This window comes from Pseudophryne corroboree, chromosome 8 (genome assembly GCF_028390025.1).
Source record: "Pseudophryne corroboree isolate aPseCor3 chromosome 8, aPseCor3.hap2, whole genome shotgun sequence".
NCBI lineage: Eukaryota > Metazoa > Chordata > Amphibia > Anura > Myobatrachidae > Pseudophryne > Pseudophryne corroboree.
The window spans coordinates 434,745,625-434,889,803 of NC_086451.1; the positions used below are offsets into that span (position 1 = coordinate 434,745,625).

General features: G+C 48.1%; 1 protein-coding gene across 1 annotated transcript; it reads left to right on the plus strand.

Moving 5' to 3' along the window:
* Positions 1-8,182: 8,182 nt before the first annotated feature.
* Positions 8,183-99,414, plus strand: LOC134947925 (flotillin-1-like). Its single transcript, XM_063935738.1, has 9 exons — positions 8,183-8,356; positions 15,318-15,495; positions 21,320-21,365; positions 51,586-51,661; positions 51,742-51,832; positions 55,211-55,354; positions 98,134-98,253; positions 98,356-98,451; positions 98,600-99,414. The coding sequence occupies exons 3-9, from the start codon at positions 21,320-21,322 to the stop codon at positions 98,720-98,722; spliced, it is 696 nt and encodes a 231-aa protein (XP_063791808.1). The 5' UTR covers positions 8,183-8,356; positions 15,318-15,495; the 3' UTR covers positions 98,723-99,414.
* The last annotated feature ends 44,765 nt before the right edge of the window (positions 99,415-144,179 follow it).

The following is a 144,179-nucleotide window of genomic DNA, read 5'->3' on the forward strand; positions in this document are numbered from 1 at the left end:
GAGCTAGCAAACTCATATCTCTCAGAATCTGTGCGACTGCTGGACCCGGACTAGGGTTGGTTTCAGGGATTATACTCTGGAGGCGTGGAACGAATTGAAGTTTTTTAATATACAGTAGTTTCTCTGCATACAGGATTATGTCAGTAATATGGTTAAGGAAGTATTAAAGAAACAGTAATAATCAAGTTCTTATCAATAGCAAGGAAGTCATTTGGATGCTTGTCCACCGGTGAAGCTGAGTGGTGGATGTCCAGTGATAGATGGTGAGATCTTCTTGCTGTTGGGGTTTAAGATGGTATTCTGAGGAGAAGATGAGCAACTGTAGGACCTGTGACGTCAAAGCTGTTATCCAGCAACCTTGGATGACTGTGAATGTAGGAAAGCTGAGATGCAGCCAGCAATGGAGCACAGATGAGTTAGCATTCTCGAAGAACTAATTGGAGAAGAAGAATAGCTGGGACTTGGCTAATCCTGGAGCTCTGGGATGCTGAAGACTTGAAGAGCTTGCAAAAACTGTAGAGACGGGGCACAGCTTATCCTGAGGCACTGGTGTGCTGAAGACTTGAAGGGTTTGCAGAAATTGTAAAGCCGGGGCACGGCTTATCCTGAAGCACTGGCGTGCAGAAGACTTGAAGAAGCTTGCAGAAACTGGGAAGCTGGGACACGTCTTATCCTGAAGCACTGGTGTGCGGAGGACTTGAAGAGCTTGCAGAAACTGTGAGGGCGGGACACAGCTATCCGGAAGCAAATTTGATCTCTAATAGGCAAAACCATGTGCACTGCACGGGGGGCAGATATAACATGTACAGAGAGAGTTAGATTTGGGTGGGGTGTGTTCAAACTGAAATCTAAATTGCAGTGTAAAAATAAAGCAGCCAGTATTTACCCTGCACAGAAACCATATAACCCACCCAAACCTAACTATCTCTGCACGTTATATCTGCCCCCCACTGCAATGCACATGGTTTTGCCCATTAGAGAACAAATTTTCTGCTGCAATCAGGTCTGAATTAGGCCCAATATCTATGGACAACACGACAATAGACCCTACTCCTCAAGCTGGCTACCTAGATGTCATCCTAAACTGTTCCCCACATCCAATGTATTTCCAATTTGTGTTACATGTTTCTTACATGCACATCTCTCACAAGATACAGTCACAACTCTATGCCCACCATCAAGCTCCTTGAATTGATGACAGTGTTAGTGAACTCAAGAAAAGGGGTCATAGGTGTGATAAAGTGGAGAGAGATAAAGTACCAGCCAATCAGGTCCTAACTGCCATGTCACAGGCTCTGTTTGAAAAAATGACATGAGCTGGTTGGCTGGTAGTTTATCACTCCATAGGCAAACTCAGGGGGGTTTCCAGTAACCTGGAAACCCCCCTCCTTTTTGGCAAGTGGCTCAATAGCAATGGTATATAATACGATTACTAGAGTTGCCGCCACATCATGCAGTTTAAAGGACAGAGTAGACCTGCTGCACATGCTCTTAGCAGCTTCTATCAAGTTTGCTGTGTGTGTGGTTCTGAGGGGGTCATTCCGAGTTGATCGTAGCTGTGCTAAATTTAGCACAGCTACGATCATCTTCCTTGACATGTGGGGGTACGCCCAGCACAGGGCTAGTCCGCCCCCGCATGTCAGGCCGCCCCCTCCCCGCACAAGTACAAAAGCATCGCACAGCAGTGATGCTTTTGTACTTTTAGAGTAACTCCCGGCCAGCGCAGCTCCTGCGACTGGCTGGAAGTTACTTGTCGCTGCCAGGGTCGCAGCGGATGCGTGTGATGTCACGCAGCCGCTGCGGCCCGACCGGCCCCGCACCATCTGGCCACGCCTGCGTTGGCCAGACCGTGGCCCTAAAACGGCGGCCAAACGCCGCCGTGCCGCCCCCTCCCACCTCTGCCTGTCAATCAGGCAGAGGCAATCGCTAGGCAACGACAGTCTTCGGCCGTCTGGCATACGCTGGCGCACTGCGGCGCCGGCGCATGCGCACTTCTGACCTGATCGCACCGCTGCAAACAACTGCAGCGTGAGATCGGGTCGGAATGACCCCCTGAGTCTTCAATCAGTGCACTGGACCAGAGAGTAGCTACCAGGAAGAAGAGACAGGAGCTTTACCATGAAGTGGGAGAATGTGTACTTAGAAAATGCAGTACTAGTTCTATTATGTTTGAGTATTTATTTATTATAATATAGAATCAGAATCAGCTTTATTGGCCAGGTATACTTGCGTATACTAGGAATTTGTCTTCGGTTTGCCATACAACAGCCAAGTAGGTAACAGGTAAGCAGATGTGTGTGTGTGTGTGTGTGTGTGTGTGGGGGTGGGGGGGAAGTAAAGTTACACAGATAGGTATACCGTAGGGACACAAGTTAGTTACATGTACGTCTAGTCAGTCAATGTTCAGGAGTTCAGCAGGCGGACCGCTTGGGGAAAGAAACTTTTGAGACTTCTGTTGGATCTGGCGGGGACAGCCCTGTAACGCCTGCCTGAAGGAAGCAAGTTAAACATGCTGTGGCCGGGGTGTAGCTGGTCTTTTACTATCTTCATTGCCCGCTTTTTAGCTCTGGACAAGTACAGGTCCTGGACTGAGGGAAGGTCGGCCCCGATGATCTTCTCTGCGGTTCTGACCACCTTTTGGAGCCTGCATCTGTCCCTCGCGCTGGCGGAGCTGTACCATACGAGTATCGAGGAGCATAGTACCGACTCCACAATCGCGGAGTAGAAGAGGAGCAGAAGCTTCTGTGGGATGTTGAGCTTCCTTAGTTGCCTGAGGAAGAACAACCTCTGCTGCGCTTTCCCAACAGTGGCGTCAGCGTTGGACCCCCATTTAAGGTCCCTGGAGATTGTGGTCCCTAGAAACTTGAAGGAGTCCACTAGCGATACCACACTGTCAGCAATCGTTAGCGGAGGTGCACTAGATGACTTCTTCCTGAAGTCCACTATCATCTCGACAGTTTTGAGGGGGTTGAGCTCAAGGTTGTTGTGGATGCACCACTGGGCCAGCCGGTCTACTTCCCGTCTATAGGCCGATTCGTCCCCATCCTTGATGAGGCCGATGACGGTGGTGTCATCGGCGAATTTGATGATCCTTACTGATTGCGCCTCTGAGGTACAGTCATTTGTGTACAGGGAGAAGAGCAGGGGTGAGAGGACACAGCCCTGAGGGGCCCCTGTACTAATGGACCGCGCTTGAGAGGTGAATTCCCCTGCTTTCACCACCTGTGTCCTATCTGTCAGGAAGTCTATTATCCAGTAACAGGTAGGTTCTGGGACCCCTAGGCGAAGTAATTTGGGGTGGAGGATGCTGGGGACGATTGTATTGAAGGCCGAGCTGAAATCGACAAACAGGACCCTCGCGTAGGTACCGGGAATGTCTAGGTGCTGTAGAATGTAGTGCAGGCCCAGGTTGACTGCATCCTCGACACACCGATTCGAGCGATAGGCGAACTGCAGGGGGTCCAGTTGGGGGCCAGTCACAGTTTTCAGGTGATTCAAAACCAGACGCTCGAACGTTTTCATGACCACAGACGTCAGTGCTATCGGCCTGTAGTCGTTCAGGTTCGTGATAGTGGGTTTCTTGGGGACCGGGACTATAGTAGACCTTTTGAGGCAGGAAGGGACTTTCTGTAGCTCCAGCGATTTATTGAAGTTCTTGGTGAATATGGGGGCGAGCTGACCCGCACATGCTCTTAGGGCAGATGGTGACACTCCGTCAGGACCCGGAGCTTTCCTGGTTTTGGCCATTTTGAACAATGCCTCCACCTCTTCTTGGGTGACATGCAGTGCCTGGGGTTGGCCGTCGGTGTTCGGGACATCGTAGAGGTGATTGTTTGGGTTGCAGGGGACTTCTTTTGCGAACCTGCAATAAAAGTGGTTCAGTTCATCTGCAAGGTCTTGGTGCATGGCGGTGGACTTTGATGTTTTCCTATAGTTGGTTATGGATTGCATTCCTTTCCATACAGATACGGGGTCATTGGTGGAGAGATCGTTTGTCAGCTTGTCCGAGAACCGTTTTTTTGCTAGCCTGATTCCTTTAGTCAGAGAGTTCCTAGTACGGTTGTATAGTGCTCTGTCACCGCTGCTATAGGCCTCCTCTTTGGCTCGACGAAGTTGCCTGAGCTGGGCATTGAACCATGGCTTGTTGTTGTTGTAAATGCGGTAAGTCTTGGTAGGTACACACATGTCCTCACAGTAGCTGATGTAGGATGTGACAGTGTCTGTCAAGTCATTCAGGTCGGTTGCCGAGGCTTCAAAGACCCCCCATTCCGTGCAGTCAAAGCAGGCCTGGAGCTTCATCTTGGCCTCATTGGTCCATTTCTTAACAGTCTTAACGACAGGCTTAACTGCTCTCAGTTTCTGTGTATAGGTAGGGAGTAGGTGGACGAGGCAGTGGTCAGATAGGCCGAGTGCAGCACGCGGGATAGACCGGAAGGCAGACTTGAGGGTAGTGTAGCAGTGATCAAGGGTGCGCCCTTCTCTGGTGGGACACGTGACATGTTGTTTGTACTTAGGTAGCTCCTTGCTCAGGTTAGTTCTGTTGAAGTCACCCAGTACTATAAGCAGAGAGTCTGGGTGTTTTTGTTCTATGTCGGATATACATATGGCCAGGTGGTGCAGGGCTACGTTTGCGCAGTCGAGGGGGGGGATGTACACTCCCACAAGGACAATTGAGGCAAATTCCCGGGGGGAATAGAAGGGGTTGCAGTTTAACCTTTTCCTGACCACTTATTTTATTTATATGATTTCAATGTTTGATACAGTCTATACTATAGATCATCTATAGTGTTAAATATTAATACTGTATTCCATGTTCCACAGTGTGGGAGATTGTGTATTGCATTTGGAAACCCCCCTCTAGAAATCCTGCGTTTTCCACTGCACTCTCCACTTCATCACTTTTCAAGGCTTAGTACATGGCCCCGAGTGCCTTAAAAACTTCTGTGGATTGGATAACGCAGTCCTTAGCTGCTTCAAATCATTTCTCACCGGCAGGTCACAGAGAGTATCTTCTGGAGTACACTCATCTTCACCAGTGCCACTGCCATGTAGTGTTCCACAGGGTTCTATACTATCCCCCATGCTTTTTGCAGTATACATGCTACCACTGGGCAGGGCAGTAGAGAGCCTGGCTGGGCCTAGGTACTTTTCGGGGGGTGTGACCTAACCACTGGAGGCGTGGCCATGCACCCTTAGAACAAAAATACAGAAAAAAATTGTATTTTCAGTGCTTCCCGAGCCACACTGCAGCCCAGCACATGGCAGCGTGCTGGGCTATGGGAAAAAGCTGCAGCTGCTGCTTCCAAGAAAGGAGGGGGGGGGGGGACCTTGTCCCCCAATCAGACCTTGGCTCTAGGGTCTGGGACTGAGGGTCGACAGCACAAAGGTCGACACACCTTCGGTCGACGCCAATTGGTCGACACACCTTAGGTCGACATGGACAAAAGGTCGACATGGACAAAAGGTCGACAGGAACATGGTCGACATGGAAAAAGGTCGACATGAGTTTTTTATTTTTTTTTGGTGTCGTTTTCTTCGTAGAGTGACCGGGAACCCCAATTAGTGCACCGCGTCTCCTCGCATGGCTCGCTTCGCTCGTCATGCTTCGGGCATGGTGCCTTCGCTCCGCTACCGCTTCGCTCGGCACACTTTACCGTTCCAATTGTAGTCCACGTGGATCGTTAAGTATGAAAAGGTTCAAAAAAATAAAAAAATCGTGAAAAACTAATGTCGACCTTTTTCCATGTCGACCTTGTTCCTGTCGACCTTTTGTCCATGTCGACCTAAGGTGTGTCGACCAATTGGCGTCGACTTAAGGTGTGTCGACCTTTGTGCTGTCGACCTGGAGTCCGGATACCGGGCTCTAGTAGTCTAGTGAAATAATCAGACTTCATGTCCTGGACTACCTCTGCTAGGCAAATAATATACAACTGTGCCAGTTCTATTCTCTGGGTACTGAAAACCCAATAACAACCCTAAATGGCCATGTAGCTGAGCTCCAAGAGTGCCAGTTGGCAGTGACTGAACACTGATAAAACAGAGATACAGTAAGACACAGGTGAAGACTGCAGCATAGCCAACCGCACTGATCATGTGCAGCCAGTGTGTTCGAATCCCAGGTATGTCAGCATCTTGAAATATAATAAAGGACAGTGCGACTGAATAATAAAGAACTATCAAGTTAAGTTCATGAATGTTGTATAGGTATTAGCGACTGGAGGGGTGGAGGGAGGAGACAAGGGCCGTCAGGAAATGTTGGGCTTCAAAAGGGGGGAAGCTACAAGTGAAAGTAATTAAAACAGATGTGCGTTGGCACTCTCAGCACATACCTAGTTACGGACCTGTATTTGTACCTCTGGCATTGCATGGTTTGTCCAAGTGCTAAGTTACTTGCTTTTTTGCTTTGCTCAGAATCAGATCTAATTTGTGCAAATGTTAATATTAGTAAATTGTCTTCTAAATGCAGCAGAGGTGTCTTTCACTGCCCAAGTCATTGATAATGTATAAATGCCCACATGATCAGCTTCCTCGAAGTTCCCCTCCGCCAGCAATCTTGTGATGTCAGTGACTATCAGACCTTAACTTTATATAGGGGGGAAAGCCCGACCCGTACAAGCTGTGATGCCAGGCTTCTGGGACGGCATTGCTTATCTATCGACTGTAGACCTCCAAGTTCCCCAATGAAGTTGTCAGCCTGCCCGAACCAAGCGACACAATCTCATCTGATTTGGCCACAAGTTTATATCCAAGTGTAACAATAATCTTGGTGATGGACCGCACCACGTGTGTCTAGCTTTGGGCAGTTGGGACATTGGGCTTAATTCAGGCCTGATTACTCCTTTGCGTATTTGCAGAGGTCTGCGATCGGATAGTCGCCGCCCAGACAGATTGAAAATCCACCCCGTGCAAGTGTGCGTATGCCGTGAGAAAACCTATGCAAACGCTGGTCAGTTGCAAATTCGTTCGTAACTCACTCAACATCGAATGTTTTTTCCAGTCTGTGCGTAGCCCAGGATTTACTCCTACAGTGCGATAGAATCAGGCTGATTGGGGTCGGAGCTGACATCACACACCCTCCCTGAAAACGCTTGGGAACGCCTGCGTTTTTCCTGACACTCCCAGAAAACGACCAGTTACCACCCCCAAACATCCTCTTCCTGTCAACTTGCGTACACCTAGCGATCGAAAAAATTGCTGGATACTTTCGCAGTTTGGCCTCGTGCGTGCGCACTACAATCCGTACACATGCGCAGTCGATCGATAATCCGCTGCCTTGCGCATTCGCACAGCAGCGATCAGGTCTGAATTACCGCAGTTGTTGTTAGCCTGTATAGACAGGAGCTAACTATGCACAACGCACTTCTCCTAAAGAGTGTGCATCCTTGGGTTCTCCTGGTTGGCTTCTAACTCCAATCTAATAGCCCTTTTCCACTAGCTCAGATAACACGGGTAAATGCACGGGGGGCGCGCATTTACCCGTGTTTTTTGCTAGTGGAAAAGGGTCCCCCCGCAAAAACCCGAATCAAATGACCCGTGAATCCTACCCGGGTAACTACCTGGGTAGGACACGGGAATGATCCGGGTAGGGTTGTAGTGTAAACGGGAGCAGTGTCGATGCGACACGGCTCCCGTTTACACTGTATGGAAGGGCGGCGCTGGGAGATCATGTGATCTCTCAGTGCCACCCCTGCCGCGTCACTAGCAGCGTCACCAACCCGGCAATATGCCGGGTTGGTGAGCACAGTGGGAAAGGGGGCTGAGCGCGGGCCGCAGCCGGGTAGCACCCGTGTCAGGCTCCCGGCTGCAACCCGTGCTTAGTAGGTGGAAAAGGGGTATAACTCTGTTCCTGTCTGTGTGCTAGACGCTGTTACAGCTACAGGGAACCGTAGGTGAGATCACCCTTTCAATGTGGAACCTGAACATCTTTGATGTAGTCATTGTAAGATTGTATAGATTGTAAGCTCCACTGGGGCAGGGACTGATGTGAATGACCGAATATTCTCTGTAAAGCGCTGCGGAATTTGTGTGCGCTATATAAATAACTGGTAATAAATAATAGTCATTGCTGTTTATGTGCTACTCGGTGAGTGTGAATAGTTTTAGATATCTGTGACTCTTGAGTGACTTTAGGATATTTGTCTAATTACCTTGTTGTTTCGGTTTTATCTCTCTCTGCAGGATTTAACAACTAATGACGTGATGAAGAATTGTTCCTTGCGGAGGTGAATGTCATACAATAAGATCTACTCGGAGTAAATGACATATGGATACATAACAATCAAGAAGGTTTTATTAAGCAGGAACCCGGAATACTGTGACTCCGCCACTTCACTCGGCTTCCTCTACCTAAACAACGGTTAGTACAGCATACCTTATATGAACAAGTTATAAAACATCATATTTAACTGAGACAGTACATCAATGCAATTGCAACATTACTTTAGGATTTCACCTCCCCCTTACTGCAGTTCAAATTCCCTAAAAATACCCTCAGTTCAGCTGATTATTCATACGTTGGTGCACATGTAGATGGTGAGTATATGTCCCCTAGTGAGATGCCAACTTCCCTGCCGTAAACCTCCACTGATCCTCTGTGCAGCAATATTCTAGTCTGTAAAACTCCTGTATACAGCGATATGTTTACTGGAATTATCTATTGATAACGGTGTAGTTCAACTCTGTCTAGGGTTTTTTCGCTATAGAAACTACACTTGGATTTTACTGGCAAATCAATCCTTGAACAGGATAGTTCTCAATTTTCTATCCTGCATGAACATCTGACACCAGGAGGAATAGATGAAGACTTATGGACAATTGATAACTTGCGGAATGATTATCCCTCCTTCCAGCTATCCGACTAAGCCTTCAGGGATATCTGATTCTCTGCTTCAATGATGTCCTGCGTCTTGCTTAGTGTCTCTTACTAATTCTCTCCTTAACTGTGTATTACGGAATGAAAAGAGTCAATAGCGCACTTTACGGAACTATGGTATTCCCTCGACAACTGTGTGGTACTGAATGGGAAATGTAAATATGTCACTTTCTTGCCCTATGGTTGCTCCTTGTCTCCAGAGATGGAATACAAGCAAGGGTTGCTGGCTAGGGTCTATGCATTAGATTTCCCTTAGTGACAAGCTGTCCGGTATTGACACAGAGTCCGACCGGTCTAGAGAGCAATCCTCTAAATTATCTACCTTTGCTGGCTTATTATCAGGGTCCTACTATTCAGAGAGGTGTCGCTCAATCTCTCGTCTGCCCTGCTGCCATTAGACTATTCACGTTCTTATATTGCTGTCCCCGTACCTCACCGGGAAGCCGCCTTCTCTCTATCCCTGAGGGAGGGATGATGACACTCCGTCCTTTTTTGCCCGCCCTGCTGTGGTCGGACTGGTCGGATCCCGCTGCAGCCGCCCAGTACCTTGCAGGGACGCCGCCTCCTCTCAGTCTCTCCGTGAGGGGGAATGTCCTTCAGTCCGCCCTGCTGCCGCTCAGCACCTTGCAGGGACGCCGCCTCTTCTCAGTCTCTCCGTGAGGGGGAATGTCCTTCAGTCCGCCCTGCTGCCGCTCCTGGCTGTCCGCTGCTCCACACTCTGCGCCGGAGCTCAGATCTCCTCAGTCGCGGTAAGTCTCCGACCTTTCTCTCCGTTCAGGGATGCTTTCTCCTCCTGCGTCACACCAACCGCTGGCTCAAGAGAGTCTCTCCTTTTTAACCCCTCTCCTCTTATCCCCGGATGTGTCCCGCCAGTGGCGCGGGGACCTATCGCCCGACTCAATTCTTTCTTTCTCCAGGGTCCCTATGACCTCGGTTATTTCTATATTTACCGTCTGCCATTCTAATCAATGAGACCCATTTATTAATAAAGTCTGGGGTCTAGGGTCCGACATCCTGGGTATCACATACCTCCCCGGTAATTTGATGCATATACTTATGCATCTTGGCATCAAATATAACCTCTCGACCATACTTTAGACCATCAGCATACAAACATTTAATTGTACTCTAACTCTGACATAACATAACATTCTATTTTTTTTTTCATTACATCTACAAATTCACTTTATTGAACCACATTAATCAATTTAACTTTAGCAAGACTACTTTTATGATTTATATCGAAGAGGTAATTTCCCTTTTGTGCTCCTTTCGGAACGTCTTAATAAAGGAACCTCGGGGTCAACAGGATCTGGGACATTTTCAGTTAGCGGTGCACTAACCCCGGATGTGCTAGTTTCTCCGAATGTGCCAAAGATTGGCCACCATAAACTCATCATCATATCCGGGTATGAATTTAGGTCTGACGTTGTCTCTAGCGGTGGGACATCTCGGCTCTCTGGCTCTGGCCAGACAGGACATAGTTTCAATTGATTTCTGTGTACGAGACTTGATCGACTTCCATCCTCCAACTCGATACGGTATACAGCAATATCCGGATTTGGTATGTCTATTACCCTATATGGACGAGGCTCCCATCGGTAATCTAATTTGCTTTGCCTTCGATTGTTCTTTCTGAGTACTCTACATCCTATGGGCAATGGTTCAGCCTGGGCCTTTACATTGTAGTTATGCTCTTGCCGTTTTTGCACCATTCCTCTATGTTGCTGGACCATGTCTTGAGCCACCTTTAGTCGACGTTGGTGTTCGGCTACCCAATTGGTTTCTGTAAATAATTCCGAAGTAACCTCCATATTTACATCTATGGGTAGTCTTCCTGATCTACCGAATAAGAGGTAATATGGAGTGTATCCAGTTGAACTATGAACTGTATTATTATAGATGAACATGAGCTCTGTCAACATCAATGGCCAGTTGTGTCGTTGCTGTTCGGGAAGACTCCTTACCATTTGTAGAAGTGTCTGGTTCGTCCGTTCACACAGGCCATTTCCTTGGGGATGATATGGAGTGGTTTTAATCTTCTTACATCCATAGAGGAGGCATAGCTCTTGGAAAAGTTTGGAGGTGAACGCTGGCCCTTGATCGGTCAGAATCTTATCTGGGAATCCATAAGTTCTCACGAAAGCCCTCCAAAAAATCTCCGCTGTGGTTTTTGCTGTCATATTTTTCACGGGTAGGGCCACTGCGAATTTCGTGTAATGGTCAACTATCATGATGGCATATTCATATCCCAGTCCGCTCTTCTCCAGCTTTACATGGTCAATGGTGACCAATTCCAAGGGTTGATGGCTAACTATTGGATGGAGTGGAGCTCTCTCATTGGCCATTGGTGTCCTTCGGAGATTACAGTCATGACAGTGTTGACACCATTCTTCAACGCTTTGACGCAATCCAACCCAATAAACCCTTTGTCTAAGATTCATTTCCGTCTTTTGACTCCCAAAATGTCCAGACCGATTGTGATAGGCATTTAACAGAATTGGTGCTTTTGTCATAGGAATGAGCACTTGGGTCCTGGTTAGGTGAGTTTTGGGATTCGTACTTTTCCGAATTATTACATTCCTATGAATCTCTAGGCGGTCCCTTTGTCTCCATAATTTCACCAATTCTGGGGCTGCAGCTTGCCGTTCAACTTTAGATAGGCCTTTCTTATGCAAAAGCAACTTTTTCAATTGCTGGAAAGTAGGATACTCCTCTTGCCACCCTTGCCACTCACTCTGATCCTCTTCCTCGATAGGCCGTGCATATTCGCTTCTCTGAATCAGAGGTTTATGATTGTGTTTAATCACCAGTTGTCGGGTCATTTGAAAAGGTGGCATTTCCACCATTTCTAACTTATCCTCTACGTCCGACTCCTCCCGGTCGGCAAGGCGAGATAACGCGTCCGCGTTACTATTATTTTGTCCGGGCCGATATTGAATAGTAAATTTATAGTTGGACAGTCGGGCATACCAGCGCTGCTCTAATGCTCCCATCTTGGCCGTAGCTAAATGTGCCAGAGGATTGCAGTCAGTATACGCTACAAACGGAGTAACAGCCAGATAGTCTCTAAATTTCTCAGTGATGGCCCACACTAAGGCTAGAAATTCCAATTTAAAAGCGCTATAATTAGCATCATTACGTTCCGTTTTCCGCAGGCCTCGGCTGGCATATGCTATGACTTTTTCTTTACCATCTTGTAATTGGGCAAGTATGGCACCGAGCCCTTGTTGACTAGCATCAGTTTGCAGGATAAACGGTTTACTGTAATCTGGATATGCTAGGAGTGGTGATTGGGTCAACAATTCCTTTAGATGTTCAAAAGCAGTTTGTTGTCTTGAAGTCCAGGCAACTGGTAGACGTTTGCTCTGGCTGACTTGCGGTACGTCCCGAAGTAACTCATGTAATGGAGCAGCAATTTTAGCAAAATTTTTCACAAAACGTCTATAATAACCCACGAATCCCAGGAATCTTCTTACATCTTTGACCGTCTGGGGTATGGGCCATTCTTGGACGACTTTAATCTTGTCGGGATCTGGAGCTACTCCCTCGGAACTCACTAAATGTCCCAAGTAATGAACCTGTGGTTTTAATAAGTGACACTTGACTGGATTTACTTTCAGTCCGTACTGGGCTAGTTGTTGCAGAACTTCTTGGAGATGTTGCAAATGCTCTGAATACGACTTAGAAAAGATAATGATATCGTCTAAATATAATAAGATCATTTCAAAGTTCTTATGGCCCAAACAATGTTCCATCATCCTTTGGAAAGTTGCGGGGGCATTACATAATCCAAAGGGCATTCGTTTAAATTCATAAAGTCCCATGGGTGTGGTAAAAGCCGTTTTCTCTTGGTCTTCGGGCGCCACCATAATCTGCCAGTATCCACTTGTTAGATCTAATGTGGAGAAGTATTTGGCTGATTTCAAGGCCGCTAACGACTCTTCTATCCTGGGAAGTGGATAAGCGTCCCGGTGAGTGATCTGATTTAGCTTCCTGTAATCAACGCAAAATCTTAACTGACCATTTTTCTTTTTTACTAGTACCATTGGGGCAGCCCAGGGGCTATGACTTTCCTGGATGACCCCAGTGATCTTCATATCCTCTAACATTTGTCGAACTGGCTGATATAAAGCCGGGGCTACCGGCCGATGTTTTTCTCGTATAGGCATAGCATTTCCTGTTATGATATGATGTTTTACGGTCGTAACTGTACCGAAATCCAATGGACTTTGACTAAAAGTCTGTGGATTCCCCTTTACCACTTTTAACACTCCCTCTTTTTGTTCTAAAGGGGTGTCCTCACTTCCAATTTGAATACCCTTCCACCATTCATTCTTTACCTCTTCTTCCGTGCTAGTAATATCATCACTTTGTCGATGAACCCGTGTCGGAGCATGCAGCACGTCCTGAAAGGTGACCCAGGTGAGTTTGGCAATCGGTCTTTGACGATACAACTTAATCCGGTAGTTATGCGGGTTCATGATCCGAATTGGCACTCTTCCATTCTTACTATGCACTAAACAATGGGCCACCACAATTCCATCTTCTTCATTCCCTTCACAAGGTTCAACCAGGGCCTCATAACTTTTTCCCCTCGGCCCACAGCGAGCCTTGCCCCAAACTACTATTTCGGAATTGGGAGGCAATTTAATAGGTTTACCATCAGTAATTCTGACTTTACCCAGGGACCCTCCACACTGTATAAATGCCCGTTGACTTTGTAGAGTCTTGATGGTCTTTTGGATAATCTTCCGCTCAGGAGATAACTGATCAGCTAGGGACTGCTTAAGGATCGCAATAAGCTCGTCCGGGCAACTTTGCAGAATATTCATCCCTAAGATTATTGGGATCGCATTAGGGTCATTTGCATGGGTAATCAGACATCCTTGACGAGGTAATTCCGTGTCTCCGATTTTTACATTAGCTTCCCAATAGCCCACACACGAGATGCTTGAGCCGTTACTGGCTATTAACTGTAACCAGGATGGTGGAGGGGACACCATTTGTTGTTCTCCCCAATATTGAATAAAGGTGGAATGTTGAATGGTGGTTATTTGTGATCCAGTATCCACCATAGCTGTAATCTCTATTCCATTAATAGCAATCTGTATATGTGGACATTGTCCCACGTACTGGGCCCACCATTCTTCAGACTTTGGACCTATTGGGGTGTCTCCCCCCGAGGCTCGGTCCCCAACCTCGGGACATTGGAGTTTAAAGCCTCCGTCGGTTCACAGTTTCGTTCGATATGTCCTGGTTTTTGACATCGCCGACAAATCGGACGTCCTTGAGGATCAAACTGATCGGTACTTCTTCTGCCGCTTGTTGTCGGCGGGGTCCACCAATCGTTCCTGGTTCTCCGGCGTTCCCTGGACCACCGATTTTCATTGGGGACAGAGGCCTGTTTCCTAGTGAAATTCTGAATTTCCTTACTCATCTCAGTCATGCCCATTACGAGCTCCTTAATCTGGCTCTGTAAAGTTCGGATTGGGTCCATCGTAGGTGTCTGAAAATTCTGAAGGCCAATGTCAGTTGTTCTCCTGTTCCGTACGGACTGAAGAGAGCCGTCTTCATTGGGCATCTGACCTTCCAGATAACCTGGCATCTCCGGGAAACTGACCTCTTGGGTTACCTCGGTCCCAACTACTTTAATCGCGTCCTCCTTGAAATCTAAGAATGACTGATCAGGTTTCTGCATTCTAAGTAGTCTGAGTTGAGCTCTTACGCCTTCTCTATTTGCCCCTTCAATTAATTGGGACACTAGAGTCTCATCACTATTTTCCATTTCACTCTCATCCACTGTACGAATTGCTTTTAAAGCTTCCTGCAGGCTTAACGCAAAATCTCGAAGTGTTTCACCCAGGCGTTGTTTCCTAGCATAAAATCTCATCTTTAGTTCTGAAATGGTATGCAACTCGAATGTGGTAGCTAATCGCTGTAGTATCTGTTCAATGGTCTTCCTCTCTCCAGCGGGCCATGAAATAACCTCACGCTGTGCTGATCCTTTCAATTGTCCAATGAGAATCTCAACCTTTTGTTGTTCGTTTAAGGGATATAGGCGAAACATTGACTTCATCTTATTCTTAAAATCAGTCAATGTATTCCCTTCCGAATTAAGTCTATCTCCGTAGTAGGTGGGAAGCCACGGAGCCCCGAAATAGTAGGGTAGCGTTATTGGATTTATTTGAGCCATACTAGGGATTCCTGAGGTGGACTGGCTGGGTTCTCCGCTAGCAGAGGGGGTGGGCTGTTCCTGTTCCTTGGACATCTTCTTAGCGTATACTCTTCCTCGCGTTGGGTAAGGTATCCTGTTCGTGACGCCACTTAATTTTACGATGTGCTACTCGGTGAGTGTGAATAGTTTTAGATATCTGTGACTCTTGAGTGACTTTAGGATATTTGTCTAATTACCTTGTTGTTTCGGTTTTATCTCTCTCTGCAGGATTTAACAACTAATGACGTGATGAAGAATTGTTCCTTGCGGAGGTGAATGTCATACAATAAGATCTACTCGGAGTAAATGACATATGGATACATAACAATCAAGAAGGTTTTATTAAGCAGGAACCCGGAATACTGTGACTCCGCCACTTCACTCGGCTTCCTCTACCTAAACAACGGTTAGTACAGCATACCTTATATGAACAAGTTATAAAACATCATATTTAACTGAGACAGTACATCAATGCAATTGCAACATTACTTTAGGATTTCACCTCCCCCTTACTGCAGTTCAAATTCCCTAAAAATACCCTCAGTTCAGCTGATTATTCATACGTTGGTGCACATGTAGATGGTGAGTATATGTCCCCTAGTGAGATGCCAACTTCCCTGCCGTAAACCTCCACTGATCCTCTGTGCAGCAATATTCTAGTCTGTAAAACTCCTGTATACAGCGATATGTTTACTGGAATTATCTATTGATAACGGTGTAGTTCAACTCTGTCTAGGGTTTTTTCGCTATAGAAACTACACTTGGATTTTACTGGCAAATCAATCCTTGAACAGGATAGTTCTCAATTTTCTATCTTGCATGAACATCTGACACCAGGAGGAATAGATGAAGACTTATGGACAATTGATAACTTGCGGAATGATTATCCCTCCTTCCAGCTATCCGACTAAGCCTTCAGGGATATCTGATTCTCTGCTTCAATGATGTCCTGCGTCTTGCTTAGTGTCTCTTACTAATTCTCTCCTTAACTGTGTATTACGGAATGAAAAGAGTCAATAGCGCACTTTACGGAACTATGGTATTCCCTCGACAACTGTGTGGTACTGAATGGGAAATGTAAATATGTCACTTTCTTGCCCTATGGTTGCTCCTTGTCTCCAGAGATGGAATACAAGCAAGGGTTGCTGGCTAGGGTCTATGCATTAGATTTCCCTTAGTGACAAGCTGTCCGGTATTGACACAGAGTCCGACCGGTCTAGAGAGCAATCCTCTAAATTATCTACCTTTGCTGGCTTATTATCAGGGTCCTGCTATTCAGAGAGGTGTCGCTCAATCTCTCGTCTGCCCTGCTGCCATTAGACTATTCACGTTCTTATATTGCTGTCCCCGTACCTCACCGGGAAGCCGCCTTCTCTCTATCCCTGAGGGAGGGATGATGACACTCCGTCCTTTTTTGCCCGCCCTGCTGTGGTCGGACTGGTCGGATCCCGCTGCAGCCGCCCAGTACCTTGCAGGGACGCCGCCTCCTCTCAGTCTCTCCGTGAGGGGGAATGTCCTTCAGTCCGCCCTGCTGCCGCTCAGCACCTTGCAGGGACGCCGCCTCTTCTCAGTCTCTCCGTGAGGGGGAATGTCCTTCAGTCCGCCCTGCTGCCGCTCCTGGCTGTCCGCTGCTCCACACTCTGCGCCGGAGCTCAGATCTCCTCAGTCGCGGTAAGTCTCCGACCTTTCTCTCCGTTCAGGGATGCTTTCTCCTCCTGCGTCACACCAACCGCTGGCTCGAGAGAGTCTCTCCTTTTTAACCCCTCTCCTCTTATCCCCGGATGTGTCCCGCCAGTGGCGCGGGGACCTATCACCCGACTCAATTCTTTCTTTCTCCAGGGTCCCTATGACCTCCGTTATTTCTATATTTACCGTCTGCCATTCTAATCAATGAGACTCATTTATTAATAAAGTCTGGGGTCTAGGGTCCGACATCCTGGGTATCACATTTACAGTATGCAGGATAATGTCACTATGGTGATATAATAATGCTCAGTTTGACAGTTACTCTCGGTTTCTTATTACTAATGGGCCAAGGTGTAAGGAAGCAGGAATTGTGCAAGACAGTCATACAAAGGGGGGGGATTCAGACCTGATCGCTGAGCTGCAAACTTTGCTGTCCTGCGTTCAGATAGTCACCATCTCCAGGAGGAGTGTAAATGCGCCGTGCAAGTGTGCGATCCCATGTGTACGCCGAGCTGCAAAAATCCAGTGTGTGCAGTGTGTGCGCAGCCCAGGATTTTCTCCTACAGTGCGATGAGAACAGGCTGATGGGGACCGGAGCTGACGTCAGACACCCTCCCTGAAAACGATTGGGCATGCCTGCGTTTTTCCGGACAGTCCCAATAAACGCTCAGTTACCACCCACAAACGGCCTCTTCCTGTCAATCACCTTGCGAACGCCCGTGTGATCAGATTTTTCACACAATACCGTCGCTGACCGGCGATGCCCGTTGTTTATTGTCTGACACGCGTGTGCATTGCGGTGCATACGCATGTGCAGTTACTACCTGATCGCCTGCTGTGCGGAAATGCTCAGCCGCGATCGGGTCTGAATCACCCCCAAAGTACACAAGGTCCTGTGCTGGGAATTACAGGGAAGTGTAACCTTGTGGACACTGGACAGTGAAATGGAAAGGTCGGCTGAAATTAGCAGTACCTGCAGCGTACACATGGAGGAGACAGCGGCACTTTGTAGGCTGCACCAATACTAAGAATATGCACAGAATATTCAGGAGTCCCCTTTTCATCTGCATGTCTAATGAATTGATCATATATTTTTTTTCTGCCCGCAGGATGGCCACCTCTCCTGTGTTCAGGTGTGGGCCTATAATGTTAGGATATGGTGCGCTCTGTACCTGTCTCCTTCTGTGTCCCAGTCTATGGGGAGCATCCCCTAGTATTAGACCTCTAGTGCCAGGAGTCACTCGGAGGCGGAGTTATATGATGTAAGTTCCTGTTCCTCCATCTCAGAGAGAGAGTGAGGAGAGTGTGACAAACAGAGACTGTGAGACAGAGGGGGTAATTCAGACCTGATCATAGCAGCAAATTTGTTAGCAGTTGGGCAAAACCATGTGCACTGCAGGGGGGGCAGATATAACATGTGCAGAGAGAGTTAGATTTGGCTGGGTTATTTTGTTTCTGTGCAGGGTAAATACTGGCTGCTTTAGATTTCAGTTTGAACACACCCCAACCAAATCTAACTCTCTCTGCACATGTCCCCCCTGCAGTGCACATGGTTTTGCCCAACTGCTAACAAATTTGCTGCTACGATCAGGTCTGAATTACCCCCAGAGTCCTGGTGTACAAGTGTGCAGAGCTGAGACTGGGAGCAGATCTCAGCTACAGAGACTCACAGTGTTCCAGTACATGCATCATCTTCTCTACAGTGGGAGTCAGACTGTACGGCTGTGCAGTCCTCCATGCTTCACCACCACAGACATCTCCTGATAAGTACCACTACCTAATGCTGTTACCTTGTGTGATATATGGGCTCCTGATTACTGATATCAGTGTTAACAGCTGAGTCATCTGTCTTCACTATATAAACCTGTATTACTGTTTAAGTCACAAAGTTATTATTGTCTATAATTTATAAACAATTTAGAGAGCGCATAGATGGTAAAAAAAGATATATATGCAATTTATTATTATATAAATAAACAATTAAAATACAGTGTTAATACATAATAAATGAAGAAACCGCACTGATGGAAAACCACAGAAAACCACTGAATAAAAGCACTTAAAATCCCATAATGATGTAAGAATTCAATTGTTCTCAAAAAGAGGGCGAGCAGAGATAATGTTCAATGGGGCAGATGTATTAACCTGGAGATGGCATAAGGAAGTGATAAACCAGTGATAAATGCAAGGTGATACATGCACCAGCCAATCAGCTCCTAACTGTTAATTTACATATTGGAGCTGATTGGCTGGTGCATATATCCAGTGGTGGGATTCAAATAAATTAACAACCGGTTCTATGTCCTAATGACCATTTTAAGTATACCGAAAGGTAGTTTAATAAGTCATGCATTTAATACTCAAATAACACCCATTATGCGTTATGCCACACACTGTAACGCCAATTACATATTATGATACACACAGTGATGGCCCTGACACCATTTTATGCCCACACACAATAATGCCACTTACATTGCTAGAGGTCTCCTGTGCGTTGCCAGGGGTTTCATACGTGTTGCTAGGGGGTCTCCTGTGCGTTGCCAGGGCTTTCCTGTGTATTACCAGGTATCTCCTGGCCGCTGCATCAGTAAAGTAGGGAGGGTGGGTGCGGGCATCAGTGGTTACTGCTAGCCCCCGCAGTAGATTGAGACATGCTGGGGGCTGTGGAAGCGCTTCTGTACCATAGTAGTGTAAAAAAACCACCCTCTTAAAATGCCCGCCGCCGAGGAGACAGGCGCTAGAGGTCAAATGTGACCTCTAGCGTCTGTCTCCTCCTTGGCGGCGGCCATTTTTTGTTGTTTTTTTTCCATTGCTATGGTACAGAAGCACTTCTGCAGCCCCCAGCGCATCTCAATCTACTGCGGGGACAGCGGCGGCAAGCTCTACTGGGGTAACGGAATCGGCGCCTATGCTGGCGGCGCTCATTAGCAAACGGTTCTCAGAACCATACCTAACATTAGGTATCGGTTCTGAAGAACCGGTGCGAACCGGCTGAATCCCACCACTGCATATATCACCTTGCATTTATCACTGGTTTATCACTTCCTTGTGCCTTATCCAGGTTAATACATCTGCCCCAATGTCCCACCTGAATGGTGATATTAATTTGCTTATGTAGAACAATAGAACCGTAGCAGGTCCACTTACTCCTCTTATTAATGTAGAACTTTGGGGCAGATGTATTAACCTGGAGAAGGCATAAGGAAGTGATAAACCAATGATAAGTGTAAGGTGATAAAGGAACCAGACAATCAGATCCTAACTGTTAATTTACATGTACAACGTACAACGGCTGTAGGTGGATGAATGGCGTGCAGAAAATAGCACTGCGGCTGTAACCTATGGCAATCAGGGCTCCCAATAGTGCGGTTGCTATCCCTCAACCTTAACGCGTTTCTCCGACGTAGGGAATGTCGGTTTCATCAGAAGGTAATTTCCAAGCTTAGGTGTTGCGATATTTAAGGTGAGTAGTAGCCAATCAGCATTTACCTCACCTTAATCACAATTAATCCAACAAGTGTATACGTAGTGTGGTTTCCAACATGCGGTTTTAAAAAACACAAAGAAACACTTTGATTCATTATAAAAATCTCATTAAACTGATTATATAACAAATGATATATGTATAAACAAAACTATATATTCAAAGTATCATGGAGCATCACGGAGAGATCAAAAAGTTATATTATATCAGCAAAGCATATGTGGACATTAAGCATAACATCCAACATACAAGCTGTAACTATAGTCTGTGTGGCTTACCACACTAACGACAGAGGTAACAACAGACGGAGACCTGGGTTTGAGTCCCGCTTAGATATACTCTGTAGAAAATACCACACAGTTTAGTACAGTATAAGGTAACATATGTATAATGCATAATTCAAGTGCACAGTCTGGAACCTGATCCCTAGATAAGGAGGAGGGCCCGCAGGCAGTGGGGCCCACTGGGGGTTTTCCCTGTGTACACCGGTGGGCCAGTCTAACACTGGTTGGTTGTATAGGCAAGGTGAGTTGTTGTTTTTTTATGTGAGCTCTCATTCATCCATTCTGTATGGGTAAGAAATGATTTCATTTCTTTCTAAAACTATTTTTCTCTTTAAATAAGAAACAGATTAAAGCGTATGTGTTCCTGGTTTTCATATAGTTACTGTCTATATATAACACATGAAATATACTGCATTATGGGGGTAATTCAGAGCTGATCGCAGCAACAATTTTGTTAGCAGTTGGACAAAACCATGTGCACTGCAGGTGGGACAGATATAACATGTGCAGAGAGAGTTAGATTTGGCTGGGTTTTTTTTATTTCTGTGCAGGGTAAATACTGGCTCCTTTATTTTTACACTGCAATTTAGATTTCAGTTTGAACACCGCCCACCCAAATCTAACTCTCTCTGCACATGTTACATCTGCCCCCCCCCCCTTCCCCTGCAGTGCACATGGTTTTGCCCAACTGCTAACATATTTGCTGCTGCGATCAACTCCGAATTACCTCCCATGTACAGGACACTAACGTACTTCCACTGTTTGCTATTTAGATGGCGTTTCATATCTGTGGACCGGATGAAGTCATGGTTGTATCAGGTACAGTGGCTTATAAGTTTTGTCTGTCTTGCACAATCCTCTGAAAAAAAAATATCCTTGTGGAAGGCTATAAGAAGAAGCTTGGTAATTAGTTTTCCTTGACTTCTGTTCAGGCTGCTACTAATGATTTAGACATACTTGCCTACTCTCCCGGAAAAGCCGCGAGGCTCCCGAAAATCGTGTGGCACTCCCGGCCCCCCCGCGGAAGTAGGCAAGTCTCCCGCATGACACTCAATCCCCACTGCTGCCTGCCACTCACCACCGCTTACCACATCCCACCAGCTCGGTAATGCGGGCATTGTAAAGCGGGGGGGGGGGCTATGATGACGTGATCACGTCACCATGCCCCGTACCGCCCCCTCCACGCCCCCGTACCCCGCCCCCATACCACCTCCTCCACACTCCTCGTATGTGACCAGGCTGCTCCCTCACGGAGGGAGCAGCCTGAATGTAGGCAAGTATGGATTTAGAATTCTGCACAGTGTCATGTAACAAGCAAGGCAATCACAGTTACACAGAGCCAGGGGGTATCCGGACTCTGGGTCAACACCACTTAGGTCGACACACCTTAGGTCGACACCAGAAATAGATTGACATGACCAATATGTCGACATGAACAAGGTCGACATGGAAAAGGGTCGACGTGAGTTTTTCCAAATTTTTTCCTTTTTTTTACTTTTTCATACTTTACGTTCCACGTGGACTACGTGGGAACGGTAACCTGTCCAAAGCATGGCGAGCAAAGCGAGCCATGCGAGGGGATACGGTGCACTAATTGGGGTTCCCCGTCACTTGAAAATGACACCAAAAAATCATAAAAAACTCATGTCAACCTTGTTCAGGTCGACCCATTGGCCGCGTCGACCTAAGGTGTGTTGACCAATGGGTGTTGACCTAAGGTGTGTCGACCTAGACACTGTCACCCTTGAGTCCCAGACTGGAGCCAGGGACGGACTGGGGCCGAAAATCATCCCTAGCATGTGTGTAAATGCGTGCGCGCACATGAAAGAAAGGGGGCTCGCAAACACTACCCACAGGGGCGTGCTGCAAGTCAGGGGGGCGTGGACTCATGGCACCACCCCGTTTCCATGGACATGGGCGGGTGAGCGGTGGAGCGGCCAGACCAGAGTGCCGGAGGCTGTGCTGTGCTGCGCGGCCTTTCCCATCTCTCTGTGTGACAGGACCGGCCCACCAGTCCTTCAGGCATTTGCCAGGAGTGCCAGATGGACAGTCCGACCCTGTATAACAGAGCAATGTGGGGCAACGAAGGTGTGTGTGACCTATATAGGGGCGTGTCCACATCATCTAGGAAAAAAATAAATATAAAAAAAAAAATCTAATTACACAGTGGAGCACCTTTCAGATCGGGAAGTGGGGTGGGAGGGGGCGGGTTAAGAAAAACCGCCTACATTGCTTGATATGGGAAGCAGGTCCCTCCTTCTTGCCAGTGCAATCTTTCCAGTGATATTCAGAACGGTGATGCATGTGCACTCGAGAACAGAGACTCTCACACAGTGCCAGAGTCTTTTCTGTCATTGTGTAGCGCCAAAGTTATCACTGGGAAGATGATGCTGCGGAGGAAGAGGGTCCTGCTTTCCGGATCTAGGTAAGCATACCCAGGAGACTGGGGGTGAGGGTGGTGGGGGCAGACCAAACAAAGCCGCGGAACCGTGTAATTAGTACCCCCTCTCTCTGCACCAGTGCAGTCATATAGTACATGATGTATTGAACAGAGGGGCTTTGGAACACCCTTCTGAGCTCTCTATGCACTGTAAGACTCTCCTCCCTCTACCGTCACATGACCTGCAGAGAGTCTGTGTGTGACTAGCAGCCTTACTTTCTGCCTTCAGGGGGAGATTTTGGGGGGGAAAAACATGATTTGTAGGAGGATGGAAAACCCAAAAAATGGCTATAAAATAGAACAAAATTGCTGTTCAGCGAGGCTGAATTCCTGCAATTTCATGTGGTGTTTCCACACCATTATAGCAGCAAATCGCGTTGGGGGATTTTTAAAAATAAATAACCTTGTATTACTTGTATCAGCAATTTTCACATTTGGAGTGGTATAAAGGAGAAACACTATCTAGTATATATATTAGGGTCCGAGTTTGCTTAGTAATGGGCACAACTGAATTTCTAAAGCGGCAATCATTTACATGCCAAAACCAGGTTTGTGTTGCCGTGTAAATGATTGGCACTTTAAAAATACAGCCATTCTTGGCTGACATCTGCAAACTCAGACCCTATTACATGGTGGTATTCATGTGACCGGTGGTCACATTGTAGTACCCTGGTGTTAGGATATATAAGTGTATGTGTGTAAGGCGACTGCTTTAGCGATTAATGCTAAAGTTGCGCGGGGTCCATTGTAGAGAGACCCTATTAGCAATATATTTTATTAAAACCTAATTAATGTTGCCCTCACTGAGGGGAAGACTGTTAGCTATGATCCCTCATAGAGGGTAAATAAGACAGGCAGGGCAGTTAATGGACCAAGAGTAAAGGGGTGCGTGGCCCCCAGAGACTGAGCCATTATCCCGAGTCCAGGGGAGCTCCCTGCGCACTGGAGAAGGGAGAGAAGGCGCGTGAGGAGAGCAGGGAGACCGTTGGGCGGACATCAGCAGCAGAAGACGTCGAGACACGGAGGAACGGGCATCCGGCGCCATTCACCAAGCTGATTGTATTAATCGTTCTTGTTTCTTTGGTAATACAGGTTGAGTATCCCATATCCAAATATTCCGAAATACGGAATATTCCGAAATACGGACTTTTTTGAGTGAGAGTGAGATAGTGAAACCTTTGTTTTTTGATGGCTCAATGTACACAAACCTTGTTTAATACACAAAGTTATCAAAAATATTGTATTAAATGACCTTCAGGCTGTGTGTATAAGGTGTATGTGAAACATAAATGAATTGTGTGAATGTACACACACTTTGTTTAATGCACAAAGTTATAAAAAATATTGGCTAAAATTGCCTTCAGGCTGTGTGTATAAGGTGTATATGTAACATAAATACATTCTTTGCTTAGATTTAGGCCCCATCACCATGATATCTCATTATGGTATGCAATTATTCCAAAATACGGAAAAATCCGATATCCAAAATACCTCTGGTCCCAAGCATTTTGGATAAGAGATACTCAACCTGTACTGTTGCATATAATATAAAAAAAAATTCTTTCAAAGGCCGAGATCTACAGGAATCGACGATTGCTGTTGAACAAAAGATTACTTTTGTTGTTCAAATGTATAACAAGTAGCGGTTGTAACTAATAGTATCGATGTATTTGATGCTTAGGAGAAGATTGTCAATAACAAAGGGACAATATGAGAATTTGTGAGCCCAGTAACTATACAACAAATAAATGAAACAGTATTTTTTTTGACAACTATCTAACACCTGTTTATAGTATGTTAATTGGCCACGCCTGCCTAGGGAAGAGAAGAAAGATCCAAAGAAAAGGTACAGATACGAGCAAAAAATAATATACTTACCAATATACCTATTAAAGAGCGTGGAAATAATCAGTAGAGTATTACAACATGACCTCCCCCAACATCCTGCCCTCTCACTATCCCGACGGTCGGCATGCCGACCAACAGGGACTATTCCCACTCGTGGGAATAGAACCCGTGGCAACCGCAGGGTCGCCCTCCCCGCTGGGATTCCGCTGCTGGGATCTTGGCGTAGGTTTTGCTGACCGTCAGCCATACCACACCCCCTATTACATATACTCCAATATTTTTGTTCAGAATACAATCCTGATTTATCCGTGTATCTTCTACATAATTTGTTTAGAAGCAGTGATTGTGTAGGTGAATGACTGCCTGTGTAGGTGAATGAGTGCCTGAGTAGGTGAATGAGTGCCTGTGTAGGTGAATGAGTGCCTGAGTAGGTGAATGAGTGCCTGAGTAGGTGAATGAGTGCCTGTGTAGGTGAATGAGTGCCTGTGTAAGTGAATGAGTGTCTGTGTAGGTGCATGAGCGCCTGAGTAAGTGAATGAGTGCCTGTGTAGGGGAATGAGTGCCTGTGCAGGTGAATGAGTGCCTGTGTAAGTGAATGAGTGCCTGTGTAGGGGAATGAGTGCCTGTGTAGGGGAATGAGTGCCTGAGTAAGTGAATGAATGCCTGTGTAGGTGAATGAGTGCCTGTGTAGGTGAATGAGTGCCTGTGTAGGGGAATGAATGCCTATGTAGGTGAATGAGTGCCTGTGTGGGTGAATGAGTGCCTGTGTAAGTGAATGAGTGCCTGTGTAGGTGAATGAGTGCCTGTGTAGGGGAATGAATGCCTATGTAGGTGAATGAGTGCCTGTGTAGGGGAATGAGTGCCTGTGTAGGTGAATGAGTGCCTGAGTAGGTGAATGAATGCCTGTGTAGGTGAATGAGTGACTGAGTAGGTGATTGAGTGCCTGTGTATGTGAATGAGTGCCTGAGTAGGTGAATGAGTGCCTGAGTAGGTGCATAAAGGCCTGAGTAGGTGATTGAGTGCCTGTGTAGGTGAATGAGTGCCTGAGTAGGTGAATGAGTGCCTGAGTAGGTGAATGAGTGCCTGTGTAGGGGAATGAATGCCTATGTAGGTGAATGAGTGCCTGTGTGGGTGAATGAGTGCCTGTGTAAGTGAATGAGTGCCTGTGTAGGTGAATGACTGCCTGAGTAGGTGAATGAATGCCTGTGTAGGTGAATGAGTGACTGAGTAGGTGATTGAGTGCCTGTGTATGTGAATGAGTGCCTGAGTAGGTGAATGAGTGCCTGTGTAGGTGAATGAGTGCCTCTGTGGGTGAATGAGTGCCTGTGTAAGTGAATGAGTGCCTGTGTAGGTAAATGAGTGCCTGAGTAGGTGAATGAATGCCTGTGTAGGTAAATGAGTGACTGAGTAGGTGATTGAGTGCCTGTGTATGTGAATGAGTGCCTGAGTAGGTGAATGAGTGCCTGAGTAGGTGAATAAAGGCCTGAGTAGGTGATTGAGTGCCTGTGTGGGTGAATGAGTGCCTGAGTAGGTGAATGAGTGCCTGAGTAGGTGAATGAGTGCATGAGAAGGTGAATGAGTGCCTGTGTAGGTGAATGAGTACCTGTGTAAGTGAATGAGTGCCTGTGTAGGTGAATGAGTGCCTGAGTAGGTAAATGAGTGCCTATGTAAAGGGCCCTACACACTGGCCGACATGACTGCACGATATGAACGATCTCGTTCATTAATGAACGAGATAACGTTCATATCGTGCAGTGTGGAGGCTGCAGCGATGAACGATGCGTGGCCCCGCGCTCGTTCACCGCTGGTCCCCCGTCGGCTGTACATGCAGGCCAATATGGACGATCTCGTCCATATTTGCCTGCACTTCAATGCAGCCGGGTGATGGAGGGAGTGAAGAAACTTCACTCCCCCTGTCACTGCCCCCCCCGCCGCCGGGTCTCCCGTCGGCCGTATCCGCCGTCGGGCAGCTCGGCGGCGGATCGGCCAGTGTGTAGGGCCTATAAGTGAATGAGTGTCTGTGTAGGTGAATGAGTGCCTGAGTAGGTGAATGAGTGCCTGTGTAGGTGAACGAGTGCCTGTGTAGGGGAATGAGTGCCTGTGTAGGGGAATGAGTGCATGTGTAGGTGAATGAGTGCCTGTGTAAGTGAATGAGTGCCTGTGTAGGTGAATGAGTGCCTGTGTAGGGGAATGAATGCCTGTGTAGGTGAATGAGTGCCTCTGTAAGTGAATGAGTGCCTGTGTAGGTGAATGAGTGCCTGTGTAGGGGAATGAGTGCCTGAGTAGGTGAATGAGTGCATGAGAAGGTGAATGAGTGCCTGTGTAGGTGAATGAGTGCCTGTGTAAGTGAATGAGTGCCTGTGTAGGTGAATGAGTGCCTGTGTAGGGGAATGAGTGTCTGTGTAGGTGAATGAGTGCCTGTGTAAGTGAATGAGTGCCTGTGTAAGTGAATGAGTGCCTGTGTAGGTGAATGAGTGCCTGTGTAGGTGAATGAGTGCCTGTGTAGGTGAATGAGTGACTGAGTAGGTGATTGAGTGCCTGTGTATGTGAATGAGTGCCTGAGTAGGTGAATGAGTGCCTGAGTAGGTGAATAAAGGCCTGAGTAGGTGAATGAGTGCCTGTGTAGGTGAATGAGTGCCTGAGTAGGTAAATGAGTGCCTGAGTAGGTGAATGAGTGCATGAGAAGGTGAATGAGTGCCTGTGTAGGTGAATGAGTACCTGTGTAAGTGAATGAGTGCCTGTGTAGGTGAATGAGTGCCTGAGTAGGTAAATGAGTGCCTATGTAAAGGGCCCTACACACTGGCCGACATGACTGCACGATATGAACGATCTCGTTCATTAATGAACGAGATAACGTTCATATCGTGCAGTGTGGAGGCTGCAGCGATGAACGATGCGCGGCCCCGCGCTCGTTCACCGCTGGTCCCCCCGTCGGCTGTACATGCAGGCCAATATGGACGATCTCGTCCATATTTGCCTGCACTTCAATGCAGCCGGGTGATGGAGGAAGTGAAGAAACTTCACTCCCCCTGTCACTGCCCCCCCGCCGCCGGGTCTCCCATCGGCCGTATCCGCCGTCGGGCAGCTCGGCGGCGGATCGGCCAGTGTGTAGGGCCTATAAGTGAATGAGTGTCTGTGTAGGTGAATGAGTGCCTGAGTAGGTGAACGAGTGCCTGTGTAGGTGAACGAGTGCCTGTGTAGGGGAATGAGTGCCTGTGTAGGGGAATGAGTGCATGTGTAGGTGAATGAGTGCCTGTGTAAGTGAATGAGTGCCTGTGTAGGTGAATGAGTGCCTGTGTAGGGGAATGAGTGCCTGTGTAGGTGAATGAGTGCCTGTGTAAGTGAATGAGTGCCTGTGTAGGTGAATGAGTGCCTGTGTAGGGGAATGAGTGCCTGAGTAGGTGAATGAGTGCATGAGAAGGTGAATGAGTGCCTGTGTAGGTGAATGAGTGCCTGTGTAAGTGAATGAGTGCCTGTGTAAGTGAATGAGTGCCTGTGTAGGTGAATGAGAGCCTGTGTAAGTGAATGAGTGCCTGTGTAAGTGAATGAGTGCCTGTGTAGGTGAATGAGTGCCTGTGTAGGGGAATGAGTGCCTGTGTAGGTGAATGAGTGCCTGTGTAAGTGAATGAGTGCCTGTGTAAGTGAATGAGAGCCTGTGTAGGTGAATGAGTGCCTGTGTAGGTGAATGAGTGCCTGAGAGAATGCCGTCCTTCTCTTGTTAGTGTCTGGAATGTGTAACATGAAGCCACACACCTTTCTCCCGTCGTCACCCTGTTCAGGAGAACACAGTCACGCAGCAGCCATGTTTTTGTTTTGTTTCTAAGAGGTCTATTTATTAACATTATTTTTACTAAATAATGTGAAAAAGGGTGTTTTCTGTTTTCACACCCGTTTCACATTATTTTAGTATCACCTGAATGTGTTAAAGGGCATTTGGAGCAGTTTTCATGAAAAACTGCTCAAAACTCTTTAATTCACTTTTTTTCAGTAACCCAGATCGCATTCCCCATCCTTATAATGGGAAATGTGATGAGGCCAAAATTAAAAAAAAAAAAATGTGGAAAAATACCGCAGTGTGCCCTGTGATAATCTCGCCAGCTCAGGCTGGCGAGATCACAGGGAAGCACTGCGATCTGCACCCTTTTGCCCAGCTTTCTCTGCCCCTGCCAGAGAAAGCTGAGCGGGAACCGACTCCAGTGATCAGCTATGTGTGTCTGATGGACACATAAGCTGATCAAAGCGTTAAAAAAACCATAACAAAAAAAAGGTAAAAAACAAACAAACAAATAACATAGTCACCTGTATGGTGATGGTGATAAATAGGCCCCTTAGTTTTAAAGCAACTTGTCCATAGCAGTGGTACTATAAAAGGCAAGGTGGATACGGACAATCAGCAGAAGCTTCGTATACACTCTATTGGAGGATATTTATTTATTAAAGAGGACAAATGGAAGTGTTGCCAATCAGCTTCTAGTTATTATTTTAGGAGAGAGAATTGACTGCATAGGAAAGGAAAGAGTTAAACATCCTGTGAGGGGTGGACCTAGCTGTGAGGAAAGTACAGCCTTTGGAAAAAGGGGAGGGTTAATATATATAGGGAATGCTAGGCCAGCTTGGTCTCTCTTGCTGCTGAATTGCCTTGGGGTGAGTGCTGCATAGCTGAGTCTCCCCATTTTAATTATCCGGTGTATTTATATTACATTGATATCAAGCCTCTTCCCTGCATTCCCCCTCCACCGTAGCATGGCTGCTTCTCGCCCTCGACATTCCGCCGGGACCCCAGCTCGGTACCGCTCATCGGGCGGTGGGGCTGGGCCCGAGGACGGGCTGGCTGGCCTTGGGGACGGCGTCCCATCCCCTGGGGCCTTCACGGGCTCTGGCAGGGGCACGAAGCGGCGGACTCGGTCATCCTTGCCGCTGGGGGCCGGGCCTGCAGTGGCAGGCGGGTCCGGTGCGCGGGCGGTATCGGCGGCGCAGCGAGTTGCTCGCGCCTGCCGGGAGCTCGGGCGGCCGCGGCGCAGCTGGTTCATCGTGCCGGGCGGGACGAGCAAGGGTGCGTAGCGGGGACGCCTGCTCCCCGGGGTGCTGGACGTGCGCCGCGACTGCTTTCTGGGTCCTTTGCTCCTTTTTCTTCTGCAGGTGATCGCGGAGAAGTGGAGATGGCGGAGACCGAGGATGAGGATGTCGGATTTGCCACACCGGAGGATTCCGTGTCTGAGCAGTCGACGGCATCAGGTGAGGTGGAGCAATCGGGGTCGGGCTCTTACACGCGCTCTAGTTCTCGCAGCTCTTTCTCTTCTTCCTCTTCTTCTTCTCTGTCGTCGCCGGCATCCGAAGTCAGTAGTACGACTAGGGCGAAGAAGCGCGCGATGAAATACGCCAAGAGGGCGGCGGGTCAGCAGGAGAGACGGAAGAGACGCAAGCGGCTTAGCGAGAACGCTCGCAGGGCCAAGAAGCGCCGCGATTTGCCTGGGGTAGTCCACTGCGACTACACTGCCGTGATGCGGGGGCTGAGGGACAGCTGCCGTAGGAAAATATGCAGGGGTGACTACGTTGATATGTTCGTATTGACGAAGGACGCAAAGAAGGACTATAAGTCGGCGTCAGCCAAGAAGGGCATCGGGACCGAGGCTTTCCGTACCTTTGATAACTGGCTGGCCGGTTTTTGTGTCTTCGCAGCTTGTTACCTGGAAGATAGGCCGGACGAGCATATGAACGTCATTCGATACCTGCATTTAATCCACGACATGCAGCGCACATCGTCGGGCGTAGAATGGCGGATGTACGACGAGAAATTCCGGGAAAAGCAGGACTGCTTGCAAGTGATAGACTTCGGCTGCAAGGACGTCGAAGTCTGGCTACAAGTCACCCGGGCTTCTCAACAGGCTAGGGAGCCCCGGATTCCGGGGGCGGACGAGCACCGCGCGGATGGTGGATCGGGCAAGGCAGGTAGGTCGGCCGTCCGCGGAGGGGGGCAGGCCGTCGCAAAAGGGAAATGCTTCGCGTTTAACAGTACGTCCTGTTCCTTCGGCAAGCAGTGTCGGTTTCGACATTTGTGCTTACAATGTGGCGGCTCACACCCAGCCTCTACCTGCTTTAAAGGCAGTCGCCAGGGTGCCCGGGGTAAGCAAAATTACCCAAGACCTGGCACAAGCGGGAGCGCTCCGCAGAGCTCCAACGCCAATTAGTTTGGATACAATGGGCAAGTGGTTGAAGTGGTATCCAAATAGGGCGGACGCGCAGTTTTTGTTTGACGGTTTTCGTTTTGGTTTCCGCTTGCCTGTTGCGAGCAAGGTTTCGGTCCGGGCCCAACGGAATCTCCAGTCTGCTCGTGCCTTGCCGTCGGTTCTGCGGGAGAAAGTGGATAAGGAGGTTAGGCTTGGTAGGATGGAGGGACCGTTTAACTCACCCCCGGTGGATGACTTGGTCATCTCCCCAGTGGGGGTGGTCCCCAAGAAGACTCCAGGTGCTTTTAGGCTCATTCAGCATCTTTCTTACCCGTCGGGGTCGTCGGTCAACGACGCGATACCGCCGGCTCATTGCTCGGTGGTGTATCAGTCGTTTGACGAGGCGCTAGAGCTGGTCCGTGGTTACGGGCCTGGGGCCCTTATGGCTAAGATAGATGTGGAATCCACGTTTCGGTTGCTGCCGTTGCATCTGGACTCATTTCGTTTTATGGGTTTTCGGATTGGATCGGAGTATTTCATCGACAAGTGTTTGCCGATGGGATGTTCCGTGTCCTGCTCGTTTTTCGAACGGTTTAGCACATTCCTTCATTGGTTCGTGGAGTCTTTGTCAGGGGGTCACGGGGTCGCCCATTACCTCGATGACTTCCTGTGTGTGGGTCCGGCAAATTCACCACGGTGCGGCGACTTGCTGTTCAGCATCCGAGCTCTGTTTTTTCACTTCGGCGTTCCCGTGGCCGAGGATAAAACAGAGGGGCCGGTCTCCTGTTTGTCATTTTTGGGGATTGAAATCGACACGGTGTCGACTGCCTCCGGACAAGGTTGCGAAGCTCCGCGAGGCTATCTGCCGGTTCGGAAGGTCGCGCAAAGTCACTCTGCGGCAGGCGCAGTCCTTGCTGGGCATTTTGAACTTTGCTTGTCGGGTAATCCCGATGGGCAGGGTTTTCTGCCGGAAGCTGGAAAGGGCGACTGCGGGGTGTGCCAGACCACATCATTTCATTTGCTTGTCCTCCGAGATTAAGAGGGATTTGGCCGTATGGGCCTCGTCCCTGGAGGACTTCAACGGGGTGTGTATATGGCAGGCCCCAACAGTCTACAGCGCCAGGCTGCAGCTGTTTACCGACGCGGCGGGTTCCTCTGGGTTCGGTTGCTATCTGGAGGGATCTTGGTTCGCGGCCGGCGGAATGGCATCGCGAGGGTTTAACTAAAGACCTTTTGCTGCTGGAGCTTTTCCCCATTATGGTGGCGCTGGAGGTTTGGGGCGATCGTCTGGCGCATCTCAGCATCTTGTTTAGATGTGACAATCTGGGCGTGGTGCATGCGATAAATACCCGAGAGGGCGAAGTCGCTGGTGGTCCTGAGGGTGCTGGGGCAGTTGCTGTTGACATGCTTGCATAGGAATGTGTGGTTCCGCGCGCAGCATGTGCCTGGTTTGGAGAACGGAATTGCCGACGCATTGTCGCGAGGTCAGTGGGAAAGGTTTTGTTTGTTGGCACCCGAGGCCGACGAGCAAGGTTTTCAATGTCCCGGTTATGTCTGGCAGGTGATCGGGCCGGACTGGAGGGTCTAGCGATGCGGTCAGTCGCTCCGAATACGCTCAAGGCTTACGGACAAGCTTGGAGCGAGTGGGAGGAGTTTGTTCGAGGACGAAGTCAACAAGGTAAGAGCGGGCATCGGATGATGCTTTCTTTTATTTGGCAGCTGTTTGTTACGGGTAGGTCCAGAGCGGTGGTATCCCGGTACTTGGCTGGTATTTCGTTCTTTAGCAAAATCAAGGGCGTCCCTGACGTGACGAAAAGCGGGATTCTGCTTAAGGCGATGAAGGGATGGGCGCGCATGGCGCCGACGCCGCCTGATAGGAGGCGGCCCATTGATGCGGCCTTGCTTCCGGCGGTCATCAGGGCGGTTGGCGGTATCGCGTCGTCCATGTTTGAGTCGCTGCTGTTCAGTTTGGCGTTCTCAATGGCTTATCACGGTGCCTTTCGGGTTTCGGAGCTGGTGGCGCCTTCTAAGCAAACAGATTCGCGCATGCTTCTCAAGGACGTGGTGGTGGGTGAGAGGTCCTTGCTGTGCAGATTGCGTCGCTCTAAGACGGACCAAGTGGGTAGAGGTCGATGGGTCACCTTGGTTCCGGCACTCGAGGAGAGCATTTGCCCAGTGAGGTTGGCAGTTCAATATGCGGCAGTACGGCCCGATGGTCGGGGGTCATGGTTGCTTCATTATGACAGTCTGCCAGTGACGAAATATCAGTTTAGTTGGATGCTGGGTCGCTGTCTGGCGAGCTTGGGCCTTCCACCCGCTGCTTTCGGGACGCATTCCTTCCGCATCGGGGCTGCAACGTCGGCTGCGTCGGCAGGGTTTTCTGTGGCTGAAATCCAGGCGGTGGGGCGATGGAAGTCGTCAAGTTACAGACGATATATTCGCCCCGTTGCATGAGATGTTGGCCTGCAAGGGGTTTTGTTTAGTTGTAGTTGTGATAAGGCATGCTGTACAGTTCAGTACGTTCTTGTGTTGTGCATCTGTTTGTTTCCCCGTTTTATCCTACTCAGGGATTAGCCACTTGCCGCTGCTGGCAGCGGGGGTCTGGAGTTCTTTTGCGATTTTTTGCCTGGCTTGACGGACTGAATTCTAATCCACAATTTGGCTGATCAGTTCTAATCAAAGTCCCTCAGCAGGTTTTTACGCTTTCACCTCCAGCTGAGTTCTTACATGTTTTTCCCATTTTATACCCCCCCCCCCCCCTTTAATTTCTTATTTTAATTTTGATCTTCCCATTTGTGTGTTTATGTTCTGCTTCAAATTGGCTGGAAGCTTGTGCAGATCGGCTAGGCCGTGACTTCTGCAATAAACGAAAACTCAATTTTTTCTTTTGGCAGATCCTTCAGGTTAATGCGTTTAATGACACTGCTATAGACAATTAGTAACCAATTTTACCCCCCTTTCCTTCTCTTCAGGTTGGTTTGACGATGACTTGGCTATCTGGGTGGTTGGCCACTCTTATGTGTATTGGGCAGCCAGGTTTTTGGCCTCGGAGGGGGCACAGATGTTTCCTAGGGCTCATGGAGTTCGTTGGCTTGGTTGGCGGGGGATGATGTGGAAAGATCTGAAGAGTAGACTCGTCAGTCAGGCCAGCGAGCATGGAGTCCCTAGGGTGCTGGTTGTCCATTTAGGTGGCAACGACCTGGGGAAGAGGACATCTTTGGAGCTGCGTGGGCCATGATAAAGGATCTGGCCAGTGTGGCCGCAGCATGGACCAGTTGTGTCTTGGTGTTCTCGATGATGGTGCCAAGGTTGAGTTGGCGAGGTGTGGCGGACGGTCGCCTGATTGATGAGGCCAGGCAAAAGGTGAATGGGGCGGTGGCGAAGTGGGTGTTGTCCCACGGAGGCAAAGTGGTTCGCCACCCTAGGATTCGATTCCGAGACAGTCACCTTTTTCGGCCTGATGGTGTGCATCTGTCCAATGAGGGGATGATGCTTTTCCTGGAGGATCTGTGTCTAGTGTTGCAGGAGTTACGTTGAGGTTATGGTGGCGGTGCGAAGACTCTGGGGAGGAGTCTTTCGCTGTTGGCGGAAAAGAACGGCAGGTTGTAGTTTGTATTGTTAGCTGTAGTGATTTACAGTTTGGTGTGGTTTAGGTGCACTCACCTCCATCGACTTTTAGGGCCGCTCGACCACCCGTCCGGGGTCAGCGGCAGGCACCCATCAGGGTGGGTAGTCACTGTGGGGGTTGAGTTGTGCACCTATTACCGATTTTATAGTTTGTATTTAAATTAGGATAGTTTTGAATTTTAACGTTTTTAAGGTTAGCGTCAGTTCAATAGAACCGTTCTTTTTTTCTGCCACCATATGCCGGCTGAATCGGCATGTTAACAAAATTTTCATTTACAGGTTTGCTAATGGTTAGGGTACAATAAATAGCTAGTAATTTTTCTGCCAAATTCAAGTCTCCGTGTCTTTATTTCTTGGTATTTGAGGTATATGAATGCTTTACTTTGAATGAAGGGGTCCACCGAGTATCATTAGGATGTTTATAGACTGTACTAAATAAATGATAACTAGAGTCTGGTTGGACGCTGTGGGTAACACCTCCGCTTTAATATGTCTCCCACATTGGGGGATATTTTCAAGGCTTGGAGAGTGATAAAGTTGAGAGATAGAAAGTGCCATCCAGTCAGCTCCTAACTGTCAGTTTACAGGCTGCGTTTGAAAATGTTTAGCAACTGATTTATTGCTACCTTATCTCTCTCCACATTATCACTCTCCAAGACTTATTGCAGCAGCCCCTTAGTGTCCTCATACTCAACAGCTGATTGACTATTGCGGGTCAAGAGAGGGGAAGTATCCGTCACCCCACCATTTGGAAGTGGACAGCCCTGTGTTTGGAATGCTGGCTACCTCTAATCACTGTTAACCATAGTGGCCAACCAGTATTGGGAGATCACTGCTCCAAATCTAATGTGAACCTGGGTACATGGCTAGGATGATGCAGAATTAAAATCTTCTGCCCGTAATCCCTATTTAATGAACCAGCAGATTGGACTCGGCGTTCACCGTGCCGAGGGCCACTTAAATTTACCGCCAGCAGCACAACATTTCTGTGGTCCTTTTTATTTGTGACCCCCATAGTGGGAGTCATTAGCGGGGAGGGTCTGTTCCGAGTCAGACATGTTCCCACTGCAAGTTATTATATATGCCTATAAAGAATCTGCATATACTCATTGGCGTTTCTATATTGGGTTCAGGAGGGGCCCACACCACACACACTGCACCTATATTTTAATACTTACCTTTCCGGAGTCCAGCGTCGGGATGTGCAGTTGCAGCGAAAATCGCAGCCAAAATGGCTGCCGTGCATATGCAGTAGGCAAATTGGTCTCTGAAACATGGTGGGCGCCATGTTTCTGGAGATCTGCATATGCGTAGTAGACTGCGACATAATGCCAGAGACTACTGCGCCTTTCAGAGGAGTGGGCCCACCCGGAGGAGCACACGGGCCCCCTCCTCTGTCAAAACGCTCCTGCATATACTGTATATCTATCTATATCTGTATTTCTCTAACGTCCTAGTGGATGCTGGGAACTCCGTAAGGACCATGGGGAATAGACGGGCTCCGCAGGAGACAGGGCACTTTAAGAAAGAATTTGGATTCTGGTGTGTTCTGGCTCCTCCATCTATGTCCCTCCTCCAGACCTCAGTTTGAATCTGTGCCCGGACGAGCTGGGTGCTACTTAGTGAGCTCTCCTGAGCTTGCTATAAGAAAGTATTTTGTTAGGTTTTTTATTTTCAGAGAGATCTGCTGGCAACAGACTCTCTGCTACGTGGGACTGAGGGGAGAGAAGCAGCCCTACTCACTGAAGATAGGTCCTGCTTCTTAGGCTACTGGACACCATTAGCTCCAGAGGGATCGTACACAGGATCGCACCCTTGGTCGTCCGATCCCGGAGCCGCGCCGCCGTCCCCCTCGCAGAGCCGGAAGACAGAAGCCGGTGACAGAAGCAAGAAGACTTCGAAATCGGCGGCAGAAGACTCCAGTCTTAATATGAGGTAGCGCACAGCACTGCAGCTGTGCGCCATTGCTCCCACACTAAACCCACATACTCCGGTCACTGTAGGGTGCAGGGCGCAGGGGGAGCGCCCTGTGCACCAATTAGAGACCTCTTTGGCAAAAGTTTGCATAATATACAGTTGGGCACTGTATATATGTATGAGCCCCCGCCAAAATTGTACATGAAAGCGGGACAGAAGCCCGCCGTCGAGGGTGCGGGGCTTCTTCCTCAGCACTCACCAGTGCCATGTTTTTTCTCCACAGCACCGCTGAGAGGAAGCTCCCCAGTCTCTCCCCTGCAGTTACACGGTAGAAGAGGGTAAAAAGAGAGGGGGGGCACATAATTAGGCACAAAAATCAATATAAACAGCAGCTACTGGGTTAACATTAAGTTACTGTGTTATTCCTGGGTTAATAGCGCTGGGGTGTGTGCTGGCATACTCTCTCTCTGTTTCTCCAAAGGGCCTTATGGGGGAATTGTCTTCAGATGAGCATTCCCTGAGTGTGTGGTGTGTCGGTATGTGTGTGTCGACATGTCTGAGGTAAACGGCTCCCCTAAGGAGGAGGTGGAGCAAATATGTGTGTGAGAGGGTGTCTCCGTCGACAACGTCGACACCTGTTTGGCAGACTTGCCTACTCTCCCGGAATGGCCGGGAGGCTCCCGAAAATCGAGTGACCCTCCCGGCCCCCCGGACGAGCAGGCAAGTCTCCCGATTACAGGGATCCCCCCTGCCCGGCCGCCCACTTAGCGAGTAAAGTGGGCGGTCCGGACAGGCGATGACGCGATTCTTGTTGAATCGCGTCATCATAGCCACGCCCCCTGCTGTATAATGCCGGTAATAGCGGAATTACACAGCGGGGGGCGGGGTTTGCACGGGACGATCCCGTAGCCACGCCCCCTGCCCGCCTCCGCCACGCCCCCGGCCCGCCTGCATTACGCCTCCGGCCCGCCCCCCTCTGCATTCACATCGCAGCCCGCCCCCCTACCGAGACGACCTGGCTGCTCTCTCCCGGAGAGAGCAGCCAAAAAGTCGGTAAGTATGCTGTTTGGATATGTGTAATTGAGTGCTAAGGTGAATTTATTGCACAAAAGATTAGAGAACAGACAGGAAATCTACCCATGTCTGTCCCTATGTCGCAGAGACCTTTAGAGTCTCTCAATGCTCACTATCCAAAATAATAGACACTGATATCGACACGGAGTTTGACTCCAGTGTCGACTACGATAATGCAAAGTTACAGCCAAAATGGCAGAAAAGTATTCAATATATGATTATTGTAATAAAAGATGATTTGCATATCACTGATGACTCATCTGTCCCTGACACAAGGGTACACATGTTAAAGGGGAAGAAAGCTGAGGTAAATTTCCCTCCTCTCATGATGAAAAAGAGCGGGAATCTCCAGACAGACTGCAGTTTCCCACAAAGAATTCTCAGGCAGTATCCTTTCCCCACTAGGGCCAGGGTATGATGGGAATCTTCCCCTAGGGTGTTACGTTTGCCCAAAAGGTAGCCCTGACGTAACAGCTATTCTCAGGGATCCTGCAGATAGCGTGCACATTCTGGTACACTACTCAGACCGGCGATTGTGTCGGCATGGGTTTATAGCGCTGTGGCAGCGTGGACGGGTACCTTATCAGCATAGATTGAGACCCTAGTATGCATATAGATATATATATATATGTATATATAGATATATATATATATATATATATATTAAAGATGCTGTCTTAAGAGATATATATATATATATATATATATATATAAAACATGCCCAAAGAGACATGAGTATACTGGGTCCTAGAGTCAAAGCTATGTCGATTTCTGCTTGACGTGTCCTGTAGAATATGCAATGGACAGATGATGCCGACTTAAGAGGCATATGGAAGGCTGAGGATTGTGTGGAGAAGGGTTCTCGGACCTGGTCTCCACAGCTATAGCTGGTAATTCTGATATTTTGCCTTATATTTCTGCACAGCCTAGGAAAGCATGACATTATTAAATGCAGCCTTTCGAATAAAGAAACAAGAAAGTCCGAGGTGCGTCCTTTCTTGCCAGAGGCGGGGGTAGAGGAAAGAAGCTGCACAACACAGCTAGTTCCCAGGAACAGAAGTCCTCCCCGGACTCTGCAAAAATCCACCGCATGTCGCTGGGGCTCCACAGGCGGAGCTAGACCCGGTGGGGGCACGCCTTCGTAAGTTCAGCCACAAGTGGGTTCACTCCCTGTTAGATCCCTGGGCAATAGATATTGTGTCTCAGGGATACAAGCTGGACTTTGAGAAGATGCCCCCTCACCGACGGCCCTGCCTGCTTCCCCCCACGAGAGGGAAACAGTGTTAACTGCAATTCACAAATTATATCTTCAACAGGTGGTGGTCAAGGTTCCCCTCCTTCAACAAGGAGGGGGGTATTATTCGACCATGTTGTAGTCCCGAAACCAGGTGGTTCGGTCAGACCCATATTGAATTTAAAATCCCTGAACATATACCTGAAAAGGTTCAAGTTCAAGATGGAATCGCTAAGAGCGGTCATTGCAAGCCTGAAAGGGGGAGAGTTTATGGTGACTCGGGACATAACGGATGCATACCTTCATGTCTCCATTTATCCACCTCATCAGGCGTACCTCAGAATTGCGGTACGGGATTGTCATTACCAATTTCAGACGTTGCCGTTTGGTCTCTCCACGGCCTTGAGAATATTCACCAAGGTAATGGCGGAAATGATGGTGCTCCTGCGGAAGCAAGGTGTCACTATTATCACGTACTTGGACGATCTCCTCATAAAAGCGAGATCAAGAGAGCAGTTGCTGAACAGCGTATCACTTTCTCTGGAAGTGTAACGGCAACACGGCTGGATTCTAAATATTCCAAAGTCGCAGTTGGTTTTTACAGCTCATCTGCCTCTCCTAGGCATGATCCTAGACATAGACCAGAAAAGGGTTTATCTCCTGATAGAGAGAGCTCAGGAGCTCGTGACACTGGTCAGGAATCTATTAAAACCAAAATAGGTGTCAGTGCATCACCGCACTCGAGTCCTGGGAAGGAGGGTGGCATCATACGAGGCCATTCCCTTCGGCAGGTTCCATGCGAGGACCTTCCAATGGGACTTACTGGACAAGTGGTCCGGATCACATCTTCAGATGCATCGGTTAATCACCCTATCCCCCAGGGACAGGGTGTGTCTCCGGTGGTGGCTGCAGAGTGCTCACCTTCTCGGAGGTCGCAGATTCGGCATTCAGGACTGGGTCCTGGTGACCACGGATGCAAGCCTCCGAGGGGGTTGGCAGCCACACAGGGAAGAAATTTCCAAGGGCTGTGGTCAAGGCAGGAGACTTGCCTTCACATCAATATCCTGGAACTAAGGGCCATATACAACGCCCTAAGTCAAGCGGAGACCCTGCTTCGCGACCAACCGGTTCTGATTCAGTCAGACAATATCACCGCAGTGGCTCATGTAACCGCCAAGGCGGCACAAGGAGCAGGGTGGCGATGGTAGAAGCCACCAGAATTCTTCACTGGGCGGAGAATCACGTAAGCGCACTGTCAGCAGTGTTCATTCCGGGAGTGGACAACTGGGAAGCAGACTTCCTCAGCAGGCACGACCTCCACCCGGGAGAGTGGGGACTTCATCCAGAAGTCTTCACGCAGATTGCAAGTCGGTGGGAACTGCCACAGGTGGACATGATGGCATCTCGTCTCAAAAAAAAGCTGCAGAGATATTGCGCCAGGTCAAGAGACCCTCAGGCGATAGCTGTGGATGCACTGGTGACACCGTGGGTGTTCCCGTCGGTCTATGTATTTCCTCCTCTTCCTCTCATACCCAAGGTGCTGAGAATCATAAGAAAAGAGGAGTGAGAACAATACACTTTGTTCCGGATTGGCCAAGAAGGACTTGGTTTCCAGATCTGCAAGAAATGCTCACAGAGGACCCGTGGCCTCTGCCTCTAAGACAGGACTTGTGCAACAGGGGCCCTGTCTGTTCCAAGACTTACCGCGGCTGCGTTTGACGGCATGGCGGTTGAACGCCGGATCCTAGCAGAAAAAGGCATTCCGGATGAGGTAATTCCTACGCTGATAGAGGCTAGGAAGGATGTGACGGCTCAACATTATCACCGTATGTGGCGAAAATATGTTGCTTGGTGTGAGGCCAGGAATGCCCCTACGGAGGAATTCCAGCTGGGCCGTTTCATTCACTTCCTACAGTCGGGAGTGACTTTGGGCCTGAAATTGGGTTCCATTAAGGTCCAGATTTCGGCTCTATCCATTTTCTTTCAAAAAGAACTGGCTTCTATTCCTGAAGTCCAGACGTTTGTAAAGGGAGTGCTGCATATTCATCCCCCTTTTGTGCCTCCAGTGGCACCTTGGGATCTTAACGTGGTGTTGAGTTTCCTGAAGTCACACTGGTTTGAGCCACTCAAAACCGTGGAGTTAAAATTTCTCATGTGGAAGGTGGTCATGCTATTAGCCTTGGCGTCAGCTAGGCGTGTGTCAGAATTAGCGGCTTTGTCACATAAAAGCCCTATCTGGTTTTCCATATGGACAGGGCAGAATTGCGTACTCGTCCACAATTTCTGCCAAAGGTGGTGTCATCCTTTCATATGAACCAACCTATTGTGGTGCCTGTGGCTACTCATGATTTGGAGGATTCCGAATTACTAGATGTGGTCAGGGCTTTGAAGGTTTATGTAGCCAGAACGGCTAGAGTCAGGAAAACTGAGTCGCTGTTTATCCTGTATGCATCCAACAAGCTGGGTGCTCCTGCTTCAAAGCAAACTATTGCTCGCTGGATCTGTAACACGATTCAGCAGGCTCATTCTGCGGCTGGATTGCCACTTCCAAAATCAGTAAAAGCCCACTCCACAAGGAAGGTGGGCTCTTCTTGGGCGGCTGCCCGAGGGGTCTCGGCATAACAGCTTTGCCGAGCAGCTACTTGGTCAGGTTCGATCACTTTTGCAAAGTTTTACAAGTTTGATACCCTGGCTGAGGAGGACCTTGTGTTTGCTCATTCGGTGCTGCAGAGTCATCCGCACTCTCCCGCCCGTTTGGGAGCTTTGGTATAATCCCCATGGTCCTTACGGAGTCCCCAGCATCCACTAGGACGTTAGAGAAAATAAGAATTTACTTACCGATAATTCTATTTCTCATAGTCCGTAGTGGATGCTGGGGACTCCGTCAGGACCATGGGGAATAGCGGGCTCCGCAGGAGACAGGGCACATCTAAAAAAAAGCTTTTAGGTCACATGGTGCGTACTGGCTCCTCCCCCTATGACCCTCCTCCAAGCCTCAGTTAGGTACTGTGCCCGGACGAGCGTACACAATAAGGAAGGATCTTGAATCCCGGGTAAGACTCATACCAGCCACACCAATCACACCGTACAACTTGTGATCTGAACCCAGTTAACAGTATGATAACAAAACGAAGTAGCCTCTGAAAAGATGGCTCACAACAACAGTAATAACCCGATTTTGTAACAATAACTATGTACAAGCATTGCAGACAATCCGCACTTGGGATGGGCGCCCAGCATCCACTACGGACTATGAGAAATAGAATTATCGGTAAGTAAATTCTTATTTTCTCTAACGTCCTAGTGGATGCTGGGGACTCCGTCAGGACCATGGGGATTATACCAAAGCTCCCAAACGGGCGGGAGAGTGCGGATGACTCTGCAGCACCGAATGAGAAAACTCCAGGTCCTCTGTAGCCAGAGTATCAAATTTGTAAAATTTTACAAACGTGTTCTCCCCTGACCACGTAGCTGCTCGGCAAAGTTGTAATGCCGAGACCCCTCGGGCAGCCGCCCAAGATGAGCCCACCTTCCTTGTGGAGTGGGCCTTTACAGATTTAGGCTGTGGCACGCCTGCCACAGAATGTGCAAGTTGGATTGTGCTACAGATCCAACGTGCAATCGTCTGTTTAGACGCAGGAGCACCCATCTTGTTGGGTGCATACAATGTAAACAACGAGTCAGTTTTTCTGACTCCAGCTGTCCTTGAAATATATATTTTTAATGCTCTGACAACGTCCAGTAACTTGGAGTCCTCCAAGTCGCTAGTAGCCGCAGGCACCACAATAGGCTGGTTTAAGTGAAATGCCGAAACCACCTTAGGGAGAAATTGAGGACGTGTCCTCAATTCTGCCCTGTCCGAATGGAATATCAGATATGGGCTCTTGTATGACAAAGCTGCCAACTCTGAAACTCTCCTGGCAGAAGCCAGGGCCAACAGCATGGTTACCTTCCATGTAAGGTATTTTAATTCTACCGATTTTAACGGCTCAAACCAATGAGATTTGAGAAAATTTAGAACCACGTTCAAATCCCACGATGCCACTGGAGGCACTATTGGGGGTTGTATATGTAGTACACCTTTGACAAAAGTTTGTACTTCAGGCACTGACGCCAATTCCTTCTGGAAGAAAATTGATAAGGCCGAAATTTGAACTTTAATGGACCCCAATTTTAGGCCCATAGACAATCCTGCTTGCAGGAAATGTAAGAATCGACCCAATTGAAATTCTTCCGTTGGAGCCTTCTTGGCCTCACACCACGCAACATATTTTCGCCAAATGCGGTGATAATGTTGTACAGTCACTTCCTTTCTAGCCTTAATCAAGGTAGGAATAACTTCCTCTGGAATGCCCTTTTCTTTTAGAATCCGGCGTTCAACCGCCATGCCGTCAAACGCAGACGCGGTAAGTCTTGGAACATACAAGGACCCTGCTGAAGCAGATCCCTTCTTAGAGGTAGAGGCCACGGATCCTCCGTGAGCATCTCTTGAAGTTCCGGATACCAAGTTCTCCTTGGCCAGTCCGGAGCCACCAGTATCGTTCTTACTCCTCTTTTCCGTATAATTCTCAGTACCTTTGGTATGAGAGGCAGAGGAGGGAACACATACACTGACTGGTACACCCACGGTGTTACCAGAGCGTCCACAGCTATTGCCTGAGGGTCTCTTGACCTGGCGCAATACCTGTCCAATTTTTTGTTGAGGCGAGACGCCATCATGTCTACCTTTGGTTTTTCCCAACGGTTCACAATCATGTGGAAAACTTCTGGATGAAGTCCCCACTCTCCCGGGTGAAGGTCGTGTCTGCTGAGGAAATCTGCTTCCCAGTTGTCCACTCCCGGGATGAACACTGCTGACAGTGCTATGACATGATTCTCCGCCCAGCGCAGAATCCTTGCAGCTTCTGCCATTGCACTCCTGCTTCTCGTGCCGCCTTGTCGGTTTACGTGTGCGACTGCCGTGATGTTGTCGGACTGGATCAACACCGGCTGACCCTGAAGCAGCGGTTTTGCCAGACTTAGAGCATTGTAGATCGCTCTTAGCTCCAGTATATTTATGTGAAGAGACGTCTCCAGGTTTGACCACACGCCCTGGAAGTTTCTTCCCTTTGTGACTGCTCCCCAACCTCGTAGGCTGGCTTCCGTAGTCACCAGGACCCAGTCCTGTATGCCGAATCTGCGGCCCACTAACAGATGGGCAGTCTGCAGCCACCACAGGAGAGACAACCTTGTTCTCGGTGACAGTGCTATCCGCTGATGCATGTGCAGATGCGATCCGGACCATTTGTCCAGCAGATCCCACTGAAATGTCCGTGCATGGAATCTGCCGAATGGAATCGCTTCGTACGAAGCCACCATCTGTCCCAGGACTCTTGTGCATTGATGTACTGACACCGTTCCTGGTTTTAGGAGGTTCCTGACAAGTTCGGATAACTCCCTTGCTTTCTCCTCCGGGAGAAACACCTTTTTCTGAACCGTGTCCAGAATCATTCCCAGGAACAGCAGACGAGTTGTCGGGGTCAATTGAGATTTTGGAAGATTCAGAATCCACCCGTGTTGCTGAAGCACTACCTGGGTTAGTGCTACACCGACTTCCAGCTGTTCTCTGGACTTTGCCCTTATCAGGAGATCGTCCAAGTAAGGGATAATTAATACGCCTTTTCTTCGTAGAAAAACCATCATTTCGGTCATTACCTTGGTAAAGACCCGAGGGGCCGTGGACAAACCAAACGGCAGCGTTTGAAACTGATAATGACAGTCTTGTATCACGAACCTGAGATACCCTTGGTGTGAGGGGTAAATTGGGACATGCAGATAAGCATCCTTTATGTCCAGGGACACCATGAAGTCCCCTTCTTCCAGATTCGCTATCACTGCTCTGAGTGACTCCATCTTGAACTTGAATTTCTGTATGTACAGGTTCAAGGATTTCAGATTTAGAATAGGTCTTACCGAACCGTCCGGCTTCGGTACCACAAATAGTGTGGAATAATACCCCTTTCCCTGTTGTAGGAGGGGTACCTTGACTATCACCTGCTGAGAATACAGCTTGTGAATGGCTTCCAAAACCGACGTCCTTTCTGAGGGAGACGTTGGTAAAGCAGACTTTAGGAACCGGCGAGGGGGAAACCTTTCGAACTCCAGCATGTAACCCTGAGATATTATCTGCAGGACCCACGGGTCCACTTGTGAGTGAGCCCATTGATTGCTGAAAATCTTGAGTCGACCCCCCACCGTTCCTGGGTCCGCTTGTAAAGCCCCAGCGTCATGCTGATGGCTTTGTAGAAGCCGGGGCGGGCTTCTGTTCCTGGGCAGGGGCTGCGTGCTGCCCTTTCTTACCCTTTCCTCTGCCTCTCGGCAGATAAGACTGTCCTTTTGGTCGCTTTTTATAGGAGCGAAAGGACTGCGGCTGAAAAGACGGTGTCTTTTTCTGTTGTGAAGGGGTCTGAGGTAAAAAGGTGGATTTGCCGGCAGTTGCCGTGGTCACCAGGTCCGAAAGACCGACCCCAAACAATTCCTCTCCTTTATATGGCAATACTTCCATATGCCTCTTGGAATCCGCATCACCTGACCACTGTCGCGTCCATAAACTTCTTCTAGCAGATATGGACATCGCGCTTACTCTTGATGCTAGAGTACAAACATCCCTCTGAGCATCTCGCATATAAAGAAAAGCATCCTTTAATTGCTCTAGAGTCAATAAAATACTGTCCCTATCCAGGGTCTCAATATTTTCAGTCAGAGAATCCAACCACACTACCCCAGCACTGCACATCCAGGCTGAGGCTATTGCCGGTCGCAGTATAACACCCGTATGTGTGTATATACTCTTCAGTGTAGTTTCCAGCCTCCTATCTGCTGGATCCTTGAGGGCGGCCGTATCAGGAGACGGCAACGCCACTTGCTTTGATAAACGTGTGAGCGCCTTATCCACCTTAGGGGGTGTTTCCCAGCGCGCCCTAACCTCTGGTGGGAAAGGGTATAATGCCAACAACTTCTTTGAAATTAGCACTTTTCTATCGGGGGTAACCCACGCTTCATCACACACATCATTCAATTCCTCTGATTCTGGGAAAAATACAGGTAGTTTTTTCACCCCCCACATAATACCCCTTTTTGAGGTACCAGCAGTATCAGAGATCTGTAACGCCTCCTTCATTGCCGTGATCATATAACGTGTGGCCCTATTGGAAAATACGTTTGTTTCTTCACCGTCGACACTAGATTCATCTGTGTCGGTACCCGTGTCGACTGACTGAGGTAATGGACGTTTTACAGCCCCTGACGGTGTCTGAGACGCCTGAACCGGTACTAACTGGTTTGCCGGGCGTCTTATTTCGTCAACTGACTTTTGCAGTGTGCTGACATTATCACGTAATTCCATAACTAAAGCCATCCATTCCGGTGTCGACTCCCTAGGGGGTGACATTACCATCATCGGCAATTGCTCTGCCTCCACACCAACATCGTCCTCATACATGTCGACACACACGTACCGACACACAGCAGCCACACAGGGAATGCTCTAATCGAAGACAGGACCCCTTAGCCCTTTGGGGAGACAGAGGGAGAGTTTGCCAGCACACACCAAAAGCGCTATAAATGTATAAAAACAACCCTAGAAGGTGTTGTTTACTATATATGCGCTCTTAATATATAAATATCGCCAATTTATGCCCCCCTTCTCTTTGTTACCCTGTTTCTGTAGTGCAGTGCAGGGGAGAGTCCTGGGAGCCTTCCTCACCAGCGGAGCTGAGCAGGAAAATGGCGCTGAGTGCTGAGGAGAATAAGCTCCGCCCCTTTTTCGGCGGGATTTTTCTCCCGGTTTTTAAGAAACTGGCCTGGGTCAAAATACATACATATAGCCTTAATGGGTATATGTGATGTATTTCTTTTGCCACTAAAGGTAATTATATTGCTGCCCAGGGCGCCCCCAGCAGCGCCCTGCACCCTCCGTGACTGAGTCAGTGAGCCGTGTGACAACAATGGCGCACAGCTGCAGTGCTGTGCGCTACCTTCATGAAGACTGTGGAGTCTTCTGCCGCCTGTTTTCCGGACCTCCGTTCTGCCGTCTCTTCAGCGTCTGTAAGGGGGATCGGCGGCGCGGCTCCGGGACGAACCCCAGGCTGACCTGTGTTCCGACTCCCTCTGGAGCTAAGTGTCCAGTAGCCTAAGACTCCAATCCATCCTGCACGCAGGTGAGTTGGAAATCTCTCCCCTAAGTCCCTCGATGCAGTGATCCTGTTGCCAGCAGGAATCACTGAGATTGAAACCTAAAAAAAAACTTTTCTAAACAGCTCTTTAGGAGAGCCACCTAGATTGCACCCTCTCGGACGGGCACAAAAACCTAACTGAGGCTTGGAGGAGGGTCATAGGGGGAGGAGCCAGTACGCACCATGTGACCTAAAAGCTTTTTTTTAGATGTGCCCTGTCTCCTGCGGAGCCCGCTATTCCCCATGGTCCTGACGGAGTCCCCAGCATCCACTAGGACGTTAGAGAAAATAAGATTTTACATACCGGTAAATCTATTTCTCGTAGTCCGTAGTGGATGCTGGGCGCCTGTCCCAAGTGCGGACTTCTTCTGCAATACTTGTATATAGTTATTGCTTAAATAAGGGTTATGTTTGGTTGCATCAGGGTTGATCTGATGCTCCGTTGTTGTTCATACTGTTAACTGGGTATGTTTATCACAAGTTATACGGTGTGATTGGTGTGACTGGTATGAGTCTTGCCCTGGATTCCAAAATCCTTTCCTTGTACTGTCAGCTCTTCCGGGCACAGTTTCTCTAACTGAGGTCTGGAGGAGGGACATAGAGGGAGGAGCCAGAACACACCAGAATCCAAATTCTTTCTTAAAGTGCCCTGTCTCCTGCGGAGCCCGTCTATTCCCCATGGTCCTTACGGAGTCCCCAGCATCCACTACGGACTACGAGAAATAGATTTACCGGTAAGTAAAATCTTATTATCAATATTAAATCTGTCAATAATACACAGCTCACATGTTTCATTGAAGAAATGGTCGCTGTTATGTTCAAACGTTTTTGTAAATGGTGTGTGATACCCTCCAGGAACAGGACATCATTGTAAATAGATGTAGTAACACACAAAAAGTCTATTTATGTAGATATGAACATATTGTGAAGTATGGCATCCGGACTATAGGTCAACCATGAAAAGGTCAAAAGTCATTATGTTGACCACTAATGGTCGACATGCAGTAGGTCAACACAGACAAAAGGTCAATAGGTCGACTGTGCTTATAGTTGACAGGTACAAAAGGTCTACAGCAGTGGTTCTCAAACTCTGTCCTCAGGACCCCACACGGTTCACGTTTTCCATGTCATCCAGCAGCTGCACTGTGTATCACCAACTGTCACATTTGAAAAATGTACAGGTGACCTGCAAAACATGGGCCGCGTGGGGTCTTGAGGACCGAGTTTGAGAACCTGTGGTCTACAGGATGAAATGGTCGACACACCTATGGTCGACGCAGCTTTTCTGGGGTTATTAGCAACTTTTTCATACTTTACCATCCACGTGGACTACGATTGGGAATATTAACCTGTGCCGAGCGTAGTGGTAGAGGAGTGTAGCACCATGCTCTAAGCATGGCGAGTAAACTGAGCCATGCGAGGGGACGCGGTGCACTAATTGGTGTTCCACATGATTTGACAGCGAAAACAACTCCAAAAAAACCCTTTAAAACAGTGGGTCGACCATTTTTGTGTCGACCTTTTGTCATGTTGTCATGTTGACCTTTTCATGTGTCGACCTTTTGACCCTGTCATCTTTTTTACTGTCTACCTTTCTCATGTTGACCTAATGACCCTGTCAACCTAATACATGTCGACCCTTAGTGGTCGACCTAATGACTGTAAACCTTTTATTTGTAGATCTAATGATCCACACCCATGAAGTAGATGCATATAAAATGTATATGACGTGTATTATTAATTGATTTTATTTATTGATGCTATGAACTGTCCTGGGGAAAAGAGCATTCTGGCTGCAGTGGATCTGCGGCACGGGGATGCAGTCAAAATCCCGACGGTCGAAATCCCGACAGCAATTGACCGACGGTCAAAATCCCGACATGGACAAAATACCAACATTTAAAATACCGACAAAGTCAAACTACCGACATGTAAAATGCTGACAGGTCAAAATGCCGACATGAGTTTTTCATGATTTTTTCATTGAAACCGACATGTTCATACTTTACAATCCCGGTGGACCTGGAGGGGGAGTATAATAGTGTGCCGAGCGCAGCAGGGATGCGGTACACTTATATGGTGTCCATGTCAACCTATGTCGACATACACACAAAAAAAACAATGAAAATGCATGTCGGTATTTTGACCTGTCTGCATTTTACATGTCGGTATTTTGTCCATGTCGGGATTTTGACTTTGTCGGGATTTTGACCGTCGGTCAATTGCTGTCGGGATTTCGACCATCGGGATTTTGATTGGAGGTATTTCATACCGATCCCACGGCACAATCTCTGGCAATAGGCAGAGCCGGTCCCCGTTATCAGCAGGTGGGAGGAGCTAGCATGAGCTGTTGTTTATAAATGGGGAAACCAGGGAGCAGTTAAATGGCCACTTGGAAGAGTTAACTGAGGGAGACAGAGTCCGGTCGCACTGGAGCTTCAGGGTGGCAGAGAAATGGAGATCTTGCCGGGAGGAGGAGGCACCGGTGGCAGTGCCTGGACATGCAGTATGCGGCTCAAGTAATGAATGACTGACAAGAGGAGAGGGAGGCCTTCAGCTAAGGAGGCAGTGCTCCGAGTGCTTGTCAATGACTGATCCTCACTGCATGGACAGAAACGGGTATTTCAGCACTACGAGTAGCTACAGGAGCAGGCAGAGTGGACATCACAGTAAATACACTAGTGCTACAGAATTCTGACTCGGCAAAAGTTAAACCTGCCACTAGCTAGCTATACATTATTAATCTTTGCAAGTACAGTATAGAGCCAGTGTGCAGGGCCGGCTCTACCATTAGGCAGCTTTAGTCGGCTGCCTAGGGGCACTGGCCTCTGGAGGGCGCCACTGAATTCATCTAGCAAAAAACTGAAGGATGTCTCTGTATGCGGCCTCCTCCTTTTATACTGCGCTGGCTGCTGCTCAGGGTCTAATCCGCTGCTATCAGGCTGTACCATATAGTGGGGCAGATGTATTAAACTGGAGAAGGGATAAAGAAGTGATAAGTGCAAGGTGATAACGCACCAGCCAATCATTACGGATTTGAAAAATGACAGCTAAGCCCCATACACACAGCGCGATGTGTGCTGAGCAAGGGGGGGGCGGGGGGGGACACGCTCACTTCACAGAGCAGTGAAGTGAGTGATCTTCTAGATTTGGCATGCATGCCAAATCTAGAGTCAGCGATAGCGACGCGCGGGGCCGTGGATCGCTATCGCTATGGGCATACACACGGAGAGATCCGTCCTTAATTTCTATGCAATCTAGGGGGTCATTCCGAGTTGATCGCTCGCTGCCGTTTTTCGCAGCACAGCGAACAGGTTACTACTACGCATGTGTATGCACCGCAATGCGCAGGCGCGTCGTACGGGTACAAAGCGGATCGTTGCTGGGCGATGGATTTAACGAAGAATCCATTCGTGCAGCCGATCGCAAGGAGATTGACAGGAAGAGGGCGTTTGTGGGTGGCAACTGACCGTTTTCAGGGAGTGTTTGGAAAAACGCAGGGGTGTCCAAGCGTTTGCAGGGCGGGTGTCACACGTCAATTCCGGGACCAAAAAGACTGAAGTGATCGCAGCGGCAGAGTAAGTCCAGAGCTACTCAGAAACTGCAAAAAACTTTTTCGTCCCGCTCGGCTGCACACGCGTCCGCACACTTGCAAAGCGGAAATACACTCCCCTGTGGGCGGCGGCTATGCGTTTGCACGGCTGCTAAAAGTAGCTAGCGAGCGATCAACTCGGAATGACCCCCCTAGTCAGGTTGCTTAGAATTTAAGCACGGATCTCTATGTGTGTAACCTCCTTTAGGAGATGACTGGCTGGTGCGTATCACCTTCCACTTATCACTTCTTTATCTCTTCTCCAGGCTTACTACATCTGCCCCAGTGTCTCAGCGCTTCCTCCATGTTGACACGTGTAACATGAAGTCATGTGAAGGAGGCTCCTGAGGGGCACCCCCACGGGCCGGTGTGCAGTCCGATAGTGGGGGCTGGCAGGATGACAAGTAGGGGCAGTGCTGACAAGATGTGGAGGAGTGGTGACCCCCCTGTTTTAAGTGCCCCCCAGGCTTAATCTGATCCTGCTGGACAGATAGATATATAAACATTTGCTTGTATATTCTTGCCCGTAACACTGTTTTCATATACATTTTATTGTTTACTTCTACAGGACTGTGAATGGATAAATGATTAGCGAGTAACACAAACTGGAAAAAAACAAAAAATAAACACCTGGAAAAAAAAAAAAAGATGAAAGACATTGGGGTAAATGAGTCAAAGATTCTAGAGAGTGGAGAAGTTGTCCAAAGTAACCTATTAGCTTCTAGCTAGCATTTATCAAGTATGTTATATACAATGATAGGTGGAAACTTATTGGTTGCTATGGGCAACCTCTCAACTTGACCACGTCTCCACTCTTTAGAAGATTTGAGGCATCCCCATTGATGGTAAATGCGTCTGGCATGAATGCTGTACGTCTGACTGTGCTCACTGTGCACAAAGTCTAAATGTTTTTATTTACATTCCCAGGCATGTGCCGCAGCCCTCCTGTAATGATTACTGGCGGCTGGGTGTTTGTCCTGCCCTGTGTACATCAGATTCAGAGGTGAGATACATGTACCTGTCTCGCGGTTCATCCGGATCTACAGTATGTGTCTATATATCCTGTATTATGTCATCTTTCAGGATCTCCTTGAATATGATGAGGCTGTATGTGAGGAGTAAGGAAGTCTATACACGAGACGGAGTCCCCATCTCCGTTACTGGCAGTGCTCAGGTAAGGCAGGATAGGACGGAGCAGGGCTGCCAAGATAAATCCTGGGTCCCAATACAGTAACTTCTCGGGGACAGGGGCGTAGCTATGCCAGTCGGGGCCCCATAGCATAATTTCATGCGCGTGCATCCCCCCTTCCCCCCACGCGACACGTCCGCCCCCCTACGGTGGATTACTTTAGGATCGCCTCCCTCAGTGGACCACATGCAGCACTCACCATTGGGGCCCCGTTTGTTTTTAAAGCTGTCAGCAGTTTAGTTAGTACACAGGAGGTGGAGTCGGCAGGGTCAGCAGGTGTGGCTGCATAATTGTAAGGTTAAAGGTTGCCAGCACCGGGGCTCAGAAACTAGGTGCAGGGGAAGGCTCGGGCCCCAGAGATGACTCGGGCCCCATAGCAGCCGCATTCCCTGCACTTATGGTAGCTAGTGCTACGCACCTTGCCTGCAGGGGGTGTAGCCACACCTTGTTAGTTGCATGGCTGCACCACTTTGGGGGCATGTCTAGCACACGAGAAGTACCCACTCACAGAAGCATGACATACCTCCCAGCAGTTCACTATTAGGATGGTGGGACAGCTGCATTGGTTGCAGAGCGCATTCCCTGGAACACCATCATTTTGTGAAAGTGGATCCTCCATGGTAATTTTGGGATAAAGCATGCGTGTAAGTGCAATCACTGTATACACACACATATATAAACACACAAACATATAGTATATGCAGAAATACCACAGAACTTTCAGGACTTACTATGATTAAAGTTGAATAAACTGAAATGTTGACTTGCACATTAGTGGTCATCCCCAGAATATATTGTTACATTAGTAAGTTCCGAGAGTGCCATAGAATTTCTGCTTATACTACCTGTCGTCCCACTGAGCCTCAGGGCACCCAGCAGTCAGCAGCGTGTGCTGAGCTTAGGAGAAGAGCTGTAGCTGCTGCTGCCAGTTAAGGGGGAGAAAGCTTGGGGCTCCCACTGGGCCCCTCCATGAGACCTGGGCCTGGGTAATTTGTACCCTCTTCCCCCCTCTCTCGGCACCACGGGAATGGAGCACATGCCATCATGTGTGGCTCTTACATTACAGTGCTGAAAGGGATGAGCTAATCTTAAAGGGCATCTTGTAACGTTAGTTACAATACGTAAAAGTTTCCATAGTAACACAGGAAGGGATTGACCTTGTATGTCTGGCTCACTACTCAGAAACTGGAGTTGGCAGTTATCAGAAGTGGTCAGACTTTGTAATGTTGATACAATAAAACCTTTATTCTTAATTTTGGTGTCCTGGAATCGCTACTGCTATTGTTCCTCTCTCAATGGTGGGGAAGATCCGTCCCCAGTTTCCAGGCCTACAGTACTTTATAGCGATTGCTCACGTTAGTGTTATTAGAGTGTACTTGGCTAAAGAGGGGGCATCTCAGGCCAGAATATGAGCCAATCACATGATACTTGGGTTGGCTCTCTAGACGCCCTCTGCCACCAGGTACATTCAGCTGCTGCCAAGTTTCCCGACCAATCACTATCAATAGCGCTCATTTTCTTGGGGTTGCCATCCAATACGAATATTCAGCCTATTGTCTAAGTAAGTAGCTCTTTGGGAACTTATAGGTTGAATATTTGTCCACTTCGGTAATTGACTATCTCCATTTTCTTACCCCAACATACAGAAAAAATTGCTGTATAAAAATAACAGCTTTATACCCATTAATATTGTGTTTTACATCCTCAGTTATAATTTATTATTATTATTATTATTATTATTATTTTGTTTAAACCGAATGTCCTGATCAGGTCACATGGGCCACATGCTACATATTCTAGTTCTAAGGGGTTTATTAATCCTTTTCTGTGGTTTGTGTGTTCAGTTCTGTTGTCCAGATACTGGGCGCATCCAGTTAGCCGCGATAATGCCACGGCCGCAATAAACAGGTTTTTTTCGTGATTTTTTAACATTTTATCACCAATGTTTATTCACCGGTTTCCAATTACATCACCCTGTTTTTCACTTGAATTTTTGCGGCACTTACCGCGGCCAAAAGTAGTCACTTATCGGAGATTTGGCTTTGCTTGCCTGAGGCAGGTGAAATTAATCCCCGATAAGTGCTGGATATCGGGGATAATTGAATAGCAACCGGCAAACCAATTCCTCCATTCCCCTCCTCACATCATGTCAGTGCCCCTGTAAATGAGCGTTTTTTTTACAGTTTCGTATATAGCGCAGCACATTATGTATCTCCTGATATACTCTGTGCTGCTGGGGGACCGTGCTACTTCCACTATATAACTCTCAGTGTGTAGGTTTGTGCTACCTCCATTCCCCTCCTCACATCATGTCACTGCGCCTGTCCCATGCAGCCCTGTCATCACTGACATATCATGCATGTCCTGATATAGTCTGTGCTGCTGGTCCACCCCCTAGAAGTGTTAGTGGTGTGTTACCCCCACAGTGTTTGTTACCAGAATGTAAGTAATATGTGTAGCAAGTTTGGTGTAAATTGCTCCAGGCATTCCAGAGTTATGCTGTCTGCTGAAAAACTCTGTGCTGCTGCCTCACCCCTAGGGGTGCTAGGGGTGTCTTTCCCCCACAGTGTTTGTTCCCAGCTTGTAAGTCATATGTGTACCAAGTTTTTTGTAAATAGGTCTAGGCATTCGGGAGTTATGCTGTTTCCTGACATACTCTGTGCTGCGGTCCCACCCCTAGGGGTGTCTAACCCCCACAGAGTTTGTTTGCAGAGTGTAAATCATATGTGTACCAAGTTTGGTGTAAGTGCTCCAGGCCTTCCACAGTTCTGCTGTCTGCTGACATACTCTGTGCTGCTGTCCCATCCCTAGGGGTGCTAGGGGTGTCTGACCCCCACAGTGTTTGTTCCCAGAGTGAAAGTCATATGTGTACCATGTTTGGTGTAAACTGCTGCAGGCATTCCAGAGTTATGCTGTCTGCTGAAATACTCAGTGCTGCTGCCTCACCCCTAGGGGAGCTAGGGGTCTCTTCCCCCCATATTGTTTGTTTCCAGATTGTAAGGCATATGTGTACCAATTTTTGAGTACATGGATTCAGCAATTCCGGATTTATGCTGTCTCCTGATATACTCTGTGCTGCTGTCCCGACCCCTACGGGTGCTAGGGATTTCTAATTTTTTCAGTTGCCTCCGGTGTGTTTTAATACGCTCGTATGCCAAATTTCACGATCTTCGCTTGTAAACTGTGGATTTGTATAGAAAGACAGACAGAAGGACAACTTTTCACTTTTATATAGTAGATGAATTTTAAATCTAGCTTTAGCTTTAAAGGGCATTTTTTTCATTACCCAATCCACTTATCACGCTTTTCCTACTTACCCAATGTAACTGGTCATGTAACCTCTCCGATCTGTACGTCATGCAGGTAAAAATTGAAGGTAAGAATAAGGAGATGCTGGCGGCTGCTTGTCAGATGTTCCTGGAGAAATCGAAATTTGAGGTGGAGAACATTGCCCTTAATATCTTTGAGGGTCACCAGCGTGCCATTATCGTTCAAATGACGGCGGAGGTAAGGCCATACGTCTGGTATTGTGTCTTCTGACAAGGTTTCATTTATTTTAGAAGTTTCGGATTAGTGTAGCTCAGGGGCATAACTCCCAGAGGCAATGGAGACACCTGCCTCCGGGCTCCAAACCCTGAAGGGGCACCTGCATGTTCAGCAGCACCTGTGTGGTTCATAGAAGGTGTGACCGCTGCTCTTCTAATGGAGCTCTGCAGCACACCCGCTACTGTAGAGTTAATTGGCTCTGTCCCAGGAGCCCTGCTAACACCTGCAATAGGGGACAGGACGGCTCCTGCTCAGTGCATCCGCCGCTGCTGCTGAACTGCGAGATGGGACCCGCTAGTGAATGCTGATTCTGCATGCTGCAGACGGCTGAATCTCAGCGTAGCTGGAGCCCTGCCACTGTGGGCTCCAGTCCCTGTAGACCGTCCGAGAGCGCTATCTATATGATTTGGTAAGTCGTGCATGTATGTATGTATGTATGTATATATAAGGATCCAATTCAGCCGGCACTCACAAATACAGGTTAAATGCTCCGGTGTCCAGTTCAGCAAAATGTCATATTCCTCCTATAAGAATGGCACTCAGAGACTCTCATGATAAGTAAATTGTATTCAGATCAAGTCAGATCAAACGAACGTTTTCGGGGACACAGCCCTTCCTCAGGACCACAGACAATGACCTACAACATAATTACCTGATCTTGTCCAGTTGGATGCGCTCCGTTCCCACCGCCCTCAGGTGTCCGTGCCGTTTGTATCAGTACTGGAGTTGTTATGGCAACGGCCAACAACTTCCGTGATCTTCTCCGGCTGATGTGCCCTGTTCGATGACGTCACAGGCGCGCCGGAGCAGCGTCCCAGTGGCACGGACACCTGAGGGCGGCGGGAACGGAGCGCATCCAGCTGGACAAGATCAGGTAATTATGTTGTAGGTATAAATATGTTTGTATGTATTGTATGTTTTTCTCCTGACGACGGGCAGAGGACCCGAAACGTTGAGCTAATAAAGCTAACTTTCTTTACTCTAAGTAAGCCTCTGAGTGCCGCCATTCTTCTGCATTATACTGGATCATTATCCCAGAGGGCACCTGAGCACTTTACCTACATTTGGAACCTAGGCTAGTGTCGGACCCTGCCTCACTATATATATATATTTATATTTATAAGAGATGAGTGGGTCCGGTTCTCCAAGGACCGGACTCACCCGAACTTCCCGATCTGAGTCCGGATTCAAGTCCGCCTCTGGGTTTCCCACCAGACACGGTTCCCAAAACGAGTCAAACGCCATCATCCCGCTGTCGGATTCTCGCCGGGTTTTGGATTCTACAAAGGTTCTGGTGATCGGCGCGATTTTCACTCCGGCTGTGAAAAGTGTACTGAACGGACGTGTCCATCTCAGTGCTGGGTTGTGGGGCTGGTGGCTGCTGTGGGGGCTGAAGTATCAGTCCAGGGGTGCTCTGTCTGGTGTATCTGTCCACCTAGGGGTGATCTGTCCATTCATCCAGGGGATCTGCCCCAGTGATGTACTGGTGTGTCCCATCAGTATCAGTCCAGGGGTGCTCTGTCTGTTATCTGCTGTATCTGACAAGTGGTGTTCTATCCACCTAGGGGTGATCTGTCCATCCATCCAGGGGCTCCGCCCCAGTGTAAAATTAAAAAAATAACAGCAAAAAAGTCTAAAATATAATTATTAAAAATATATATCTTTTTTTGGTTTGTGCTGTACCCCAGTGTACTATACAAATTTTATTTTATTTTCATAAGTACTGTGACTCTGCCGGTCAGACCGCAGCATACTATTCTGCACTCATACACGTATTGTGCGACACTGTGGGTGAAGGTGGTACCATAGTAATATATTTTCATACTCATACACGTATTTGTGCGACACTGTGGGTGAAGGTGGTACCATAGTAATATATTTTCATACTCATACACATATTGTGCAACACTGTGGGTGAAGGTGGTACCATAGTAATATATTTTCATACTCATACACGTATTGTGCGACACTGTGGGTGAAAGTGGTACCTGTCAGCGTCCGGGGTCTTACCGGTATGCTGAGGCCGCGGGGCTGGCTTCACTTGCGGCTTGTGGGTAGCAGCGGAGGAGGGCTGCCACACCGAGTCCGTGGGCAGCGGTAGTGGCAGTGAGGGGGTTCGCTCGTGGCGGCAGGACGCCGCTGCAGCGGGTCTCTCTTGCCGGAATGGTTGCTAGGAGACCAGGGGCAGTGAGCTGTGTGGCTATGCAGAGAGGTCTGCATTACTGGGCGCTGCCATGTTGGAGACCAAGTCTGAGGCATAGTTTTGGCTTCCTGTTTCTTCCAGCCAATCCAGGGAGAGTTCTCCTTATAAAAGGGGGCTGGTTTATGACAGGGAGGCCAGTGCTTCAAGTTACAACCCTGTTGTAGGTGCTTTAGCCCTGTGCTCCCAGGATTCTTGCCGTATTCTGGTTACTCCTAACCCTGCTTAGCCGGTTCTCAGTTGCTGCTGCAGCCCTGCCGTTCCTAACCTACTGCTGCCTGTGGAAGCGCTCCTGGAAAACCCGGTCCAGTTAGACCCTTTGGGCACGGACGGCCTCTGTCTTTCTGCCTCGTCTTTCAAGCCACAGTCCGCAGATCTTTGTCTCCAGCCACGTCTTTGAACCACCGTCCACAGTTCATTATCTACAACCTCGTCTTTCAAGTCACAGTCCACTGTTCTTTGTCTCCAGCCACGTCTTTAATCACCACAGTTCCACAGTTCATTATCTACAGTCTCGTCTTTCAAGCCACAACCCGCAGTTCTTTGTCTACAACTACGTCTTTAAGTCATCGTTCACAAGCCACAGTTCTCTACCTCAGCCTCATTCTCAAGAACTACAACTCACTGACTCTTAGCCCCGCCTACGTTCTTCATTGCCCCTTGTCCCATGAGAAGGAACCATATCCAACCCCCTCGTTTTATTCATCTGCAGACAACTACTTCCTTGGGCAAGTCTCAGCTGCCGGATCCTCAAACCTTGCTAGACGTGACAGTAAGCACTGGCCCAATGGATCCGACGGGTGATCAGGCCTCAGGAGGTGATTCAACTGCAGATATCTGGTCTCGCTTGAGTAAGCAGGAGGCCACACAATCTCAAATTGTGCAGTTCATGCAGAATATGTCCAAACGTCTCGATTCTCTCTGTGTTGCCATGACAGCCCCTCAAGTATCTACGGCTGCTCCCACATGAGCACCCCTGGTCCCGCTTCCGCCTGTACCAGTACCACTTCCACGGTTACATTTGCCATCACCCAGTAAGTTCGATGGGAATCCAAAACAATGTCGTGGGTTTCTTAATCAGTGCGAAATCCAGTTCGAACTACAGTCGGCCAACTTCCCATCAGCACGAACCAAGGTAGCCTATATAATTTCTTTGCTTACTGGGCAAGCGTTGGAATGGGCTTCACCTTTGTGGGAGAAGACGGATCCCATCCTGTCTAACTATTCAGAGTTCGTAGCCACCTTTCGAAGAATCTTCGACGAACCAGGCAGGACTTCTGCCGTCTCATTGGAGATCCTGTGCCTGCGTCAGGGCACACGTACGGTCAGTCAGTACGTGATCCAGTTTCGTACTCTCCTCAGAACTGAACTGGAATGAGGAGGCTCTCATTGCAGCTTTCTGGAGCGGTCTCTCCGAAAAGATCAAAGATGACCTAGCAACTCAGGACGTACCGGATAAGTTGGATAAGTTAATTTCCTTATGTAATAAATTAGACCTGAGGTTCAGAGAACGCTGTATGGAGAGATCGCGGTCAGATCGTCCTAAGCCTCAAGTCGTTCGTCCGCCAAGCCCATCATTACCAACTACCGAAGCACCCATGCAGATCAATCGTTCCCGTCTCTCCAACGAAGAACGTCAGAGACGGCGGCAAGGGAACCTGTGCCTGTATTGTGGTGCATCAGATCATTTTGTTAAATCCTGCAGTCAACGTCCGGGAAACGCCCGCTCCTAGCCTGTGCCGGAGAGGTCAAGCTAGGAGAATTCTCAGAATTACTTGCCAAGAAAGAGTCTGTCTTGTTAACTCACCTGGAGCTCCCTTCTTCTTCTCTTCTCATCCCTGCACTACTTGATTCCGGAGCCGCCGAAAGCTTCATTACATCAGCTCTGGTTAAACGATCGGGAATACAAACGGTCCGTTTGGATCGTACCATTTCAATTACTGCGGTGGATGGAAGTCATATTCCTGAGCGAATCATATCCTTTCGTACTATCCCTCTCAAGATGAAGGTCGGAGTTCTTCATTCGGAAAATATATCTTTTCTTGTAATTCCTAAAGCCTCTCACGAACTGATCCTAGGATTTCCATGGTTAATAAAACACAATCCCCACATAGACTGGCAAACCATGGATGTTCTCTCTTGGGGACGAAACTGCTTCCAGAACTGTTTGCCCTCAGTAAGACCCCTCTGTTCTTCCAGCCCTTCCAGCCTTCCTGTGGAATACCAGGCCTTTCAAGATGTTTTCAGTAAGCATGGGGCGGACACCTTGTGTCACAACTGAGGGCCTGAGCTGACGGGAGGCAGTCTCAGTTGTAGGGGCTGAGATGTAACGGAACCTGGGAGGTTGTATCAGACCCCTAGACATGTAAGTAACATGTAGAATAACTGCCCGAAGGCGTGACCACGACAACCAGGATAAAAGTCAATGATGTTTATTATGACAAACTCCGTAACACAGCAGCAGTAAAGGAAACATAAAAGTCAACAGAGGATAAATACAATTCCTGGGTACTACAGGGTGGCAAGGGCCACAGGCACTGGTAGAGTGAGACAGTTCTTATAATCTTCTAGTTGGAAAGTCCTTACCAGACCTGACTGTAGCAATGGAGAGAACCCAGGATCGTACCAGCTGGTGTTCCAGGAAAGGCTGGGTTGCTGAAGATAAAACGGCTGCTGTGGATACTGGCTGGAACCAGACTGTTGTTGGTACGGAGTGGATACTGGCTGGAACCAGTTAAATAATAAACGAACTTGAGAGCGATGAAATAATAATGAAGTTTGGAGTTTGAGAGCGGTGAAATAATAATACCGGTGGAGAGTGGTAAACTGCAGAAAGGACACCGGCCCTTTAAGAGAAGCTGTACACTGCTGGAAGCTGGGCTGGAAGCAGGTGATTGATGAAGTTTGGAGTTTGAGAGCGGTGAAATAATAATACCGGTGGAGAGTGGTAAACTGCAGAAAGGACACCGGCCCTTTAAGAGAAGCTGTACACTGCTGGAAGCTGGGCTGGAAGCAGGTGATTGTTGTAACTGGAAACAGGTGAGTCCAGAATGGATCGGAGAGTCAGGCTACACCGCAGATGGAATGCTGGTGCGGGTCTCTATAGCAGAAGTCTGGAGACAGGAGCTGGAACCTGGAAGACAACCACAGGAGAGAGACAAACTGGAACTAGGTTAGACAACCAAAGCACTGACGCCTTCCTTGCTCAGGCACAGCTTACTTATACCTGCAGCAAGGAAGGGGTTGGCTAGGCAATTATGCAAATCAACAATACAGACAGCAGATTGGTGGAAATGCTCAGATGACAAAATCCAAGATGGCTGCGCCCATGCAGACACTTGGAGGGAAGTTTGGTTTGTAATCCATGTGAGAATTGAAACAGTAATGGTGACGCCGGCCACAGGAGACAGGAGACGCCAGACTGACAAGCGCACATTTAACCACGCGGGCACAGCGGAGGCCGCGGCTGATGAAATCACCACTCTGACATTCTGCATGTGGAAACTCAGGAACAGCGGGATCCGGTCCTGGAACGCTGAGCCAGCCTTAGGAGGCATCTGAAGGGTAAGTAATGGCGTCCAGATACCCGGATCGTGACAGCACCCCCCCCCTTTAGGAGTGGCCCCAGGACACTTCTTAGGCTTTAAAGGAAACTTTGCGTGGAAATTTCGGACCAAGGCAGGAGCATGGACGTCTGAGGCATTGGTCCAAGAGCGTTCTTCAGGACCATAGCCCTTCCAGTCAATGAGGTATTGTAACTGACCGTAACGGAAACGTGAGTCCAAAATCTTGGCCACCTCGTACTCGACTCCCCGTTGAGTCTGAACTTTGGGAGCTGGAGGAAGTGCGGAATGAAACCGATTCAGGATCAGCGGTTTCAACAAAGAAACATGAAATGTCCTGGGTATTTTCAAAAAGGGTGGTAACTGTAACCTGTAGGCAACAGGATTGATGACTTGTTCAATCTTGAAGGGTCCGATGTAGCGAGGTGCAAACTTCATGCTGGGAACTCTCAACCTCAAATTCTTCGTGGACAGCACACACGATCACCCACCTTGAGAGCAGGAACCGCTCTACGCTTTCTATCGGCAAACTTCTTATACCTGAATGAGGCTTTAAGCAGGGCTGCGCGGACGTTCCTCCAGTTATTTGAAAACTGACGCAAGGTGACATCCACTGCTGGAACAGAAGTTGCGGGAAGCGGTTGGAATTCTGGGACTTTAGGGTGGAATCCATAATTAATGAAGAATGGTGTAGAAGAAGATGAGGAATGGTATTGATTGTTGTGGCTGAACTCGGCCCAAGGAAGGAGTTGAACCCAGTCATCTTGAGAGGAAGACACATATATACGGAGGAAGGCCTCCAAGTCCTGATTCACCCTCTCGGTTTGACCATTGGTCTGAGGATGGTAAGCCGTGGAAAACTTTAACTTGACTTGGAGGGCTTGACACAAACTTCGCCAAAATTTGGCTACAAATTGTACTCCACGATCCGAGATGATCTCTTCAGGAAGACCGTGAAGTCGGAAGATCTCTTGTATAAACACTTGAGCCAACTTGGAAGCTGACGGAAGACCGGTGAGAGGGATGAAATGTGCCATCTTGGTGAACCGGTCAACTACCACCCAGATGGTATTAAACTTGTTGCAGATAGGTAGATCGGAAACAAAGTCCATCGACAAATGGGTCCAAGGTCGACGGGGAACAGATAATGGAACCAGTTGCCCCGCAGGCGACTGGCGGGAGACTTTGTGTTGGGCACACTTTGGGCAGGAAGCAATAAATTCCATAACGTCCTTCTTCAGAGTTGGCCACCAGTAGGACCTAGAAATAAATTCAAGGGTTTTCTGAATGCCTGTATGTCCAGCAAAACGGGAAGCATGGGCCCAATGCATGAGCTTCTTCCTTAGAACTGGCTTAACAAAACTTTTCCCTGGTGGAGGCGTAGAGTCCATCCCTACCGTGGAGAATGCCAACGGATTAATAATAGGATGCTTGTCTGCAGACTCGGACTCATTTTCTTGCTCCCATGAGCGGGAAAGGGCATCGGCCTTACGATTCTGAGAACCCGGACAGAACTGGAGTTTAAAGTCAAACCTAGAGAAGAAAAGTGCCCATCTGGCCTGACGAGGATTCAGACATTGTGCGCCTTTGAGATATAAAAGATTTTTGTGGTCGGTAAGAATGGTGATTGAGTGGGAAGCTCCCTCCAACAGGTATCTCCACTCCTCCAGAGCGAGCTTGATGGCTAGCAACTCCTGATCGCCAATGGCATAGTTGCGCTCAGCTGGGGAGAACTTCCGGGAGAAAAAACTGCAAGGATGTAGATGTCCATCTTTGGCCCTCTGGGATAACACTGCTCCTACTCCAACGGAGGAGGCATCTACCTCTAAGATAAAAGGAGAGTCGGTGTCGGGCTGTTTCAGAACTGGTGCAGAGATGAACCGTTGCTTCAGAAGGTGAAAGGCCTGTGTAGCTTCCTCGGACCACTTGGACGGATTAGCACCTTTCTTGGTTAATGCAGTGATAGGCGCCACAATGGTGGAAAAGTCTCGTATAAATTTTCTATAATAATTGGCGAACCCTAAGAACCTCTGGACCCCTTTGAGGCTTAAGGGTATAGGCCAATTCTGGATTGCTTGGAGTTTCTCAGGATCCATCTCTAGTCCGGAACCGGACACAATGTAACCTAGAAACGGAATGGTTTTAACTTCAAACACACACTTCTCCAATTTACAATAGAGGTGATTGACACGGAGACGGGAAAGAACCTCTTTTACCCACAAACGATGATCTTCGAGATTATTAGCAAAGATGAGGATGTCGTCTAGATAAACCACGACATGGCGGTACAAGATGTCCCTGAAAATCTCATTCACGAAGTGCTGGAAGACTGCTGGAGCATTGCTCAATCCGAAGGGCATGACGAGGTACTCATAATGTCCGTCACGGGTGTTAAAGGCGGTCTTCCACTCGTCACCCTCACGGATTCGGATGAGATTGTAGGCACCCCTCAAGTCCAGCTTTGTGAAAATAGTTGCACCACTAACTCTATCAAAGAGCTCGGTAATCAGGGGTAAAGGGTATCGGTTCTTGACGGTAATGTCGTTCAGACCTCTGTAGTCGATGCACGGACGCAGACCACCGTCTTTCTTCTTAACGAAGAAGAAGCCTGCGCCGGCTGGAGAAGAAGATGGTCGGATGAAACCCTTCGCCAGGTTCTCTTTGATGTACTCTTCCATGGAGTGTGTCTCAGGCAGAGACAACGGATAAGTTCGGCCTCGCGGTGGAACCTTCCCTGGAATGAAGTCGATTGGGCAGTCCCATTCTCTATGAGGAGGAAGGATATCAGCAGAGGCTTTACTGAACATGTCCGTGAAGTCTTGATATGGAGGAGGCGGAACATCAGATGACCTGGGGAAGGAAGAACAAACAGGAAGAACTTTGGCTAAACAAGTCTCAGCACAGGAGGGACCCCATGCCAGTATTTGCGTAGTCGTCCAGTCAATTGATGGGTTGTGGAGACGGAGCCATGGAAGGCCTAAAACCACTGGATGTGTGGCTCTTGGAATCACTAAAAAAGAAATATACTCAGAATGAAGAACTCCCACTCTCAGACGAACTGGAAGAGTCCTTAAGGAAATGACTGCGTCAAAAATCTTGCTGCCATCCACGGCAGTCAAAGAGATGGACGAGGACAGTCTCTCGGTGGGTAGGGACCACCGTTTAACATAAGCTTCGGTTATGAAATTCCCAGCTGCTCCGGAATCAAGGAGGGCAATGACGTTCCTGTAACGTTGAGCAATTTGGAGCGACACTGGGAGGTTACAGTCATGAGGAGATGGAGAGGAGATCATTACTCCTAGCCGGCCCTCTCCTTGGCGAGCTAGGATCTGGAGTTTCCCGGACGTTTGGGACAGGCATTGATAGTGTGCGACGGAGCTGCACAGTAGAGACAGAGAGACTCAGAGAGACGTCTTCGGCGCTCAGCGGGAGATAGACGAGAACGACTAATTTGCATAGGCTCATCCTTGGATGGAGATGGTTGACGAGGAGGAGGAGCAGAAGATTTAGGAGTAGATGATCTTCCTCGCTCAGTTGCTCTCTCTCTGAAACGTAGATCAACCTTCGTGCAAAGAGAAATTAGCTCATCCAACTTAGAGGGCAAGTCTCTGGTAGCTAACTCATCCTTGATGCGTTCTGATAAGCCATGCCAGAATGCAGCATACAGGGCCTCGTCGTTCCATGCCAGTTCGGATGCCAGGATTTTAAACTGTATAAGATACTGTCCCACAGTACGTGTTCCCTGGCGTAAACCGAGAGTCTCAGATGAAGCAGATGTTATCCGGCCTGGCTCGTCGAAGATGCGCCTGAATGTAGCTACAAAGTCAGTATAGGAGGATAGCAGGGGATCAGACTTCTCCCATAAAGGTGATGCCCAGTCAAGGGCTGAGCCACTGAGAAGGGAGATGATATAGGCAATTTTGGTACGGTCACTGAAGAAATTGCCAGGTAGAAGCTCAAAGTGGATTTCACATTGATTGAGAAATCCCCTGCAGAACCTTGGAGATCCATCAAATTTTGCTGGCGTTGGAAGATGAAGATGTGGACTGGAAATGGGTAAGGTGGGTGGGGTTACAGCTGGTGTCACTGTAGTGGACGCACCGGACGTGCCAGGTCCACGGAGGGTCGTTTGAATCCCATCCAGCCGTGTAGAGAGATCCTGGAGACAGCGGATGATGTGGCCCTGTGCAGCCTCCTGATGTTCAAGTCGGGCTGCCAGTTCTTGCATTGGCCTGGCCGCTTGATCCTGGTCTCCGGCTGGATTCATTAGGTCAGTGCTTACTGTCACAACTGAGGGCCTGAGCTGACGGGAGGCAGCCTCAGTTGTAGGGGCTGAGATGTAACGGAACCTGGGAGGTTGTATCAGACCCCTAGACATGTAAGTAACATGTAGAATAACTGCCCGAAGGCGTGACCACGACAACCAGGATAAAAGTCAATGATGTTTATTATGACAAACTCCGTAACACAGCAGCAGTAAAGGAAACATAAAAGTCAACAGAGGATAAATACAATTCCTGGGTACTACAGGGTGGCAAGGGCCACAGGCACTGGTAGAGTGAGACAGTTCTTATAATCTTCTAGTTGGAAAGTCCTTACCAGACCTGACTGTAGCAATGGAGAGAACCCAGGATCGTACCAGCTGGTGTTCCAGGAAAGGCTGGGTTGCTGAAGATAAAACGGCTGCTGTGGATACTGGCTGGAACCAGACTGTTGTTGGTACGGAGTGGATACTGGCTGGAACCAGTTAAATAATAAACGAACTTGAGAGCGATGAAATAATAATGAAGTTTGGAGTTTGAGAGCGGTGAAATAATAATACCGGTGGAGAGTGGTAAACTGCAGAAAGGACACCGGCCCTTTAAGAGAAGCTGTACACTGCTGGAAGCTGGGCTGGAAGCAGGTGATTGATGAAGTTTGGAGTTTGAGAGCGGTGAAATAATAATACCGGTGGAGAGTGGTAAACTGCAGAAAGGACACCGGCCCTTTAAGAGAAGCTGTACACTGCTGGAAGCTGGGCTGGAAGCAGGTGATTGTTGTAACTGGAAACAGGTGAGTCCAGAATGGATCGGAGAGTCAGGCTACACCGCAGATGGAATGCTGGTGCGGGTCTCTATAGCAGAAGTCTGGAGACAGGAGCTGGAACCTGGAAGACAACCACAGGAGAGAGACAAACTGGAACTAGGTTAGACAACCAAAGCACTGACGCCTTCCTTGCTCAGGCACAGCTTACTTATACCTGCAGCAAGGAAGGGGTTGGCTAGGCAATTATGCAAATCAACAATACAGTCAGCAGATTGGTGGAAATGCTCAGATGACAAAATCCAAGATGGCTGCGCCCATGCAGACACTTGGAGGGAAGTTTGGTTTGTAATCCATGTGAGAATTGAAACAGTAATGGTGACGCCGGCCACAGGAGACAGGAGACGCCAGACTGACAAGCGCACATTTAACCACGCGGGCACAGCGGAGGCCGCGGCTGATGAAATCACCACTCTGACATTCTGCATGTGGAAACTCAGGAACAGCGGGATCCGGTCCTGGAACGCTGAGCCAGCCTTAGGAGGCATCTGAAGGGTAAGTAATGGCGTCCAGATACCCGGATCGTGACACCTTGCCTCTGCATCGCACTTGGGATTGTTCCATTGATCTGGTACCAGGCAAAACTCCTCCCCGAGGTCGAACCTACCCTCTCTCACTCCCTGAGACACAGGCCATGTCGGAATATATCTGGGAGAATTTGGATAAAGGGTTCATCAGGTCTTCCACCTCTCCGGCCGGGGCGGGGTTTTTCTTTGTCAAAAAGAAGGATGGGGGTCTGCGGCCCTGTATTGACTATAGAGGTCTCAACGACATAACAATTAAGAACCGATATCCGTTGCCTCTAATTCCAGAACTATTAGACCGTGTTAAAGGAGCTACTGTTTTCTCCAAATTGGACTTACGGGGGAGCCTACAATCTTATACGTATTCGCCCAGGTGACGAATGGAAGACGGCATTTAATACCCGCGATGGGCATTTACGAATACCTGGTAATGCCTTTCGGCCTGTGTAACGCCCCAGCCGTCTTTCAAGAATTCGTTAACAAAATTTTCACAGATCTCCTCTATGACTGCTTGGTGGTATATTTGGATGACATCCTCATCTTTTCTAGGGATCTGAAGACCTATCGAGAACAAGGCAAAGAGGTTCTAACTCGTTTACGGAGGAATCAATTATTCTGTAAATTAGAGAAGTGCACCTTCGAAGTACCCACGATTCCATTCCTCGGTTACATCCTCTCGGGACAGAAGTTACAGATGGACCCCGCTAAAGTCCAGGCGATCCAGGATTGGTCGCTTCCAGCTACCCTTAAGGGGGTTCAACGTTTTCTGGGATTTGCTAACTTCTACCGAAGATTTATTCAGAATTATTCTTCTGTCATAGCTCCCATTACCGCATTACTAGGAAAGGAGCGGATCCTGCCAAGTGGTCTCTGGAGGCTTTAGACGCCTTTTCATCTTTTTAAAGGAAGCCTTCATGACCGCCCCTGTCCTACGACAACCCGATCTCAGCCGTCCATTCCTGGTGGAGGTTGATGCCTCCACTGTAGAAGTAGGAGCAGTATTGTCCCAGCTCTTTGAGGACAAGAAGGTCCATCCCTGTGCGTTCTTTTCGCGAAGATTTTCTCCCGCTGAACAGAACTACGCTATTGGGGAACAAGAATTACTAGCAATTAAGTTAGCCTTTGAGGAGTGGAGGTATTTGTTGGAGGGAGCTCAGCATCCAATCTCGGTAACCACGGATCACAAGAACCTCCTATATCTACAATCAGCTCGATGTTTGAACCCACGCCAAGCAAGATGGGCACTCTTCTTTACCCGTTTTAATTTTAAACTTAGTTACCGACCAGGTTCCCTCAACAAAAAGGCAGATGCATTATCTCTTTCCCTAAGTTCTGAAGAACCCTCTGATCGTTCAAAAGAGCAATTTATCTTGGAGTCCACCTCTTTCTCAGCAACTAATACTTCTCCACTTCGACCAGAGCTGCAGACACCTTCGTGAATCACACAGGACCTAAGTGTCACTCAGGGGGAGCAGTGATTGAAAGATCATCCTCTGGGGGACGCGGACTGGGTGAGATCCTGCCTTCTCTCTGATCACCGGCCCCTGCACTGACTCCCCGACCGGGCTTCGCTGCCGCTTGCTGCGGCGTCCCTGGGCCCCCGGGACCACTCTGGCCGATTTCCATTAGCCCCCAGGTGCCTGACGCGAGCTCCACCCGGGTAGAGGTGACCTGCCACGGCCTCCAATACCCGCTGTCAGACGAGCGGGGACCCGTGACCGCACCGACAGGGGTGCCTACCTCCGAGGCGCCAGGCTATGATCCTGCTCCCTCCCTGCCCTCCCCTGATCGCGGTTGTGTAAATTTCCATCCCCATCACTACTGAGATATCGTGGAGCACGGGGGCGGATACCTGACTCTGCTGCACTGTTGCTGGTCGCTGGCTGGTCCGTGGCCGGACTGATGTGCTCGACCCCACCGCCCGGCTCTCAGGGGGGGCTTATTTGGATGATACCGTGTCTGCACGATATCGCAGACCTGAACCGCATCTAATTACTACTTAACTCGTCCTCACCGGTGCGAGGAACACGATGCCTATTTTATGCTAAATCATTCTGCGGCCAAATGGTGCTAAGGGGCTCATCTTGATACATCTTATAGGGTCCAAGGGAGAAGGCGACACCCTATTATACATCTGTGCCTTCTACACTGCTGAGCCGATAAATTTCAGATACTACCCATATACCTCACTCATTCTACTATGTCGCAAAGGAATCGCAAAACCCCTGCACTACCTAAGCCCAGTATCCTCCGGGCGTGGGAAAAGGCAGGCGTTACTCCTCGCAACTCCCCCACTGTAGACCCCATGTCGGATGCTGATGACACTCCGTCGCCAAAGACAAACCTCACGACCCAAGATATAATGGCCATTGTCACTAAGACCATTCAGACGGAAATGAGGTCGGTCATAGCTGAATTCAGGACTGAACTCGCTGACCTTGGCACCCGCACAGACTCCCTGGAACGCAAAGTGGATGAGGTCTGCCAATACCAGGTGGTAGTCGAACAAGAACTGTCGGAGATTCGCGCAGAGTTGGCCCAACAGGAAGACCACTTAGAAGATATGGACAACCGGAATCGCTGGAATAACATCCGAATCCGTAATATTCCAGAGAGTGTCTCTGCAGAGGGCCTCCCCAGTTTCCTAGAAGGCTTGTTGCTGACTATGATTCCCGAGGTCTCTTCAGATCTCCTTCTTCTTGATAGAGCACATAGAGCACTACGTCCACGCCCTCCACCCACCCAGCCCCCGAGGGATGTCATCATACGATTCCATTATTATAAAACCAAAGAGAAATTCATGATGGCAGCCCGGGAACATCAATCAGTTATCTACTCCGGAGCCCAACTACAAATATTTCAAGACCTAGCCCCCTCTACACTTCGAAAACGCAGAGACCTTACCGCCATCACCAAAGCCCTTCGAGATAACTCTATCAAGTACAAGTGGGGTTTCCCGTTCCAACTACATGTTTCGAAGGATGGCACTCACCACTTGATCAAAACACCCGCCCAAGGCTACGACCTCCTCAGGTCTCTTGGCATCTTTGAGTCCCTTCCTGATGAGATCCGGAACCAGCTCACTACCGCCTCTCCCAAAAGGCCCGTGGCACCTACTCCCGAATGGTCGACTAAATGAGAGGTCGAAAGGCCCTCTTCAGATCAGTTACTGGAGTGGTCCTTGCAGACTGACTCCACCCTTTTCATGTTATCAGTATGGTACATTGTTTTATATATCTAATTCTTCTGGCCTGGTGGTCTATATGTTATTTTGGAATTTTACATGGTGCTTCCCAGTGAACTTACCACTGGGTTGGCTGCATGCCCTGAGGTGGATCGGCTAATGGGCCACTCCACACCAGGGAACGATATTGTTTTCTGCTAACGAAGCCAAATCCAAATGCTAGATTTCCTACATACTACCACTGGTTCCCATAGTCTACGATAGACACTCGCTTACTTTTGCCTTCCCTATGGGGGAGTTAGCTAATATTACATATGCTATTACTGTGTTTAATATACCACAATAGTTTCTCCCTCCCCCTCATACATTGTCGACATTGGTGACTTGACGGTCCTTTTTGTTGTTTGGACCTCCTGCGCGTCAGTCCTTCGTGTTCCCTCTCCTTTGTGTTGGTCTCGTGCCTTGAATTGGTAAGGCTAATCTGCCGCTCAGTCCTGGGGGAATACCTTGGCCTTTAATTTAGACGTGACTGTTTGGGTTACTATCGTTTCTGCCATTTACCGCTGATTCATCTAGACAATGTTGTGAAACCAATTGATATTATTTAAGATACCTTGACTATGTTCATACCCTGATGTACTGTTATTATTATTAACGTGGATGTTGTCTGCAATGCCTTCTCTATTTTTCTTGCTTCTCTGAACTCCTTGATCTGATCTTCCCATACCCCTTACCCTGGCCTGCAGAATGTATACTCCACCCTCTACGTCAGCATGTTTCTCTTTTTCCTTGTTATCCTCTATTTTTGGCGCTACCCCCCACACCGAAGGGGCTGCCCACCTGGCAACCGCCCCTTCACTCCTAGACCCAACCCATTCTTAGGAAAGGGTCTATCCCTTAAGTTCATACCCACGACCCCCTCCACCTGTTTCCTCTGTCCTCTCCTTCCCTCTTTTCTATCCCCCGGTCGGCCACGTCAAGAGCCAATCTACCTACTGAGCTATACTGTTTTTCGCCCTCCATGACTCTGAAAGTGTTGTCTATTAACGTCAATGGCCTTAATTCCCCAACCAAGCGCTCCATGGCATTTCACTTTTTTGCTCGACAAAGAGCGGATATCATATTCCTACAGGAGACCCACTTTAAGGCCCCACACCCTTCTTTAAGCTCCAAACACTATACTCAAACATTTTATTCCACAATGTCAGCTAAACGCAGGGGCACTGCCATCTTGATCCATCGCGACCTCCCCCTGGTCGTTCAAGACACAGTCCTCGATGACCATGGCAGATTTGTGATCCTCTCCGGCTCTCTTAATCAATCCCCTATCACTTTGGCGTCGGTCTACGCCCCAAACATGCAGCAGGGTTCCTTCTTCAAGACGTTTTCTGACTACCTCTCTAAATTTTCGAATCCATGGGTTATAGTGGCCGGTGATTGCAATGCCACGTTAAACCCCCATATTGACAGATCCCGACCATGTGCAGGGCCTTCTCCTCATATAAAACTATCTAAACTCCTTCAGACATGCATCACAGCTCACAATTTATATGATAGCTGGAAAACACTATACCCGTCAGCCAAAGGCTACACACATTACTCTCCACAACACGACATATATACCCGGATTGACTACATTTTTGTAGATAGGGACTCCACTCAAACCCTCCTAGGTGCCCAAATAATCCCGACCACTTGGTCTGACCACTACGCGATACTACTTGAACTCACTGCCCCTTATAAACTCCCGACTTCTCGCAAATGGCGCCTCAATGAATCCCTGCTCTTGAAATCCTCTAATGTATCCCAAATTGAGACCGCGATCCAACACTTTCTCGCTGATAACATCTCCCCTGACATCTCACCGCAATTCTATGGGAAGCACATAAGGTAACACTGCGAGGTCTCCTCATTAGCCTCACATCTACCCAGAGAAAGCTGGAATCTAAGCGAATTGCGGACTTAGAGTCTGACCTAGCTTCATTGACCCGCAAACTATACCTAAAGATACTCGCCCTAAAAGGGCAGTTGTCCCAAATCCTCACTAAGAAAACGATCAGATCACTCCTGTGGATCCGTCAGAAATTTTACGAAAAATCGAATAAGGCAGATACCTTGTTGGCCCGTCGGTTGCGTGCGAAACGCACGCTTAATCGAATACTGGCTCTAAGGTGCCCTGATGGATCCACAACCTGTGACCCTAAACTGATGGCTGCTCATTTCCAAGATTATTATACTTCGCTCTATAACCTTCCCTCTGAGGTCTCTACCGCCCCGCACCATGTTACAGCTATCCAACAATATCTCTCCTCTTGCCAGTTGCCGACACTCTCTATAACAGACCTTAAGACACTCAACGCTCCTATCACACACGAGGAGATCCTTACGACAATTAAGCAACTCCGTCGATTTTCTGCCCCTGGTCCGGATGGGTACACTGCCATTTATTTTAAGAAATTCTCCCAAGCCCTCCTCCCTATGTTACATTCACTTTTCAATTAATTGATGGAAGGGAGATCCCTCGATGCAGCCACCACCAGAGCCAATATTATAGTTATTGCCAAACCTGATCGAGACCCACTGGAAATGAAAAACTATAGGCCCATCTCATTGTTAAACACAGATCTGAAGCTCTTCGCCAAAATCCTTGCAAACCGGCTCACCCCCTACCTCCCCACGTTAATACATCCGGACCAAGTTGGTTTCATCCCCAACCGCCAGGCAGCAGACAATACACAACGCCTTATCGATCTCATACACCTCTCCCATCGGGACTCGCTCCCGACTCTGGTGGTGGCTCTTGATGCGGAAAAGGCCTTTGATAGAGTAGCCTGGCCCTTTATACAACAAGCCCTTCAGACAACAGGAATACATGGTCCATTTTATAATGCCATAACCTCTCTCTACTGTAATCCCTCAGCATCTATCCTGGCTAATGGTCTATCCTCCCATCCACTACCTATTAGAAATGGCACCCGACAGGGATGTCCACTCTCCCCCCTACTTTTTGCTCTAGTAATGGAACCGCTAGCTGCAAAAATCCGATTGAATTCCAACATCTCAGGTCTCATGGTTGATAACCATGAATATAAAATAGCATTATACGCAGATGATGTCATTTTGACCCTGACCAACCCACACACCTCCCTAAAACATCTATTTGAGGAGATTCAAACATATAGCTCCCTCTCGAACTATAGACTTAATGCCGACAAAACAGAAGTTCTGGACCTACATATTGCCCCACGTGATCTTAGCCTTTTACGCTCCTCTCATTCTTTTAAATGGCAGAGTACTAAACTCAAATATCTAGGTATCTACCTAACCAAATCTTATTCATCGTTGTACTCTGCCAACTTCCCACGTTTAATATCTTCAATGAAATCTGATCTTATCGCATGGAATAAGCTGTTCATTTCTTGGTTTGGCCGCATCGCGGCAGTCAAGATGAACCTTTTACCACGTTTGTTATACTTATGGCAAACCCTGCCTATTCACATCTCCGTTAAGATACTGAAGAATCTTCAACGAGATATATCTAACTTTATCTGGGCTGGGAAAAAACCGAGAGTCAAAATGCGGCTACTTCAACAACACCGCTCAGAGGGCGGTCTTGGTGTACCAGACCTTCTCCGCTACTATCGGGCCACACATCTAGCCTCTTGTGTTCTCTGGCATTCACCCCCGGCACAGACAACGTGGACCTATCTGGAGGCGCAGGCTCTGCAGATGTTCTCACCCTCAACACTGCTATGGTGCCCACCCCGTTCCCGCCCGAACTCTTCTCTTCTTTTGCCGACAGTGCGCTTCTCTTTGTCGATATGGGATTTTTGTACCCGCTTCTATCAACTCCGTTCTAACAACCCTTACTTAACTCCTTTGTGGAACAATACCCAATTTCCACCAGGTAACAATCATTCTGCATTTTACCATTGGACTGCGCACAATATCCTCTCACTACAAGACATCGCCCCTCTTTCCTCATTTCCATCTTTCGCGGATTTACAATCCCGCTTCTCGCTCCCCCACTCAGTCTTCTATCAGTTTTTGCAAATTAGACACTTCTATGGAACCATCTCTAAACCCATCCACCCTATTATAGCCACCCCCCTGGAGATCTGGTGTCGCGGTTCTCATTCGACGAAGGGACTGCTCTCTCGCATTTACCGAGTGTTATTGTCGCACAATATCCTACCTAAGGAGAGTCACGAATTGGCCTGGGAGAAAGAGGTGGGTGAGACTTTAACTATTGAAGATTGGGAGGAGATTAGACAAGAAATCACCAAAAATTCTATCTCAGTCCGAATTGCTGAGAATTCATACAAACTATACTACCGCTGGTACCTAGTTCCCTCTAGACTACAAACCATCTATCCCACATCCTCAGGTGAATGCTGGAGATTATGCGGATGCCGCGGGACCCTGCTGCATGTTTGGTGGTCCTGTCCATCGATCCGACTATATTGGAGACTGCTTCATAAATTGGTGTTGGATGTTACACATGTAACCGTCCCTGATTCGCCCCTCTATTCGCTACTCTCCCGTCCCATTCCTGACACTCCACGACACCATCGTGCCTTAATCAAACATATATTAAATACGGCTAAATGTCAAATAGCGGCTAATTGGAAGTCCACTACCCCCCCTACTTTGACCGCTACTATAAATGCAATCTGGTTTACATATAGGCTGGAGCGAATTACTGCCACTCTCCGAGATTCTGCGGTGTCCTTTATCGAAACATGGACACCTTGGACCCTTTACTTTAATGCTGAACCACCATTGACAACTATTTAAATAAGTAACTAGCTAATGCTCACTTATCTAACCTATACTATTCTCATGCCACAATCTACTTTTATACTTGGCTCTGACGGACCGACCTCACTCCCTTTTCCCAGTTCTCCATAACCCTCTCCCTCTTCTGCTCTTTCCTCTTTACCCTATACCCTCCTCCACGCTACACTTTGTTTCACCTTCTTCCCCCTTTTACTGTAAATGTTAATTGTAACAGTTTATGTAGCTAGTCGGTATGGAGGCTTGTTTGATACCCCCCCAATCGTCCCATCTGTTGTACGCTCCCCTCCATGCTGTACCATTATATTACTGTCATGCATGCCATTTTACTGTTTGCAATGATCTACTTTCTTGTTTATATGCATATATAATCAATAAAACGTTTTCTCAACAAAAAAAAAATACTTCTCCACTTCCTCCTCCTGGAAAAATATTCGTTGCACCAAATCTTCGCAAGAAACTTCTTACATGGGCTCACTCCTCCTCCTTCATGGGCCATGCGGGTGGTCATAAAACGTTCAAATTTATTCAGCGCTCCTACTGGTGGCCTCATCTCAGAACTGACGTTCAGGAATTCGTGGCTGCTTGTCCGAAGTGTGCCCAACATAAAAGTCCCAAAGGTCCTCCAGCTGGATTACTCCATCCGTTACCTGTACCGCAAAGACCATGGATGCATATTTCTATGGACTTTATTACTGATTTACCTGTGTCTGGTCGACGAAATACTGTGTGGGTCATAGTTGACCGGTTCTCTAAAATGGCACACTTCGTTCCCCTGGCTAGTCTTCCATCAGCATCCCAGTTGGCAAAATTATTCATAGCAGAGATTTTCCGACTCCATGGAGTACCGCAGGAAATCGTATCTGATAGAGGTCCTCAGTTTGTGGCCAAGTTTTGGAGGTCCCTATGTTCTGCTCTCGGTGTGAAATTAAATTTCTCCTAAGGATATCAACCCCAAACAGATGGTCAAACAGAGAGAGTGAACCAGGACCTGGAGACATTTCTGCGTTTATTCATGTCCTCCTCTCAGGACGACTGGCTGGACTTTCTCCCATTTGCAGAATTTGCCCATAACAATCTCTATTTCTCTAACGTCCTAGTGGATGCTGGGAACTCCGTAAGGACCATGGGGAATAGCGGGCTCCGAAGGAGGTTGGGCACTCTAGAAAGATTTATGACTACCTGGTGTGCACTGGCTCCTCCCACTATGACCCTCCTCCAAGCCTCAGTTAGATTTCGTGCCCGGCCGAGGTTGGATGCACACTAGGGGCTCTCCTGAGCCCTTAGAAAGAAAGTATAGATTTAGGTTTTTTATTTTCAGTGAGACCTGCTGGCAACAGGCTCACTGCAGCGAGGGACTAAGAGGAGAAGAAGCGAACTCGCCTGCTTGCAGCCGGATTGGGCTTCTTAGGCTACTGGACACCATTAGCTCCAGAGGGATCGACCGCAGGCCCAGTCCTTGGTGTTCGGTCCCGGAGCCGCGCCGCCGTCCCCCTTACAGAGCCAGAAGCAAGAAGAGGTCCGGAAAAACGGCGGCAGAAGACATCAGTCTTCACCAAGGTAGCGCACAGCACTGCAGCTGGGCGCCATTGCTCCTCATGCACACTTCACACTCCGGTCACTGAGGGTGCAGGGCGCTGGGGGGGGGGGGCGCCCTGAGCAGCAATAAAAACACCTTGGCTGGCAAAAATACCACAATATATAGCCCCAGAGGCTATATATGTGGTAAATACCCCTGCCAGAATCCAGGAAAAAGCGGGAGAATAGGCCGCGGAAAAGGGGCGGAGCTATCTCCCTCAGACACACTGGCGCCATTTCTCCTTCACAGATCCGCTGGAAGGAAGCTCCCTGGCTCTCCCCTGCAGTCTACACTTCAGAACAGGGTAAAAACAGAGAGGGGGGCACTAAATTTAGGCGCAATATATATATAAAATAAAAAGCAGCTATAGGGGACATAACTCAGTTAGTCCCTGCATTATATAGCGCTCTGGTGTGTGCTGGCATACTCTCACTCTGTCCCCCCAAAGGGCTTTTGTGGGTCCTGTCCTCATTCGGAGCATTCCTTGTGTGTGTGCGGTGTGTTGGTACGGCTGTGTCGACATGTTTGATGAGGATAATGATGTGGAGGCGGAGCAGATGCCTTTAGAAGAGATGTCACCCCCTGCGGGGCAGACACCTGAGTGGATGGGCTTATGGAAAGTAATGAGTGCACGTATAGACTCCTTATATAAGAAAATTGACGACATGCCTAATGTGGGACAGCCGACTTCTCAGCTCGTGCCTGCCCAGGCGTCGCATGGGTCGTCAGGGGCTCTAAAACGCCCGCTACCACAAGCAGACCCAGATGTTGACACTGATACTGACACCAGTGTCGACGACGATGAGTCTAACCTAATGCCTACTAAGGCCATTCACTGCATGATTGAGGCAATGAAAGAGGTGTTACACATTTCTGATATAAGTACAGGTACCACTAAAAAGGGTATTATGTTTGGAGAGAAAAAACTACCCGTAGTTTTTCCTCCATCAGATGAATTAAATGAAGTGTGTGAAGAAGCGTGGGCTTTCCCTGATAAAAAAATTGGTAATTCCTAAGAAGGTACTAATGGCGTTCCCTTTCCCGCCAGAGGATAGGTCACGTTGGGAAACACCCCCTAGAGTGGATAAAGCGCTCACACGTTTGTCTAAAAAGGTGGCACTACCGTCTCCGGATACGGCCGCCCTCAAGGAACCTGCTGATAGAAAGCAGGAGGCGATCCCGAAGTCTGTGTATACACACACAGGCATTATACTTAGGCCAGCTATTGCGTCAGCTTGGATGTGCAGTGCTGCCGCTGCGTGGTCAGATAAACTGTCAGAAAATATTGACACATTAGACAGAGACACGATCCTGTTAACCATAGACCATATAAAAGACTCAGTCTTATATATGAGAGATGCACAAAGGGAAATCTGCCGACTGGCATCTAAAGTAAGTGCATTGTCCATTTCTGCTAGGAGAGGCTTATGGACTCGCCAGTGGACAGGAGATGCAGATTCAAAAAAGCACATGGAAGTGTTACCATATAAGGGTGAGGAATTATTTGGGGATGGTCTCTCGGACCTAGTTTCCACAGCAACGTCTGGGAAGTCAGCATTTTTACCCCATGTCCGCTCACAGCCTAAGAAGGCGCCGTTTTATCAGGTTCAGTCCTTTCGGACCCAGAAAAACAGGCGTAGAAAAGGCGGGTCCTTTCTGTCCAGAGGCAGAGGTAGGGGAAAAAGGCTGCAACAAACAGCAGGTTCCCAGGAGCAAAAGTCCTCCCCCGCTTCTTCTTCCAAGTCCGCCGCATGACGGTGGGGCTCCCCAGGCGGAGCCAGGTACGGTGGGGGACCGCCTCAAGAATTTCAGCGATCAGTGGGCTCGCTCACAGGTGGATCCCTGGATCCTTCAAATAGTATCTCAGGGGTACAAACTGGAATTCGAGGCGTCTCCACCCCACCGGTTCCTAAAATCTGCCTTGCCGATTGCTCCCTCAGACAGGGAAGCGGTGCTAGCGGCAATTCACAAGCTGTATTCTCAGCAGGTGATAATCAAAGTACCCCTACTTCAACAAGGCCGGGGTTACTATTCCACACTATTTGTGGTACCGAAACCGGACGGTTCGGTGAGACCCATTTTAAATTTGAAATCCTTGAACACATACATAAAAAAATTCAAGTTCAAGATGGAATCGCTCAGGGCGGTTATTGCGAGCCTGGACGAGGGGGATTACATGGTATCCCTGGACATCAAGGATGCTTACTTGCATGTCCCCATTTACCATCCTCACCAGGAGTACCTCAGATTTGTGGTACAGGATTGCCATTACCAATTCCAGACGCTGCCGTTTGGACTGTCCACGGCACCGAGGGTATTTACCAAGGTTATGGCGGAAATGATGATACTCCTTCGAAAAAAGGGAGTTTTAATTATCCCGTACTTGGACGATCTCCTAATAAAAGCGAGGTCCAAGGAACAGTTGTTGGTGGGAGTAGCACTATCTCAGGAGGTGCTGCACCAGCACGGCTGGATTCTGAATATCCCAAAGTCACAGCTGGTTCCGACAACACGGCTACTGTTCCTGGGTATGATTCTGGATACAGGTCCAGAGAAAAGTGTTTCTCCCGGAGGAGAAAGCCAGGGAGTTGTCATCTCTAGTCAGAGACCTCCTGAAACCAAAACAGGTATCAGTGCATCGCTGCACGCGGGTCCTGGGAAAGATGGTGGCTTCTTACGAAGCAATTCCCTTCGGCAGGTTCCATGCCAGAATCTTTCAGTGGGACCTGTTGGACCAGTGGTCCGGATCGCATCTTCAGATGCATCGCTTGATAACCCTGTCTCCAAGAACCAGGGTGTCGTTACTGTGGTGGCTGCAGAGTGCCCATCTTCTAGAGGGCCGCAGGTTCGGCATACAGGACTGGGTCCTGGTGACCACGGATGCCAGCCTACGAGGCTGGGGGGCAGTCACACAGGGAAGAAACTTCCAAGGACTATGGTCGAGTCAGGAGACTTCCCTTCACATAAATATTCTGGAACTAAGGGCCATCTACAATGCCCTAAGTCAAGCAAAATCCCTGCTCCTACACCAGCCGGTGCTGATCCAGTCAGACAACATCACGGCAGTCGCCCATGTAAATCGACAGGGCGGCACAAGAAGCAGGATGGCGATGGCGGAAGCCACAAGAATTCTCCGATGGGCGGAGAATCATGTACTAGCACTGTCAGCAGTGTTCATTCCGGGAGTGGACAACTGGGAAGCAGACTTCCTCAGCAGACACGACCTCCACCCGGGAGAGTGGGGACTTCATCCAGAAGTCTTCCAGATGCTGGTAAACCGTTGGGAAAAACCACAGGTGGACATGATGGCGTCCCGCCTCAACAAAAAGTTAAAAAGATATTGCGCCAGGTCAAGGGACCCTCAGGCGATAGCTGTGGACGCTCTAGTGACACCATGGGTGTACCAGTCGGTTTATGTGTTCCCTCCTCTGCCTCTCATACCAAAGGTATTGAGAATAATAAGAAAGCGAGGAGTAAACACCATTCTCGTGGTTCCGGATTGGCCAAGACGAGCGTGGTACCCGGAACTTCAAGAGATGCTCTCAGAGGACCCGTGGCCTCTACCGCTCAGACAGGACCTGCTACAACAGGGGCCCTGTCTGTTCCAAGACTTACCGCGGCTGCGTCTGACGGCATGGCGGTTGAACACCGGATCCTAAAGGAAAAGGGTATTCCGGAAGAAGTCATTCCTACGCTTATTAAGGCCAGGAAAGATGTTACGGCAAAGCATTATCACCGCATATGGCGGAAATATGTTGCATGGTGCGAGGCCAAAAAGGCCCCAACAGAGGAATTTCAACTAGGTCGATTTCTGCATTTCCTGCAAGCAGGAGTGAATATGGGCCTAAAACTAGGCTCCATTAAAGTACAGATCTCGGCTCTGTCGATTTTCTTTCAAAAAGAACTAGCTTCAGTACCTGAAGTTCAGACATTTGTGAAAGGAGTGCTGCATATTCAGCCCCCATTTGTGCCTCCTGTGGCACCTTGGGATCTCAACGTGATGTTGAGTTTCTTAAAATCACATTGGTTTGAGCCACTAAAAACCGTGGATCTGAAATATCTCACGTGGAAAGTGGTCATGTTATTGGCCTTGGCTTCAGCCAGGCGAGTATCAGATTTGGCGTCTTTATCATGTAAAAGCCCTTATCTGATTTTCCATATGGATAGGGCAGAATTGAGGACTCGTCCCCAGTTTCTCCCTAAGGTGGTGTCAGCGTTTCACCTGAACCAGCCTATTGTGGTGCCTGCGGCTACTAAGGATTTGGAGGACTCCAAGTTGCTAGACGTTGTCAGGGCCCTGAAAATATATGTTTCCAGGACGGCTGGAGTCAGAAAATCTGACTCGCTGTTTATCCTGTATGCACCCAACAAGCTGGGTGCTCCTGCTTTTAAGCAGTCTATTGCTCGCTGGATTTGTAGTACAATTCAGCTTGCACATTCTGTGGCAGGCATGCCACAGCCAAAATCTGTAAATGCCCATTCCACAAGGAAGGTGGGCTCATCTTGGGCGGCTGCCCGAGGGGTCTCGGCTTTACAACTTTGCCGAGCAGCTACTTGGTCAGGGGCAAACACTTTTGCAAAATTCTACAAATTTGATACCCTGGCTGAGGAGGACCTGGAGTTCTCTCATTCGGTGCTACAGAGTCATCCGCACTCTCCCGCCCGTTTGGGAGCTTTGGTATAATCCCCATGGTCCTTACGGAGTTCCCAGCATCCACTAGGACGTTAGAGAAAATAAGAATTTACTCACCGGTAATTCTATTTCTCGTAGTCCGTAGTGGATGCTGGGCGCCCATCCCAAGTGCGGATTGTCTGCAATACTTGTAAATAGTTATTGTTAACTAAAGGGTTATTGTTGAGCCATCTGTTGAGAGGCTCAGTTGTTTTCATACTGTCAAACTGGATATAGTATCACGAGTTGTACGGTGTGATTGGTGTGGCTGGTAAGAGTCTTACCCGGGATTCTAAATCCTTCCTTATTATGTCTGCTCGTCCGGGCACGGTGTCCTAACTGAGGCTTGGAGGAGGGTCATAGTGGGAGGAGCCAGTGCACACCAGGTAGTCATAAATCTTTCTAGAGTGCCCAGCCTCCTTCGGAGCCCGCTATTCCCCATGGTCCTTACGGAGTTCCCAGCATCCACTACGGACTACGAGAAATAGAATTACCGGTGAGTAAATTCTTATTTATTCTGCTACAAAATCTTCTCCATTCTTCATAAATTATGGTTATCATCCAAAAGTTCCTGATTTCCAACTTCTACCTACGCTCGAGGTTCCTGCCGCAGAATCAGCACTTCGACAGTTTACCGAAACCTGGAGACAAGTTCACAAGGCCCTGCTTAAGACATCCAAGAGGTATAAGACCTATGCGGATCTGAAGCGAAAAGCTGTACCAAGTCTTAAGGTGGGAGATCGGGTTTGGGTTTCCACACGTAACCTAAGGTTGAAGGTCCCTACTAAAAAGTTTGCTCCCAGATTTATTGGGCCCTACCCAATCGAAAAAGTATTAAATCCTGTGGCTTACAAGGTGAAGTTGCCTCCGCATTTAAGAATCCCTAATGCATTTCATATTTCTCTTTTAAAACCATTGGTACTTAATCAATTCAGAGCTGCTCTACCTAAATCTCCCAAGATCCCATCAGCACAAGGAGACGAATTTGAGATTCACAAGATCCTCGACTCCCGCAGACGATATGGTCGCCTCCAGTACCTTGTTGATTGGACAGGATATGGACCTGAGGAAAGGTCTTGGGTAGGAGCAGAAGATGTCCATGCTCCAAGACTTCTTCGGACATTTCATGCCAAGTTTCCAGCTAAACCATATAGGTGTCCGGAGTCCACCCGCAAAGGGGGGGGGGGTACTGTCAGCGTCCGGGGTCTTACCGGTACGCTGGAGCCGCGGGGCTGACTTCACCGGCGGCTTGTGGGCAGCAGCGGAGGAGGGCTGCTGTACCGAGTCTGCGGGCAGCGGTAGCGGCGGTGAGGGGGTTCGCTCGTGGCGGCGGGACGCCGCTGCAGCGGGTCTCTCTTGCCGGAATGGTTGCTAGGAGACCAGGGGCAGTGAGCTGTGTGGCTATGCAGAGAGGTCTGCATTACTGGGCGCCGCCATGTTGGAGACCAAGTCTGAGGCATAGTTTTGGCTTCCTGTTTCTTCCAGCCAATCCAGGGAGAGTTCTCCTTATAAAAGAGGGCTGGTTTATGACAGGGAGGCCAGTGCTTCAAGTTACAACCCTGTTGTAGGTGCTTTAGCCCCGTGCTCCCAGGATTCTTGCCGTATTCTGGTTACTCCTAACCCTGCTTAGCCGGTTCTCAGTTGCTGCTGCAGCCCTGCCGTTCCTAACCTACTGCTGCCTGTGGAAGCGCTCCTGGAAAACCCGGTCCAGTTAGACCCTTTGGGCACGGACGGCCTCAGTCTTTCTGCCTCGTCTTTCAAGCCACAGTCCGCAGATCTTTGTCTCCAGCCACGTCTTTGAACCACCGTCCACAGTTCCGCAGTTCATTATCTACAACCTCGTCTTTCAAGTCACAGTCCACCATTCTTTGTCTCCAGCCACGTCTTTAATCACCGTCCACAGTTCCACAGTTCATTATCTACAACCTCATCTTTCAAGTCACAGTCCACCGTTCTTTGTCTCCAGCCACGTCTTTAATCACCATTCACAGTTCCACAGTTCATTATCTACAGTCTCGTCTTTCAAGCCACAACCCACAGTTCTTTGTCTACAACTACGTCTTTAAGTCATCGTTCACAAGCCACAGTTCTCTACCTCAGCCTCATTCTCAAGAACTAAAACTCACTGACTCTTAGCCCCGCCTACGTTCTTCATTGCCCATTGTCCCATGAGAAGGAACTACATCCAACCCCCTCGTCTTATTCATCTGCAGACAACTACTTCCTTGGGCAAGGCTCAGCTGCCAGATCCTCAAACCTTGCTAGGCGTGACAGTACCACAGTAATATTTTATTTTGTAATCATACACATATTGGCCCTCATTCCGAGTCGTTCGCTCGGTATTTTTCATCGCATCGCAATGAAAATCCGCTTAGTACGCATGCGCAATATTCGCACTGCGACTGCGCCAAGTAATTTAACAATGAAGATAGTATTTTTACTCACGGCTTTTTCATCGCTCCGGCGATCGTAATGTGATTGACAGGAAATGGGTGTTACTGGGCGGAAACACGGCGTTTTATGGGCGTGTGGATGAAAACGCTACCGTTTCCGGAAAAAACGCAGGAGTGGCTGGAGAAACGGGGGAGTGTCTGAGCGAACGCTGGGTGTGTTTGTGACGTCAAACCAGGAACGACAAGCACTGAACTGATCGCACAGGCAGAGTAAGGTTGAAGTTACTCAGAAACTGCAAAGTAGTTTGTAATCGCAATATTGCGAATACATCGGTCGCAATTTTAAGAAGCTAAGATACACTCCCAGTAGGCGTAGGCTTAGCGTGTGTAACTCTGCTAAATTCGCCTTGCGACCGATCAACTCGGAATGAGGGCCATTGTGCGACACTGTGGGTGAAGGTGGTACCACAGTAATATATTTTCATACTCATACACGTATTGTGCGACACTGTTGGTGAAATTAAACCGCAGTGTTTGATCACTATTTCTGACTCATACACGTATTGTGTGACACTGTGGGTGAAGGTGTTACCACAGTAATATATTTTCATACTCATTATTATTATTATTATTATTATTATTACATTTTATTTATAGGACGCCACAAGTGTTTTGCAGCGCCGTACAGGGAGACAAAACTTAGCATTACAGTAAATAAATAACAGAAGTAGAGTACAGCTAAGATGTAAGTTGTGAGGGAGTGATCATCGTACTACTAGGAGCTGGCGGCCATAGGTAGAGATGAGCCTTTATCAGCAGGAGAAAGAGCGTGTAAAGATGGACGCTGAGTAGGTGAGAGCTGCGAGTGAAATGTGTAGAGAAGAGGGCTTAGATAACAAGAGGAAAGAGGGCCCTGCTCTGAAGAGCTAACAATCTAGTGGGAAGGGTCAACAGACAGATGACATGAGGTGCAAGCAAGTGGGAGGTAGCCTGATGGCAGTATGTAAGCAAAGCTGAGATATTCAAGGCATGAGGCAGGGGGATGGAGGAGTGGCCTCAGGACTAGGTTATGCATCGAGAGGGTATGCTTTGATGAATAGGTGGGTTCCTAGTGCCCGTTTGAAGCTTTGCAAGGTCGGGGAGAGTCTAATGGAGCGGGGGAGTGCATTCCACTGAAGGGGTGCAGCACGGGCATAGTCTTGAACTCGAGCATGGGAAGCAGTGACCAGGGCGGTGGAGAGGTGACGGTCATTGGTCGACCGTAGGGAGCGGGAGGGAGTATGAAGGGAGAGGAGGTTGGAGATGTAGGGAGCAGTGGAATTAGAGATGGCCTTGTATGTGAGGGTGAGGAGTTTGAAGAGGATTCTGTAGGGGAATGGGAGCCAGTGTAGATTTTGTCAAAGGGGAGTGGCAGATGTGGAGCGGCGGGAGAGGAAGATAAGCCTAGCTGCAGAGTTCAGGACAGATTGGAGGGGAGCAAGATGGGAGCAAGTGAGGCCAGTGAGGAGAACATTGCAGTAGTCAAGGCGTGAGATGACCAGTGAGTGGATGATAAGTTTAGTTGCACTCTGGTAGAGAAATGGCGTGATACGAGCAATGTTGTGTAGCTGGAACCGACAGGATTGTGCCAGAGCTTGGATGTGGGGTGCAAAGGAGAGGGAGGAGTCAAGAGTGATGCCCAAGCAGTGGAGTTGGGGAACGGGGTAGATGGTGTTGCTGTCAACAGTGATAGAGATATTGGTAGGTGGTGTTGCTCTGGATGGGGGAAAGATGATGAGTTCAGTTTTGTCCATGTTGATCTTCAGAGAGCGCTCAGACATCCAGGAGGAGATTGCGGAGAGGCAGCTGGAAACCTGAGAGAGGACAGGGTGGGACAGATCAGGAGAGGAGAGGTAAAGTTGTGTCTCATCATCGTAGAGGTGGTATTGAAGGCCAAAGGAGTTAATGAGTACACCCAGGGAAGAGGTGTACAGGGAGAACAGAAGGGGGCCAAGGACAGAACCCTGAGAGATACCAACAGGAAGAATGGAAGGGTGTGAGGTGGTGCCGGAGGCAGACACAAAGAAGGAGCGGTTCGTGAGGTAAGAAGAAAACCAGTCAAGGACAGTGCTAGAGAGGCCAGCGTTTTGAAGTGTGCGGAGGAGGAGAGGATGATCCACGGTGTCAAAGGCAGCAGAAAGGTCATACACGTATTGTGCGACACTGTGGGTGAAGGTGGTACCACAGTAATATATTTTCATACTCATACACGTATTGTGCGACACTGTGGGTGAAGGTGGTACCACAGTAATATATTTTCATACTCATACATGTTTTGTGCGACACTGTGGATGAAGGTAAAAAAGACAATTGGATATCTACCACTGCGCACACAGGAGCTACAAGTGGTCAATTGTGTAAGTACGTTCACCTAACATACACAAGGATAACTATTCGGAAAAAAGGATAACACAATTATTATTATTATTATTATTATTATCCTTTATATGGCACCACAAGGGTTTCGCAGCGCCCAATTACAGAGTACCTAAACAAATAATCAAAACAGGAAAACAGCAACTTACAGTTGAAGACAATATAGGACAAGTACAGGGTAAATAAACATAGCTACATCAGCAGATAACACTGAAATAAGTATCAGGTGGCAGAGAACTGCTGGAGTTGGTGCAGTTGAAGATTATTAAAGTAAGAGAAAGGATAAGCACATGAGGGAAGAGGGCCCTACTCGTGAGAGCTTACAATATAATACACTTGCACTCACTACTTCTTCACATTCATTTGACAGTATCAACAGAGTCTCTTTTCTTTGGATACTTAATGAACAGACAGGACTTGCGTTCACCTCCGGATTGATAAAGATGTTCTATTTGTTCCAGATGAAGGTTCCTCCGTCCCATATATCGAAAACAGAAGAAAAAAACAACAACCCAGCAATATAGTGTAGTATGTTTATTACACCCAAAGTCAAGTCTTATAAAAAAAATAGGCAGAGGTGTTCCGGGGGGGGGGGGGGTTTCCTCCACCGTTGAATGTATAGATAATCGGACCGTACTCAAACCCAAGTGCAGTAAGAATCACTCATAAAGGTTTTTATATTCCACCACCGTCCATGATCTCAATATATCCCTCTATCTCCAGGGTGGACCAGACAAGCGATGGCAACACACATGAGCAAATAACGTACCCAACTTACAGTTTAGTGGGCTTTGACTTGCACATATAGGTTTCTTTGTCTTTATTGCAATTCCTTCTCATATATTCGTCCCCAATTATCTTTCTAGCTCTCAGACTTGTTCTCTCTCCAAGCACACTTCTTTTAAGGATGATCCATAATCACCGGGGTACTAAACCTGAGATGATGCTCGTAGCAGCCGGGAACCTCTGCGCTGGGGGTCACTTCCAAGTTGACCGGTTAACATAAAAACTTCCTACTGGTCATCATCTTGGTTTTCCAAATTCTTACTGCACTTGGGTGTGAGTACGGTACGATTATCTATACATTCAACGGTGGAGGGAAAAAAACCCCGGAACACCTCTGCCTATTTTTTTTATAAGACTTGACTTTGGGTGTAATAAACATACTACATTATATTGCTGGTTGTTTTTTTTTTTTTTTCCTGTTTTCGATATATGGGACGGAGGAATCTTCATCTGGAACAAATAGAACATCTTTATCAATCCGGAGGGGAACGCATGTCCTGTATATTCATTAAGTATCAAAAGAAAAGAGACTGTTGATACTGTCAAATGAATGTGAAGTAGTGAGCGCAACTGTATTACATTGTGTTATCCTTTTTTCCAACTGTGGATGAAGGTGGTACCACAGTAATATATGTTCGTACCCATACATGTATTGTGCAACACTGTGGTTGAAGGTGGTACCACAGTAATATATTTTCATACTCATACATGTGTTGTGTGACACTGTGAGTGAAGGTCGGTGTCACAGTAATATATTTTATTTTGTACGCATACACGTATTGTGTGAGACTGTAGGTGAAACTAAACCGTAGTGATAGATTATTATCTCTGACTCTACACATATTGGGATACTGTAGGTGGGTTTTTTTTTTTTGTACAAATTGTGGTGTGTGCTGTACCCCACTTGGTACATGTTTGTTGATAGATATGATGGACGAACAATTGAAAGAAGAGCAGGCTCAGATGCTGCTACCAGTTATGATGATACAAGTCTGTCAACATCATCTACTAAGGTCAATGCCCAAAGGCATAGACGCCTTAAGTAAAAACATGTAAAATCAAAGAAAACGTAAAAGTTGGATTAGCCCCCATTGAGTAATTTACATTTTTAGAATCAAACAAATTAAATTACTAATCAATACTTCCTTCCTCTACATACATACTCTACCTCCCCTGGGCCCCTGATCTAGATAGTTAGTTAGTTAGTTAGTTAGTTAGTTAGTTAGTTAGTTAGTTAGTTAGTTGGTTCATTAATACAAAAATTAGTTGTGTATATTGGTCAAAAACATACATATTTACAACATGGTACATACTGTGTGTAAAGCTGGCTGATGCAACCTGAGGTACTTCACATGTTGTTTACAAACAACTTCCAGCAGGGTCGATAAACAGCATGGATCCTGGTAATTATTGTTCAGCTAGAGAGCCACAGGCTGCTTTTCTCTGATGTAGAACAGCAAATCTTGGTCCCATTATCCCCAACAACCATCCTGAGCACAAAATAAACATCTGTTTACAGTGTGCATGTCAGGAGCTGGCAGCTTACCTCCGGAGTTGGGGTCTGGGGTCTGCCTGTCCGGCCATTGTCGGTGCTGCGGGGTCACAGTGGGGGCCGGAGGCGGTGATGGTGCGGCTTCCGGAGCCGAGGAGATGGGAGTACAGGCAGGTGAATAGGCACACCCTTCTATGTCCGCAGTGCTGGGGGCCGCCATGTTGGAGTACAATCCACTGTAGCCAATTGCTAGTACTTTGTGGAACTTCCAGCCAGTCCCTGACAGCTTCCTCTTACAAAAGGTGGGCAGTTCTGGCTTCAACTCTGCCAGTGCTTTAAGTTACTGCTTAGTGCAGAATCTCCAGCTCTGAGCTCCTTCAGGAATCTCCTGAGAGACCATTCCTTTGAGATTCTGCAGTCTTTTGCCCAGCTCTTCCAGTCTCAGCAGTCGTCTGCTGAACAACAGCCGGTGGACCCCTGCCAGCGCTCGCAGTTGCCTGCCTGGCGGGCAGCACCCCCAGGTGCCCCACATCCATAGAGGGGCTTCTTGGTCTTCCGCAGTGCCCTTCAGTCATGCCTCCACAGCATTCACTCTTCAGCAATAATATCCAGTGTTCTTCAGTCATCCCTCCGCAGCATTCACTCTTCAGCAGTAATATCTAGTGTTCTTCAGTCACACTTACTCAGCATTCACTATTCAGCAGTAATATCTAGTGTTCTTCAGTCACACCTCTGCAGCATTCACTATTCAGCAGTAACATCCAGTGTTCTTCAGTCATGCCTCCACAGCATTCACTCTTCAGCAATAATATCCAGTGTTCTCAGTCATCCCTCCGCAGCATTCACTCTTCAGCAGTAATATCTAGTGTTCTTCAGTCACACCTCTGCAGCATTCACTATTCAGCAGTAACATCCAGTGTTCTTCAGTCACGCCTCCGCAGCGTTAATTCTTCAGCAGTACTATCCAGTGTTCTTCAGTTCCGCCTCCGCAGTTGCCTCCGCCTCGCAGTCTCTTCAGTCCTCCGCCTCGCAGTTGCCCGCCTGGCGGGCAGCACCCCGGGTGCCCCACATCCAAAGAGGGGCTTCTTGGTCTTCCGCAGTGCCCTTCAGTCATGCCTCCACAGCATTCACTCTTCAGCAATAATATCCAGTGTTCTTCAGTCACCCCTCTGCAGCATTCATTCTTCAGCAGTAATATCCAGTGCTATTCAGTCACACTTACTCAGCATTCTTTCTTCTGCAGTAACATCCAGCGTTCTTCGATCACGCTTCGTCAGCATTACGTTTTCAGCAGCGTTCTTCGACCACGCCTCTTCAGTTAACGTTCTTACAGCACTCTCCAGTGTATTGTGGCCAAGCCCCTTAAGATTCGTTCTTCAGTCACTCATCCTTTAACTTCGGGTTATATGAGAAGGAATTAGATCCGGCCGCCCCAGTTACTCTCTGCTACGTCAGCCACTTCTCCAACGAACGCCCAGCCTATGGATCCTCATCATCAGCCCGTTATGACCTTATACTATTAGCACCTTCACAAACAAGGCAACCACCTTTCTGTTAGATGTACAAAAAATATATAGCATAGCTGTCACTCAGTCACACTGGGAGCAGCCATTTATAGGCTGCTTCCTATGGTTATCAATGTCCATGAGGATGTGGCACAAAATGGCGGCACACACTGTGTGTTAGCGACAGGTGCTCTGTAGATGTCACTCATATGATCAGGTTTTAGATGGTTGGTTCACGTAGGAATGGACACAAATTGGCTTCAGTGAGCCTGCTCCAATATACAGTACGTCCAAGACATCTCTGTGCAATGGTACAATATCAAACACTGCATGATATCTTCTGACAAACTCTCCAGGCTCGAATAGTGAACCTTACCCAGGTCAAAGATGTCTTTCAGGAACAGAAGAACTTGATCCTACATTAAAGTTGAAAATAATTTTAACAGATGATTACAGCGTTTAAAAATATATTAACTGCCACGTGTTTGCTGCTCACTGCTGACGCTTAGCTTAGTCAGCCAGCTAGCTTGGTGCAACCTTTTGGCTTAAACTGGATGAAATGAATATTGTGAGCAGTGAAATGGTCAGAATAGAGAGGAACATACTGGAAATAAATGTCATTGAGGGTAATAATACCGTAGTGCCACAACTGAGGGCTGGTGCTGACCAGGGGAAGCCTCAGTTGTAGGGGCTGAGGTGTGTGTGAACCTGGGAGGCCGTATTGGATTCCTTGACATGCAGGGAACCCTGTAGTACCAATGCCCGAAGGCGTGACCACGACAACAGAGTAAAAGTCAATGAGTTTTATTAAGCACAGTTCAGGTTATACATCGGCAGTTGGTAGGAATAGCAGTGCTCAACAATATGAAGCAGAAGCATAAGAATAGTACACAGTTCCCAGAATGCAGCAGAGGTTAGGAGGATGCTGTTAGGTGTGGTATCAACACAATACAGTCTCGGAAGACCTGGAGATGGTAAGTCCATAACCAACACCCATCCACTAAATAAACGAAATAAAATAGGAACTGACCAGCAGATGACTCACTGGAAGCTGGAGGTACGGATGAAATGCTGTAATGGGGTGAGCACTGATGTACTGCCGGAGATGCCTGGTGGAACCGGCCCAGGTGGTGATGATGCAACAGAACTCACTTGATGAAGTGATGGTTAGATGACAGGAGCACCGATGGTGAACTGTGAGATGATGTTGAAGCACCAATGTAGCAGGAGATTAAATGAGGAAACACTGGTGATGCTTGAGATCGATGGCGGAGCACCGATGGTAAATGGAGATCGATGGCGGAACACCGATGATGAATGGAGATCGATGGCGGAACACCGATGATGAATGGAGATCGATGGCGGAACACCGATGATGAATGGAGATCGATGGCGGAACACCAATGATGAATGGAGATCGATGGCGGTACACCAATGATGAATGGAGATCGATGGCGGAACACCAATGATGAATGGAGATCGATGGCGGAACACCGATGATGACTGGCAGGGCAGAGCACCGCTGGAAGCCGGTGTCAGGTGACTGCCGGTCGCAGGATGCAATGCTGGGACACTGCAGAGTCAGGCTGCACCGCAAGGTGGTAGCTGGTGCGGGTCCCTAGTGGAGCTGAACACAGGAGCTGGAATACCTGAATCAATAGCAGAACAACCACAAGCAGGAGATACTTCTATCACAGGGGATGACAACTGAAGCACTGACATCTTTCCAGCCCAGAAACAGGATATTTATACCTGCTGGGAAGCAGGTATTGGTTGGGCAATTAAGCAGAATCTAGAGTGCAGCTGCTAGATAATTAGGCAGAGACCAGAGTGCAGCTGATAGGCTGAAAAGTAACATGTGATGTAAACAAACATGGCTGCGCCCATGTTTGAATTTGGAGGGAAAGACTGTTTGTAACTTGCATGTGAGTTTTAACCATGATGCTGCCAGAATCACAGTGAAGAGACTTGAGGCAATGGGATGCAGCGTGATGCACGCAGATAGCGCAGATGGAATCCAGACTTGGAACGCTGGAACAGTCTCAGGAGGCATTTAGAAGGTACATACTGATGAGAAATTACCTGGATCATGACACGTAGGAACAAAAACAGGCCCAAATTCTGTGATTTTAGCTGTTTTTATGATTTTTTTCTAACAAAAGTACAGATCCAAAACCAAAACCCGCAAGTGCGGTTTTGGCAAATCCAATACAAACCCAAAATACGAAGGAGATACAAATCCAAAACCAAAACCGGCACACATCTCATATACAGATGGAGCCCTGCTCATCTATCCCTTTAATAGGATTAACTGAGCCAGTGCTGTCGGACTTAGGGGGTCATTCCGACCCAATCGCTCGCTGCAGTTTATCGCAGCGCAGCAATCGGGTCGGATCTGCGCATGCACCGCAGTGCGCCAGCTCATGCTAGACGGCCAAAGGCCGTTGTTCCCTAGCGATCGCCTCTGCCTGATTGACAGGCAGAGGCAGTCGCTGGGCGGGAGTGGGCAGAACGGCGGCGTTTGGGCGCCTTTATGGGGGCGCGGTCCGGCCAATGCAGGCGTGGCCGGACCGTGCGGGAGGCGGGCCGCAGTGGCTGCGTGACGTCACACGCAGCCGCTGCGACCAGGGGCAGCGACGAGCAACTCCCAGCCAGCCGCAGGAGCTGCGCTGGCCGGGAGTTACTCAGCAAGTACAAAAGCATCGCCGCTGTGCGATGCTTTTGTACTTGCGGCGAGGATGGGGGAGGGGGGGTGGACAGACATGTGGGTCGGACTAGCCCTGTGCTGGGCGTCCCCCCGCATGTCTGGAAACATGATCGTAGCTGTGCTAAATTTAGCACAGCTACGATCAACTCGGAATGACCCCCTTAATCCCCTGCTGTATTGTTCTCTCTGTATTGTATTACAGCTGAGAACAATAGATGAAAGGCTTATGCTAATAAGCCTTGGTGCACCAGAGAAGGCCAGATGAGCGAGGCTCCATCTGTGTGTGTGTGTGTGTGTGTATATATATATATATATCTATATCTATATACACACACATACATATACACACATATACTGTACACTCACATGTGTGTATTTGTTTTCCCTTTTTTACTTTATTTTTTAAGGGGGGGGGGGGGGGGGCACCAAACTCCAACTTGCCTCCGGGCAACTGGGATGAATTTACGCCCCTGGCGTGGCTGCAAATTATAATTAATTCATTTTACACAAGTGACATGGACATTGGTAAAATACATCCTTCTATTGAGTAGTAATGTTGTCACTTATAACCAGAGTGTGGTGATGTCACGCCCATAAAATATAGCTTTGATTTACTAGCATTATTAACAACTCCTCCAAATCATTTGACAAAATATGGAGCCCTTGGTTAGTCTCCCAAAACGCTCCATCCCCTTTTGCCTTGTGATAGCTGCTATACTGTATGTATTGACCTATTCATTTTTTCAGCCTAAGGACCCACCTCAGGGGTCCCGTTTTGTCTGCAACTCTTCTTTTTCCTTTTCCATGCTGTCTTTCCCTTTTCTCTATGGCCTGTCACGCCCATGTATGTGATGGAGTTCTCTGTCCTGAGGGGGTAATTCAGAGTTGATTGCAGCAGCAAATTTGTTAGCAGTTGGTCAAAACCATGGTGGTCATTCCGAGTTGTTCGCTCGCTAGCAGTTGTTAGCAGCCGTGCAAACGCTATGCCGCCTCCCACTGGGAGTGTATTTTAGCTTAGTAGAAGTGCGAACGAAAGGATCGCACAGCGGCTACAAAATATTTTTTTTTTCTTCAGACCTACTCAGCGCTTGCGATGCCTTCAGACTGTTCAGTTCCTGATTTGACGTCACGAACACGCCCTGCGTTCAGCCAGCCACGCCTGCGTTTTTCCTGGCGCGCCTGCATTTTTTTCGAACACTCCCTGAAAACGGCCAGTTAACACCCAGAAACGCCCTCTTCCTGTCAATCACTCTGCGGCCAGCAGTGCGACAGAAAAGCTTCGATAGACCTTATGTGAAACCACAGTGTTCTTTGTAATAGTACGACGCGCGTGCGCATTGCGCCGCATACGCATGCGCAGAAGTGCCTTTTTTTACCTCATTGCTGCGCAGCGACCGAAAGCAGCTAGCGAACAACAACTCGGAATGACCACCCATGTGCACTGCAGGGGGGGCAGATATAACATGTGCACTGCAGATTTGGGTGGGGTGTGTTCAAACTGAAATCTAAAATGCAGTGTAAAAATAAAGCAGCCAGTATTTACCCTGCACAGAAACAAAATAACCCACCCAAATGTGGGGGTCATTCTGAGTTGATCGATTGCTAGCTACTTTTTGCAGCAATGCGATCAGATAGTCGCCGCCTATAGGGGAGTGTATTTTCGCTTTGCAAGTGTGCGAACGCCTGTGCAGCCAAGCTCTGCAAAAACATTTTGTGCAGTAGGTCTGAACTTACTCAGCCCTTGCGATCACTTCAGCCTATCTGGTCCCGGAAATTGACGTCAGACACCTGCCCTGCAAACGCTTGGACACACCTGCGTTTTCCCAAACACTCCCAGAAAACGGTCAGTTGACACCCACAAACAAAAAAGAAATAGACAAAACTGCTGGATAGCGCCTCAAATAATAAATGTAATATAAATATATAATTGTTCTGTCACCTGCGCTGCCGTAAAACACTGTGTGTGTGTGTTTGTTGTAAATAAATAATTTTAAAAAAGTAGAAACGGCTGCGCAAAAAGTGAAAGAACAACTAACAATATCTAGTGGGGAATAATTAATAATGAGAGCTGACGTATGATAAAGGAAAGTTTATTATATTAATAACATTGATTAAGACACTTAAAGTCTAAATATAAAATTCAATAAAAACATATAAGCAAAAATTTAAATGTATCAACACCTTGATCATGAGATATGTGAGCTGCAGATCTCAATCTGCTTGTTGAGAATGGGAACCACAGAGTCCGGGATTAATTTATTAGAAGTGTCCACAGTTCCAGATATACAGCCGATCAGTGTGTGGCTGATAATGAATGTCTTAGAGATTTTTACAGGCAGGTGGGTGACTGAATGAATATAGATTGGATTACCTTCTCCTAGGGCTGGTCCTTACCGAGCGTCCTCGGTATTGCGGTCCTGCAATGCCCAGTGTCCGTCTGCGCGGCAAGGAGATGACTGTGTGGTAACCAGGCAACCAGCGGTAAATGGTGCAGTTTCAGCTGCGTTCTGAGAGAAGATGTCAGCAGCCGTGTACGGGCCCGATGCGTGGTGCCGGAAAGCCAGAGAGCTCTGCGAGCAACTCACTGCCTGATCAGTGACAGTCTCCACGATGTGCTGAGAAAAGTAGCTGACGGACGTATATTGAGCCGAGATGTGCAGCCGATGTGGAGCCGGAATGTCTGTGGCTCAGTAGGCAGCTTGAGCCAAGATGTGAGGCCGGTATGGAACTGGGATGTCTGTGGCTCAGTAAGCAGCTTGCTACCTGATAGGTAAAACGATCAAGGTGTGCAAAGAGGCGGGGTCCTGACGCGTTTCGTCACAGATCATGTGACTTTGTCAAAGGTATATGATACCTTTAGTTTTACCTATCAGGTAGCAAGCTGCCTACTGAGCCACAGACAACCCAGTTCCATACCGGCCTCACATCTTGGCTCAAGCTCGCAGAGCTCTCTGGCTTTCCGGCCCCACGCATCGGCCCCGTACACGGCTGCTGACATCTTCTCTCAGAACGCGGCTGAAACTGCACCATTTGCCGCTGGTTGCCTGGTTACCACACAGTCATCTCCTTGCCGCGCAGACGGACACTGGGCATCGCAGGACCGCAATACCGAGGACGCTCGGTACGGACCAGCCCTAGGAGAAGGTAATCCAATCTATATTCATTCAGTCACCCACCTGCCTGTGAAAATCTCTAAGACATTCATTATCAGCCACACACTGATCGGCTGTTTATCTGGAACTGTGGACACTTCTAATAAATTAATCCCGGACTCTGTGGTTCCCATTCTCAACAAGCAGATTGAGATCTGCAGCTCACATATCTCATGATCAAGGTGTTGATACATTTACATTTTTGCTTATATGTTTTTATTGAATTTTATATTTAGACTTTAAGTGTCTTAATCAATGTTATTAATATAATAAACTTTCCTTTATCATACGTCAGCTCTTATTATTAATTATTCCCCACTAGATATTGTTAGTTGTTCTTTCACTTTTTGCGCAGCCGTTTCTACTTTTTATGACACCCACAAACGCCTTCTCCCTGTCAATCTTCTTGCGATCGGCTGTGCGAATGGATTCTTCGTTAAATCCATTGCTCAGCAACGATCCGCTTTGTACCCGTGCGACGCGCCTGCGCATTGCGGTGCATACGCAGTAGTGACCTGATCGCTGCGCTGCGAAAAATGACAGAGTGCGAACAGGTCGGAATGACCCCCTCTAACTCTCTCTGCACATGTTATATCTGCCCCCCCTGCAGTGCACATGGTTTTGCCCAACTGCTAACAAATTTGCTGCTGCGATGAACTCTGAATTACTCCCGTTATTCTCTGTGATTATATCTTAAAAATAGATCATGACTGTTTGTATTTGTATGGACCTGATATTTACTCTGTACACTTTTTGTCACTTAGATTCTATTGTCTAGGGGGGTCATTCCGAGTTGATCGCACAGTAGCAGTTTTTTGCAGCCGTGCGATCAGATAGTCGCCGCCTATGGGAGAGTGTATTTAAGCTTAGCAAGTGTGCGATCGCTTGTGCAGCGGAGCTGTGCAAAAAGTTTTGTGCAGTTTCTGAGTAGGTCTGAACTTACTCAGCCGCTGCGATCACTCTGCCTGTCAGGTCCCAGGAATTGACGTCAGACACCCGCCCTGCAAACGCCTGGACACGCCTGCGTTTTCCACGGCACTCCCAGAAAACGGTCAGTTGCCACCCAGAAACATCTTCCTACTGTCAATCACCTTGCGATCGCCGCTGCGATCGCTTTCTTCGTAAGGTCCCAGGCTGCCTGGCGGTCGCAGCGCAGGCGCAGTTCATACTCGATCGCACCGTTGCGAAAAACAGCGTGCGATCGGGTCGGAATGACCCCCCTGGCCCCTGTTGTTCACTGTGATCTGTTTAATAAAACATTTAAAAATGGAGATTCAGGGGGTAATTCAGACTTGATCGCTGCTGTGCGTTTTCGCACAGCGGGCGATCAGGTCCAAACTGCGCATGCGTATGCACCGCTACGGGTACAAAGCGGATCGTTGTTCAGCGATGGGTTTGTGTGACGGATTAGTTCGCACGGGCGATCACAAGGAGATTGTCAGAAGGCGTTTGTGGGTGTCAACTTACCGTTTTCAGGGAGTGCCTGGAAAAATGCAGGCGTGTCCAAGCGTTTGCAGGGAGGGTTCCTGACGTCAATTCCGGTCTCAGACAGGATGATGTGATCGCAGCGGCTGAGTAAGTCCTGGGCTACTCAGAGACTGCACAAGATCTGTTTGTACAGCTCTGCTACACATGCGTTCGCACCCTTGCACAGCTAAAATACACTCCCGCTGTAGGCGGTGACTATCTGATCGCAGCTGTGCAAAAATCGCTTGCTAGCGATCACGTCTGAATTAGGACCTCAGTCAGGATCGCGGCTCTCGGTACCCCGTAAGTCAGAATACCGACGCCGGAATACTGGCCCTATTCTGAATGCCGACACTGACATCCAGAATGGGTACACCATCCCGGCGCTGGAATACCGACAGCCAGAATCCCAAACGAGGAGACACCGCTGCACAAGACAGGTAAGCTTCAGTGTTAGAATTAGGCTGCGGGGAGGGGGGGTTAGGGTTAGGCACACCCCTTGGAAGGTTAGAGTTAGGCTGCGGGGGACGGAGGGCTAGGTTTAGTCAGCGGGGGCAGGGGGTTAGGTTTAGGCACCTACAAGGGGTGGTTAGGGTTAGGCTGCGGGTAGGGAGGGTTAGGGTTAGGGGATTGGGTAGAGGGGAGAACACCCCTTGCTCACCCCTGTCGGCTTCTTCAAAATTGGGATCCCGGCGTCGGTATTTCGAGTGTCGGGATCCCATGCGCTGTCAACTCAAACTGATCCCTAAAAATATATATACTTAGCTTGGATCTGTAGTATAGTGATGTCAATTGAGCTTTGATCTGGAATATACAGTAGTGATATCACTTGTGTCGTGCTCATTTTGAAAATGCTGAAATGTAAAACTGTCGAAGGTAAAACACCTTAAAATGAGAATCAGCTAATTTAAGCAATTTTGGGAACAAATAAATGATACATGTGTATTATAAGTAATAATGTAGGCCACTCACATGAAATATAAGGATATTAGAAGTCACCCAGGAGGTCTCTGACCAGCACAGAGTACTCGGCCGGTGGCCTTGTGTTTCTGTAGGATCACTAAGCTCCTAGATGACATCTGATGTCCTTAGATTTTCCAACAAGGCACAGTATTCTCAGTTTGTTAATAATATTCCTCTTGTAAGAATCTATACAGTATTTTCTCCTTTGATTCTTTCACAATGTCCTCAACTTCCTCCCTTCCTCCTCATTGCTCACCAGGAGATCTACATGGACCAGAAGAAGTTTTCAGAGAAGGTTTTCAAAGTGGCCTCTTCTGGCCTTGTGAATATGGGAATCAGTGTTGTGAGCTACACCTTGAATGACATCGATGATGATCAGGTAGAAAGGAAGAGATTAGGAGATCTGCAGAAAAAGGATGGGGGTGGGTTTATTGAGGTAGGAGTCATATTCATCCAGTTGTTGGTATCTTTTGACTTCTAGGGTTACCTGCACTCCCTGAGTAAAGCAAGGGCCACTCAGGTGCAGAAGGATGCAAGGATTGGCAAGGCCGTGGCCAAGGGAGACGCTGGGATAAAGGTGATTGAAACATGGACTCCTTACTGATGTCTGGAGAAGTCCACATTGCTAGCAAAAATAGTAACATGAAATGAATCGTACAGAATAGGGTTAATTGTTTCTTGTGTATGTCATATTCATCCAGTTGTTGGTATATTTTTACTTCTAGGGTTACCTGCACTCCGTGAGTAAACCAAGGACCACTCAGGTGCAGAAGGATGCAAGGATTGGCGAGCCCGTGGCCAAGGGAGACGTTGGGATTAAGGTGAATGAAACATGGACTCCTTACTGATGCCTGAAACATGGACTCCTACTGACATCCTTACTGATGTCCATATTGCTAGCAAAAATAGTAACAAGAAATGAATCGTACAGAATAGGGTTGATTGTTGTTTGTGCATGCACGGTTTTCACGTGATCTGGTTTGGGTGATATTAGGAATTATTAGAGTGGAAGGCAGTTGAAGTCCATACAAGCAACGTGACCTCAGAAGATAAGAACGGTAAGAGGGGGCTTCCGGTTCCGGCATGAGAGCGTTAGCAGCGTCTCTCACCAGCTCCGTAACTCACCCCAGCTCTGGACAACATTAAAGCTGTCTACCTCACGAACCCACCGGTCAAGGTCCCCGTGCCGCAAGGAGGTCACTATGGACAAATATCTGGCTGCGTCTCCGGCTCCGAAAATACCAGCCCAGGCACAACAGCCGCGTCAGGAGAAACGCCGTGGAGAACACAATATGGCGCCGGGTGCAGATTCGGCCCCGGGGACGCCAGCGTCTAAGAAGGTAGTACCAGACCTCTTCTCGGAGACCCCGGCAGGTGGGGATGGGAATGCTGGCTCAGGTACATTTACCTCAACTTATGCTGACATGATAGCCGCTATACAAGCAACTGTTGAACCCCTTTTAAATAAGGCTGTGACAGATATCACTTCCCAGCTACAACAGCTTAACAGAAGAGTGTCTGATACTGAAAGCCATATAAGTGTTGCTAGAGATGATATAGACACTCTACAGAAAGAAGTTCGTACTTTAACGATTGATAACACACGCCTCTCTGAGAAGCTAGATAATATAGAAAATAGAACGCGGAGAAATAATTTAAGAATCATTGGTCTCCCTGAATCCCTGGTCGGAGCTTCTCTTGCACACTTTGTGAGAAACACACTCCCAAAGATGTTACATATTGAAGCTGCATGTGTTGATCTTATTATTGAGCGGGTACACAGAATTGGTGGTGCAGCAAAATCACCCCCGAATCGTCCGAGAGCAGTCATTTTTAAGACTTTGAATTATTTGCACAAGCAAGAGATATGGAAAGCATCGCGAAAAGTTAAGTCACTGGACTGGGAGGGACATTCTCTAAGATTGTTTCAGGACTTTTCGGTGGAGCTATCCAAGCTGAGGAAATCCTTTTCACCAGTGTGTTCTGCTTTAGTTGAAGATCAGCGCAAGTTCTTTATGATGTTTCCAGCAAGGTTGCGGATTTTTACCGATTCGGGACATTTAGATTTTACCAATCCAGCGGATGCGGCAGCCTTTTTAAAGAAGGAAGTCGGTGGGAAACGTAATTCTGACATTACCGATGGGTGATTTTGCACTATAATTGTTGGCTTCTGAAACTTTAAATTTGTCTGTTTTCTAGTTTTATTCTGACATTTTTTCAATATAGGAATATAGCCATATGGATGTGGTGACAGTTTCCTTTGAATGGTATTTTATACCATAATTAAGCTGGTGGTGAAAGGAGGAGCTGTGTCGGATTTTTCTTATTTTATTGGTATGTTTTTGCTGGATTTCCCTATGTTTGGAACCCTGGAGGTACGGACTGGGGATAGTAACTGGAAGTCCTATTTGCAAATATTGTTATTCTGCTCATGTTGTTTCATTACTGACTAGATCCGGTCTGTTTATGTGATGTTTTGTTTTTGTTCCCTATTGTTCTTCCCTTATTCTCCCCCTCTATTTCTTTTCTGTCTAACTTCACGATTCGAAAATCTAGTTAATTATATAAATCCAAAAGGTATTAATGTCAGTTAAAATTGGATCGTTAAACATTCGTGGTATTCATACACCGGCTAAACGTCGGAAATTATTGCTGTATCTCAATAAATTGTCTGTGGATATTATCTGCTTACAAGAAACACACTTACTGGCCCCTGAAGTCAAAAAATTACAAATGTTAAGTTGGGTCTTACTGGGATCATCATCTTATACCACTAAATCAAGTGAAGTGGCAATACTTGCTAAACGCTCTCTTGATCTCCAGGTTGCCTCTGTAGATAGTGATTTAGATGGTCGCTATGTCATAGTGAAAATTGTAGTTGCAGGTATTTGTTATAATATTTGTAGTATATATGCCCCTACGCCGTATAAAAAATCCTTTATGAGACAAGTACTAGCTAAGCTATATACTTATGATCCATCTACATTGATAATTTGTGGAGATTTTAATTTAATTACGTCTTTTTTGGATCGTTCCCCTCCTCCGAAATCTTTATTGCGACTTCCTAGGTTAGGTATTGATTTCTTTACTAAATCACTGAATTTAATAGACTCTTGGCGAGCACTCAATCCCATAGAGAGAGAGTATTCTTGTCTTTCCATGACTCACAACACATGGTCACGTATTGATTATATTTTTGTTGCTAACTCCCTATTTCCTAAAGTTCACTTGGCAACTATGGAGCCCCCGGTTTTATCGGATCATGGATTTGTATAGTCTTACGCATTAAAAAATCTAATAATACTAACCCCATGTGGAAGTTCCCGGTTTATTTGACTAAAACGAAATTATTTAAAGACAATTTAATGCAAAATTGGAAGGATTATGTTTCTCATAATGAGGAATATGCAAAGGATAATCCCTCAATCTTTTGGCAGACAGCCAAAGCAGTTTTAAGAGGTGACCTCATACAGTACCATTCCCAAATGTCAAAAAAGACAAATGATCTGTATATCAGTCTTCAATCTCAGCTTTCTAATGCATTTCAATTATTTAAACAATCTCCTTCCCCTCTTACTAAGACTCAATATATTAATGCCCAAATACATTTTAATGAATTTCTTCAAATAAGTGGAGATAAATATTTGTTTAATGTAAATTCTAAGTTTTACAGATTTGGTAATAAGACTGGAAAACTTCTTACTAACCTTCTGCAAGGTTCCAGACATAAAACAGTAGTACACCCTTTAAAAACCTCGGATGGCTCTCTCACTACGTCAGATCAGCAAATAGCGAATATTTTGAAGTCCTTCTATGAAAATTTATATTCTTCTCCTTTGGATAATAGTGATTCTAAACCTCCTTCTTCTTCTCTTTGGGATTTTCTTTCTTTACCTCAGCTTTCTAATTCCTTCTCACAAACTTTGATAGCTCCGATTACCCCAGAAGAAGTATCTAAAGTTATTAGACAGTTGAAAGTGGCAAAGGCTCCTGGCCCAGATGGCTTTTCTACTGAATTTTACCACTTGATGAGTCCGCTAATAGATAAACCGTTAGCAGATTGTTTTAATCATATTATTACAAGTAGTAAACTCCCTTTACATTTTTCGGATGCGATTATTAAGGTCTTACCCAAGGAAGGGCGAGATTTAAATCTACCAGGGTCATATAGACCTATATCGCTCCTAAACAATGATTATAAGATATTTACAAAAATCCTAGCAGAACGTTTAAAACCTATTCTGCCTTTACTGATCCATAAAGATCAGACTGGATTCATTACAGGACGCCACTCTGTGGTGAATGTAAGGAGGGTTTTAGCTGCGATTCAACATGTATGTTCTAATGCTTCTGCTTCATCTTCTTCTCCGATTGTAGTCGCATTAGATGCGGAAAAAGCATTTGATTTAGTATTATGGCCCCATTTATTTAAAACTTTATCTAATTTTGGTTTTCCCCCCCAATTCATTGATATTCTTCGCACTATATACTCTACTCCTAAATCTCAGGTAGCTTGTAACGGTATTCTATCTTCTTCCTTTTTCTTAAATAGAGGAACTAGACAAGGCTGTCCCTTGTCCCCTCTTCTTTTCGCTATCGCGATTGAACCGTTAGCGGTTGCTATCCGGAAGTCATCGTTGATTAAAGGTATCAAAATTAATTCAGAAGAATTAAAGATTGGACTATTTGCAGATGATGCCCTTCTTTTCCTTTCGAAACCTTCTAGTCCTTTACCAGCTTTGTTTAATTTGATTGACTCTTTTAGTAAAATATCAGGATATAAAATTAATATAACGAAATCAGAAGTACTTCTTTTAGGGACTACAAACTCTGACTTTTTGAAATCTATGAACATTCCGTTAGCTCTTGCCTCCTCACGCATTAAATATTTAGGAATACAGATTTGCTCAGATCTCTCTCAGATGTATATGGCCAATTTTACTTCAGTAATCGCTAAGATAGCATTGAAGCTTGAGTCATGGAAAGATTTGCCACTCTCTCTCTTGGGAAGATTAGCTGTAGTTCAATCTATAATATTTCCGAAATTATTTTATTGTATGCAACAAATTCCAATAGCTTTATCTGTTTCAGATATTAGGAAATTGGATGCAATATTTTCCAAATTTATCTGGCAGGGTAAACGCCCACGAATTTCCAGGGCGAAAATGGTTGTACATAGACGGAAAGGAGGTTTGGGATATCCTGACTTGCCAGCTTATTCACTTTCCATCTTTTTCAGATATATCAATGCCTGGATTTTAAACAAATCTGAATATGTAGATTTTGATTTAGAATCAGCTATTTTTTACCCATACGCCCCAGGAGCTCTATTACAATCCAAATTGTCATTAATTCCTCAATGGATTAAGACTCATGTTCTTTTTGAAGATACCTATAAAGCATGGCTAGCCATAAATAATAAATTTAAAACTAATCCTTACGTGACCCAATTTATATCATTGTGGGGAAACCCCTCATTCCCTCCAACTTTGACTAATTCAAGATTTACAGCGTGGAAAAGGAAAGGGCTAGATTTGTCATATACAGTTTTTGACCCAGGAGGCTCGATTTCTACATTTTCTGATATCTGTCTTACTTATTCTATTCCACAAAATCATATGTTCATGTACTTCCAAACACGTCATTTTTTGACTTCTATTAAAGCATCAAAACCTTTCATACCCAAGATGGGTGTTCATGTATCGCAAGTAAAATCTGTTGATATGTTGTTCACTTTTCTTTTGACTAAAAATTACAAAATTAAATATTTATACCAATTAATAATGGGTGATACTGAACACGTGCAATTGGATAATTTGCTGCAGAAGTGGAAAGCAGATATTCCTTCCCTCTCTGATATTTCAGAATTGACAGAACTATCGGGTATTTCTCTGAAAGTTCTCTCTTCTGCATATCTGCAAGAGGTATATGTACGGATATTACATAGAGCATATATTACTCCACATCAAAGGAGGCATATGGTAAAGGAAGAACAGGGTACTTGTATTTCTCTGACGTCCTAGTGGATGCTGGGAACTCCAAAAGGACCATGGGGAATAGCGGGCTCCGAAGGAGGCTGGGCACTCGAGAAAGATTTAGGACTACCTGGTGTGCACTGGCTCCTCCCACTATGACCCTCCTCCAAGCCTCAGTTAGATCTTGTGCCCGGCCGAGGTTGGATGTACACTAGGGGCTCTCCTGAGCTCTTAGAAGAAAGATAGTCTTAGGTTTTTTATTTTCAGTGAGACCTGCTGGCAACAGGCTCACTGCAGCGAGGGACTAAGAGGAGAAGAAGCGAACTCGCCTGCTTGCAGCCGGATTGGGCTTCTTAGGCTACTGGACACCATTAGCTCCAGAGGGATCGACCGCAGGCCCAGCCTTGATGTTCGGTCCCGGAGCCGCGCCGCCGTCCCCCTTACAGAGCCAGAAGCAAGAAGATGGTCCGGAAAATCGGCGGCATGAAGACATCAGTCTTCACCAAGGTAGCGCACAGCACTGCAGCTGTGCGCCATTGCTCCTCTCACACTTCACACTCCGGTCACTGAGGGTGCAGGGCGCTGGGGGGTGGGCGCCCTGAGGCAGCAATAAAAACACCTTGGCTGGCAAAAATACCTCAATATATAGCCCCAGGGGCTATATATGAGGTAAATACCCCTGCCAGATTCCATAAAAAAGCGGGAGAATAGGCAGCGGAAAAGGGGCGGAGCTATCTCCCTCAGCACACTGGCGCCATTTTTCCCTCACAGTTCCGCTGGAAGGAAGCTCCCTGGCTCTCCCCTGCAGACTACACTACAGAAAAGGGTAAAAAAAGAGAGAGGGGGGGGGCATTTAATTTGGCGCAGTATATAGTTTATATTAAAAAGCAGCTATAAGGGACATAACTCAGTTAGTCCCTGCCTTATATAGCGCTCTGGTGTGTGCTGGCATACTCTTACTCTGTCCCCCCAAAGGGCTTTTGTGGGTCCTGTCCTCTATATAGAGCATTCCCTGTGTGTGTGGAGTGTGTCGGTACGGCTGTGTCGACATGTTTGATGAGGATAATGAGGTGGAGGCGGAGCAGATGCCTTTAGAAGGGATGTCACCCCCTGGGGGGCAGACACCTGAGTGGATGAGCTTATGGAAAGAAATGAGTGCACGTATAGACTCATTACATAAGAAATTTGACGACATGCCGACTGTGGGACAGCCGAGTTCTCAGCTCGTGCCTGTCCAGGTGTCTCAAAAGTCATCAGGGGCTGTGAAACGCCCGCTATCTCAGATGGCACAAGTAGATGTCGACACGGATACTGACACCAGTGTCGACGACGAGGAGTCAAATTTAATGCCCATTAAGGCCATTCACTGCATGATTGAAGCAATGAAAGAGGTGTTAAATATTTCTGATTTACATCCAGGTACCACAAAAAAAGGGTATTATGTTTGGGGAGAAAAAACTACCTGTAGTTTTTCCCCCGTCAGATGAATTAAATGAAGTGTGTGAAGAAGCGTGGGCTTCCCCTGATAAGAAATTGGTAATTCCTAAGAAGGTACTAATGGCGTTCCCTTTCCCGCCAGAGGATAGGTTACGTTGGGAAACACCTCCTAGGGTGGATAAAGCGCTCACACGTTTGTCTAAAAAGGTGGCACTACCGTCTCAGGATACGGCCGCCCTTAAGGAACCTGCTGATAGAAAGCAGGAGGAGATCCTGAAGTCTGTATATACACACTCAGGCATTATACTTAGACCAGCTATTGCGTCAGCATGGATGTGCAGTGCTGCCGCTGCGTGGTCGGATAAACTGTCAGAAAATATTGACACACTAGACAGAGACACGATTCTGCTAACAATTGACCATATCAAAGACTCAGTCTTATATATGAGAGATGCACAGAGGGAAATCTGCCGGCTGGCATCTAAAGTAAGTGCATTGTCCATCTCTGCTAGGAGATGCTTATGGACTCGCCAGTGGACTGGAGATGCAGATTCCAAAAGGCACATGGAAGTTTTGCCTTATAAGGGGGAGGAATTATTTGGGGATGGTCTCTCCGACCTAGTTTCCACAGCAACGTCTGGGAAGTCAGCATTTTTACCCCATGTCCCCTCACAGCCTAAGAAGGCGCCATTTTATCAGGTTCAGTCCTTTCGGACCCAGAAAAACAAGCGGGGAAAAGGAGGGTCTTTTCTGTCTAGAGGCAGAGGTAGGGGAAAAAGGCTGCAACAAACAGCAGGTTCCCAGGAGCAAAAGTCCTCCCCCGCTTCCTCTTCCAAGTCCGCCGCATGACGGTGGGGCTCCACAGGCGGAGCCAGGTACGGTGGGGGCCCGCCTCATGAATTTCAGCGATCAGTGGGCTCGCTCACAGGTGGATCCCTGGATCCTTCAAATAGTATCTCAGGGGTACAAGCTGGCTCCACCCCACCGGTTCCTAAAATCTGCCTTGCCGATTGCTCCCTCAGACAGGGAGGCGGTGCTAGCAGCGATTCACAAGCTGTATTCCCAGCAGGTGATAATCAAGGTACCCCTACTTCAACAAGGCCGGGGTTACTATTCCACACTGTTTGTGGTGCCGAAACCGGACGGTTCGGTGAGACCCATTTTAAATTTGAAATCCTTGAACACATACATAAAAAAATTCAAGTTCAAGATGGAATCGCTCAGGGCGGTTATTGCAAGCCTGGATGAGGGGGATTACATGGTATCCCTGGACATCAAGGATGCTTACCTGCATGTCCCCATTTACCATCCTCACCAGGAGTACCTCAGATTTGTGGTACAGGATTGCCATTACCAATTCCAGACGCTGCCGTTTGGACTCTCCACGGCACCGAGGGTATTTACCAAGGTTATGGCAGAAATGATGATACTCCTTCGAAAAAAGGGAGTTTTAATTATCCCATACTTGGACGATCTCCTAATAAAGGCACGATCCAAGGAACAGTTGTTAGTGGGAGTAGCACTATCTCAGGAAGTGCTGCGCCAGCACGGCTGGATTCTGAATATCCCAAAGTCACAGCTGGTCCCGACGACACGTCTAATGTTCCTGGGAATGATTCTGGACACAGTCCAGAAAAAAGTGTTTCTCCCGGAGGAGAAAGCCAGGGAGTTGTCTTCTCTAGTCAGAGACCTCCTAAAACCAAAACAGGTATCGGTGCATCACTGCACGCGGGTCCTGGGAAAGATGGTAGCTTCTTACGAAGCAATTCCATTCGGCAGGTTCCATGCCAGAATTTTTCAGTGGGACCTGTTGGACAAGTGGTCCGGATCGCATCTTCAGATGCATCGCTTGATAACCCTGTCCCCAAACAATGCCTTAAGTCAAGCAAAATCCCTGCTCCTACACCAGCCGGTGCTGATCCAGTCAGACAACATCACGGCAGTCGCCCATGTGAATCGACAGGGCGGCACAAGAAGCAGGATGGCAATGGCAGAAGCCACAAGAATTCTCCGATGGGCGGAAAATCATGTACTAGCACTGTCAGCAGTGTTCATCCCGGGAGTGGACAACTGGGAAGCAGACTTTCTCAGCAGGCACGACCTCCACCCGGGAGAGTGGGGACTTCATCCAGAAGTCTTCCAAATGATTGTAAATCAGTGGGGTCGTCCACAGGTGGACATGATGGCGTCCCGCCTAAACAAAAAACTAGAGAGGTATTGCGCCAGGTCAAGAGACCCTCAGGCGATAGCTGTGGACGCTCTAGTGACACCGTGGGTGTACCAGTCAGTTTATGTGTTCCCTCCTCTACCTCTCATACCAAAGGTATTGAGAATAATAAGAAAGCGAGGAGTAAACACAATTCTCGTGGTTCCGGATTGGCCAAGAAGAGCGTGGTACCCGGAACTTCAAGAGATGATCTCAGAGGACCCGTGGTCTCTGCCGCTCAGACAAGACCTGCAACAGCAGGGGCCCTGTCTGTTCCAAGACTTACCGCGGCTGCGTTTGACGGCATGGCGGTTGAACGCCGGATCCTGAAGGAAAAGGGCATTCCGGAGGAAGTCATTCCTACGCTTATTAAAGCTAGGAAAGAGGTTACAGCAAATCATTATCACCGCATATGGCGGAAGTATGTTGCATGGTGTGAGGCCGAAAAGGCCCCAACAGAGGAATTTCAACTAGGTCGATTTCTGCATTTCCTGCAAGCAGGAGTTAATATGGGCCTAAAACTGGGCTCCATTAAGGTACAGATCTCGGCTCTGTCGATTTTCTTTCAAAAAGAACTAGCTTCAGTACCTGAAGTTCAGACATTTGTTAAAGGAGTGCTGCATATTCAGCCCCCGTTTGTGCCCCCTGTGGCACCTTTGGATCTCAATGTGGTGTTGAGTTTCTTAAAATCCCATTGGTTTGAGCCACTAAAAACCGTGGATCTGAAATATCTCACGTGGAAGGTGGTCATGTTATTGGCCTTGGCTTCTGCCAGGCGAGTATCAGAATTGGCGGCTTTGTCTTGTAAAAGCCCTTATCTGATTTTCCATATGGATAGGGCAGAATTGAGGACTCGTCCCCAGTTTCTCCCTAAGGTGGTGTCAGCGTTTCACCTGAACCAGCCTATTGTGGTGCCTGCGGCTACTAGGGACTTGGAGGACTCCAAGTTGCTAGACGTTGTCAGGGCCCTGAAAATATATGTTTCCAGGACGGCTGGAGTCAGAAAATCTGACTCGCTGTTTATCCTGTATGCACCCAACAAGCAGGGACGTGCAGTCAGGGGAGGCAGGGGAGGCAGTGCCTCCCCTGTCATTAATGATTAACATAATACAAAGAAGATACTTATGGTACATATTATGTGTCATAAGTATCTGCTTTATATTATGTTAATCATTTTAGGCATAAATACCTGTTTAAACTTTATTTCTGTCATTGTCTGCGGCACCGAGCTAGGTGCCTCTCGCTCACCATTGTAAAGTCCGGAAGGAGGGGACGGTCGGGGGGCGGGGCCATGGTGAGGGCTGAAAAAGCCCATTAAAAAATGCACTTGAAGCGGCACCGATACAAGTGCCTCAGAGCAGCAGGGACGTGCTTTCAGCCATATGAAAGCACGCCCCTGTCACTGTGATTGGGCACTGGGCAGCAGCTGCAGCACTGACAGTGACCTGCATCCTGCTATCACTATCAGTGCTACAGTGGGAGAGTAGGAGAGAGATCGTGTCTGCTGCAGTGTGTCAGTGCATGTAAGTGTTTAGTTACAGTACACTCACACACACTGTCACACAGTTACGCTACAACTCCCTATATTGCTGTCCAGGTCTTTCATTAACTCAGTGCAGCGCTATTAAGTTAATGCATGGAAGCCCTGGACAGCAATATTATATCAATGTTCTCCCCCCTCCCCGCCATCCCCCCTCTCCCCTGTTCCACACAATAACGGTTTAAATGTATTTTATGAAAAAAATCCACAGCACTCACACAGATGGTTAATGCCTGCTCATCACGTTCGATGAGCAGGCACACTTTGCTGTGTGAGACCCGGCATAGAGGGCGGTAGCGGGCGGACGCGGCTGCGGTGTCTTTTTTTTTTTTTTTCATTGATTTAAAATCCGTGTGCGGCTTGCGCTAAACGGGAGCCGGCCACGGCCCCATCACATGTTCCCTCAGTAGTCTTCACAGTCAGAGAGGCTCGGAAGCCGGGAAGGGAAGCCCCGCCTCCTACCCGCACAGCTCCGTCTAATTGATGGTGCCTTCCTAAACCCGGCGCTTCTCCTCCCAGCGAGCTGTACCGCACCACACTGCACCGCACCACCAGCATGAAGCAGTGATCCCTGGAGCACCTCACAAACACCAGCCTGCCAGATCCCAGCAGCAGCCGAAGCGGAGGGGCTGCTCAGCAGGCTGCTGTGTAATAGTGCAGTGCTGCAGCCAGTGTGCTGGGCCAGGCATTGACAGGAGCAGCAACCCGAGATCAGTGCTCCCTGCCCAGTGTCCCCACCATTACTGCCCCCCATCCCAGTGTCTCCCACCCTGCCGAGTGTCCCCCCACCATTACTGCCCCCCATCTCAGTGTCTCCCACCCTGCCCAGTGTCCCCCATCATTACTGCCCCCCATCCCAGTGTCTGCCACCCTGACCAGTGTCCCCCACTATTACTGCCCCTCCATCCCAGTGTCTCCCACCCTGCCCAGTGTCCCCCACCATTACTGCCCCTCCATCCCAGTGTCTCCCACCCTGCCCAGTGTCCCCCACCATTACTGCCCCCCATCCCAGTGTCTCCCAACCTGCCCAGTGTCCCCCACCAATACTGCCCCTCCATCCCAGTGTCTCCCACCCTGCCCAGTGTCCCCCACCATTACTGACCCCCCCATCCCAGTGTCCCCCACCATTACTGACCCCCCATCCCAGTGTCTCCCACCCTGTCCAGTGTCCCCCACCATTACTGCCTCCATCTTAGTGTCTCCCACCCTGCCCAGTGACCCCCACCATTACTGCCCCCCTATCCCAGTGTCTCCCACCCTGCCCAGTGTCCCCCACCAATACTGCCCCTCCATCCCAGTGTCTACCACCCTGCCCAGTGTCCCCCACCATTACTGGACCTCCATCCCAGTGTCTCCCACCCTGCCCAGTGTCCCCCACCATCACTGCCCCCCCATCCTAGTGTCTCCCACCCTGCCCAGTGTCCCCCACCATTACTGCCCCTCCATCCCAGTGTCTTCCACCCTGCCCAGTGTCCCCCACCATTACTGCCCCCCATCCCAGTGTCTCCCACCCTGCCGGCCCAGTGTCTCCTCCTTTCCCTTCCCAACCAGCCCACTGCACTTCTCTCACTGCTCCTGCACCTTGAAAGCCCCCATCTAGTATAGCCACAATGTCCACACCTCATGCACATCAAAAGCTTGCTTTACCCACCACATCCAGTACCTGTCAGTACCTGTCAGGCGCTTATATTGTGTGTGTACCTTTCTGTGCATTCTCATTGTGTGTCATTATTATTATTTTAAGTACAGTGACTTTTTATTCTTTAAATTCAAGATACAGTACATGTAATTTTTGTTCGGTGTTTTGTGTGTGTGTGTGTATATATATATATATATATATATATTCACATTCATTTACAACAGTGCCTCCCCAGTCATTGACCTCACCGCACGTCACTGCCAACAAGCTGGGTGCTCCTGCTTCTAAGCAGACTATTGCTCGCTGGATTTGTAGTACATTTCAGCTTGCACATTCTGTGGCAGGCCTGCCACAGCCAAAATCTGTAAATGCCCATTCCACAAGGAAGGTGGGCTCATCTTGGGCGGCTGCCCGAGGGGTCTCGGCTTTACAACTTTGCCGAGCAGCTACTTGGTCAGGGGCAAACACGTTTGCAAAATTCTACAAATTTGATACCCTGGCTGAGGAGGACCTGGAGTTCTCTCATTCGGTGCTGCAGAGTCATCCGCACTCTCCCGCCCGTTTGGGAGCTTTGGTATAATCCCCATGGTCCTTTCGGAGTTCCCAGCATCCACTAGGACGTCAGAGAAAATAAGAATTTACTCACCGGTAATTCTATTTCTCGTAGTCCGTAGTGGATGCTGGGCGCCCATCCCAAGTGCGGTTTATCTGCAATACTTGTATATAGTTATTGTTAACTAAATCGGGTTATTGTTGAGCCATCTGTTGAGAGGCTCAGTTGTTTCATACTGTTAACTGGGTTTCATATCACGAGTTGTACGGTGTGATTGGTGTGGCTGGTATGAGTCTTACCCGGGATTCAAAATCCTTCCTTATTGTGTACGCTCGTCCGGGCACAGTGTCCTAACTGAGGCTTGGAGGAGGGTCATAGTGGGAGGAGCCAGTGCACACCAGGTAGTCCTAAATCTTTCTAGAGTGCCCAGCCTCCTTCGGAGCCCGCTATTCCCCATGGTCCTTTCGGAGTTCCCAGCATCCACTACGGACTACGAGAAATAGAATTACCGGTGAGTAAATTCTTATTTAAATGTGGAACTACAATTGCAAATTTTATTCATTGTACATGGGATTGCTATAAGTTGAGAAATTTTTGGTGTAAGATAATATGTTTTCTAAATTCATTGTTTGGCCTGCAACTGAGACCGGATCCGAAAGCCTGTCTAGGACTTAGCTTCTCCACCTGGTATCTGGGACATAATAAAAAACATATTTTACCTCTTCTTATTACTATTCTTACTATATGTAAGAAATGTATATTACTTCATTGGACTAAAAAATCAGCCCCTACAGTCTTAGAGGTTAAATGTAAATTGACAAATATTTTATATTATGAAAAGAAATATGCTTGTTTAAGTGTGGATGTGAATATACAAAAATGTTATTCCAAATGGGCTCCATTTATAAACACTTTGGATTCGGAGATTCAATCACATATTTATAGAATCTTTGGTGATTTTCCTCTTTAAGACTGGTGTAGCTTTAACATAGGAACCAATTTCCTTTTTGAAGGTTTAATTGGATAAACGCACAATTACATATTGGTTTTTATTTTGATTTATTCGTTCTTGGTATTCGGAAATTTTTTGAATCGTGGAGTATTGTTTATTATCTATTCTCTTTTTCTTTCCTTTTTCTATCTTCTTCTATAATTTCTTATTTCTCCTATTCTACACCCTTTCCATCCCTCCCTCCCAGGTATTTTAATTTTGTTTGGAGTCTATACTTAGTCAATAAGTTATGATTACTTCAAGGCTATGTCTCGAAATTTTTCAGATAGTGACTAAGGATGAGGAAAGTGCCTTTATTTGTTGTTATGTATCTAGAATCTCAACATAATGATAATTCCTTTTATTATTGGCATGCATTTAACGTTTGCATTGTAACAAAATTATTATTATGACTTTGTATTATATCGTCCATTTTTGGAAAAGATGCTTTTACTAATTTTCGTCTGTTTTAAACTCTTATGTTTTGTATGATGAAAAATCTCAATAAAAATATCTTTAAAAAAAAAAAAAGAACGTTAAGAGTACACTGTGGGCATGATTCAGGGTGGATGGCATCGGAATGCAAGCAGCTGTTGTTCACAGTCTGCTCATGCTTCCCAATGGTCACCGCTCTGAGATGCAGATTGACATTGTGAGCAGATCCATGCCATTTTAAATGGCGTTTCTGGGTAATAACTGGAGAGTTGGCTAGGCAGACGCAGGCAGTCTAAAGAAACAGTTGTACTAACACCGGCGGCCATGTCCAGATGGAGATTATGCGCCTCCATAGGGCTGGCGCCATCTCAGATGTTGCAACTGATGATGCATCTTTGTGGGCCTAGCAGTGGAATAACTCCATAGCTGGTGGGTGTCTTAGTAGAACAAACATCGGCCATGGCATTAGCATAAAGACACAATAGCAGCTGCAGCAAAACAGGAAACAGGCTCAGTATCTTCTCCACGTTGGACTGATTGGACAAAATGCTGTCTCAGAATTAGCTACATCTGCTCCCGTTGTTCAAGCAGGAGTGCCTGATCTTCCGGTATTGTTGATGTGAATGGTAACACATTGCTGTGTTGCAGGAGTCAGTGTCCCAACAGATGAAAGTATCCACTCTGCACATCAGTGAAGTAGAGATGGTGAAAGTTCAGAGAGACTATGAACTGAAGAAGGCCATGTACGACCTGGAGGTGAAAAGAAGTCTATAAATTACAGGACAGGTACAGCCATCACTACCCATTGCTAATCCATTGCAGGAGGCAGTCAGTTGACCTATGGCTTTCTGATTTTTAGGTAGCTAAGACAACGCAAAAGATTGAGAAGCAGAAGGTCCACGTTCCAGCGGTGGATAGGGGCCAGCAGGTCATGCTTCAGGATAAAAAATTTAGCCATAGGGAGGTCAGAACCAAGAAGCTGGTTGGAGAAACTCGCTGAGGTGGAGAGTTTTGCCATGTAGTCCTTAGCGTATCCCTTTCTCATTTTCTTTTTTTATGCAATCTATATTTTTTAGACAATAAAGATATCACTACAATGATCAGTACTGATTATAAGGATAGAACATAAGAAATATGGAACACAAGTATGGGGGGTTTAGTATGAAATACCTACAATCAAAATCCCGACGGTCAAAATCCCGACAACAATTGACCGACGGTCAAAATCCCGACAAGGCCAAAATACTGACAAGGTCAAAATACTGACATTTAAAATACTGACAAGGTCAAAATACCGACATTTAAAATGCTGACAGGTCAAAAAGTCAACACAAGTTTTTCATTGTTTTTTTTAGTGTGTATGTCGACATTGCAGACAAAGAAATTTTATGCGCTGTCTCTAGTAGCCTAATTTTGTCTAAAAGTTGCCCTCTCAGGTTCTCCCTCTGTCTCTTAAGCGGACAGTCCATTTGAATACATTTTCCCCAGATGACACACTTAAGCGCCTCCCAAACCATGATCACAGAGGTCTCTGGAGTATCATTCAAAACTATATAGTCAGCTATCGCTGCACCCAGCTGGCCTTAAGTGTGGGGCAGAGCCGGATTAAGTCGCTGGGGGGCCCGGGGTACTTAAAACAGTGGGGCCCCTATTCAAGAGAGGAGGAGGAGGACGACCTGGGGGGGGGGATGTCACTCACATACCATCCAGTGAACGAATTGCGCTCCCGTCCCCGCCAACCGCACAGACAGCACAGCGACGGATCAGCTCTCCAATCATGTATGAATGAAGCAGCCTGCCGCTCAGCCATTGGGGCAGCCTACTTCACTCATACGTTATTGGACAGCTGAGCCGTCCGTGCATTTCACAGTTTTTTGGTCTATTCGACCCCCAAAAAAAGGCACGGAGAAAACGGTGCAAAACACTGTCGAAAACTCCCGCTATTGGCTACCAAACGGTCGAATTAGTGCCAATTTTCCGACTGTCGGAAAACTCTGCACTAATTGAATATCACCCTATGCCTCAGACATGGGCACACTAGTCATGAGCATGGCTATATCTGTAGATATTGATATATGTACTGTATACACACACATAGTAAAACACACACATTAGAATACATATATATATATATATATATATATATAGAGAGAGAGAGAGAGAGAGAGAATACACACACACCCATAGAGAAAAAACACCCACACCTACAGCTAAACACACATAGCAAAACACACATATATATATACACACAAACACACACCCATAGGAAAACACATACACACACTAAACACCAATAGCAAAACACATACACACACACCCATAGGAAAACAGATATACACATACACACCATACTTGCCTACCTGCCCCTCTCCATGAGGGAGAAAATGCTCTGTTCCTGGACTTTCCTGGTAATGTATGATTGCCATCACCTGTGGTGAAACATCTTTCTTATCAATTAACTAGCTCACCACAGGTGATGGCAATCATACATTACCAGGAAAGTCCAGGAACAGAGCATTTTCTCCCTCATGGAGAGGGTCAGGTAGGCAAGTATGATACACACCCATAGCAAAACAAACACACACACAGCTAAACATACACACACAGTCAGCAAAACACACACACCCTTGTATTTACAGTACATGTTTTCTTTATTCACAACTTACTTTGCTGCACCTCCTGGCTCTGGCTCCGGCAAGGCTCTTCACTGCAGGGGCTGAGTGCTGACGTCTCCAGTGCACATACTGCTGCCCTGTCAGTGGCTCTCCCTCCCCCTTCTCCCAGCATGCAGTGTGGACAACACACAGTAACAGAGCCAGCAGGAAACTGATAGCAGCTGCAGCAGCGCGGTGCCGAGTTGAAGGGTGATGAGATCACCCTTCTCACTCACTGGCGCCGTGTTCCGTGTGCAGACTACCTTCTTTGACAGGGCCCACGGCGCAGCGGCAGGCAACGTGTAATGAGTCAGGCTGTCTCATTACACTGCTGCTGGCTGTGGGCCCCTTCATAGCGCTGGGCCTCTGTGCATTGCACTGGCTGCCCTGGCGTAAGTTCCGCCGCTAGTGGTGTGGCAGGGGGCCCTTTTGGGAATGGGGGCCCGGGGGTACGTATCCCCGGGACCCCCCCCTTAATCCGGCTCTGGTGTGGGGTCATTTAAAATAGCTTGTTAAACTGCCATGACCAGTGTCCAGGAGGGGCGGTACATAACTGTAACAGTATCGGGAATGGGGCATGGTCAGACCATGTGATTTGACCGATGGAACTACCCATACGTAAATGTAAATGCCTGTGCTCTATGATGAAATAATTGATCTGAGAGAAGGTAGTGGGGGTCATTCAGACCTGATCGCACGCTAGGTTTTTTTGCTGTGCTGCGATCAGGTTAGAACTGCGCATGCGTATGCACCACAATGCGCATGCGCGTCGTACGGGTACAAAGCGGATCGTTGCTGAGCGATGAATTTAACGAACAATCCGTTCGCACAGCCAATCGCAAGGAGATTGACAGGAAGAAGGCGTTTGTGGGTGGCAACTGACCATTTTCTGGGAGTGTTTTGGAAAAACTCAGGCGTGTTCAAGTGTTTGCAGGGAGGGTTCCTGACCAGTAGCGGATCTTGCCACGGGCAAGCAGGACTTTTGCCCGGGGCGCCGCCTTCCGGAGGGCGCTGGCGCCATCCGGAGGGCCCCGCACCGTGGCAAGATCCGCCACTGCTGCCCGCTGTGTCCCCCGTCCGCCTCAAATGCCCGCTGCCCGCTGCCGTCCCCTGTGAAGGGAACTAGACGCTATGCGTCTAGTTTCCCTTCGTGGAGAGTAACTTTGCTGAGTGGTGCGCGATGACGTCATCGCGCACCGCACAGCAAAGGTCCTCTCCACCAAGGGAACTAGACGTATAGCGTCTAGTTTCCCTTCGTGGAGAGGACCTTTTGCTGTGCGGTGCGCGATGACGTCATCGCGCATCGCTCAGCATTCAAGCGGTGCTAGAATGTACAGGGGGCGTAACTGACCACGCCCCCTGTATTAGGCCACGCCCCCTTTCCTGCCCGGGGCGCTATGCGCCCTTGAACCGGCCCTGTTCCTGACGTCAATTCCGGGACCGGACAGGCTGAAATGAACGCAGCAGTTGAGTAAGCTCAGACCTACTCAGAAACTGCACAAAACTTTTTTGTACCGCTCGGCTGCACAAGCGTTCGCACACTTGCAAAGCGAAAAATACACTCCCCTATAGGCGGCGACTATCTGATCGCAGTGCTGCAAAAAGTAGCTAGCGAGCGATCAACTCGGAATGACCCCCCGTGTGCGGTATAGAGTAGAAAGTCTTGGAGATGGGGCAGACGTCAGACATCAACAAACTGGTGATCGTGTAGAAGTTATCACACTATATGATGGAGGTGGAATGGGAAGCGGGAGATAGTGGATGACAATTATAATCTCCACCAGCAACTAGGGACCCTTCTTTTAGTGCTTCAAGGAGGTACAGCATCTTGTCCAGAAATTGTGATTGTGCTGGTTCGCTGCACACGCAGCCAGATCTGCGTTCATTTCCTCACATGCTAAGGGCCGCCCAGCATGTGTGAGGCCACCTCCCAATGACGCATCGGAACTAATGTTGACCCCTGGCAGCGCAGCATGGCTACACTGTGTGGCGGTTGGCCGCCATTTTTTTTTATCGGAGCAACTGCATGTGATGTCACGCAGCCACCCATAAAATAGTCCTGGTCCACCCCCATTCGGCCCACCCCAACGCCGCATCGCCACCCTGCGGACGCCCGCCGCTCCTCAATCACATTTTGCCAGCATCCTTCAGGGATGCGGCCGCAAAGTGTAGGTCCGCACAGCAACATAGAGAAGGCACACGAGCATTGTGGACCAAATACCTTAGAACCAGATTGTAGAGAGTAGCCCTATAAGCAAAAAATACAGTATATGAAGGATAGCAAACCAAAAAAATCACACTAATGCGCAAAACAATGTTGCACTGCAGGTATGGCAGATGTAACATGTGCAGAGAGAGTTAGGTTTGGGTGGGGTGGGGTGTGGTGTGGTCAAACTGAAATCTAAATTGCAGTGTAAAAAAAAAAGCAGCCAGTATTTACCCTGCACAGAAACAATATAACCCACCCAAATCTAAATCCCTCTGCGCATGTTATATCTGCCCCACCTGCAGTGTAACATGGTTTTGGCCATTAGCTAACAGCGCAGTCTAAAATTAAAATAGGGGAGCCGCACCAACTGCCATGATTCCTGGCTGGTGATGTTTGGCAGCATTTGGAGTGACAGTTGGTGTGGCTCCCCTATTTGAATTTTGGACCTGAAGCCACACCTCTGGAGCCGCCACTGGCCATTAGTGTGTTTTTTTGGTTTGTGAACAAACCTGAATTACCCTCTTTGTTTGGTATTTCTGCGATGACTGACCATCGATTCTGATCATCATGTGTGATGATGGATCCTCCTCAGATGACTGAAGCTATGGAGGACATATTTAAGAACTTTCACATATAAGTTGAGTATTGATTCTTGCATGATTATCATTCTTTTGAACTGTATGCTATGTTTCTCATACGTCCTAGAGGATGCTGGGGTCCACTTCATGACCATGGGGTATTGACGGTTCCGCAGGAGCCATGGGCACTCTTAAGACTTTTCAATGGGTTTGAACTGGCTCCTTCCTCTATGCCCCTCCTCCAGACCTCAGTTTTAGATATGTGCCCAGGCAGACTGGATGCACTCCAGGGGAGCTCTACTGAGCTTCTCTGAAAAAGAGATATGTTAGATCTTTTATTTTCAGGGAGAACTGCTGGCAACAGTCTCCCTGCTTCGTGGGACTGAGGGGGCAGAAGTAGGAACCAACTTCCTAAAGAGTTTCATGGCTCTGCTTCTGCTGACAGGACACCATTAGCTCCTGAAGGGTACTGAACGCTAGCCGTGTCTAGATGCTCACTCCCACAGCACGCCGTCACCCCCCCACAGAGCCAGAAGTCAGAAGACGGGTGAGTAGAAGAAGACAGATCTTCTATCAAGTAACGTGACGGCTGAGGAACCGCGCGGCTGGCGGGAGCGCAGCACGCCATTGCTTCCCACACACACAGGCACTGCAAGGTGCAGGTCGCGGGGGGGGGGGGCACCCTGGGCAGCAAAAACACCTCTATAAACTGCCAAAAAGGGGGCATAAGATGCCCAGGTACAGCCCTACCCCCGCCAGTATAAATATTATTTAATGTCTCTGAGGTAAAAACGCGCCATTGTGGGGGCGGAGCTTCTTCCTCAGGCAGCCAGCACACTGCTCAGCGCCATTTTCTCTCTCAGGCTGCAGAGACATCGCTGGTCCTCCTTCACTTCTGACTACAAGTATCAGGGTGCAAAACAGGGTGGGGGGGCACAAGCGAATTTGGTGCTTTACAAGTGTGTTTTACTGTGTAAAAAGCGCTGCATGTCAGTGGGCATTCTGTGTTCACAGGCATTAGATACTGGCGCTGGGGTTGTGAACTGGCTGCTCCTAAACTGTGTCTCTCTGACAGATTTTACTGTGGGTCTGTCCCCTATAAGTCTCAGTGTGTCTGTGTGTGTGTTGTACACGTGTGTAAGAGATGTCAGAGGCAGGGAGTTCCTCCCCAGAGGAAACCATTTTAGGGACATAGAAGTGTAATGTGGTGGCGCTACCGGCACATCAAGACCCTGCATGGGTGAAAGAAATACGTAATAGTATGTATCATATCAATAGGAGATTAGATAAGTTTGAATCTCATGCTGAATGCTGGAGAAAATCTGTGGAAGACGTGATTTTTCAGGGTTCTGTTCTTCCATCCGCAGGCGACCCCTCTGGGTCACATAAGAGACCATTTGCGAATATTGTAAATACTGATACCGACACGGACACTGACTTCTGTGTCGACGATAGTGACTCCAGGGAAATAGATCATAAATTGTCAAAAAATATACAATATATAATTGTAACTGTAAGGGAAGTGCTGGAAGTCACGGAAGCCACTCTTGTACCTCAGGAGAAGGCTTATTTCTATAAAGAAAATAAATCTAAGGTAAATTTCCCTCCTTCTCGCAAGCTTAATACTCTCTTTGAAGGGATGTGGGTGAATCCCGAAAAGAAATTTCATATTCCCAAGAGGATTCAAATAGCTTATCCTTTCCCGTTAGAGGACAGGAAAAAATGGGAGTCACCCCCTGTGTTAGACAGTGCACTGTCCAGGTTGACAAGGAAGGTAATTCTCCCTGCACCTGGCACGGCTTCACTAAAGGAGCCGGCTGACCGGAAAATGGAAACTACATTGAAATCCATTTATGTTGCCAATGGTACGCTGCTCAGGCCCACAATTGCTTGCGCATGGGTGAGTTGAAAAATGGTCAGACAGCGTGTCATCAGAGATTGACACGATTGATAAAGATGATATACTCCTTAAGTTAGGGAATATCAAAGACGCTGCCGCCTACATGCTAGAAGCGATGAAAGATATTGGACTCTTGAGTTCACAAGCCGCTACCATGGCAGTATCGGCTCGGAGGGCGTTGTGGATTCACCAGTGGAACGTGGATGCAGATTCCAAAAGAAATATGGAGGCTCTCCCATATAAAGGTGAGGCCTTATTTGGCGATGGACTGGATGCGTTAGTCTCGGCGGCTACCGCAGGTAAGTCGATATTTTTGCCCTCTGCGCCTGCACCGGCAAAAAGGACATATCACTCTCACATGCAGTCCTTTCGGCCCAATAAATACAAGAAGGTTCCTTCTTCTTTGCAGGTATGGGAAGGGGAAAGGGAAAGAAGTCCGCAGCGGCTTCAGGTTCCCAGGAGCAGAAGTCTACCCCCTACTTCTGCCAAATCTACAGCATGACGCTGGGGCTCCCTTGCGGGAGGCCGCTCGGGTGGGGGGCACGTCTCAAACTGTTCAGCCATGGTTCAGTCTGGCCTGGACCCCTGGGCTTAGCAGATAGTATCCCAGGGATACAGGCTGGAGTTTCAAGACGTTCCCCCATGCCAATTTTTCAAATCGACCTTGCCAGCTTCTCTTCCAGAACGAGAGGCAGTAACAGCGGCAATTCAAAAATTATGTCAGGATTAGGTCGTAGTCCTGGTACCTTTGTCATAACAAGGGAAGGGATTTTATTACAGCCTCTTTGTAGTTCCGAAGCCGGACGGCCCGGTCAGACCGATCCTAAACCTAAAAAATCTGAATCTCTACTTGAAACGGTTCAAGTTCAAGATGGAATCACTCAGGGCAGTGATTTCCAGTCTGGAGGAGGGGGATTACATGGTGTCAGTAGACATAAAGGATGCTTACCTGCATGTTCCCATTTATCCTCTCCGCCAGGCTTATCTGAGATTCGCGGTTCAGGATTGCCATTACCAATTCCAGACGTTGCCTTTCGGTCTCTCCACGGCGCCGAGGGTATTCACCAAGGTGATGGCGAAGATGATGGTCCTCTTTCATCAAAAAGGAGTCAATATAATTCCTTATCTGGATGATCTCCTGATAAAGGCGAGATCCAGGGAGCAGTTTCTACAGAACATCACGCTCTCCCTGTCCATACTCCAACAACACGGTTGGATCATAAATTTTCCAAAGTCACAGTTGGAACCGACGACAAGGTTGTCTTTTCCTCGGGATGATTCTAGACACAGAAGTTCAGAGAGTATTTCTTCCGTTGGAAAAGGCTCTGGAAATCCAGGAAAATGGTAAAACAGATATTGAAACCATCAAGTGTGTCGATCAACCAGTGCATTCGGTTGTTGGGGAAGATGGTAGCGGCCTACGAGGCCATACAGTTTGCCAGGTTCCATGCCAGAGTATTCCAGTGGGACCTGTTGGACAAGTGGTCAGGATACCACCTACACATACACCGGAAGATAATCCTGTCGTCAAAAGCCAGGATTTCGCTCCTGTGGTGGCTACACAGCTCGCACCTACTATGGGGATGCAGGTTCGGGATTCAGGACTGGGTCCTGGTAACCACGGTTGCAAGTCTCCGAGGCTGGGGAGCTGTCACTCAGGGGGAAAGCTTCCAAGGAAAATAGTCAAGTCTGGAAACCTGCCTTCACATAAACGTGCTCGAATTGAGAGCCATTTACAACGGCCTTCAACATGCGGTACATCTTCTTCAAGATCATCCCGTGCAGATCCAGTCGGACAATGTAACATCAGTCGCTTACATAAACAGGCAGGGTGGAACGAAAAGCAGAGCGGCGATGGCAGAGGTGACAAAAATCCTCCTCTGGGCAGAAAGACATGTAAGAGCTCTGTCGGCAATTTTCATTCCGGGAGTAGACAACTGGGAAGCGGACTTCCTCAGCAGACACAATCTCCATCCAGGAGAGTGGGGCCTCCACCAAGAAGTCTTCGCAGAGGTGACAAGTCTTTGGGGAGTTCCTCAAGTAGACATGATGGCATCTCGTCGTAACAAGAAGCTTCAGAAATATTGTTCCAGGTCGAGAGACCCTCAAGCAATAGCAGTGGATGCGCTAGTGACCAGTGGGTATTTCAGTCAGGGTATGTCTTCCCTCCACTTCCGCTGATCCCATAAGAAGAACAAGGGTTCGAGCAATCTTCATTGCCCCAGACTGGCCAAGGAGGACTTGGTACCCAGATCTTCAGGAGTTGCTCATAAAAGATCCTCGGCCTCTTCCTCTTCACGACAACCTGCTGCAGCAGGGGCTGTGCGTGTATCAAGACTTACCGCGGCTACGTTTGACGGCATGGTTGTTGAGCGCCGGATCCTAGCCCAAAAGGGTATTCCAAAGGAAGTCATTCCCACCCTTATTCAGGCCAGGAAAGGAGTAACGTCGAAACATTACCACCGTATCGGGAGAAAATATGTGTCTTGGTGTGAATCCAAGAAGGATCCTACGGAAGAGTTTCAGTTGGGACGTTTTCTCCATTTTCTGCAGGCTGGTGTGGAGGTGGGCCTTCGATTGGGGTCAATCAAGGTCCAGATTTCGGCCTTGTCAATTTTCTTCCAAAAACAATTGGCCGCTCTTCCAGAGGTTCAGACTTTCGTGAAAGGGGTTCTGCACATCCAGCCTCTATTTGTGCCTCCAGTGGCACCATGGTACCTTAATGTGGTGCTGCAGTTCCTTCAATCGGATTGGTTTGAGCCTCTACAAGAGATAGAGGTGAAGTTTCTCACTTGGAAAGTGGTAATGCTTTTGGCATTGGCATCCGCAAGGTGGGTGTCTGAATTGGGGGCCTTGTCTCACAAGAGCCCCTACCTGGTCTTTCATGAGGATAGGGCAGAGTTGAGAACTCGCCAACATTTTCTTCCAAAGGTGGTTTCATCTTTCCACATAAACCAACCTATTGTGGTGCCAGTAGTTACTGACACATTCACTGAGTCAAAGTCTCTTAATGTGGTTTGAGCTTTGAAGGTTTATGTCACTAGAACAGCCAGGATACGGAAAACAGAGGCTCTGTTTGTCCTGTATGCTCCCAACAAGATTGGGTGTCCTGCTTCCAAGCAGACTATTCCGCGCAGGATCAGAGGTACGATTCAGCATGCACATTCTACGGCTGGATTGCCGTTACCTACATCGGTGAAGGCCCATTCTACTAGGAAGGTGGGTTCTTCCTGGGCAGTTGCCCGGGGGGTCTCGGCATTACAACTTTGCAGAGCAGCTACTTGGTCAGGGTCAAACACATTTGCTAAGTTCTACAAGTTTGACACCTTGGCCGATGAAGACCTCAAGTTCGGTCAATCGGTGCTGCAGGGTCATCCGCACTCTCCCGCCCGTACTGGAGCTTTGGTATAAACCCCATGGTCATGAAGTGAACCCCAGCATCCTCTAGGACGTATGAGAAAACAGGATTTTAATACCTACCGGTAAATCCTTTTCTCCTAGTCCGTAGAGGATGCTGGGCACCCGTCCCAATGCGTACTTTACCTGCAGTTTTGTTTATTAGAGTTACATATGTTGTGTTTTATTAGTTTCAGCATGTTTGCTGTAATTGGGTCATGCCTGTTGGCGTGTGTTATGTTGCATGCCATGTTGTGCGGCATGGTTGAGGTGTGAGCTGGTATGTATCTCACCATTAGTATTAAAGTAAATCTTTTCCTCGAAATGTCTGTCTCCCTGGGCACAGTTCCTATAACTGAGGTCTGAAGGAGGGGCATAGAGGGAGGAGCCAGTTCACACCCATTGGAAAGTCTTAAGAGTGCCCATGGCTCCTGCGGAACCGTCATGGTCATGAAGTGGACCCCAGCATCCTCTACAGACTAGGAGAAAAGGATTTACCGGTAGGTATTAAAATCCTGTTTTCGTTAACATCACTTATGCACCAATAAACTGTATATTTTAATACAAAACTCAGCCTCTGTGTATATTTACTGATTTTAAGACTGAAGAGCACTATAATGTATGCAATAAAAAAAAAATTAAAAAAAAGAAACCTAAACAAGTTAACATTTTACACTTTTGCAAGAGAAATTACCTTTTATAGAAAATAAGAATTTACTTACCGGTAATTCTATTTCTCGTAGTCCGTAGTGGATGCTGGGGACTCCGTAAGGACCATGGGGAATAGACGGGCTCCGCAGGAGACTGGGCACTCTAAGAAAGATTTAGGACTACCTGGTGTGCACTGGCTCCTCCCCCTATGACCCTCCTCCAAGCCTCAGTTAAGACACTGTGCCCGGAAGAGCTGACACAATAAGGAAGGATTTTGAATCCCGGGTAAGACTCATACCAGCCACACCAATCACACCATATAACTCGTGATAGGAACCCCGGTTAACAGTATGATAACAAATGGAGCCTCTGAAGAGATGGCTCACAACAAAACCCGATTTTTGTAACAATAACTATGTACAGGTATTGCAGACAATCCGCACTTGGGATGGGCGCCCAGCATCCACTACGGACTACGAGAAATAGAATTACCGGTGAGTAAATTCTTATTTTCTCTAACGTCCTAGTGGATGCTGGGGACTCCGTAAGGACCATGGGGATTATACCAAAGCTCCCAAACGGGCGGGAGAGTGCGGATGACTCTGCAGCACCGAATGAGAGAACTCCAGGTCCTCCTCAGCCAGGGTATCAGCTCGGCAAAGCAGCCGCCCAAGATGAGCCCACCTTCCTCGTGGAATGGGCTTTTACTGATTTAGGCTGCGGTAATCCTACCGCAGAATGTGCCAGCTGAATAGTGCTACAAATCCAGCGCGCGATAGTCTGCTTAGAAGCAGGAGCACCCAGCTTGTTGGGTGCATACAGGATAAACAGCGAGTCAGTCTTCCTGACTCCAGCCGTCCTGGAAACATATATTTTCAGGGCCCTGACCACGTCCAGAAACTTGGAATCCTCCAAGTCCCTAGTAGCCGCAGGCACCACAATAGGTTGGTTCAAGTGAAAAGCTGATACCACCTTCGGGAGAAACTGAGGACGTGTCCTCAATTCTGCCCTATCCATATGGAAAATCAGATAGGGGCTTTTACAGGACAAAGCCGCCAGTTCTGACACACGTCTGGCCGAAGCCAGAGCCAACAACATCACCACTTTCCACGTGAGATATTTTAAATCCACAGTCTTAAGTGGTTCAAACCAATGTGATTTTAGAAACTCCAAGACCACATTGAGATCCCAAGGTGCCACTGGGGGCACAAAAGGAGGCTGAACATGCAGAACTCCCTTGACAAAAGTCTGAACTTCAGGCAGTGAAGCCAGTTCTTTCTGGAAGAAAATTGACAGGGCCGAGATCTGGACTTTAATGGACCCCAATTTGAGGCCCAAAGTCACACCTGCTTGCAGGAAATGTAGGAATCGACCCAGTTGAAATTCCTCCGTTGGGGCCTTCTTGGCCTCACACCAAGCAACATACTTCCGCCAAATGCGGTGATAATGCTTTACGGTGACATCCTTCCTGGCCTTGATCAGGGTAGGGATGACTTCCTCCGGAATGCCTTTTTCCTTTAGGATCCAGCGTTCAACCGCCATGCCGTCAAACGCAGCCGCGGTAAGTCTTGGAACAGACAGGGTCCCTGCTGCAGCAGGTCTTGTCTGAGCGGCAGAGGCCAAGGGTCCTCTGCAAGCATCTCTTGAAGTTCCGGGTACCAAGCTCTTCTTGGCCAATCCGGAGCCACGAGAATAGTTCTCACTCCTCGCCTTCTTATTATTCTCAATACCTTGGGTATGAGAGGTAGAGGAGGAAAAACATAAACCGACTGGTACACCCACGGTGTCACTAGAGCGTCCACAGCGATCGCCTGAGGGTCCCTTGACCTGGCGCAATACCTTTTTAGCTTTTTGTTGAGGCGGGACGCCATCATGTCCACCTGTGGTTTTTCCCAACGGTTTACCAGCATCTGGAAAACTTCTGGATGAAGTCCCCATTCTCCCGGGTGGAGGTCGTGCCTGCTGAGGAAGTCTGCTTCCCAGTTGTCCACTCCCGGAATGAACACTGCTGTCAGTGCTAGCACATGATTCTCTGCCCATCGGAGAATTCTTGTGGCTTCTGCCATTGCCCTCCTGCTTCTTGTGCCGCCCTGTCTGTTTACATGGGCGACCGCCGTGATGTTGTCTGACTGGATCAGCACCGGCCGGTTCTGAAGCAGGGGTCTTACTTGACTTAAGGCATTGTAAATGGCCCTTAGCTCCAGAATATTTATGTACAGCGATATCTCCTGAGCTGACCACAGCCCCTGGAAATTTCTGCCCTGTGTGACTGCCCCCCAGCCCCGAAGGCTGGCATCCGTGGTCACCAGGACCCAGTCCTGTATTCCGAATCTGCGGCCCTCTAGTAGATGAGCCCTCTGCAGCCACCACAGCAGCGACACCCTGGTCCTTGCCGACAGGGTTATCCGCTGTTGCATCTGGAGATGGGACCCGGACCATTTTTCCAACAGGTCCCACTGGAACGTCCTTGCGTGGAACCTTCCGAATGGAATTGCTTCGTATGAAGCTACCATTTTTCCCAGGACTCGTGTGCATTGATGTACCGACACTTTTCCTGGTTTTAGGATGTCTCTGACCAGAGATGACAATTCCTCTGCTTTTTCCACTGGAAGAAACACTCTTTTCTGGTCTGTGTCCAGAATCATTCCCAGGAACAGAAGACGTGTCGTCGGAACCAGCTGCGACTTTGGAATATTGAGAATCCAGCCGTGCTGTTGTAGCACTTCCCGAGAAAGTGCTACCCCCACTACCAACTGTTCCTTGGACCTCGCCTTTATCAGGAGATCGTCCAAGTACGGGATAACTGAAACACCTTTCTTGCGAAGGAGTATCATCATTTCGGCCATTACCTTGGTAAAGACCCTCGGCGCCGTGGATAACTCAAACGGCAGTGTCTGGAACTGATAGTGACAGTCCTGTACCACAAATCTGAGGTACTCCTGGTGAGGAGGGTAAATGGGGACATGAAGATACGCATCTTTGATGTCCAGGGAGACCATGTAGTCCCCCTCCTCCAGGCTCGCAATAACCGCTCTGAGCGATTCCATCTTGAACTTGAACCTTTTGATATAAGTGTTCAAGGATTTTAGATTTAAGATGGGTCTCACCGAACCGTCCGGTTTCGGTACCACAAACAGTGTGGAATAGTAACCCTTTCCTTGTTGAAGGAGGGGTACCTTGACAATCACGTGCTGTGAATACAGTTTCTGAATAGCCACCAACACTGCCTCCCTGGCAGAGGGAGTTGCCGGTAAGGCAGACTTTAGGAAACGGCGGGGGGGAGACGTCTCGAATTCCAGCCTGTACCCCTGAAATACTACTTGAAGGACCCAGGGATCCACCTGTGAGAGAACCCACTGTGCGCTGAAATTTCTGAGACGGGCCCCCACCGTGTCCGGGTCCACCTGAGCAGCCCCAGCGTCATGCTGTGGACTTACCGGACGCAGGGGAGGACTTCTGCTCCTGGGAACTAGCTGTGTGTTGCAGCTTTTTTCCTCTACCTCTGCCTTTCGGCAGAAAGGAGGAGCCTCTAGCCCTCTTGTTTTTCTGGGGTCGAAAGGACTGTACCTGATAATACGGTGCTTTCTTTTGCTGTGGCGCAGTCTGTGGCAAAAAGGTCGATTTCCCAGCCGTAGCTGTGGACACGAGGTCCGAAAGACCATCCCCAAACAGTTCCACCCCTTTATAGGGTAAAACTTCCATGTGCCGCTTTGAGTCGGCATCACCGGACCATTGCCTAGTCCATAACCCCCGTCTGGCGGCAATGGACATAGCGCTTACTCGTGATGTCAGCCGGCAAATATCCCTCTGTGCATCACGCATGTATAAGACTGCGTCTTTTATATGTTCAAGCGTCAGCAAAATATTGCCCCTATCCATGGTATCAATATTATCCAAAAGGGAATCTGACCACGCAGCAGCAGCACTGCACATCCAAGCTGATGCAATCGCTGGTCGCAATATAATGCCTGAGTGTGTGTAAATAGCCTTTAGGGTATTCTCCTGCTTTCTATCAGCAGGTTCCTTTAGGGCGGCCGTATCCGGAGACGGTAGTGCCACCTTCTTTGACAAGCGTGTCAGCGCATTGTCTACCCTAGGGGGTGTTTCCCAACGTGACCTATCCTCTAGCGGGAAAGGGTACGCTGCCAATAATCGTTTTGAAATGATCAATTTCTTATCAGGGGAAGTCCACGCTTCCTCACACACCTCATTTAATTCCTCAGATGCAGGAAAAACTACAGGTAGTTTTTTCTCACCGAACATAATACCCTTTTTTGTGGTACCTGGGGTATTATCAGAAATGTGTAAAACATTTTTCATTGCCTCAATTATGTAACGGGTGGACCTATTGGAGGTTACACTAGTCTCATCACCGTCGACACTGGAGTCAGTATCCGTGTCGACGTCTGTATCTGTCACCTGAGTTAGCGGGCGTTTTAAGGACCCTGATGACATTTGAGACGCTGGAACAGGCACAAGCTGTGTAGCCGGCTGTCCTATGTCGTCAAACCTTTTGTGTAAGGAGTTGACACTTTCACGCAATTCCTTCCATAAGTCCAACCACACCGGTGTCGACCCCTCAGGGGGTGACAGCACATTCACAGGCATTTGCTCCGCCTCCACACCATTTTCCTCCTCATACATGTCGACACAGCAGTACCGACACACAGCAGACACACAGGGAATGCTCTTACAGAGGACAGGACCCCACAAAGCCCTTTGGGGAGACAGAGGGAGAGTATGCCAGCACACACCAGAGCGCTATATATCACAGGGATATCACCTATAAAAGTGTGTTTTCCCCTTATAGCTGCATATATACTTATACTGCGCCTAATTTGTGCCCCCCCCCCCCCTCTCTTTTTTACCCTTTTCTGTAGTGCAGGACTGCAGGGGAGAGCCAGGGAGCTTCCTTCCAGCGGAGCTGTGAGGGAAAAATGGCGCCAGTGTGCTGAGGGAGAAGGCCCCGCCCCTTTTTCGGCGGGCTTTCTCCCGCTATTTTAATGTATCTGGCAGGGGTTAATATACACCTATATAGCCCCTGGGGCTATATATGGTGTTAATTTGCCAGCCAAGGTGTAAATATTGCTGCTCAGGGCGCCCCCCCCCCCCCCCCCAGCGCCCTGCACCCATCAGTGACCGCAGTGTGTGGTGTGCATGAGGAGCAATGGCGCACAGCTGCAGTGCTGTGCGCTACCTTGGAGAAGACAGAAGTCTTCAGCCGCCGAGTTTCTGGACCTCTTCTTGCTTCTGGCTCTGTAAGGGGGACGGCGGCGCGGCTCCGGGAACGGACGACGAGATCGGTGCCTGTGTTCGAACCCTCTGGAGCTAATGGTGTCCAGTAGCCTAAGAAGCCCAAGCTACCACCACTTAGGTAGGTTCGCTTCTTCTCCCCTTAGTCCCTCGATGCAGTGAGCCTGTTGCCAGCAGGTCTCACTGAAAATATAAAACCTAAACTATACTTTCTTCTAGAAGCTCAGGAGAGCCCCTAGTGTGCATCCAGCTCAGCCGGGCACAGAAATCTAACTGAGGCTTGGAGGAGGGTCATAGGGGGAGGAGCCAGTGCACACCAGGAAGTCCTAAATCTTTCTTAGAGTGCCCAGTCTCCTGCGGAGCCTGTCTATTCCCCATGGTCCTTACGGAGTCCCCAGCATCCACTAGGACGTTAGAGAAACAATGTTTAAGATCTTTTATGAAATGATTGAGCCTGGGAAAACAGCAACCGGGTATATATGGGAAATGGTGATGCATTATCCTTACCCTCAGTGGCAAAACTACCGAGGATGCAGGGAGTGCAGATGCTATGGGGCCCGAGCTGCTTCCAGGGTCCACTGCTCCCCCTGCACCCACACATGGGCTGCCTCTAAGGCCCGCTGCTCCCCCCCTTCAGTCCCGCCCATGGTGAGAATGGCTTCCGCAGCCGATAGCACCCCACTCTCCCGCAGGCTGTAGCTAGGCGGATAATGTAGGGGGGGGGGGGGGTGCCCTTCCTGACCAGCTCCAAGTCCCGGCTGATAATGACGCGATTTGTGGTTATTTAGGGGGCGGTGCCTAATACTGTGAAGTGCCCGCCCCATCAGGGACCTCTGCTCTGCTGTGTTCAGGACCGACAGGAAGTGTATCTCCTGTTTGTCAATCCTGGTAATCGGGATTGAAAAATGATCAATCCCGGGATAGCCGGGATTGGTTCTTTTGCATTGTCCAACATCGCTGCCCCGTCCTACCCAGTCCCATATAATATACCCTCATCAGACTGGGTGAAAGGGTGAGTCCATTGCTGCTGAGTTGCGGGACGGTGTAGACGCTGAGGTCCGAGTGTTGGGTGGCTGGCTGCGCAGCGTGACCTCTGACTTCACGTCATGCTGCGCAGTGCGCACAGCTGGGGGCAGGGGGAGCCGGGCAGCGTCTCAGCCTCCTGAGGACGCTCAATGCTGCCCGGCATTGAAAAAACAAAGGGGTTCCCTAATCCCGAAATCCCCGGGGATTGGAAACCCCAATCCCAGGATTGAATCCTGGGCAATTATTGGCCAAAATCCTGGGATCCCGCCAAGCCCAATACTGGGCAATCTACATATGTGTATGTGTATGTGAGTGCTGCCGGTTTGTATCCCTATATTAATATAGATAGATAGATAGATAGATAGATAGATAGATAGATAGATAGATAGATAGATAGATAGATAGATAGATAGATAGATAGATAGAAATTATACACACACATTTATAGATGACTGCAAGAAAATGGATTTGGACACAAATCCTCTTTATACCACATTTGTGCACTTAACTTGAGAGCTCACAGTTATTCAGTTACAATACCCTTTATTAAATAACACATTTCAATATATTGCCATACCCAGGATTCAAACCTATAAACTGTTGCATTCCAGTCAAACACCCTACCTGTTGCATTGCGGTCAAATGCCTCATTAATTTATTTGATCCTGCATAAAATCTATGACAGTTCGAACAATATGAAGCACTTGAACTTTGTAAAAAAAAAAAAATCAGCATTGCAATTGAGCAGATCTATGTAGTGTGCAGCCACACATCCAATCCCTTGCAGACACACACTACATAGATCTACTCAGCTGCAATGCTGATCATTTTTCCACAAAGTACAAGGTAAGCTTCAAATAGTTTGAATTTTCTAGTTTAGAATTCTCTATTTCTTTCTATGCAAGGGCAGATAGCTCAATGAGTAGATGGTCTGACTGCAATGCCACAGACAATGGGTTTGAATCCTGGCCATGTCAGGATCTTGAAATGTAATTAAGGACAGTGTGACTGAATACAAAGAGCTCTCAAGTTAAGTTCATGTATGTTGTATAGGTATTAACGACAAAAGGGGTGGGGGTAGGAGACAGGAGCGGTCACGAGTTACTGGGCTTCAAAAAGGGGGGGAAGCTGTAAGTAAAATAATTAAAACAGATCATTAACAAGTGCCATCAACAGCGCCCCCTACCCTGCAGCGCTGTGTGCGGTGGCACACTCTGCACACACCTAGTTACGGCCCTAAAATAGCTGGTTGATATAATAAGCCAATACTGTCAGAAAGTTCCCCCTTACATGTATGCCAGAAGTACCCAGCCAAATTATGTTCATACTCTGCAATTTGAGTAAATACTCGTAACAATACATAGAGCCTTAGTTTTTTTTTATGCACCTACGCCTCTTTTATCGTATATTAAGAAGGACTTACTTACAGACTTCATACATTGGCTAGTAAAGGAGGGAGCTCATGGTGGTACTCCATCATGGTGAACCCCCTGAAACCCTTAAAAATCCCCTCTCTATTAAAATAGGAAGCTGATCTGTCGTGCTGTCTGAGGATGACTGGCACTCTGTTTTCTAGACATGCTTTCACTTCTAGATGCGTATCCAGGGGCGTCAGAATGTTTTTAGGTTGGGGGGGGCAAGATATAATCTGAGTTTGGCGCCCCTATCTCCCCAGCACACTGTGACAGTGGTTGACATGAAAGGCATATGTGTCGGGGCATCATTATGATTATTAGCATTACCAGCAACATGGCAAGCATGGGATCTGGTTTGGATCCCGGCAGTCGAAATACCTATGTCGGAATCCCAACACTGCTCGGAATGCTGGCGTTGGCATCCCGAATAGGATCACTATCCCGGCGCCGTATCCTGGACGTCTGTGTGCTGTGCAACCGCAGAGGTAAGCCATGGAGGGTGGAAGTGGGGGGGGGGGGGGGGTGGAAGGGTTAGGTTTAGGCTATGGGAAGGGGTTGTTAGGGTTAGGCTGCGGAGAGGGGGGGAGGTTAGGTTTAGGCCGTGGGAAAGGGGGGATTAGGGTTATGCACCCCCGGGGAGGGTTAGTCTGCGGGGTGGGGAGGGTTAGGCTCTAAGGGGGAGGGTCACGGTTAGGCTGCAGGGAGGGAAGGTTAGGTACTGTGGTAATGTTGACTCCCACATATTTTGGTCGGACCCTGCCGTCACTAACCTCTGGTCTTCAGTTTTTGCTCTTATTTAAAAAATGTGGAACTTTCTCTCACTCCAAACCCGTTACTGGCTCTGTTCCATCTATTTTACAGAGACAACCCCACTAATGACCGTTATGTAATGGGTCACATACTCATTTCGACTAAACTGGCGTTCACCACTGTTCCCAGTATTGTGGTAGAGAAGAATGTTCAGTCCCATTATTAGTTCAAAACTGCGGGCTCTTCATATTTATAATCAGCCAACAAGCCGCTGCTACGCTGGTTTGGCTGGAGTGAGTATTGGGCCAATAAACACAAGGTTTAGTCTATCCTTTGTTGTGATATGACTTTCCTGGCTTTGGTTTTACTTACCTCTCTTTGTCATACCTCCGATAGTGATGATGTTCCAATTAACGTAGCTATGTATGCTATTTTCTATTTCTTTTTTTTCTCTGTATATTTGGACAACAATTATGTTACTACTAGCTGAATACCCGTGCTTCACTATGGAATTTCAAGCATTTCCATACGTATAACTTTAATTTTGAAGGACTTCCTGGTAAACTAGTTAGACTTACAACAGGACATGCTCCGTCCACCGCTGCCAATCTTTGTGAGGTTGCACCTACAGGCAGGCCTTCCCCAGACTGATACTGTCAAAAGGCTGGTGCTGAGGAGAATAATCCGCCTTCTTCTCTGCTCAGTCCCGCCTCTGATGCTGCCCTGCTCAGTGCTGTAAATGCTGGGACGACAGGCCAAGCTACGCCCACTGTATGCTAAATATGTAAGGTTTGCAGGGATAGGCTGACTCGATTCCAAAGGGCCCTAGGTCTCCTTGCTTAGCTTCTCACTCTCCTTAGGATTCCTCCTTTGAGGTAAAAAGGTAAAGATTTTCGCACAACACTTAAGGTCACTGGGAGAGCTGTCGGTACCCTGTACATAGCAGATAAGCAGTTGCTGACTACCAAGCTTTCCTTTAATTCATTTAATAGTCAAAATATCTATATCTCCTTTCCTCCTATTGCTCTCTGAGAGATTCGGCAATGTTTAGTTCAAGTGACAGGCTCACCTCTGATAATTGAGACACTGGGCGGGATGTACTAATGGACATCACCACCCATCGCCACGATGCTAATTGCATATGTACTTGTATATGCGATTAGCATTGCGGAGGACAGCTCTACCGATAACAGCTGTCCTCCACGATGCCCAGCAGCTGCCTGACTTCCGGGATTCGGTCCCGGGAGTCAGTATGCGCATGCGCAGGGTGACGAGGGGGCGGGCGTGGGGCATGCCGATCGGATCCCTCACACAGCGCTGCGGTGAACAGCCCATAGGCTTCTATGTGATATTGCCAGAAAAAGCTGGTAAACCCCACCACAGCGCTGACCTGCTGGCCAGGGATTAGTACATTAGGAAAATGCGGTAAAATGGGAGTTTACCGCATTTTCCATTTAGTTCATCCTGCCCACTATCCTCTCCTGACTGGAAATAAGTTGGTTAAGTACTTATATCTGAAATCTATATATATAAAAGGCAAATACCACTGACTCATCACAAAATCTCCTGAACCATAAGGCTGCACTTCTTTGCCAGTGGCAGTTTTAGAGCAGTCCAGTCTTCAAATAGAGGAGCCACACCCAGCGATGTTTGACAGTGTTTGACTGTGTCAGTTGATGTGGCTACCCTAATTGAATAATGGAGTGCTCTGCACTGCCACTGCAAGGAAGTCCAGGAACAGTGCATTGTGTCCTCCCCCCTCCGCGACTTGGTATCGCTGATACCATACTGTCACGATCCGGGTATCTGGACGCCATTTCTTACCTATCAGATGCCTCCTAAGGCTGGCTCAGCGCTCCAGGACCGGATCCCATCTGTTATCCTGATGTGCACATTCCCGCATCCTCTCCTGTCTCTCTGGACGCAGTCACAGTAACGCCTTATACATCTGGCATGGCGTCTCCCGCGGCCTCCGCCGCCGTCCCTGAGCTTCTGCATTCAGAGTGGCGATTACGTCAGCCGCGGCCTCCGCTGTGTCCGCGTGGTCGGATGTGCATCTGTAAGCCTGGCGTCTCCTGTCTCCGGTGGCCAGCGCCGCCATTACTGTTTTCCAGACCACATGGATTACAATCCAAACTTCCCTCCAAGTGTCTGCATGGGCGCAGCCATCTTGGATTCTGTCAGCTGATCATTCCTACCAATCCGTTGTCAGTATTATTAATTTGCATAATTGCCTAGCCAACGCCTTCCTTGCTGCAGGTATAAATAGGTTGTGCCTGAGCAAGGAAGGCGTCAGTGCTTTGGTTGTCAAACCTAGTTCCAGTTTGTCTCTCTTCTGTGAATGTCTTCCAGGTTCCAGCTCCTGTCTCCAGACTTCTGCTATAGAGACCCGCACCAGCATTCCATCTGCGGTGTAGCCTGACTCTCCGATCCATACTGGACTCACCTGTTTCCAGCTACAACACCACCTGCTTCCAGCTCAGCTTCCAGCAGTGTACAGCTTCTCTTAAAGGGCCGGTGTCCTTTCTGCAGTTTACCACTCTCCACCGGTATTATTATTTCTCCGCTCTCAAATTCTACATTTCATCTACATTGCATCGCTCTCAAGCTTTATTTATTATTTAACTGGTTCCAGCCAGTATCCACTCCGTGCCAACACCTGTCTGGTTCTAACCAGTACCCACAGCAGCATTTTATCTACAGCAGTCCAGCTTTCCCTGGAACACCAGCTGGTACGACCCTGGGCTTTCCTCATTGCTACAGTTGAGCCTGGTAAGGACTTTCCAACTTGCAGATAATAAGAACTGTCTCATACCACCAGAGCTCTGTGGCCCCTGCCACCCTGTAGTACCCAGGAACTGTATTATTATTTCTCTGCTGATTTTTATGTTACCTATTACTGCTACTGTGATGCATGGAGTTTGTCATAAATAAATATCATTGACTTTTACTCAAGTTGTCGTGGTCACGCCTTCGGGCGGTTTCTCTTCATGTTACTTACATGTCCAGGGGTCTGATACAACCTCCCAGGTTCCGGTACATCTCAGCCCCTACAACTGAGGCTGCCTTCCGTCAGCTCAGGCCCTCAGTTGTGACAGTAAGCACTGACCAAATGAATCCAGCCGGAGACCAGGATCAAGCGGCCAGGCCGATGCAAGAACTGGCAGCCCGACTTGAACATCAGTAGGCTGCACAGGGCCACATCATCCGCTGTCTCCAGGATCTCTCTACTCGGCTGGATGGGATTCAGACAACTCTCCGTGGATCAGGCGCATCTGGGGCGTCAACCACAGTGACTCCAACTATAACCCCACCCACCTTACCCGTTTCTGCTCCACGTCTTCATCTTCCAACGCCAGCAAAATTTGACGGATCTCCAAGGTTCTGCAGGGGATTTCTCAACCAGTGTGAGATTCAGTTTGAGCTACAACCTGGCAATTTTCCCAGTGACCGAACAAAAATTGCCTACATCATCTCTCTTCTCAGTGGCTCAGCCCTTGACTGGGCATCACCGTTATGGGAGAGGTCCGACACCCTGCTATCTTCTTACACTGCATTCGTGTCAACATTCAGGCGCATCTTCGACGAGCCAGGCCGGGTAACTTCAGCTTCGTCTGAGATTCTCCGTTTACGCCAGGGATCACATACTGTAGGACAATATCTTATACAGTTCCAGATCCTGGCATCTGAACTGGCATGGAACGACGAGGCCCTGTATGCTGCATTCTGGCATGGTTTATCCGAGCGTATTAAAGATGAGTTAGCTACCAGAGACTTACCCTCCAAGTTAGATGAGCTAATCTCACTTTGTACAAAAGTTGACTTACGTTTCAGAGAGAGAGCAATTGAGCGTGGAAGATCATCTGCTCCAAAATCTTCTGCTCCTCCTCCTCGCCAACTGTCACCAACTAAAGATGAACCCATGCAAATTGGCCGTTCCCGTTTAACTCCTGCTGAGCGCCGAAGACGTCTCTCTGAGTCTCTCTGTCTGTATTGTGCAGCTCCGTCTCACACTATTAATGCCTGTCCCAAACGTCCGGGAAAACTCCAAATCCTAGCTCGCCAAGGAGAGGGCCGGCTAGGATTAATGATCTCCTCTCCATCTCCTCAAGATTGTAATCTCCCAGTCTCGCTTCAAGTTGCTCAACGTTATCAGAACGTCATTGCCCTCCTGGATTCCGGAGCAGCTGGGAACTTTATTACCGAAGCCTATGTTAAACGGTGGTCCCTACCCACCGAGAGACTTCCTTCCTCCTTTTCCTTAACTGCCGTGGATGGCAGTAAAATTTTTGATACAGTTATTGCTCTAAGGACTCTACCAGTTCGTCTGAGAGTGGGAGTTCTTCATTCCGAACTTATTTCACTTTTAGTGATTCCAAGAGCCACACATCCTGTGGTCCTGGGCCTTCCATGGCTCCGTCTTCACAATCCTACAATTGATTGGACGACTACGCAAATCCTGGCATGGGGTTCCTCCTGTGCTGAGACATGTTTGTTTAAAGTGTTGCCTGTCTGTTCTTCCTCCCCCAGGTCGTCTGATGTTCCACCTCCTCCATATCAAGATTTCACGGATGTGTTCAGTAAAGCTTCTGCTGATATCCTTCCTCCTCATAGAGAATGGGACTGCCCGATTGATCTCGTTCCAGGGAAGGTTCCACCTCGAGGCCGAACTTATCCGTTGTCTCTGCCCGAGACGCATTCTATGGAGGAATACATTAAAGAGAACCTAGCAAAGGGGTTCATTCGACCTTCTTCTTCTCCAGCCGGCGCAGGCTTCTTTTTTGTAAAAAAGAAGGATGGTGGTCTGCGGCCGTGCATCGACTACAGAGGTTTGAACGACATTACCATCAAGAACCGCTATCCTTTACCCCTGATTACTGAGCTCTTTGACAGAGTTAGCGGTGCTACCATCTTTACAAAGCTGGACTTGAGAGGTGCATACAATCTCATCCGGATCCGTGAGGGTGACGAGTGGAAGACCGCATTTAACACCCGTGACGGACATTATGAGTACCTCGTCATGCCCTTCGGATTGAGCAATGCTCCAGCTGTCTTCCAGCATTTCGTCAATGAGATCTTCAGAGACATTCTATACCGTCATGTCGTGGTTTATCTAGATGATATCCTCATTTTTGCCAACAATTTAGAGGAACATCGTTTTTGGGTAAAGGAGGTTCTGTCCCGTCTCCGTGTCAATCATCTCTATTGCAAATTAGAAAAATGCGTCTTTGAAGTCAAGTCCATTCCGTTTCTAGGGTACATTGTGTCCGGTTCCGGACTAGAGATGGATCCTGAGAAACTACAAGCAATCCAGAATTGGCCGGTACCCTTAACCCTCAAAGGGGTCCAGAGGTTCTTAGGGTTCGCCAATTATTACCGAAAGTTTATACGAGACTTTTCCACCATTGTGGCGCCTATTACTGCTTTCACCAAGAAGGGTGCTAACCCGTCCAAGTGGTCTGAAGAAGCCATGCAAGCTTTTCATCTTTTAAAACAGAGGTTCATCTCTGCGCCTGTCCTGAAACAGCCTGACATCGACTCTCCTTTCAACTTAGAGCTGGATGCCTCCTCCGTTGGAGTAGGAGCGGTGTTATCTCAGAGGGCTAAAGATGGCCATTTACATCCTTGCAGTTTCTTCTCACGGAAGTTCTCCCCAGCGGAGCGCAACTATGCCATTGGCGACCAGGAGTTGCTAGCCATCAAGCTCGCTCTAGAGGAGTGGAGATATCTGTTGGAGGGAGCTTCTCATTCAATCACCATCCTTACAGACCACAAGAACCTTCTATATCTGAAAGGCGCACAATGTCTCAACCCTCGTCAGGCCAGATGGGCACTTTTCTTTTCCAGGTTCGACTTTAAACTCCAGTTCTGTCCGGGCTCTCAGAATCGCAAGGCCGATGCCCTTTCCCGCTCATGGGAGCAAGAAAATGAGTCAGAGTCTTCAGACAAGCATCCTATTATAAATCCGTTGGCATTCTCCACGGTAGGGATGGACTCTACGCCCCCATCAGGGAAAAGTTTTGTGAAGCCGACACTAAGGAAGAAGCTCATGCATTGGGCCCATGCTTCCCGCTTTGCCGGACATACAGGTATCCAAAAAACCCTGGAGTTTATCTCTAGGTCCTATTGGTGGCCAACTCTGAAAAAGGACGTTTTGGAGTTTATTGCATCTTGCCCAAAGTGTGCTCAACATAAAGTATCCCGCCAGTCGCCTGCGGGGCAACTGGTTCCACTATCTGTTCCCCGTCGACCATGGACCCATTTGTCGATGGATTTTATTACAGATTTGCCCATGTGCAACAAGTTTAATACCATCTGGGTGGTAGTTGACCGGTTCACCAAGATGGCACACTTCATTCCTCTCACCGGTCTTCCGTCAGCTTCCAAGTTGGCTCAAGTATTCATACAAGAGATCTTTCGACTCCACGGTCTTCCAGAAGAAATTATCTCAGATCGAGGAGTTCAATTCACAGCCAAATTCTGGCGAAGTTTATGTCAAGTCCTCCAAGTCAAGCTAAAGTTTTCCACGGCTTACCATCCTCAGACCAATGGTCAAACTGAGAGGGTGAATCAGGACTTGGAGTCCTTCCTCCGCATCTATGTGTCCTCCTCTCAAGATGACTGGGTTCAATTACTTCCCTGGGCCGAGTTCTGTCATAACAACCAGTATCATTCTTCATCTTCTTCAACACCATTCTTCACCAACTTTGGATTCCACCCTAAAGTCCCTGAGTTCCAACCGCTTCCAGCAACTTCTGTTCCCGCAGTGGATATCACCTTGCATCAGTTTGCCAATATCTGGAAGAGCGTACGATCAGCTCTGCTCAAGGCATCGTTCAGGTACAAGAAGTTTGCGGATAGGAAGCGTCGAGCAGTTCCTGCTCTCAAGGTGGGTGATCGGGTATGGTTATCCACGAAGAATTTGAGGTTAAGAGTTCCCAGTATGAAGTTTGCACCTCGCTACATCGGTCCTTTTAAAATTGATCAAGTCATCAATCCTGTTGCTTACAGACTCCAGTTGCCTCCCTTCTTAAAGATACGCAGGACATTCCATGTTTCCCTGTTGAAACCGTTAATCTTGAATCGGTTTCATTCCTCACTTCCTCCAACTCCGAAAGTCCAAACTCAACGAGGCGTTGAGTATGAAGTAGCCAAGATCCTGGACTCACGTCACCGTTACGGTCAACTTCAGTATCTTATTGACTGGAAGGGTTATGGCCCTGAGGAACGTTCATGGACCAATGCTTCTGATGTCCATGCTCCTGCCTTGGTCCGGAGATTCCATTCCAAGTTTCCTCAAAAGCCAAAGAAGTGTCCTGGGGCCACTCCTAAAGGGGGGGGTGCTGTCACGATCCGGGTATCTGGACGCCATTTCTTACCTATCAGATGCCTCCTAAGGCTGGCTCAGCGCTCCAGGACCGGATCCCATCTGTTATCCTGATGTGCACATTCCCGCATCCTCTCCTGTCTCTTTGGACGCAGTCACAGTAACGCCTTATACATCTGGCATGGCGTCTCCCGCGGCCTCCGCCGCCGTCCCTGAGCTTCTGCATTCAGAGTGGCGATTACGTCAGCCGCGGCCTCCGCTGTGTCCGCGTGGTCGGATGTGCATCTGTCAGCCTGGCGTCTCCTGTCTCCGGTGGCCGGCGCCGCCATTACTGTTTTCCAGACCACATGGATTACAATCCAAACTTCCCTCCAAGTGTCTGCATGGGCGCAGCCATCTTGGATTCTGTCAGCTGATCATTCCTACCAATCCGTTGTCAGTATTATTAATTTGCATAATTGCCTAGCCAACGCCTTCCTTGCTGCAGGTATAAATAGGTTGTGCCTGAGCAAGGAAGGCGTCAGTGCTTTGGTTGTCAAACCTAGTTCCAGTTTGTCTCTGTTCTGTGAATGTCTTCCAGGTTCCAGCTCCTGTCTCCAGACTTCTGCTATAGAGACCCGCACCAGCATTCCATCTGCGGTGTAGCCTGACTCTCCGATCCATACTGGACTCACCTGTTTCCAGCTACAACATCACCTGCTTCCAGCTCAGCTTCCAGCAGTGTACAGCTTCTCTTAAAGGGCCGGTGTCCTTTCTGCAGTTTACCACTCTCCACCGGTATTATTATTTCTCCGCTCTCAAATTCTACATTTCATCTACATTGCATCGCTCTCAAGCTTTATTTATTATTTAACTGGTTCCAGCCAGTATCCACTCCGTGCCAACACCTGTCTGGTTCTAACCAGTACCCACAGCAGCATTTTATCTACAGCAGTCCAGCTTTCCCTGGAACACCAGCTGGTACGACCCTGGGCTTTCCTCATTGCTACAGTTGAGCCTGGTAAGGACTTTCCAACTTGCAGATAATAAGAACTGTCTCATACCACCAGAGCTCTGTGGCCCCTGCCACCCTGTAGTACCCAGGAACTGTATTATTATTTCTCTGCTGATTTTTATGTTACCTATTACTGCTACTGTGATGCATGGAGTTTGTCATAAATAAATATCATTGACTTTTACTCAAGTTGTCGTGGTCACGCCTTCGGGCGGTTTCTCTTCATGTTACTTACATGTCCAGGGGTCTGATACAACCTCCCAGGTTCCGGTACATCTCAGCCCCTACAACTGAGGCTGCCTTCCGTCAGCTCAGGCCCTCAGTTGTGACACATACATTCTTTATAGCCCCGGCTGGGTGGGCTGTCTTAACTCTCCTCTGTGAGGGGGGGAATTATCTCGCCCCTTTTAACCCCTTTGTGGGTGGAATTTTGAAAAATCCCTTCTTAGTGGGGGCTACGTCACAAACGCAAGCTACTGTCCAAATTTAAAGTTCCTAGTCCTTACGGGTCAGGAGATTTTGTAATGAGTCAGTGGTACTTGCCTTTTATATATATAGATTTTCATGTTGGAAAAATCTTTATATTCTGCACTCCAATACTCCTGTATAGGGCTGTAATATTTTGGTGTATCCACTCTACCTGGTCCCTTTTCCCCCTCTTTTACTTCGGTACCCAAACTCTCCCCCTCTTATAATATGCTTTTCTTAACCTCAATACAAGTCTAATATTGAAAAAAAAAAAAAAGGCCTTACTTTACGGGCACATTCACCAAGGGCATTACTAAACCAAGCTTTCAGGTTTTGTCAGAGGCTACTTTTTTGCACACTCTTCAATACTCTCTCTGAACACTTACTGCCTCCATCTATAAGGAAATGGGTTACAGATTGTTTTATAGAGGCTATCTTTCCCCCGATCGCTGCCACAGGGTTAGCATAGCAAATTCATCAGCGTGCCAAAAATGTGCCCAGATGGAAGCTTCATTATATTATTGTTTATGGGACTGTAATGTCAGTAATAAATTCTGGATTGAGGTTAAACGATTTGCTTTGCACAAACTAGTTAATTACCTTCCATTGACACCAGAATGTGCGGTGTTGGGGTACCTCCCGGGGACTACTCGTGTGTCTAAGGGCTGTAAAAAACTGTTATTGATCCTCTCAGTCGTGGCCAAAGGTTGTATTATTTAACAATAGAATCAACCCCCCCTCCCCCCATTTAAGTATGTTCAAAGACAAATTATTTTACATTTTTAAAATGAATTGGATAGAATCCTCCCATGTCTGTTCAATTTGGGAAAGCTTTATTGACACTCTAAATAACAATATCAAAAGTCAAGTACAACATTGTTTTAGAAACACAATGCCATGAAACAAGACCCCACAATTGTTTATACTTGAGACACCTGGTGCGGGAGGCCGCGAAATGGGGACATGTCCTCGCAGGCGGGGATATGACTTAAGGGGGGTACTCACGGGAGAGATGTGTGCTGAGCGATCTTAACACAGACCGATCAGCACACATCTCTCACCCCGCTCAGCACAGCGCGATGTGCTGAGCGAGGGGGAAAGCCGACGGGGGGCCGCTCACTTCACACAACGGTGAAGTGAGCGACTCGCTAGATTGAGCCTGCATGCAGGCTCAATCTAGCATCGGCGATAGCGATGTGCGGGGCCGCGCATCGCTATCGCTGGAGGGCATACACACGGCAGATCCGTGCTTAAAATCTAAGCAATCTAGCAAGATTGCTTAGATTTTAAGCACGGATCTCTCTGTGTGTACCCCCCTTTAGTGAGGGGACGTGGCCCACACCCCTATTTTCGGGAGTTACAGGCAGGCTTGGACTGGCCCACAGGGGTACAGGGGAAAACACCGGTGGGCCCCACTGCCTGGGGGCCCCACCTCCTGCTCTAAGGATCAGGTTCCAGACTGTGAACTTGAATTATACATTATACATATATTACCTTATACTGGACTATGGTGCATTTTCTACAGTGCATTGCTGTTATTAATCTGTTATTAATCTGGTACATTATCATGCATGCAGCAGCTGAATTTACTGTATATATTTATGAAGGGGCCCAGACATTGCACTCTCTAATGGTTAGTCAAACCACCACTGCATTCCCCAGGTGGGCCCTACATGCCCCAGTCCGACACTGGTTACAGGCTGCCCCCCTGGGATTGCTATGGCTGCAGTGCTGGCTCCTAAACAGTGACAGGAGACAGGTGCCTCTCACCGAACAGGAACCAGCATATTTATGTCACTCCTCGGCAGGTGACACCCGCACCCCCTTTGTGACGCCACTGACTTGAGATGGTGTTGGGCCTAGGCATACCTGACTCCTCTCTCTCCCCATTTTCCCATCCTTTTCTTTCTTCCTACCGCCCTCCCCCCCCTACCCTTTGTTTTTCTATTACTGTACTGAAGTCGCTATTAAAAAAGTTTCTTTCAATACTGGCCAGAAAATATGAAAATAAGGGTGAATTCTCAGTTTGTAGTGCTTCTAGTCAGATTCATTACCCAGCTCTCTTGATGACGTAGATGGAATGTGAGGACAGATGGACTTCGAACCTCGTCGACTCATCTTTTATTATTTGTTACTTATGATAACTTTGTTTATTTGGACGCTGTACTACTATTAGTGTTTATTTTACTACCATTGTAACCTAAATATATGTTTAGGGTACTTGTATGACAATATTTGCCTTTTCTGACTTCAATAAAAACATTTAAAAAAAATGCACATATGAAAACTCTTCTTATGGTCTGTGACTACATATGACTAAAGCTGCATGCACACGGTGCGATTTTCTGCGCGACATGGACTATATAGTCCATATCGCACGGAAACGTAGGTGATAATTCAGGTTGGATCGCAAAAAGAGCAGGGCCCACAGAAAATGTGAATGCCTTTGCCTGTCAATCAGGCAGAGACATTCGTGGGGCGGGGAGCGGCACCGCTCCATTTCCTAGGCGAAATGGACCGCTGCGGGGGCGCGGCTTAAAAAAGGGGACGGAGGTAGTCGACCAGGGGGGCATGGCATGGGCGTGATCGGGGCAGCTGTGTGACATCACACGCAGCTGCTGCGATCACAAAAATGGCGTTGAGCCTCCTGCGGGCGTAGCTAGGCTGTGCCGACAGGCGGCTACCCTATTTCACTACTTTATTTTTGCTTCACTATTTTTGCGACGTCAATTTCAGCGTGCTCTGGGGGGGAGGACGCAGCGGGCGCATGCTGAGCGACATTGCCCTGTGATGGGCGACACCCAGCATGCGATCCAAAGTATTGCAAATTCTGCTTCTGGGCACAATATAGTCGGTATCGGCTGTGACACCCAGTCGCGCCGTGTGTATACGGCTTAAGAGGCCGGGA

Excerpts from the sequence above, each read along its gene's own strand:
- LOC134947925 (XM_063935738.1), top strand. The coding sequence starts at position 21,320 with ATGGCGTTTCATATCTGTGGACCGGATGAAGTCATGGTTGTATCAG. Across the intron at positions 51,662-51,741 it reads TGTGTACATCAGATTCAGAG|GATCTCCTTGAATATGATGA; the intron begins GTGAGATACATG and ends GTCATCTTTCAG. Across the intron at positions 51,833-55,210 it reads CCGTTACTGGCAGTGCTCAG|GTAAAAATTGAAGGTAAGAA; the intron begins GTAAGGCAGGAT and ends TACGTCATGCAG.